We start from the raw sequence: 85,884 nt of genomic DNA on the forward strand, positions 1-85,884 counted from the left end.
ATTATGAAACTAAAGCAAAAAATAACCTTTTTTAAAATCTTCATGATGTTTTAGTTTGCGGAAAAATGTACTTTGAACAAAAATTTACAAAAACATTCTTCACTTTCAGGGGGAAGAATACAGTAAAAGCCTCTTTTTCGTTCAAGCTGAACGTTTCTGTTTTAACAATTACATCATTGAATTATATTTTTCTTATTAGGCTGAACCTTTCTCTAGTGCTTAAAATAATTTTGATAATTCTAATATTAATAGTTAACAAGATATAAGGTTCTAACTAAAGGGTAGTTTGGGCGCTTGCCCAACTTGTTTAGCTCCGGGGGTCTAAATTGAAACGTAATAACTTAATTTCTTTTAAATTTAAAAAACATTTTAGGCACTAAACAAGAGGCTGTTCTACACTCAAATATTAATTTTATAAGTTACAATACAAAATTAAAAGAGTTCAGCTTGAAATAGCGAGAAAGTAGACAATGGCCACAGTAGTCTTCCCCCTTAAAATAAAACATCTTTAAAAAAATTGCAGTATTTTTTTAAATAATGGTTTAAACATGCTTTAAACACTTGCCCGAGGTGATTTTCACCGATTTTGTTTAAATTCTGTGCATAAGTAGACCTTTGTGTAACTTGAAATCCTCAAAATTAAAAGTTTCAACGGGCTTTAGTTTTGCCATGGCAACCAAAAATGTTTTTGGTAACTTAAAACCTTATTCTTTTCCCAATGGTAATTAACATTAATCACAGATTTTAATTGCCGCCCTCCCTTGAAAAATTTTAAAATATTAAAAAAAATTATATTAAAAATATTGTACATTGACAAAATTGGTAAATACCATTAAATTGGATAAATTTGGGTAAATTCGAGTAAAGTCGGAAAATATTCGTAAATGCCATTAAATTGGCTAAATCTGGGTAAACTTTACTTGAATTTACCCAAATTTTGCTTATTTAATGGCATTTACCTAAATTTAGCCAATTACTTGAATTTACCCAAATTTATCCAATTTATTGGCATTTACTTTCATAACCAATATTTTCCCAATTTACTTGCATTTACCTAATTTACACATTTTACAAATATTGACAGAAATGAACCATTTTAAATAAAATAAGCCAAATTTACTTCCATTTACTCAATTTGCTTATTTTTTTCTCAAATTTACACGCATTTAACCAAATTGACCTGAATTTACAATATGAACAATTTTTTTTTATAATTTATTTTATTAATGTTTGAAATTTTTTCAAATCTGCTATTTCTCCACGTTAATTTCCTTAAGGAAAAGTAGGTTTTAAGTTATCAGAAACATATTTGGTTGCCATGGCAAAACTAAAGCTCGTCGAAACTTTCTTTTCGGGAAATTTCAAGTGACATCAAGGTCTACTTATCCCCGGAATTTAAACAAAATCGGGTGATCTCCTTCTTAGTTCAAAATGTAGCCATATTTTAGGGTGTAATGTGTAATTTATAATAAAACTTGATAATTAATAATCTTAAGTAGATAATTAATGATAGTTAAATAATGCATCGATACTTGATAAAACAGAATTTAAAGTTTCAAAATATAATTTTCATTTTTTTTATTATTCAATAGGGGCTTCTATAAAATACCGGAGGTCACGTGTAAATGTTTTCTTACGTCATTAGCTATAGCTATTGAAGACAGAGAGCACGCGCTGGATTCAATAAAGTTTTTTTTAATTTGAAGACCAAGTGCGAAAGTACTAAAACGCTGAAGCTCGTGACGCGGAGAAAAACATTTGATATTGGTAATTTTATTATTTTATTACTTTATGGAAACACCAAGAATGTATTTATTTATACTCAGGGAGAATGAATATGTCGAGACTATCGACGGACACGTTGAGGCCCTAACCCCGTCACACTAAGGGGGGGGGGGGGGAGGAGGCGGTCTTATTTTTTGCGTCCTTGCAGTAGCGTTAATCGCGTCGAAAAACGTAATTTTTAAGAACCAATGAGATTGCAGTATTATTTGATTTTATTAAAGCGGAGGAGCAAACCGGGGGCTCCAACGGGTGGAATTGGAGAAACGCTAAAAATAATCTCGACATATTCATTATCCCTGAGTATAAATAAATACATCTTGGAAACACCTATTGTGTAATCTAATGCTTGAAAAAGTCAAATGGAATAAGGAAGCTTATTATGCGAACTATGCTGAAGAGGTCGCTACACAACAACAGAGTGCTTTCTCACTTTTGTGGCGTCGGTATCCCATCATCCCCTGAAACGTCAAAGACGCATGCGCAGTTCAGTCGCCTTATGTCTGTATTTTCCCACGACGCTTTAGTAGGGGGGCAAAGCAGAGAGATAATTTTTCATTGAAACACCTATTGCCATCTAGGAGGAACAAACACAGCACCCCACACAAGGAGAACGCAACCCGTCAAATGTCGTGCATTTTCTTGCGTACAGTTTTCATTGGTTAGACGCTTTAGCGCCTGCTGCCGTCGGAAGGGGGAAATTCGGAAATTGTCTTCCCCCCACCCGTAAAATGTTCAGTGTAAAGGCTCGTCCAATGAAATTTGTACGCAACACTGCGTTAGCGCGTTTAAAGGTTATAGCTGCGTTCTCCTGGTGTTTGTTGCTCCTAGTGGCCAGCGAGAGTGCGTCGCGCGCCCTTACTAAATAGAGGCGGGAAAGCCCCTAATGTTTTGTAGCGCCATCTTCAGTACAATCGCGGTAAAAATCTTCCTCACTGTGAAGATAAAACTAACTAATTCGTCTACTATCCTTTTATAAATTTTCAATACTCGGTTACCTCGACCTATTCCCGTGTAACCGTAAAAGACTCCCCATCGTCGGAATCAATCTTAATAAACTCCGTAATACAGCGAGATCGTTTAGCGAAAAAGTGTATCGTGAAAGACGTTTGAGAAAACTGTGGTCGAAAGCGATTTTTAATACAATATCCGTAATGTATATATGGAGGGCATATTTCTGGTCGGTCTAAGGAAATCCACTTACGGGATGCGACGTGGTGAGAGGGGCACGGAGGGGAGACCCATTTGACCCGGTCGGTCGTAACTCTGGTCTTCTCTATTTCTTCGGCTCGTGTCTTTATAGTGGCGGCCACTTCATCGTCATAAGGGGCCCATATTTAGTGGGTCTCCCTCCTTGGCAATACCCTCTCTTTGTTATAAGCTCTTCTCTAATAATGGCCGTCGTTCTTTCTCTTCGAATAGCTTCCTCATTCTTTTATAGTCGTTCTATCTGGCGCAATGTGGGAACCGAGCCGGGATGGAATCCAGGCTAGTCGCCGAGCAAATAGGGTATTACTTCAATCGTAACCCATTCGGATCATCCAATCTTCGCGAGAGAGAAAGGCCCTCTTTTCCGATTGCACGCGAAGGGACGAGGTCGCATTGCGTTTTTAACGGAAGGTCGAAAAAAATAAATATATATTTTTTTCGAAACGTTTTAGTGCGGAAAAGTTGCCCTTTGTAATAAGATGAAGAATGGCATAAAAAATTAAAATCGGTTAAAGTATTTAAAGTTAATGATAAATTGCAAATATCGCGACTTTTTTGAAATTTTTTAAGTTTGTTGAAACTTTAAAAACAATTTTCAATTTAGTTCAAACCAGTTCAATCTAATTCAAGTGACTTCTGGTTCGTTTTGTTCTAGCAAAACAAAATTGGTATATTTATGCAAACGGAAAAAGTTAGATTATTGACCAGGATTTAATTTATTTAGTTTATTTAAACCATAAAACAAGAATGTAAAAGAATTTTTAAATTTTTAACAAACTTAAAAAATTAACAAAAAAGGCGCGATGTTTGCAATTTTTCATTAACTATATTTACGATGCGCGAACGGAAGATGTTAACTGATTTTAATTTTTATTCCATTTTTTATCTTATTACAATAGGCAACTTTTCCGCATTAAAGAGTTCCGATTTTTTGTTCTTTTTCGACTCACCCTATTTGTATAAGATCAGAAGTTCATAATAAACACCTTCGGGGGAAGTATTCCATTTATCATTAAACCCGTGTTATTTTGATGATACATCATTTTGCGATAGTTCAAAAACCACGGGCGCTTTCCATTGGTTCTTACAAGGAGACATCCCGAAGTGTTTCTCTCCGATTTTTTTCAAACTCGGGGGTTAAGTAGACCTGCACGTATGTTGAAAGCTCCTAAATGGAAAAGTTTCAAAGGCCATTCGTTTTGCCATGGCAACCAAAAATGTTTTTCACAACTCAAATTTAGACTTTCTCTACGTTAAATAGCATGGCACAGTCACAATTTAAAAATAAATTTTGGCAAAACAATTTGGTAAAATCGATAAAAAAGGGTAAAATCGATAAAATTTGTGCCAAATCGTAAGGCTTTACAATCCGTGATTTTGCCATGAGGAAGTTTAAACTTGAGCTGTGAAAAACATTTTGGTTGCCATAGCAAAACGAAGGGCCGTTGAAACTTTTCTATTTAGGAGCTTTCAACATACGTGAAGGTCTACTTAACCCCCGAGTTTGAAAAAACTTGGGTATGTCTCCTTATTAGTACTATGACGTTTTTTTTGAAAAAAGTGGTACCGGAGCTAGTCACCGGGTGGTTTTAGGGCTTTCAAAATAAAATGGCGTCTTTAGACCAAGCTGGAGGCAACAATTATAAATTGATTTACTGTTTTTTCTTATAAATTAAATTAACAAGGTAATGTAATGTAATTTTTACGTTAAAGATTTTTAACTAATTCAGTTAAACAATAAATATGAAAAGAAACTTAATTGAGTCTGCAGTCAGGCGGATAAAGTATGTAGTTTTTTAGCTTTGGCTTACTAAAAGGCAACCTGAAGCCCAGTTCACACTTTACAATTAATTTGGCCAACTTAATTTAAACCAACTAATTGTAAGCAAGAAAATTGAATAGTGTGAACAGAAAAATTATAACCATTGTTCTAACTTTTTCTGTTCACACTGTACAATTTTCTTGCTTACAATTAGTTGTATTGTCTAGAAAATAAATGTAATTGTTGAAGACTGTTTCGAAAAATTACCATCTCAATCAACGGAAGGAAAATAAATTAATATTGTGCTACTTGAGAAAAGTCTTAAGAACTCTTTTGGAAACAACCAGACCTGTTTCAGTTTTTATTCCAGTATAATGACAATAATAATCTAATATTGCATATTTATTTAAAAAACATTAATTCAAATAATATAAAAAATTAGTTATGGACTTCATGTAATGTACAAACACCGAAGTATTCTTCAAATATTTACCAAAAGTCCCTTATCTTGACTTTCTCACATAAATGTTAAGCTAACTTTATAACATTGTTAAAACTTTAAAGAATAATTTTCTATTAAATATTGTTTTAAGATATAATCATGACAAGAGCTGTTTTTTGAAGGTTATGAAAGTTTTAGTCATTACTGATGCAATTTTTAAAGAACAGAAATAAATATTATGGTCATGCTGAAGCTCAAGCCAATTCTAACGCCTTCCTATTTAAAAGATATTATATATTTAATTTACTAATTTTTTTCACTTATAATAATAATAATAATAATAATAATCCGCTAGGCTAATACCCAAGGCACCACCTTAGGCCTAAGCCATCGAGCGACTTTTGAAGCCATTAATTCAGGTGGCCGGGTTACAATGCGTATTAGGGTGGTGACAAGCCCTGCATGCCACGCGTTCGAGCCAACAGCTCCCTACACTTACTATTACCGTTAACCTCAACAAGTTTTTATGGAAGGGGAAACCGAAGATCTCGAGGGAAAACCCCTTAAACCAGTGGGAAGAGAACTTGCAAACTCTACGCGGAAGGAGTTAAAGGGTACCTTTCATAATTTTATCAGCAATGTTAAACGTCATCACAGCCAAGACGCGTTATTTAAAAGATATTTAAGTACGATGGGCGGCAAACTCGGGTCTTGTGTAGGATTATCACCATCCGCGAGTAGGACGTGTTTGTATTCCTCCGCTTTTAAGTAGAACCCTTGAAGTGCCGCAGAATGATGTGGAATACTTCCCCCGAGGGTTTTATTATGAGCTTCTGGTATGATCTATAACTATAAGCGCTTTAAAAAGAATAGCTCGTGAATTGACAAATTAAAATTTATTCTACCCGGGCAGTTTATAATCGGGTTTCTTAAATAAATTTTAATTTGACAATACCAAGAACCCATAGACGTACCAAGAACAGAGGAAAGGAAATTTTGCTGGATCGCCTCCTAATCGATTTTTTGAAAGAGGCGGAGCTATTGAGTCTTCTTCCACTATTGTTACTTCTAAGAAGAAGGCGCGAACCCTTACATATACAGAAAATTACATATTATTTTTAAGTTGCTTTCAAGTGGGCTTTAAGTTAGTTTTAAGTTGGCTTTAAGTGTCCTCCATTAAGCGAAATTAGAGTTGGTTTTAAGTAGGTTTTTAGTTAGTTTAAGTAGTTCTTAGACCGCTTATTTTTTGGTTACTTAAGTTACTACAGGCGGAAAATGTAAAAAGGCGGGGCTTATTTTGAAAATATAGATTAAGAGGCTCCACGACGGGCTAAAGCTATGATTACGCGTTCTTAGTACGTCTATGGGTTCTTGACAATACCCTTTTAACATTTTATTATCATATTAAAATCTTAACGATTTTAATATTTATACATTATATTTCTTACCTTCGTAGACTGTTGCGGTAATACATTATATCATGAGTGGTTTTTTTTTAGTTAATAAAAACCACCTACGGATTATATTGCAGTCCATTCATTCTCTACCAATTGAACGTTTTCAAAATTACGTATTTGCGCGCGACCCTACCTTTACATCATGAGGTCAGCAGCCTTATTTACTATTATACCCTAAAATGGCGGCGTATTTTCACACGCAAAATGAATTTTAAGATCCACCAATATCCGTTGCTACCGCTCGGAATTCTGGCTATTTCAATTTGTTTTTGACTAAGATCTATTACGTCCGAGTTTCGTGTTTTAATTTTATTCTCGAAGACCTATTGGCCCGAGTATCATTTAATTTGTTAGTGTTTAGCTTTTTGGCCCCTTTTTATTATGCACTTTTCTACCTTTTCTACTTATTGGGAATGATTATACTGACTTAAATTGAAATTTTAAGTCTAAATGTGTTTAACCCGATGCAAAACACCATAAAGAAAACCTTTCAAATTAGAACCATTTCTCTAAAGTGATTGGTTATTGAGATAAACTTTGAATGACCTTGAACCAAACAATTAGAAGTTGTCTGTCCAATCATTAGTCCTTGTAAAATCTTTTAAAACAGGTTTGACACGATCTTTTAAATGTAGAAGTTGATGTTATTACGAATGACGGTGGTTGAGGTACTTCAAATGGAATTTTAAAATGGGAAAACATTTTTTATGAAAATACTAATTTTTTCAAGCCCTTTCAAGCAGTTACATATTAGTGGCAGGCAATAAATTTCACCTAACTTTAATCTAATAGCAAACTATATTTCCGGCGGAGGCCGAAAAATCCACGCCTTTGCAAGTGACTTCTTCTGAAATATTTCTTTAGATAGTCTTCCTTTTTCCCGTTGATTCATTTTATATGGCAAGTGGTTTTAAAAACTTACGCTTTAAAATTGATACCCCAAGTGCTTTTAAATAACTTAAAATGCATTACAATGATTTAGCGCGTAAGCTATGGCTGTAGATTATTTTAAACCAAAATGTTTGGAGTATTCAATGTAGGCTTTTATTTACCCTTTTAATTTTTACTTACCTAGAGCTACATTTCCGTTTGATGATTTTGTGGTTTGCTATTTTTGAAAAAAAAATGTAAGACTGATTTTCGATTTCCAAATATTTCTAACATTTCCTTTGTATTTCTGCATTTTTATATTTCTGAATATATCCTAGCTGAGATTTCTTCCTACGTTTCAAAATTTTCCCGACATTTCCAATATTTCAAAATTTTCCCGATATTTCCAATATTTTAAAATTTTCCCGACATTTCCAATATTTCTAAATTTTCCCGATTTTTCCAATATTTCAAAATTTTCCCGATATTTCCAATACTTCTAAATTTTCCCGATATTTCCAATATTTCCGACATTTCTCTAATATTTCCGATATTTATCTGAACAAATATTAAAAATCTATTGAGACTTTCAATAATTCGTATTAATAATATTTAACTGGATTACTCAAATATCCAATATTTAGATTTCTAAATTCTTCCCGAAATAATCATCTTTATTGGGGCTGCTTGTGCACCAGATTTCTGAAGTAGTTAGCCTCTCTATATTCAGCTTTTGATGGATACAATACAAGTACACAGATTTAGTCTTGATTACCGGGGGAGTTGTCGCTTAATTTTTTAATCATTATTCGACGGTGTTGGTGAGAAATCCTCTTTAATTAATTAAACTGATTTTGGCAAACTGGGTATTTCAAAATATCAAACGCGTTTGACACATCCCGTGACAAGTTTCTATACGGAGATAAATTTAATCCGGTTTCATTAATAACTGACTAATCCGCATTCACTATAGATTGTAGGCTCTCTTTAGCCTCACCAGTGTTGCCGTAATGATAAAACTTGACTCAACTTGGAAATCCTAGAAGCTTGGAAATCCGTCCACTCTCGCATCCTTCAAACGGTGTCTTATCGAGCCTTTTAAACCCTCGCCCTGTCGTCCGCTACGTCTCTTTGTCGATCGCAGCCAGGCCTCCAACCCACCGGAGATTTTAATTTATTACACACACTCTCTCTCTGCAGATTCGATGGCCGATGTAATTAATTATAGGTAAATTAATCATTGCTTCGCCCCGATACCCTGACTCCGCCAAAACCCCGGTTCTCTTTTAGTGTTTATTTCGCTTCCGCCTTGGCCAACTTCGACATAGTCCTCTACTAGTTTTGTAAGCGATCACTGGGTTTGGGGATTTTACCTAACTTACGTAAGCGCTGTATCGAGTTCGCAGACTTTATTTATCTTTTTGATTCGCGAAATTAGACCCCCGATAATATATTTATAACTAATTAATGAATTTTCCAGAATTATTCCAATTTTAAATCCGTTGTATACGACTAAAATCCGCCACATTTAAGTTGCTTGACTTATATTAAATACCCCGTCAGATAACACTGCACTTCTGCCGGGACATACTAATTTTCGCAAGTGCGCAAGTTTTCATATTTTCAGAAATAGCCAATAGTTTGCAAATCAAATACTAATATGCGCAAGATTTTTGCCAAATTTTATCAGATATTGATAATTTCAATTATATTTACCTCAGATATCATAATTTGCAAAAATATACTATTTTGCGCAAGGTTTTAGCAAACTTTTCACGATTATTGGTGTTTTCAATTATATATACCTCAGATATCATAGTTTGCAAAAATATACTATTTTGCGCAACGTTTTTTCAAAAAGAGTTTGCTTGCGAAAATTAGTATGTCCCCTTCTGCCTCTTAAATAGCGTGTATTTGATTTAGTGACAGTATTGTATTCTTCAATAATTAAGACCAGTGAACCTTTAATACCATTTTTTTGGAAAAATAAATAAATAATGATCAAATTCAAATAATTTTTTCATTATTTCAAACTTACAAATTTTAGTATCACGTTTCAAAAAGCACATTTCTTGAGAATATTAACGTGCTATTTATTCCAAAAGACATCAGCGTTGAGTGAAAACAACAAATATTTTAATCAAATATATTAAACCCGAAACTATATAAATAATATAAAATATATAATAATAATAACTTTGAATAGGCGTTTTAAATTCTTGGCTCCATATAAAACCATTAATAATAAACGTATTAATATTAATTAAATAATTAATAATATAATATAATACTAGAATACTTAATTTACAAGTTTTATTATAGTTAAGTAAAAACTATTTTTAAATTGTACATTAAAAGGTACTCCCGAACTTTAAAAATTAGCTATCAGCCAATGAGAATTGTTTCTCTTATGGCGTCATACAGATTAGAATCCTCATTGGCTGATAGATAATTTTCGAAGTTCGAAGAACTTTATCTTTATTTATGTGCTTCCATGTTCCAACAGCTACCGGTTGGAAATTTCAAATAGATTTGGTGACTAATGCTGGCCATTATTTGCTTATACTGTGGTTGATTTTAATGAATCGTTTGTGTTTAAATAATAAAATATAATTCATAGTTATCACCAAATTACAGTTAAATACGCATTTTGTTGGGCCTTTGTAAATTAAAAATTTAATTTTGTAAATGTTGGTCAGTTACTAAATAAACTATGAGTGTGATATAATTTAAATTTTCCTCCAAACTGGAGAGGGTGCTAAGTATATTTATACCAGGCCCATCTAGAGATACGAATCGGTAATTTACCCTGGTTATTTACGCGGTAAATTACCCTGGTAACAGTAATTTACAATTTTCTCAGGTAAATTACGAAAATGGTAATTACCCTGGTAATTACCAGGGTAATTTACTGTGGTAAATTACGATGGTAATTTACCATCGTACTCGTGTTTCACTTTCTCAATTTTCTTTGATCTTTCGGGATAAAATGTACCTAAAATACGTGGCACAAGATTACAAAACTCAAAACCTAACGTTATTTGCGTTTTAGTGTATTTTTGCATAGTTTAATAATGTAATTTAACTCCAGCAAACACTAGGTCATAGGCGTAAACCGCGTAACGCACTAACTCGAAGAGCTAGGCACCGCTGCGCCACCTAGATTCGTTCTGGTAGCGAATTTCCAAGGAGTCGAAGGCCGTGTTAGAATAGTTTGATACGTTTAATAGGAAGAATACTTGTGTCTAGCCCTGTTTAAGAAAAATCACATTCATGATTCATCTATCGTCTGCTAAAATGTTAATCGTATTTTCACTTGGTTATTCCGAGCATCTGCGTTGGTTTAGCGTTACTTCGAAGTAGTCTAGCGAAAGAATATAGTATTCTTTCTATAATTTCATATCATTTAAATAAGTAAATAAAGTTTATTTGGTAAATATGGGTAAAAAAAAAGAAAGTAGACCTAGTTATTCAGAAATATTTTGATCAACAAACGGTTTCTTCTTTTTATTCCTTGTTTTAATTGTAAAAAAAAACCTTTTAAAAAAAAAAGAAAATTTCGGTAATTTACTGCAACACGGTAAATTACGCGATAAATTACCGCGTAATTTACTGATTTCCTAAATTACCGTAATTTAAGAACTCTAGGCCCATCTTAAAACCTTTTGGGGCCCTGGGCTAAATTATTTTTTAAGACCTTCGCGATCCCCAACGGTCAACCTTTCTATGTCCGTTGTCTAAATTCAACTACACAATAATCAAACCAACACTTTGGGTGAAGTGTAGTACAGCGGCCTCATCGAATTTGATATTAATTTTAGTTGCGCCTGATAGACCTTGTCACGTAGATGTCGAGGGTATTTTTTATTTTGGCCGCAAATGATTATTTGATTGTTTAACTTAATTTTTTTAATTTTAAAAATTTCTCATTTTCATTGAATTTTATATTAATTTTGGTTGCGCCTGATAGACATTGTCACGTAGATGTCGAGGGTAATTTTTATTTTGGCCGCAAATGATTATTTAATTTTTTAATGTAATTTTAAATTTCTAATTTTTGGGCATTTGCACGTGTTTTGTTGTACTTATTTCCGTCGTGTGTTCGCCGGCAACACAGTTTCGGTGTCCTAATGAATTCCACGTGATATTCCCTTTTTGTATAAAATCAATTACAGTTTTTGTTCATTTTCTCGGTGTTTTCTATTATTGGGCCACTTTGTTTCTGGTTGAGATTAAAAGTATATACTTGATGCGTAAGGCTTGGTACTGTCCTCTAGGTCGCGTTATAGATGGCCCATCGCTTTTTTTAGTATGGGGTTGGGGAGGCGCTGTGCGCCCCCAGCGCTTGAGCGAAGCGAGTGCGCGGCGCCGTCAGGCGCCAATACGGGGAGTTTAGTAACGTCTTTTACGTGTTTTGGAAGTAATTATCTTCGTCGGGTTGTCGCCTACACCACGGCTTGTTACTGTTTGTTTAGTTTTCCACTCTACTAACTTTTTAACATTAAGTTAATTAATTTAATTATCATTTTCGACCCAAAAACAAAAGTTTCGTAATCAACGCGTCAAGTGCTACATTCTCCGCCACCCAAAAATACAAAAACACGGTAATTTCCTACAATTAGTACATTTTTAACATTAAGTTAATTAATTTAATTATCATTTGCGGCCCAAAAAATTGTTTCGTAATCTACGGGTCACGCGTCAAGTGCTACATTCTCCGCCACCCAAAAATACAAAACCACGGTAATTCCCTAAAATTAGTACATTTTTAACATTAAGTTAATTAATTTAATTATCATTTGCGGCCCAAAAAAATTAGTTTCGTAATCTACGCGTCAAGTGCTACATTCTCCGCCACCCAAAAATTCAAAAACACGGTAATTCCCTAAAATTAGTACATTTTTAACATTAAGTTAATTAATTTAATTATCATTTGCGGCCCAAAAAAAATTAGTTTCGTAATCTACGCGTCAAGTGCTACATTCTCCGCCACCCACAAATACAAAAACACGGTAATTCCCTAAAATTAGTACATTTTTAACATTAAGTTAATTAATTTAATTATCATTTGCGGCCCAAAAAAAATTAGTTTCGTAATCTACGCGTCAAGTGCTACATTCTCCACCAAAAAAAAAACACGAAATTACATGAGGCCACTGTAGTGCAATTTTGCCTACATTTTTTAATTTCAAAAGTATAACATAGGCCTACTGAAAATAAGATTTTTACTGGTTTTAGAAATTGTTGGTACCGTATGATACGCGATGTGGCGATGAGTCAAATTACTTTAAGACGTAACTAAAAGATAGATAATATGAAATGAGCATAAATATTATTTAACCAACTAAACCCTTATCCCTAGAGTAGAGGTGGTATGGCTGGCCTTTCCTGGGCCCCAAAACTGGCTGGGGGCCCTGGGCTGTAGCCCATTTAGCCCATACCATAAGACGGCCCTGATTTATACAAGTTTTTCCGGCGAATAAATAAAACAATTAAATTATGGCTCTATATACAATTTTCGAATTATAAAATCAAACTAAATTGGAGATCTATAGCTATTACTCTGAAACTGAATGTATTCCTTTAAGGTACTGACTTGAGACCTTTAGTGTCGCTTTTTGAAACTATCAATCAAGTGAGTGACACGTGATTAGAGCTATTGGCGGTGGAAGCTTTTTATTGGGAGGTAGGTACCTACAGATTTAGATCAACGGTGTATTTAAGGGTTGCTTACTTCCATTTACTTTTTCTTAGACTGAATATATAATGATTGTTTAAAATTATGGAAATAATGAGCTTTCAATCTATATCTAAAGCATTTATTATTGAACAAATATCCAATTAGTCAATGGTTCCAAATATTTTGATTCTACTCTCCTAGACAACTAATTAAATATCTACTCTCCTTGTTTACGAAATCCTGAACAATTTCATCTAAATCAATGTTGTCTAGTTTATCTTGATAGCCATGTAGAATTCACAAATGATTTAATCTTTTCCGCTTCATTGTCCTTCTTAAATATTATTTATTAAAAAGTGAAAAGGCTCGTTCCACTGTAGAGGAAGTCCCCGGCATTACAAGTTATAGATTTACTAGCTTTTCTGTAAAAATCAAACGAGTTTCCATTTCCAATGATTTTAGTTTCTTAACTACCGCACAGAGGCTTGTAGGTTTTAAAAGACGAGAGAGTATTGCTAACTCTAGCTTCAGAGTGTCCTTTCTTTCAGAGCTACACTCATTTCCAGAGTCCATTCCGATGGTGAAGTTATTCGGACACTCTCAAGGAGACAGTATTTTTTAAATCCTGGTTGGTCAAACCTTTTTCGGATTTCACCATCGACTTTATCGATGCCTTCCAAGAAAGTTGAATACGTGAAGCATATCCTTAGGAAAATGAAATGTGTGCTTCTGGGATGTAGTGTTAGTGTGTTCGAGATGTCGTGGCAATAATGCTTGAATAAGGTCCAAATTTGTTATTAGAGTTGTAAGTCGCAAAATTTTCCAGAAAATTACCGAGGCCTTTTTCCGGAAATATTTTCGTATTTTTCCGAAAAAAATTTTAATTCCATAATTAGCCTAATATTGTTCGTCAATTTAATTTTCGTGGTATTTGAACCTCATTTTGTCGAATCAAAAAGTAAAACCCAACCTTTAGACTAGGCTAGAATAAAAACCCTTAAAATATTTTTAACTTTTCTGATTTACGGAAAATTAACAACTCTAATTTGTATCCATTCACTGTTCCTCACTTCACATTTTTTCAAAATCTAAAATTATTAGGTTGACAGATTCTTTAGACTGGCTAACAGAAATACTTGGTTTTTGCAGAAGAGTGACTAATTATTATCTTTTTTTGAAAAACCGCGTATAACGTAACAAAACTCCAAAATAAACTGAGGTTTTCATAAAGGCCGGAGCTTTCGTAGAAATATCATCATTCGAGGCGGCCCGTTCTTCAAGAAATGAAAGAATTGCATAGTAGTTTTCCAGCACGTCTTTCAACGAAGTAACTCGAACAGTCCATCTCGTTGGACAAAGAGATCTTGGTGAGGTTTGTTTCAGCTCTGAGACGATGCCAGGGAACCTATTTTGTCAAGTGCACCTCTCATTAAAAGTAGTCCCGTGTTTGTGTTAAATTAAATTTTAAATCAACATTCATTTATTATTTATTTGATATTGAAAATGTCATAGTACTTTTTTAGCCTGTTGTATTTTTTATATTGGAAAAATAACAAAACTATCAGCTAACCTAAAAAACTTTAATCCAACGAAAGGTAATGTAGCCTTACCTACATTTACATGTTTATCCTTAATTTAGTTCAGGCCCGTCATCAGAGGACCCCGGTAGACCTAGATTGGTTTGGCTTTACCTAGAATATCTGGTGGAAAAAAATTAAAGTTGTACTCGTTTTATCACCGAAATTATAAAAATCTCAGAGCCGTCGAAATTAAATTAGTTGCCTATCTTGTACCAATAGGTCTAGAAAACTATCTTGGTCGTCGTTGTACCGGTGGTACAAATGAGCGCCATAGATCGTAGTTTCATGTTTCAAACTGAGTTTGTTGCGTTATAAACCGATAAAGTTCTAAACTAAAAAGATAACCTCATTGCTAGTTGTAAGTTGTAACAGGGTCACATGTGGTCAAGGTTCGTGTATAAAAATACAAATGGTAGGCAAGATCCTGCTCAAGGAACTATTACTAATTTGATTTTGAAAATAAAATAGCTGTCATCCGTATTTCAATAATATTTAAAAGATAATTTATATATTTCCGCTACTAAGCCTTTAGAAAATTTATTTACAATTTTTCGCCAAAATGATGACCATACTACATCAAACTCGGCATCTTATGAACATTTAATTACTAAAGGTGCCTTAAATTATAACAATATGTCAAATTAGAAGTACCGCGTATCGGTTTAATTTCATAAATAAATATATCTTAGTTTCCCCAAACGTTCTTGGTCTTTTTTACCGACCATTTTTTACCTCTTCAGCCGTGTTCAAAATGAATAATATATTATATATAATCAAGAATGAAGTTATTTATACTAAATATAAATAAATATTAAATATATTATAAATTGTATATTGAATGTTATAAATTATATTTTGGTTTTTTATTATCCAATCTCGAAAAATGTTTGTGTAATTGACATTGGTACAGTTAAAATATTGTAATTTAATGTATCGTTACATTGACTAATCTTATTCGCGATTTTTTTCACGGAGAAAAAACACGACGAATGAGTTCAGTCGAAGTCGTTTTGGCGTATAGCTCTGTCCAAAAGCGGTTGTTATTTATTTTTTATTTCAGGTATCCTGCGCTACCCATATCCTTAACACATTTTCGTCACACTAGCAACAATGAAATAAGGATTTGCGTTATTGTATAAACTTGGTCGTCGTGTTCTCTGGCTTAACAAAAATGTAGAAATCAGGCTAAATGGAACCAGTTTCGTTTCTTACTGATTTAATTTTCTTTTTGGAGAAAGGTAGAAGGAAATAATACAATGTACAAACGAAATAATTGTTTGTTTGGGCAATGCTACAGGACACTGAAGGAAAACAGGTCAGCCACTATCACTTGAAAACTGGATTTAATTGCTCAAAACTGGTATTCAATCTTACCAGAAGTAAATGAACCAAAGTTATCGAAATAGCACTCAGAATCGGAGGGCGTTTTCCTTATGAAAATGATTAGAAAATCGAGTTAAATAAAAGATAATTTCCATCCCCGTCTTTTGACGCGATAAATTGCACTTGGGAATTGTGGGTATAGCTATTTATATGAATAACAAGATGTCACGGACATTTGAGTACACACAATCCCACTGATGTATTAACTTAATAAACCCAAGAGGAATGTTATCGGAAAAGAATTATTCGAGTTACCTGGTTTTGGAAATAAGGTGGCGGAACGCGAACACGTTCATTTAAATTAATTTGTATAAAAACCAAGCGTTTCGAGTTAACTGGTTTTGGAAATAAGGTGGCGAAACGCGAACACGTTAATTTAAATTAATTTTTATAAAAACCAAGTTTTCCGAGTTACCTGGTTTTGGAAATAAGGTGGCGAAACGCGAACACGTTCATTTAAATTAATTTGTATAAAAACCAAGCGTTTCGAGTTAACTGGTTTTGGAAATAAGGTCCAAGTTTTTCGAATTACCTGGTTTTGGAAATAAGGTGGCGAAACGCAAACACATTAATTTAAATTAATTTTTATAAAAACCAAGTTTTCCGAGTTACCTGGTTTTGGAAATAAGGTGGCGAAACGCGAACACGTTCATTTAAATTAATTTGTATAAAAACCAAGCGTTTCGAGTTAACTGGTTTTGGAAATAAGGTGGCGAAACGCGAACACGTTCATTTAAATTAATTTTTATAAAAACCAAGTTTTTGGAGTTACCTGGTTTTGGAAATAAGGTCCAAGTTTTTCGAATTACCTGGTTTTGGAAATAAGGTGGCGAAACGCAAACACATTAATTTAAATTAATTTTTATAAAAACCAAGTTTTCCGAGTTACCTGGTTTTGGAAATAAGGTGGCGAAACGCGAACACGTTCATTTAAATTAATTTGTATAAAAACCAAGCGTTTCGAGTTAACTGGTTTTGGAAATAAGGTGGCGAAACGCGAACACGTTCATTTAAATTAATTTTTATAAAAACCAAGTTTTTGGAGTTACCTGGTTTTGGAAATAAGGTGGTGAAACGCGAACACGTTCATTTAAATTTATTTTTATAAAAACCAAGTTTTTCGAGTTACCTGGTTTTGGAAATAAGGTAGCGAAACGCGAACGAGTTAGATGGCACCTGTATCAATTGGCACGAAATTCAAATATGACAATCGACCAAATGCCCCACTTCTCGGGCTCCGACCCCAAAAATTACGAAAATCCCGTCCAGCTGCCGTACACACGATAGCTCGCGGTACGTTAGTGGTACAAAGGCGATTGATATCTCAATCGGTAGGCACTATTATAGCAATAGTGCCTACCGATTGAGATATCAATCGCCTTTGTACCACTAACGTACCGCGAGCAATCGTGTGTACGGCAGCTGGTCAAAAAAATATTTAGTGGCACACTTATGCTTAACTTCTGGGCATAACAAATATTTAGGGTCACACTTATTTTTTACGCGCCTGTTCATACGTTATTGTTATTGTAGACAGGCTTTCAATGGAATGCGAATATAGCTTCAGCGCGTAAAGAATTCAGGTATGACGCGAAATGGCTAATTAACTCACTTAAAATTAACTTTTTCCAACGCGGCTGCAACCTAAGCTGGAATAGGCCTAGAAGTAACAAAACTGGTGATTTTTGATCAAATCTTACTTACCTACTTCCTGTCGTACGACGTGCGTAAAAAGGGCGTTAAACGTGCGTAAAACGTTGGGGGTCACACTTATTGTTACTTCTGGGAACACGTTGAAAGCTCGGCGCGAACGGCCTTGAAAAATGCGAGAGGGAAACTGGCGTTTAGAACTCTATAGACACGCGGATTTACCATGTCGGAATTTGCGGGGGTCCGCATACGCTGTCGAAAAAACCTCACTTAGAATTAAAATTAAGCAACGTAATTGCAAATCTAGGGTTAAGGGAAACCACAGATATTCAAAAATATAACTATCATGAAAATCGGACTTAAATTAAAGAACGTTATGTAGACTTTTAGGCGAAAATATAAAACCGCGAAAATTGGGGTCCCGTAAATTAACCAGGAAACTATACTTAAATTTAATATTTACTGATATAACTGAAGTTGTATATCCACTGAATCCTATCCTTACCAAAAATATTTTTTTTATCGTTATCGGACTTAATTTTAAATAAAATATCAACCACACAAAGCGAAACCACAAAAAATAGTAAATTGGGCATTTGCCCAACTTCTCGGGCTCCGATCCCAAAATTACGAAAATCCCGTCGAGGCTATAATAGTGCCTATCGATTGAGATATCAATCGCCTTTGTACCACTAACGTACCGCGAGCAATCGTGTGTACGGCGGCGGCGGCGGCGGCTACACAGTACGTGATCGTAATACACACAAATCCCTAAGGATTGTGTGTAAAAACGGGTTTCATAAAAACAAAAACATTTTTTTTTTTCGGTTTAGAAGCGCGCAAAATTTCAAATTTGAGGTCAAAATGTAACTTCATAAGGAAAATGCCCCTAACATGGGGAGTATGGCAGTCTGATAACTTCGGTTCATTTACTTTAGATCATACTCAAACTAGTATCTAATGTGACCATAGCTTTAGATACCCGTTGTCAAATTGTCTGAAGGGGGTTGTTAAATTATTAGGAGGGTCAACGGGACCAATGGGACTTGACAGTGGCGTGGCCAGAAATCCTTCAAGGGAGGGGTTCAAACTATATGTAAAATACCTGAGACAGGGTTGGCAAGTTTTTGCCATGGATGGAAACAACCACGGATTTTTCCAGTTAAAAACGGGTGGCAAAAACTAGTTTTTCCCGCGGTTTTTTTCACCTAGATTGAACGCGTTTAAGACTGGGTGGAAAAATCAAATTTTCTCCAATTTAAGTAAATTTTTACATTTTTTGCGTTATAAAATTACTAAAAATGAAAAAAGATAGAAAGTTAAACATAGTATAGTCATCTTGAATTGTCAGTACGCTCAATCGAAGGGTCTCGACCCTCGACTCCCTTTTAAGTAACCGAGTCATATAGATAATAGGTAGTGTGGCTTTGCACGTGCTGACAAGTAGAATAGAGGCTGTTTTGTGGCGCCAATATATTCTAAACTTATGGTGCCACCAAGATGCCAGGCATAATTTAAGAAATAGATTAAAGATAGGAAATTTTAAGTTTTAATTTTTTATACTACTTTTATATGATTAATAAACTGAATTTAAACTATAATTGTTTTCTATTTCTTTAACCTTTTACATCTTGAACAATGCAAAACTAAGATTTTAGTCATTGAGTCTTAAATATGCGTATTTTCCACTTTTTGCCGTTTTTAACCGGTTTTTAACGGTTTTTTCGCGTTTTAACCACTAGTTTTAGCCGGGTTTTTGCCCACCCTGCCTGAGAGGGTTCGAGAAGGGGGTGAAAGTTTAATACAGCCAAAGTAACACCGAAGGGGGGGGGGATTGGACACGGAAACTCTTCTCTTGTCTACGCCCTTGCCAAAAAATGCAATGGAACATTCAGATTTCCGGACGTTTATTGGAGAACATTTCAATGACAAGCAATATTTTTTAAATCGAAATGCATTGATCAAAGATCGGTTGAATTCCGGAATTTTGGATCACGAGCTGTTCGCGCTATAGCGGCCAACCCATTCGTCGAAATTCCGTGAGCAAGGATTTTCCCGCTATAACGAGCGTGGCGATGAACTCATACAGTTTTTTATATTGGCTTTAATGTAAAACAGGTGATATTAACGCGTCTTACACGCTTAATTTAAAATATCACAAATATATCGGCCACTTTTGCAATTAAATGGTAATAATACATGTTACTTTATTAATATTTACAAGTTTTGTCCAAGGTAAAAATGACAATAAAACAATTTTAATATGAATAAGTTTGAATTTCCCGCCTTTGGTCTGTAGGAAAAAAACTATTCTAAACAAAATATTCCGTTAGGGGTGCTCAACTCCTACATATATCTTTGGCTCGTATGTGAACATAGAAACTTCAACGAATGGGTTGGCCGCTATAGCGTAAACAGCGCGTGATCAAAGTTTTACGTGCTTAGAGTTAGTTAAATTAATTTATGTAAATTTTGAAATATCACGTACAATTGTATACCATTTTAATAATGTTTTTAGAAATTAGTCGATATATAAATCACATCTTTAGCAGCCCATACTTGTTATTCGCTGTCAAATCCAGAATCATCTATAATACAAGTTTAAAATAGGTCTGACTTATTGTTTAGTCGTAAAACATCCGTCGCTAGCGGAAGAAAGTTCTGAAAAAACAAAGATCTAATGAATCGACTTAGCAGCCATGAAATTGGGGCATTCGTTGTAATGTTAATTTTCCATAGTCTTTTTAGTACAGAAAATTCAATAATATTCTACAATAGCTTTGATGTATTCTTCGATAGGGCGTCCAAGTGCTGGAGACCCCAATATATTAGGCCCTTGTTTCTTCAAAGGGTTTTGATTAAGTTAGCAAGAGCCGTTTTTTCTCTTTCACTTTAGCCCTCATGTTTGTGTTATTTTCTTTCCTGGCTTAGAAGGTCTGACGAGCACATATATATTTTTTCATCAAATTTAGTAGCGCGCTTATTATCGTGTTTTTATACCAGCTAAAGTGTGGAAATTGAGCGGGTTAGCCCATACACTTCTAACGAAGAAAAAGGAACCTTATATGAGATACTGAAATAACAATGGATTCGTATATTCTCTTCTGTTCTTGAAAAAAAGCATCTACCCTCATTGTAAGACAAGCTATTCAGCTACTATAAGCTGTATACCTGAGGGCACGAACCATCCACCTTTGAGAGGGACCCGTAACTTACTCGTATCAGGAAACTCAATAACGCCATCACGTGGCTACTTTATCGTTTCCGTAGGTTCATACTGAGAGCATGGACCAAGAATCTAAGGGGACTCACTGCTCAGGCTTTAAAAAGCTCTAGTTAGTACAGGGAATAATAAAGTCACGTTTAATATTAGTTCAATGTGGACAAACATGGCGTTGCTGAAGTCGATTTCCGGCGTAGTTTCGTCGAGAATCTGGAGCGTTCACGTTCAGCAAAGCTCATCGGACTCACCGATTACTAATCGGTGACATCGGTTTCCTACTGTACGCTTTGTCACGTTTACGGTTTTGACGTCACGATAGTCATCGGTTACTCACCGAAGTCATCGGCTGGAAGAGTCGGTTTTTCCGATGACCGCCGTTACCACTGACGTAAAACCACTATAAAAGCTACGGCATTTTAAAAAACACCGATGACTGAATAAAAGCGTTCAGCAAATTACGACGTCATTATGACGAAAAAGCTCATCGGTGGAAAATATCAAATCCATCGGGTTTTTTTTCCCGTTGACTGCTGCTGAACGTAGCCCTGGAGAGTTCACGTTCAATTTGGACCAATTTTCGCCGGTGTTGTCGGTTAAATGATGAGGCTTAGTAAGTTTAAGACCCAGTTCTACAGTTTCCTCTCCATAAAAACTTGTAGAGGTTAACTGTAGTATAAGGAGCTGTACGCGTTGTATCCCGGCCACCTGTTTAAGGCATTAAAAGTCGCTAGATTACTTGGGCCTAGGGGGGTGCCTTGGGTATAAGCCTAGCTGATTATTGTAATTATTTTGGAAATTGGTTCTTTAAAATTTTAAGTAATGGTAATTTACCATTGTATTAAGTATAAATAACCAGTAAGCCACACAATGCTGGTTTTTTTTCGTTAATTAACTGGAATAAATTCATTTCTAAACTTAATGAACAAAGCCTAGCCTTTCTTTCTCGCATGCAAGATTTTCAAGGCCTTGAGTCTGGCGCCTAAGACCACTACGCCATCCTGACACGGAAGACGACTTAAATGTCCCTTTTGCCCGTACCGAGTTAAAATTGAATTCCATATTCTGTAGATCCGTGAAAATATATAACCATATAAATCCCCCTTCTACCATTAATCTAAATATGTTTAAGACCCATATCCGTGAATATATTCAATCTCATGTATAGTTCTAAGTAATTTTTTTTTTTTCATTTTTTTTCTTCTTTGTCTTCCTAAATTTGCGATGCGGCCTAAAAGTCGTATAACGACTTGGCCTGCCCTATTGATGTATTTGCATAGATGAAACTAAAATAAAATATTATTATTATTATTATTATTATTATTATTATAAGTTCCCGATTCGCAACGTTAATTTTTGAATTTTTATACGCAATCACTTATTTTTAAAAAAAAGCGTTGTTGTCAGAAGTGGGATTCGAACCCACGCCCTCATACGAGGACCAGAATTCACACGTCTCCATCTAACGAGGAAGACAAGGTTTTCAACGCCTTGAATCTGGCGCCTTAGACCGCTCGGCTATCCTGACATAGAAAGCGCCGTCTAATTCTATATTCGCAACGGTTATTTTATAATTTTTATACGCAATCATTTAATTTAAAAAAAAAGTTGTTGTCAGAAGTGGGATTCGAACCCACGCCCTCATACGAGGACCAGAATTCACACGTCTCCATTTAACGAAGAAGACAAGGTTTTCAACGCCTTGAGTCTGGCGCCTTAGACCGCTCGGCTATCCTGACATAGAAAGCGCCGTCTAATTCTATATTCGCAACGGTTATTTTATAATTTTTATACGCAATCATTTAATTTAAAAAAAAAGTTGTTGTCAGAAGTGGGATTCGAACCCACGCCCTCATACGAGGACCAGAATTCACACGTCTCCATTTAACGAAGAAGACAAGGTTTTCAACGCCTTGAGTCTGGCGCCTTAGACCGCTCGGCTATCCTGACATAGAAAGTGCCGCCTAATTCTATATTCGCAACGGTTATTTTATAATTTTTATACGCAATCATTTAATTTAAAAAAAAAGTTGTTGTCAGAAGTGGGATTCGAACCCACGCCCTCATACGAGGACCAGAATTCACACGTCTCCATTTAACGAAGAAGACAAGGTTTTCAACGCCTTGAGTCTGGCGCCTTAGACCGCTCGGCCATCCTGACGTAGAGAGCGCCGTCTAATTCCCTATTCGCAACGTTAATTTTTGAATTTTTATACGCAATCATTTAATTTAAAACAAAAGTTGTTGTCAGAAGTGGGATTCGAACCCACGCCCTCATACGAGGACCAGAATTCACACGTCTCCATTTAACGAAGAAGACAAGGTTTTCAACGCCTTGAGTCTGGCGCCTTAGACCGCTCGGCCATCCTGACGTAGAGAGCGCCGTCTAATTCCCTATTCGCAACGTTAATTTTTGAATTTTTATACGCAATCATTTAATTTAAAAAAAAAGTTGTTGTCAGAAGTGGGATTCGAACCCACGCCCTCATACGAGGACCAGAATTCACACGTCTCCATTTAACGAAGAAGACAAGGTTTTCAACGACTTGAGTCTGGTGCCTTAGACCGCTCGGCCACCCTGACGTAGAGAGCGCCGTCTAATTCCCTATTCGCAACGTTAATTTTTGAATTTTTATACGCAATCATTTAATTTAAAAAAAAAGTGGTTGTCAGAAGTGGGATTCGAACCCACGCCCTCATACGAGGACCAGAATTCACACGTCTCCATTTAACGAAGAAGACAAGGTTTTCAACGCCTTAAGTCTGGCGCCTTAGACCGCTCGGCCATTATGACGTAAAGAGCGCCGTCTAATTCCCTATTCGCAACGTTAATTTTTGAATTTTTATACGCAATCATTTAATTTAAAAAAAGCGTTTTTGTCAGAAGTGGGATTCGAACCCACGCCCTCATACGAGGACCAGAATTCACACGTCTCCATTTAACGAAGAAGACAAGGTTTTCAACGCCTTGAGTCTGGCGCCTTAGACCGCTCGGCCATCCTGACGTAGATAGCGCCGTCTAATTCCCTATTCGCAACGTTAATTTTTGAATTTTTATACGCAATCATTTAATTTAAAAAAAAAGTTGTTGTCAGAAGTGGGATTCGAACCCACGCCCTCATACGAGGACCAGAATTCACACGTCTCCATTTAACGAAGAAGACAAGGTTTTCAACGCCTTGAGTCTGGCGCCTTAGACCGCTCGGCCATCCTGACGTAGAGAGCGCCGTCTAATTCCCTATTCGCAACGTTAATTTTTGAATTTTTATACGCAATCATTTAATTTAAAAAAAAAGTTGTTGTCAGAAGTGGGATTCGAACCCACGCCCTCATACGAGGACCAGAATTCACACGTCTCCATTTAGAGAAGAAGACAAGGTTTTCAACGCCTTGAGTCTGGCGCCTTAGACCGCTCGGCCATCCTGACGTAGAGAACGCCGTCTTATTCCCTACTCGCAACGTTAATTTTTGAATTTTTATACGCAATCACTTATTTTTAAAAAAAGCGTTGTTGTCAGAAGTGGGATTGGAGCCCACGCCCTCTAAAGAGGACCAGAATTCACACGTCTCCATCTAACGAGGAAGACAAGGTTTTCAACGCCTTGAGTCTGGCGCCTTAGACCGCTCGGCTATCCTGACATAGAAAGCGCCGTCTAATTCTATATTCGCAACGGTTATTTTATAATTTTTATACGCAATCATTTAATTTAAAAAAAAAGTTGTTGTCAGAAGTGGGATTCGAACCCACGCCCTCATACGAGGACCAGAATTCACACGTCTCCATTTAACGAAGAAGACAAGGTTTTCAACGCCTTGAGTCTGGCGCCTTAGACCGCTCGGCTATCCTGACATAGAAAGCGCCGTCTAATTCTATATTCGCAACGGTTATTTTATAATTTTTATACGCAATCATTTAATTTAAAAAAAAAGTTGTTGTCAGAAGTGGGATTCGAACCCACGCCCTCATACGAGGACCAGAATTCACACGTCTCCATTTAACGAAGAAGACAAGGTTTTCAACGACTTGAGTCTGGTGCCTTAGACCGCTCGGCCACCCTGACGTAGAGAGCGCCGTCTAATTCCCTATTCGCAACGTTAATTTTTGAATTTTTATACGCAATCATTTAATTTAAAAAAAAAGTGGTTGTCAGAAGTGGGATTCGAACCCACGCCCTCATACGAGGACCAGAATTCACACGTCTCCATTTAACGAAGAAGACAAGGTTTTCAACGCCTTAAGTCTGGCGCCTTAGACCGCTCGGCCATTATGACGTAAAGAGCGCCGTCTAATTCCCTATTCGCAACGTTAATTTTTGAATTTTTATACGCAATCATTTAATTTAAAAAAAGCGTTTTTGTCAGAAGTGGGATTCGAACCCACGCCCTCATACGAGGACCAGAATTCACACGTCTCCATTTAACGAAGAAGACAAGGTTTCAACGCCTTGAGTCTGGCGCCTTAGACCGCTCGGCCATCCTGACGTAGATAGCGCCGTCTAATTCCCTATTCGCAACGTTAATTTTTGAATTTTTATACGCAATCATTTAATTTAAAAAAAAAGTTGTTGTCAGAAGTGGGATTCGAACCCACGCCCTCATACGAGGACCAGAATTCACACGTCTCCATTTAACGAAGAAGACAAGGTTTTCAACGCCTTGAGTCTGGCGCCTTAGACCGCTCGGCCATCCTGACGTAGAGAGCGCCGTCTAATTCCCTATTCGCAACGTTAATTTTTGAATTTTTATACGCAATCATTTAATTTAAAAAAAAAGTTGTTGTCAGAAGTGGGATTCGAACCCACGCCCTCATACGAGGACCAGAATTCACACGTCTCCATTTAGAGAAGAAGACAAGGTTTTCAACGCCTTGAGTCTGGCGCCTTAGACCGCTCGGCCATCCTGACGTAGAGAACGCCGTCTTATTCCCTACTCGCAACGTTAATTTTTGAATTTTTATACGCAATCACTTATTTTTAAAAAAAGCGTTGTTGTCAGAAGTGGGATTGGAGCCCACGCCCTCTAAAGAGGACCAGAATTCACACGTCTCCATCTAACGAGGAAGACAAGGTTTTCAACGCCTTGAGTCTGGCGCCTTAGACCGCTCGGCTATCCTGACATAGAAAGCGCCGTCTAATTCTATATTCGCAACGGTTATTTTATAATTTTTATACGCAATCATTTAATTTAAAAAAAAAGTTGTTGTCAGAAGTGGGATTCGAACCCACGCCCTCATACGAGGACCAGAATTCACACGTCTCCATTTAACGAAGAAGACAAGGTTTTCAACGCCTTGAGTCTGGCGCCTTAGACCGCTCGGCTATCCTGACATAGAAAGCGCCGTCTAATTCTATATTCGCAACGGTTATTTTATAATTTTTATACGCAATCATTTAATTTAAAAAAAAAGTTGTTGTCAGAAGTGGGATTCGAACCCACGCCCTCATACGAGGACCAGAATTCACACGTCTCCATTTAACGAAGAAGACAAGGTTTTCAACGACTTGAGTCTGGTGCCTTAGACCGCTCGGCCACCCTGACGTAGAGAGCGCCGTCTAATTCCCTATTCGCAACGTTAATTTTTGAATTTTTATACGCAATCATTTAATTTAAAAAAAAAGTGGTTGTCAGAAGTGGGATTCGAACCCACGCCCTCATACGAGGACCAGAATTCACACGTCTCCATTTAACGAAGAAGACAAGGTTTTCAACGCCTTAAGTCTGGCGCCTTAGACCGCTCGGCCATTATGACGTAAAGAGCGCCGTCTAATTCCCTATTCGCAACGTTAATTTTTGAATTTTTATACGCAATCATTTAATTTAAAAAAAGGGTTTTTGTCAGAAGTGGGATTCGAACCCACGCCCTCATACGAGGACCAGAATTCACACGTCTCCATTTAACGAAGAAGACAAGGTTTTCAACGCCTTGAGTCTGGCGCCTTAGACCGCTCGGCCATCCTGACGTAGATAGCGCCGTCTAATTCCCTATTCGCAACGTTAATTTTTGAATTTTTATACGCAATCATTTAATTTAAAAAAAAAGTTGTTGTCAGAAGTGGGATTCGAACCCACGCCCTCATACGAGGACCAGAATTCACACGTCTCCATTTAACGAAGAAGACAAGGTTTTCAACGCCTTGAGTCTGGCGCCTTAGACCGCTCGGCCATCCTGACGTAGAGAGCGCCGTCTAATTCCCTATTCGCAACGTTAATTTTTGAATTTTTATACGCAATCATTTAATTTAAAAAAAAAGTTGTTGTCAGAAGTGGGATTCGAACCCACGCCCTCATACGAGGACCAGAATTCACACGTCTCCATTTAGAGAAGAAGACAAGGTTTTCAACGCCTTGAGTCTGGCGCCTTAGACCGCTCGGCCATCCTGACGTAGAGAACGCCGTCTTATTCCCTACTCGCAACGTTAATTTTTGAATTTTTATACGCAATCACTTATTTTTAAAAAAAGCGTTGTTGTCAGAAGTGGGATTGGAGCCCACGCCCTCTAAAGAGGACCAGAATTCACACGTCTCCATCTAACGAGGAAGACAAGGTTTTCAACGCCTTGAGTCTGGCGCCTTAGACCGCTCGGCTATCCTGACATAGAAAGCGCCGTCTAATTCTATATTCGCAACGGTTATTTTATAATTTTTATACGCAATCATTTAATTTAAAAAAAAAGTTGTTGTCAGAAGTGGGATTCGAACCCACGCCCTCATACGAGGACCAGAATTCACACGTCTCCATTTAACGAAGAAGACAAGGTTTTCAACGCCTTGAGTCTGGCGCCTTAGACCGCTCGGCCATCCGGACGTAGAGAGCGCCGTCTAATTCCCTATTCGCAACGTTAATTTTTGAATTTTTATACGCAATCATTTAATTTAAAAAAAAAGTTGTTGTCAGAAGTGGGATTCGAACCCACGCCCTCATACGAGGACCAGAATTCACACGTCTCCATTTTACGAAGAAGACAAGGTTTTCAACGCCTTGAGTCTGGCGCCTTAGACCGCTCGGCCATCCTGACGTAGAGAACGCCGTCTTATTCCCTATTCGCAACGTTAATTTTTGAATTGTTATACGCAATCATTTAATTTAAAAAAATCGTTTTTGTCAGAAGTGGGATTCGAACCCACGCCCTCATACGAGGACCAGAATTCACACGTCTCCATTTAACGAAGAAGACAAGGTTTTCAACGCCTTGAGTCTGGTGCCTTAGACCGCTCGGCCATCCTGACGTAGAGAACGCCGTCTTATTCCCTATTCGCAACGTTAATTTTTGAATTTTTATACGCAATCATTTAATTTAAAAAAAGCGTTTTTGTCAGAAGTGGGATTCGAACCCACGCCCTCATACGAGGACCAGAATTCACACGTCTCCATTTAACGAAGAAGACAAGGTTTTCAACGCCTTGAGTCTGGTGCCTTAGACCGCTCGGCCACCCTGACGTAGAGAGCGCCGTCTAATTCCCTATTCGCAACGTTAATTTTTGAATTTTTATACGCAATCATTTAATTTAAAAAAAAAGTGGTTGTCAGAAGTGGGATTCGAACCCACGCCCTCATACGAGGACCAGAATTCACACGTCTCCATTTAACGAAGAAGACAAGGTTTTCAACGCCTTGAGTCTGGCGCCTTAGACCGCTCGGCCATCCTGACGTAGAGAGCGCCGTCTAATTCCCTATTCGCAACGTTAATTTTTGAATTTTTATACGCAATCATTTAATTTAAAAAAAAAGTTGTTGTCAGAAGTGGGATTCGAACCCACGCCCTCATACGAGGACCAGAATTCACACGTCTCCATTTAGAGAAGAAGACAAGGTTTTCAACGCCTTGAGTCTGGCGCCTTAGACCGCTCGGCCATCCTGACGTAGAGAACGCCGTCTTATTCCCTACTCGCAACGTTAATTTTTGAATTTTTATACGCAATCACTTATTTTTAAAAAAAGCGTTGTTGTCAGAAGTGGGATTGGAGCCCACGCCCTCTAAAGAGGACCAGAATTCACACGTCTCCATCTAACGAGGAAGACAAGGTTTTCAACGCCTTGAGTCTGGCGCCTTAGACCGCTCGGCTATCCTGACATAGAAAGCGCCGTCTAATTCTATATTCGCAACGGTTATTTTATAATTTTTATACGCAATCATTTAATTTAAAAAAAAAGTTGTTGTCAGAAGTGGGATTCGAACCCACGCCCTCATACGAGGACCAGAATTCACACGTCTCCATTTAACGAAGAAGACAAGGTTTTCAACGCCTTGAGTCTGGCGCCTTAGACCGCTCGGCCATCCTGACGTAGAGAGCGCCGTCTAATTCCCTATTCGCAACGTTAATTTTTGAATTTTTATACGCAATCATTTAATTTAAAAAAAAAGTTGTTGTCAGAAGTGGGATTCGAACCCACGCCCTCATACGAGGACCAGAATTCACACGTCTCCATTTTACGAAGTAGACAAGGTTTTCAACGCCTTGAGTCTGGCGCCTTAGACCGCTCGGCCATCCTGACGTAGAGAACGCCGTCTTATTCCCTATTCGCAACGTTAATTTTTGAATTGTTATACGCAATCATTTAATTTAAAAAAATCGTTTTTGTCAGAAGTGGGATTCGAACCCACGCCCTCATACGAGGACCAGAATTCACACGTCTCCATTTAACGAAGAAGACAAGGTTTTCAACGCCTTGAGTCTGGTGCCTTAGACCGCTCGGCCATCCTGACGTAGAGAACGCCGTCTTATTCCCTATTCGCAACGTTAATTTTTGAATTTTTATACGCAATCATTTAATTTAAAAAAAGCGTTTTTGTCAGAAGTGGGATTCGAACCCACGCCCTCATACGAGGACCAGAATTCACACGTCTCCATTTAACGAAGAAGACAAGGTTTTCAACGCCTTGAGTCTGGTGCCTTAGACCGCTCGGCCACCCTGACGTAGAGAGCGCCGTCTAATTCCCTATTCGCAACGTTAATTTTTGAATTTTTATACGCAATCATTTAATTTAAAAAAAAAGTGGTTGTCAGAAGTGGGATTCGAACCCACGCCCTCATACGAGGACCAGAATTCACACGTCTCCATTTAACGAAGAAGACAAGGTTTTCAACGCCTTGAGTCTGGCGCCTTAGACCGCTCGGCCATCCTGACGTAGAGAGCGCCGTCTAATTCCCTATTCGCAACGTTAATTTTTGAATTTTTATACGCAATCATTTAATTTAAAAAAAAAGTTGTTGTCAGAAGTGGGATTCGAACCCACGCCCTCATACGAGGACCAGAATTCACACGTCTCCATTTAGAGAAGAAGACAAGGTTTTCAACGCCTTGAGTCTGGCGCCTTAGACCGCTCGGCCATCCTGACGTAGAGAACGCCGTCTTATTCCCTACTCGCAACGTTAATTTTTGAATTTTTATACGCAATCACTTATTTTTAAAAAAAGCGTTGTTGTCAGAAGTGGGATTGGAGCCCACGCCCTCTAAAGAGGACCAGAATTCACACGTCTCCATCTAACGAGGAAGACAAGGTTTTCAACGCCTTGAGTCTGGCGCCTTAGACCGCTCGGCTATCCTGACATAGAAAGCGCCGTCTAATTCTATATTCGCAACGGTTATTTTATAATTTTTATACGCAATCATTTAATTTAAAAAAAAAGTTGTTGTCAGAAGTGGGATTCGAACCCACGCCCTCATACGAGGACCAGAATTCACACGTCTCCATTTAACGAAGAAGACAAGGTTTTCAACGCCTTGAGTCTGGCGCCTTAGACCGCTCGGCCATCCTGACGTAGAGAGCGCCGTCTAATTCCCTATTCGCAACGTTAATTTTTGAATTTTTATACGCAATCATTTAATTTAAAAAAAAAGTTGTTGTCAGAAGTGGGATTCGAACCCACGCCCTCATACGAGGACCAGAATTCACACGTCTCCATTTTACGAAGTAGACAAGGTTTTCAACGCCTTGAGTCTGGCGCCTTAGACCGCTCGGCCATCCTGACGTAGAGAACGCCGTCTTATTCCCTATTCGCAACGTTAATTTTTGAATTGTTATACGCAATCATTTAATTTAAAAAAATCGTTTTTGTCAGAAGTGGGATTCGAACCCACGCCCTCATACGAGGACCAGAATTCACACGTCTCCATTTAACGAAGAAGACAAGGTTTTCAACGCCTTGAGTCTGGTGCCTTAGACCGCTCGGCCATCCTGACGTAGAGAACGCCGTCTTATTCCCTATTCGCAACGTTAATTTTTGAATTTTTATACGCAATCATTTAATTTAAAAAAAGCGTTTTTGTCAGAAGTGGGATTCGAACCCACGCCCTCATACGAGGACCAGAATTCACACGTCTCCATTTAACGAAGAAGACAAGGTTTTCAACGCCTTGAGTCTGGTGCCTTAGACCGCTCGGCCACCCTGACGTAGAGAGCGCCGTCTAATTCCCTATTCGCAACGTTAATTTTTGAATTTTTATACGCAATCATTTAATTTAAAAAAAAAGTGGTTGTCAGAAGTGGGATTCGAACCCACGCCCTCATACGAGGACCAGAATTCACACGTCTCCATTTAACGAAGAAGACAATGTTTTCAACGCCTTAAGTCTGGCGCCTTAGACCGCTCGGCCATTATGACGTAAAGAGCGCCGTCTAATTCCCTATTCGCAACGTTAATTTTTGAATTTTTATACGCAATCATTTAATTTAAAAAAAGCGTTTTTGTCAGAAGTGGGATTCGAACCCACGCCCTCATACGAGGACCAGAATTCACACGTCTACATTTAACGAAGAAGACAAGGTTTTCAACGCCTTGAGTCTGGCGCCTTAGACCGCTCGGCCATCCTGACGTAGAGAGCGCCGTCTAATTCCCTATTCGCAACGTTAATTTTTGAATTTTTATACGCAATCATTTAATTTAAAAAAAAAGTTGTTGTCAGAAGTGGGATTCGAACCCACGCCCTCATACGAGGACCAGAATTCACACGTCTCCATTTAACGAAGAAGACAAGGTTTTCACCGCCTTGAGTCTGGCGCCTTAGACCGCTCGGCCATCCTGACGTAGAGAGCGCCGTCTAATTCCCTATTCGCAACGTTAATTTTTGAATTTTTATACGCAATCATTTAATTTAAAAAAAAAGTTGTTGTCAGAAGTGGGATTCGAACCCACGCCCTCATACGAGGACCAGAATTCACACGTCTCCATTTAGAGAAGAAGACAAGGTTTTCAACGCCTTGAGTCTGGCGCCTTAGACCGCTCGGCCATCCTGACGTAGAGAACGCCGTCTTATTCCCTATTCGCAACGTTAATTTTTGAATTTTTATACGCAATCACTTATTTTTAAAAAAAGCGTTGTTGTCAGAAGTGGGATTGGAGCCCACGCCCTCATACGAGGACCAGAATTCACACGTCTCCATTTAACGAAGAAGACAAGGTTTTCAACGCCTTGAGTCTGGCGCCTTAGACCGCTCGGCCATCCTGACGTAGAGAACGCCGTCTTATTCCCTATTCGCAACGTTAATTTTTGAATTGTTATACGCAATCATTTAATTTAAAAAAATCGTTTTTGTCAGAAGTGGGATTCGAACCCACGCCCTCATACGAGGACCAGAATTCACACGTCTCCATTTAACGAAGAAGACAAGGTTTTCAACGCCTTGAGTCTGGTGCCTTAGACCGCTCGGCCATCCTGACGTAGAGAACGCCGTCTTATTCCCTATTCGCAACGTTAATTTTTGAATTTTTATACGCAATCATTTAATTTAAAAAAAGGGTTTTTTCAGAAGTGGGATTCGAACCCACGCCCTCATACGAGGACCAGAATTCACACGTCTCCATTTAACGAAGAAGACAAGGTTTTCAACGCCTTGAGTCTGGTGCCTTAGACCGCTCGGCCACCCTGACGTAGAGAGCGCCGTCTAATTCCCTATTCGCAACGTTAATTTTTGAATTTTTATACGCAATCATTTAATTTAAAAAAAAAGTGGTTGTCAGAAGTGGGATTCGAACCCACGCCCTCATACGAGGACCAGAATTCACACGTCTCCATTTAACGAAGAAGACAAGGTTTTCAACGCCTTGAGTCTGGCGCCTTAGACCGCTCGGCCATCCTGACGTAGAGAGCGCCGTCTAATTCCCTATTCGCAACGTTAATTTTTGAATTTTTATACGCAATCATTTAATTTAAAAAAAAAGTTGTTGTCAGAAGTGGGATTCGAACCCACGCCCTCATACGAGGACCAGAATTCACACGTCTCCATTTAACGAAGAAGACAAGGTTTTCAACGCCTTGAGTCTGGCGCCTTAGACCGCTCGGCCATCCTGACGTAAAGAGCGCCGTCTAATTCCCTATTCGCAACGTTAATTTTTGAATTTTTATACGCAATCATTTAATTTAAAAAAAAAGTTGTTGTCAGAAGTGGGACTCGAACCCACGCCCTCATACGAGGACCAGAATTCACACGTCTCCATTTAGAGAAGAAGACAAGGTTTTCAACGCCTTGAGTCTGGCGCCTTAGACCGCTCGGCCATCCTGACGGAGAGAACGCCGTCTTATTCCCTACTCGCAACGTTAATTTTTGAATTTTTATACGCAATCACTTATTTTTAAAAAAAGCGTTGTTGTCAGAAGTGGGATTGGAGCCCACGCCCTCTAAAGAGGACCAGAATTCACACGTCTCCATCTAACGAGGAAGACAAGGTTTTCAACGCCTTGAGTCTGGCGCCTTAGACCGCTCGGCTATCCTGACATAGAAAGTGCCGTCTAATTCTATATTCGCAACGGTTATTTTATAATTTTTATACGCAATCATTTAATTTAAAAAAAAAGTTGTTGTCAGAAGTGGGATTCGAACCCACGCCCTCATACGAGGACCAGAATTCACACGTCTCCATTTAACGAAGAAGACAAGGTTTTCAACGCCTTGAGTCTGGCGCCTTAGACCGCTCGGCCATCCTGACGTAGAGAGCGCCGTCTAATTCCCTATTCGCAACGTTAATTTTTGAATTTTTATACGCAATCATTTAATTTAAAAAAAAAGTTGTTGTCAGAAGTGGGATTCGAACCCACGCCCTCATACGAGGACCAGAATTCACACGTCTCCATTTTACGAAGAAGACAAGGTTTTCAACGCCTTGAGTCTGGCGCCTTAGACCGCTCGGCCATCCTGACGTAGAGAACGCCGTCTTATTCCCTATTCGCAACGTTAATTTTTGAATTGTTATACGCAATCATTTAATTTAAAAAAATCGTTTTTGTCAGAAGTGGGATTCGAACCCACGCCCTCATACGAGGACCAGAATTCACACGTCTCCATTTAACGAAGAAGACAAGGTTTTCAACGCCTTGAGTCTGGTGCCTTAGACCGCTCGGCCATCCTGACGTAGAGAACGCCGTCTTATTCCCTATTCGCAACGTTAATTTTTGAATTTTTATACGCAATCATTTAATTTAAAAAAAGCGTTTTTGTCAGAAGTGGGATTCGAACCCACGCCCTCATACGAAGACCAGAATTCACACGTCTCCATTTAACGAAGAAGACAAGGTTTTCAACGCCTTGAGTCTGGTGCCTTAGACCGCTCGGCCACCCTGACGTAGAGAGCGCCGTCTAATTCCCTATTCGCAACGTTAATTTTTGAATTTTTATACGCAATCATTTAATTTAAAAAAAAAGTGGTTGTCAGAAGTGGGAATCGAACCCACGCCTTCATACGAGGACCAGAATTCACACGTCTCCATTTAACGAAGAAGACAAGGTTTTCACCGCCTTAAGTCTGGCGCCTTAGACCGCTCGGCCATTATGACGTAAAGAGCGCCGTCTAATTCCCTATTCGCAACGTTAATTTTTGAATTTTTATACGCAATCATTTAATTTAAAAAAAGCGTTTTTGTCAGAAGTGGGATTCGAACCCACGCCCTCATACGAGGACCAGAATTCACACGTCTCCATTTAACGAAGAAGACAAGGTTTTCAACGCCTTGAGTCTGGCGCCTTAGACCGCTCGGCCATCCTGACGTAGAGAGCGCCGTCTAATTCCCTATTCGCAACGTTAATTTTTGAATTTTTATACGCAATAATTTAATTTAAAAAAAAAGTTTTTGTCAGAAGTGGGATTCGAACCCACGCCCTCATACGAGGACCAGAATTCACACGTCTCCATTTAACGAAGAAGACAAGGTTTTCAACGCCTTGAGTCTGGCGCCTTAGACCGCTCGGCCATCCTGACGTAGAGAGCGCCGTCTAATTCCCTATTCGCAACGTTAATTTTTGAATTTTTATACGCAATCATTTAATTTAAAAAAAAGTTGTTTTCAGAAGCGGGATTCGAACCCACGCCCTCATACGAGGACCAGAATTCACACGTCTCCATTTAGAGAAGAAGACAAGGTTTTCAACGCCTTGAGTCTGGCGCCTTAGACCGCTCGGCCATCCTGACGTAGAGAACGCCGTCTTATTCCCTATTCGCCACGTTAATTTTTGAATTTTTATACGCAATCACTTATTTTTAAAAAAAGCGTTGTTGTCAGAAGTGGGATTGGAGCCCACGCCCTCATACGAGGACCAGAATTCACACGTCTCCATCTAACGAGGAAGACAAGGTTTTCAACGCCTTGAGTCTGGCGCCTTAGACCGCTCGGCTATCCTGACATAGAAAGCGCCGTCTAATTCTATATTCGCAACGGTTATTTTATAATTTTTATACGCAATCATTTAATTTAAAAAAAAAGTTGTTGTCAGAAGTGGGATTCGAACCCACGCCCTCATACGAGGACCAGAATTCACACGTCTCCATTTAACGAAGAAGACAAGGTTTTCAACGCCTTGAGTCTGGCGCCTTAGACCGCTCGGCCATCCTGACGTAGAGAACGCCGTCTTATTCCCTATTCGCAACTTTAATTTTTGAATTGTTATACGCAATCATTTAATTTAAAAAAATCGTTTTTGTCAGAAGTGGGATTCGAACCCACGCCCTCATACGAGGACCAGAATTCACACGTCTCCATTTAACGAAGAAGACAAGGTTTTCAACGCCTTGAGTCTGGCGCCTTAGACCGCTCGGCCATCCTGACGTAGAGAACGCCGTCTTATTCCCTATTCGCAACGTTAATTTTTGAATTGTTATACGCAATCATTTAATTTAAAAAAATCGTTTTTGTCAGAAGTGGGATTCGAACCCACGCCCTCATACGAGGACCAGAATTCACACGTCTCCATTTAACGAAGAAGACAAGGTTTTCAACGCCTTGAGTCTGGCGCCTTAGACCGCTCGGCCATCCTGACGTAGAGAACGCCGTCTTATTCCCTATTCGCAACTTTAATTTTTGAATTGTTATACGCAATCATTTAATTTAAAAAAATCGTTTTTGTCAGAAGTGGGATTCGAACCCACGCCCTCATACGAGGACCAGAATTCACACGTCTCCATTTAACGAAGAAGACAAGGTTTTCAACGCCTTGAGTCTGGCGCCTTAGACCGCTCGGCCATCCTGACGTAGAGAACGCCGTCTTATTCCCTATTCGCAACGTTAATTTTTGAATTGTTATACGCAATCATTTAATTTAAAAAAATCGTTTTTGTCAGAAGTGGGATTCGAACCCACGCCCTCATACGAGGACCAGAATTCACACGTCTCCATTTAACGAAGAAGACAAGGTTTTCAACGCCTTGAGTCTGGTGCCTTAGACCGCTCGGCCATCCTGACGTAGAGAACGCCGTCTTATTCCCTATTCGCAACGTTAATTTTTGAATTTTTATACGCAATCATTTAATTTAAAAAAAGCGTTTTTGTCAGAAGTGGGATTCGAACCCACGCCCTCATACGAGGACCAGAATTCACACGTCTCCATTTAACGAAGAAGACAAGGTTTTCAACGCCTTGAGTCTGGTGCCTTAGACCGCTCGGCCACCCTGACGTAGAGAGCGCCGTCTATTTCCCTATTCGCAACGTTAATTCTAGAATTTTTATACGCAATCATTTAATTTAAAAAAAAAGTGGTTGTCAGAAGTGGGATTCGAACCCACGCCCTCATACGAGGACCAGAATTCACACGTCTCCATTTAACGAAGAAGACTAGGTTTTCAACGCCTTAAGTCTGGCGCCTTAGACCGCTCGGCCATTATGACGTAAAGAGCGCCGTCTAATTCCCTATTCGCAACGTTAATTTTTGAATTTTTATACGCAATCATTTAATTTAAAAAAAGCGTTTTTGTCAGAAGTGGGATTCGAACCCACGCCCTCATACGAGGACCAGAATTCACACGTCTCCATTTAACGAAGAAGACAAGGTTTTCAACGCCTTGAGTCTGGCGCCTTAGACCGCTCGGCCATCCTGACGTAGGGAACGCCGTCTTATTCCCTATTCGCAACGTTAATTTTTGAATTTTTATACGCAATCATTTAATTTAAAAAAAGCGTTTTTGTCAGAAGTGGGATTCGAACCCACGCCCTCATACGAGGACCTGAATTCACACGTCTCCATTTCACGAAGAAGACAAGGTTTTCAACGCCTTGAGTCTGGCGCCTTAGACCGCTCGGCCATCCTGACGTAGAGAGCGCCGTCTAATTCCCAATTCGCAACGTTAATTTTTGAATTTTTATACGCAATCATTTAATTTAAAAAAAAGTTGTTGTCAGAAGTGGGATTCGAACCCACGCCCTCATACGAGGACCAGAATTCACACGTCTCCATTTAACGAAGAAGACAAGGTTTTCAACGCCTTGAGTCTGGCGCCTTAGACCGCTCGGCCATCCTGACGTAGAGAGCGCCGTCTAATTCCCTATTCGCAACGTTAATTTTTGAATTTTTATACGCAATCATTTAATTTAAAAAAAAAGTTGTTGTCAGAAGTGGGATTCGAACCCACGCCCTCATACGAGGACCAGAATTCACACGTCTCCATTTAACGAAGAAGACAAGGTTTTCAACGCCTTGAGTCTGGCGCCTTAGACCGCTCGGCCATCCTGACGTAGAGAACGCCGTCTTATTCCCTATTCGCAACGTTAATTTTTGAATTGTTATACGCAATCATTTAATTTAAAAAAAGCGTTTTTGTCAGAAGTGGGATTCGAACCCACGCCCTCATACGAGGACCAGAATTCACACGTCTCCATTTAACGAAGAAGACAAGGTTTTCAACGCCTTGAGTCTGGCGCCTTAGACCCCTCGGCCATCCTGACGTAGGGAACGCCGTCTTATTCCCTATTCGCAACGTTAATTTTTGAATTTTTATACGCAATCATTTAATTTAAAAAAAGCGTTTTTGTCAGAAGTGGGATTCGAACCCACGCCCTCATACGATTACCTGAATTCACACGTCTCCATTAAACGAAGAAGACAAGGTTTTCAACGCCTTGAGTCTGGCGCCTTAGACCGCTCGGCCATCCTGACGTAGAGAGCGCCGTCTAATTCCCTATTCGCAACGTTAATTTTTGAATTTTTATACGCAATCATTTAATTTAAAAAAAAGTTGTTGTCAGAAGTGGGATTCGAACCCACGCCCTCATACGAGGACCAGAATTCACACGTCTCCATTTAACGAAGAAGACAAGGTTTTCAACGCCTTGAGTCTGGCGCCTTAGACCGCTCGGCCATCCTGACGTAGAGAGCGCCGTCTAATTCCCTATTCGCAACGTTAATTTTTGAATTTTTATACGCAATCATTTAATTTAAAAAAAAAGTTGTTGTCAGAAGTGGGATTCGAACCCACGCCCTCATACGAGGACCAGAATTCACACGTCTCCATTTAACGAAGAAGACAAGGTTTTCAACGCCTTGAGTCTGGCGCCTTAGACCGCTCGGCCATCCTGACGTAGAGAACGCCGTCTTATTCCCTATTCGCAACGTTAATTTTTGAATTGTTATACGCAATCATTTAATTTAAAAAAAGCGTTTTTGTCAGAAGTGGGATTCGAACCCACGCCCTCATACGAGGACCAGAATTCACACGTCTCCATTTAACGAAGAAGACAAGGTTTTCAACGCCTTGAGTCTGGCGCCTTAGACCGCTCGGCCATCCTGACGTAGAGAACGCCGTCTTATTCCCTATTCGCAACGTTAATTTTTGAATTTTTATACGCAATCATTTAATTTAAAAAAAGCGTTTTTGTCAGAAGTGGGATTCGAACCCACGCCCTCATACGAGGACCTGAATTCACAAGTCTCCATTTAACGAAGAAGACAAGGTTTTCAACGCCTTGAGTCTGGCGCCTTAGACCGCTCGGCCATCCTGACGTAGAGAGCGCCGTCTAATTCCCTATTCGCAACGTTAATTTTTGAATTTTTATACGCAATCATTTAATTTAAAAAAAAAGTTGTTGTCAGAAGTGGGATTCGAACCCACGCCCTCATACGAGGACCAGAATTCACACGTCTCCATTTAACGAAGAAGACAAGGTTTTCAACGCCTTGAGTCTGGCGCCTTAGACCGCTCGGCCATCCTGACGTAGAGAACGCCGTCTTATTCCCTATTCGCAACGTTAATTTTTGAATTTTTATACGCAATCATTTAATTTAAAAAAAGCGTTTTTGTCAGAAGTGGGATTCGAACCCACGCCCTCATACGAGGACCAGAATTCACACGTCTCCATTTAACGAAGAAGACAAGGTTTTCAACGCCTTGAGTCTGGCGCCTTAGACCGCTCGGCCATCCTGACGTAGAGAACGCCGTCTAATTCCCTATTCGCAACGTTAATTTTTGAATTTTTATACGCAATCATTTAATTTAAAAAAAAGTTGTTGTCAGAAGTGGGATTTGAACCCACGCCCTCATACGAGGACCAGAATTCACACGTCTCCATTTTACGATTAAGACAAGGTTTTCAACGCCTTGAGTCTGGCGCCTTAGACCGCTCGGCCATCCTGACGTAGAGAACGCCGTCTAATTCCCTATTCGCAACGTTAATTTTTGAATTTTTATACGCAATCATTTAATTTAAAAAAAAGTTGTTGTCAGAAGTGGGATTTGAACCCACGCCCTCATACGAGGACCAGAATTCACACGTCTCCATTTAACGAAGAAGACAAGATTTTCAACGCCTTGAGTCTGGCGCCTTAGACCGCTCGGCCATCCTGACGTAGAGAACGCCGTCTTATTCCCTATTCGCAACGTTAATTTTTGAATTTTTATACGCAATCATTTAATTTAAAAAAAGCGTTTTTGTCAGAAGTGGGATTCGAACCCACGCCCTCATACGAGGACCGGAATTCACACGTCTCCATTTAACGAAGAAGACAAGGTTTTCAACGCCTTGAGTCTGGCGCCTTAGACCGCTCGGCCATCCTGACGTAGAGAGCGCCGTCTAATTCCCTATTCGCAACGTTATTTTTTGAATTTTTATACGCAATCATTTAATTTAAAAAAAGCGTTTTTGTCAGAAGTGGGATTCGAACCCACGCCCTCATACGAGGACCTGAATTCACACGTCTCCATTTAACGAAGAAGACAAGGTTTTCAACGCCGTGAGTCTGGCGCCTTAGACCCATCGGCCATCCTGACGTAGAGAGCGCCGTCTTATTCCCTATTCGCAACGTTAATTTTTGAATTGTTATACGCAATCATTTAATTTAAAAAAATCGTTTTTGTCAGAAGTGGGATTCGAACCCACGCCCTCATACGAGGACCAGAATTCACATGTCTCCATTTAACGAAGAAGACAAGGTTTTCAACGCCTTAAGTCTGGCGCCTTAGACCGCTCGGCCATTATGACGTAAAGAGCGCCGTCTAATTCCCTATTCGCAACGGTAATTTTTGAATTTTTATACGCAATCATTTAATTTAAAAAAAGCGTTTTTGTCAGAAGTGGGATTCGAACCCACGCCCTCATACGAGGACCAGAATTCACACGTCTCCATTTAACGAAGAAGACAAGGTTTTCAACGCCTTGAGTCTGGCGCCTTAGACCGCTCGGCCATCCTGACGTAGAGAGCGCCGTCTAATTCCCTATTCGCAACGTTAATTTTTGAATTTTTATACGCAATCATTTAATTTAAAAAAAAAGTTGTTGTCAGAAGTGGGATTCGAACCCACGCCCTCATACGAGACCAGAATTCACACGTCTCCATTTAACGAAGAAGACAGGGTTTTCAACGCCTTGAGCCTGGCGCCTTAGACCGCTCGGCCATCCTGACGTAGAGAACGCCGTCTTATTCCCTATTCGCAACGTTAATTTTTGAATTGTTATACGCAATCATTTAATTTAAAAAAAGCGTTTTTGTCAGAAGTGGGATTCGAACCCACGCCCTAATACGAGGACCAGAATTCACACGTCTCCATTTAACGAAGAAGACAAGGTTTTCAACGCCTTGAGTCTGGCGCCTTAGACCGCTCGGCCATTATGACGTAAAGAGCGCCGTCTAATTCCCTATTCGCAACGTTAATTTTTGAATTTTTATACGCAATCATTTAATTTAAAAAAAGCGTTTTTGTCAGAAGTGGGATTCGAACCCACGCCCTCATACGAGGACCAGAATTCACACGTCTCCATTTAACGAAGAAGACAAGGTTTTCAACGCCTTGAGTCTGGCGCCTTAGACCGCTCGGCCATCCTGACGTAGGGAACGCCGTCTTATTCCCTATTCGCAACGTTAATTTTTGAATTTTTATACGCAATCATTTAATTTAAAAAAAGCGTTTTTGTCAGAAGTGGGATTCGAACCCACGCCCTCATACGAGGACCTGAATTCACACGTCTCCATTTCACGAAGAAGACAAGGTTTTCAACGCCTTGAGTCTGGCGCCTTAGACCGCTCGGCCATCCTGACGTAGAGAGCGCCGTCTAATTCCCTATTCGCAACGTTAATTTTTGAATTTTTATACGCAATCATTTAATTTAAAAAAAAAGTTGTTGTCAGAAGTGGGATTCGAACCCACGCCCTCATACGAGGACCAGAATTCACACGTCTCCATTTAACGAAGAAGACAAGGTTTTCAACGCCTTGAGTCTGGCGCCTTAGACCGCTCGGCTATCCTGACATAGAAAGCGCCGTCTAATTCTATATTCGCAACGGTTATTTTATAATTTTTATACGCAATCATTTAATTTAAAAAAAAAGTTGTTGTCAGAAGTGGGATTCGAACCCACGCCCTCATACGAGGACCAGAATTCACACGTCTCCATTTAACGAAGAAGACAAGGTTTTCAACGCCTTGAGTCTGGCGCCTTAGACCGCTCGGCCATCCTGACGTAGAGAACGCCGTCTTATTCCCTATTCGCAACGTTAATTTTTGAATTGTTATACGCAATCATTTAATTTAAAAAAAGCGTTTTTGTCAGAAGTGGGGTTCGAACCCACGCCCTCATACGAGGACCAGAATTCACACGTCACCATTTAACGAAGAAGACAAGGTTTTCAACGCCTTGAGTCTGGCGCCTTAGACCGCTCGGCCATCCTGACGTAGAGAACGCCGTCTTATTCCCTATTCGCAACGTTAATTTTTGAATTTTTATACGCAATCATTTAATTTAAAAAAAGCGTTTTTGTCAGAAGTGGGATTCGAACCCACGCCCTCATACGAGGACCTGAATTCACACGTCTCCATTTAACGAAGAAGACAAGGTTTTCAACGCCGTGAGTCTGGCGCCTTAGACCCATCGGCCATCCTGACGTAGAGAGCGCCGTCTTATTCCCTATTCGCAACGTTAATTTTTGAATTGTTATACGCAATCATTTAATTTAAAAAAATCGTTTTTGTCAGAAGTGGGATTCGAACCCACGCCCTCATACGAGGACCAGAATTCACACGTCTCCATTTAACGAAGAAGACAAGGTTTTCAACGCCTTGAGTCTGGTGCCTTAGACCGCTCGGCCATCCTGACGTAGAGAACGCCGTCTTATTCCCTATTCGCAACGTTAATTTTTGAATTTTTATACGCAATCATTTAATTTAAAAAAAGCGTTTTTGTCAGAAGTGGGATTCGAACCCACGCCCTCATACGAGGACCAGAATTCACACGTCTCCATTTAACGAAGAAGACAAGGTTTTCAACGCCTTGAGTCTGGTGCCTTAGACCGCTCGGCCACCCTGACGTAGAGAGCGCCGTCTAATTCCCTATTCGCAACGTTAATTCTAGAATTTTTATACGCAATCATTTAATTTAAAAAAAAAGTGGTTGTCAGAAGTGGGATTCGAACCCACGCCCTCATACGAGGACCAGAATTCACACGTCTCCATTTAACGAAGAAGACTAGGTTTTCAACGCCTTAAGTCTGGCGCCTTAGACCGCTCGGCCATTATGACGTAAAGAGCGCCGTCTAATTCCCTATTCGCAACGTTAATTTTTGAATTTTTATACGCAATCATTTAATTTAAAAAAAGCGTTTTTGTCAGAAGTGGGATTCGAACCCACGCCCTCATACGAGGACCAGAATTCACACGTCTCCATTTAACGAAGAAGGCAAGGTTTTCAACGCCTTGAGTCTGGCGCCTTAGACCGCTCGGCCATCCTGACGTAGGGAACGCCGTCTTATTCCCTATTCGCAACGTTAATTTTTGAATTTTTATACGCAATCATTTAATTTAAAAAAAGCGTTTTTGTCAGAAGTGGGATTCGAACCCACGCCCTAATACGAGGACCAGAATTCACACGTCTCCATTTAACGAAGAAGACAAGGTTTTCAACGCCTTGAGTCTGGCGCCTTAGACCGCTCGGCCATTATGACGTAAAGAGCGCCGTCTAATTCCCTATTCGCAACGTTAATTTTTGAATTTTTATACGCAATCATTTAATTTAAAAAAAGCGTTTTTGTCAGAAGTGGGATTCGAACCCACGCCCTCATACGAGGACCAGAATTCACACGTCTCCATTTAACGAAGAAGACAAGGTTTTCAACGCCTTGAGTCTGGCGCCTTAGACCGCTCGGCCATCCTGACGTAGGGAACGCCGTCTTATTCCCTATTCGCAACGTTAATTTTTGAATTTTTATACGCAATCATTTAATTTAAAAAAAGCGTTTTTGTCAGAAGTGGGATTCGAACCCACGCCCTCATACGAGGACCTGAATTCACACGTCTCCATTTCACGAAGAAGACAAGGTTTTCAACGCCTTGAGTCTGGCGCCTTAGACCGCTCGGCCATCCTGACGTAGAGAGCGCCGTCTAATTCCCTATTCGCAACGTTAATTTTTGAATTTTTATACGCAATCATTTAATTTAAAAAAAAAGTTGTTGTCAGAAGTGGGATTCGAACCCACGCCCTCATACGAGGACCAGAATTCACACGTCTCCATTTAACGAAGAAGACAAGGTTTTCAACGCCTTGAGTCTGGCGCCTTAGACCGCTCGGCTATCCTGACATAGAAAGCGCCGTCTAATTCTATATTCGCAACGGTTATTTTATAATTTTTATACGCAATCATTTAATTTAAAAAAAAAGTTGTTGTCAGAAGTGGGATTCGAACCCACGCCCTCATACGAGGACCAGAATTCACACGTCTCCATTTAACGAAGAAGACAAGGTTTTCAACGCCTTGAGTCTGGCGCCTTAGACCGCTCGGCCATCCTGACGTAGAGAACGCCGTCTTATTCCCTATTCGCAACGTTAATTTTTGAATTGTTATACGCAATCATTTAATTTAAAAAAAGCGTTTTTGTCAGAAGTGGGGTTCGAACCACGCCCTCATACGAGGACCAGAATTCACACGTCACCATTTAACGAAGAAGACAAGGTTTTCAACGCCTTGAGTCTGGCGCCTTAGACCGCTCGGCCATCCTGACGTAGAGAACGCCGTCTTATTCCCTATTCGCAACGTTAATTTTTGAATTTTTATACGCAATCATTTAATTTAAAAAAAGCGTTTTTGTCAGAAGTGGGATTCGAACCCACGCCCTCATACGAGGACCTGAATTCACACGTCTCCATTTAACGAAGAAGACAAGGTTTTCAACGCCGTGAGTCTGGCGCCTTAGACCCATCGGCCATCCTGACGTAGAGAGCGCCGTCTTATTCCCTATTCGCAACGTTAATTTTTGAATTGTTATACGCAATCATTTAATTTAAAAAAATCGTTTTTGTCAGAAGTGGGATTCGAACCCACGCCCTCATACGAGGACCAGAATTCACACGTCTCCATTTAACGAAGAAGACAAGGTTTTCAACGCCTTGAGTCTGGTGCCTTAGACCGCTCGGCCATCCTGACGTAGAGAACGCCGTCTTATTCCCTATTCGCAACGTTAATTTTTGAATTTTTATACGCAATCATTTAATTTAAAAAAAGCGTTTTTGTCAGAAGTGGGATTCGAACCCACGCCCTCATACGAGGACCAGAATTCACACGTCTCCATTTAACGAAGAAGACAAGGTTTTCAACGCCTTGAGTCTGGTGCCTTAGACCGCTCGGCCACCCTGACGTAGAGAGCGCCGTCTAATTCCCTATTCGCAACGTTAATTCTAGAATTTTTATACGCAATCATTTAATTTAAAAAAAAAGTGGTTGTCAGAAGTGGGATTCGAACCCACGCCCTCATACGAGGACCAGAATTCACACGTCTCCATTTAACGAAGAAGACTAGGTTTTCAACGCCTTAAGTCTGGCGCCTTAGACCGCTCGGCCATTATGACGTAAAGAGCGCCGTCTAATTCCCTATTCGCAACGTTAATTTTTGAATTTTTATACGCAATCATTTAATTTAAAAAAAGCGTTTTTGTCAGAAGTGGGATTCGAACCCACGCCCTCATACGAGGACCAGAATTCACACGTCTCCATTTAACGAAGAAGGCAAGGTTTTCAACGCCTTGAGTCTGGCGCCTTAGACCGCTCGGCCATCCTGACGTAGGGAACGCCGTCTTATTCCCTATTCGCAACGTTAATTTTTGAATTTTTATACGCAATCATTTAATTTAAAAAAAGCGTTTTTGTCAGAAGTGGGATTCGAACCCACGCCCTCATACGAGGACCTGAATTCACACGTCTCCATTTCACGAAGAAGACAAGGTTTTCAACGCCTTGAGTCTGGCGCCTTAGACCGCTCGGCCATCCTGACGTAGAGAGCGCCGTCTAATTCCCAATTCGCAACGTTAATTTTTGAATTTTTATACGCAATCATTTAATTTAAAAAAAAGTTGTTGTCAGAAGTGGGATTCGAACCCACGCCCTCATACGAGGACCAGAATTCACACGTCTCCATTTAACGAAGAAGACAAGGTTTTCAACGCCTTGAGTCTGGCGCCTTAGACCGCTCGGCCATCCTGACGTAGAGAGCGCCGTCTAATTCCCTATTCGCAACGTTAATTTTTGAATTTTTATACGCAATCATTTAATTTAAAAAAAAAGTTGTTGTCAGAAGTGGGATTCGAACCCACGCCCTCATACGAGGACCAGAATTCACACGTCTCCATTTAACGAAGAAGACAAGGTTTTCAACGCCTTGAGTCTGGCGCCTTAGACCGCTCGGCCATCCTGACGTAGAGAACGCCGTCTTATTCCCTATTCGCAACGTTAATTTTTGAATTGTTATACGCAATCATTTAATTTAAAAAAAGCGTTTTTGTCAGAAGTGGGATTCGAACCCACGCCCTCATACGAGGACCAGAATTCACACGTCTCCATTTAACGAAGAAGACAAGGTTTTCAACGCCTTGAGTCTGGCGCCTTAGACCCCTCGGCCATCCTGACGTAGGGAACGCCGTCTTATTCCCTATTCGCAACGTTAATTTTTGAATTTTTATACGCAATCATTTAATTTAAAAAAAGCGTTTTTGTCAGAAGTGGGATTCGAACCCACGCCCTCATACGAGGACCTGAATTCACACGTCTCCATTTAACGAAGAAGACAAGGTTTTCAACGCCTTGAGTCTGGCGCCTTAGACCGCTCGGCCATCCTGACGTAGAGAGCGCCGTCTAATTCCCTATTCGCAACGTTAATTTTTGAATTTTTATACGCAATCATTTAATTTAAAAAAAAAGTTGTTGTCAGAAGTGGGATTCGAACCCACGCCCTCATACGAGGACCAGAATTCACACGTCTCCATTTAACGAAGAAGACAAGGTTTTCAACGCCTTGAGTCTGGCGCCTTAGACCGCTCGGCCATCCTGACGTAGAGAGCGCCGTCTAATTCCCTATTCGCAACGTTAATTTTTGAATTTTTATACGCAATCATTTAATTTAAAAAAAAAGTTGTTGTCAGAAGTGGGATTCGAACCCACGCCCTCATACGAGGACCAGAATTCACACGTCTCCATTTAACGAAGAAGACAAGGTTTTCAACGCCTTGAGTCTGGCGCCTTAGACCGCTCGGCCATCCTGACGTAGAGAACGCCGTCTTATTCCCTATTCGCAACGTTAATTTTTGAATTGTTATACGCAATCATTTAATTTAAAAAAAGCGTTTTTGTCAGAAGTGGGATTCGAACCCACGCCCTCATACGAGGACCAGAATTCACACGTCTCCATTTAACGAAGAAGACAAGGTTTTCAACGCCATGAGTCTGGCGCCTTAGACCGCTCGGCCATCCTGACGTAGAGAACGCCGTCTTATTCCCTATTCGCAACGTTAATTTTTGAATTTTTATACGCAATCATTTAATTTAAAAAAAGCGTTTTTGTCAGAAGTGGGATTCGAACCCACGCCCTCATACGAGGACCTGAATTCACAAGTCTCCATTTAACGAAGAAGACAAGGTTTTCAACGCCTTGAGTCTGGCGCCTTAGACCGCTCGGCCATCCTGACGTAGAGAGCGCCGTCTAATTCCCTATTCGCAACGTTAATTTTTGAATTTTTATACGCAATCATTTAATTTAAAAAAAAAGTTGTTGTCAGAAGTGGGATTCGAACCCACGCCCTCATACGAGGACCAGAATTCACACGTCTCCATTTAACGAAGAAGACAAGGTTTTCAACGCCTTGAGTCTGGCGCCTTAGACCGCTCGGCCATCCTGACGTAGAGAACGCCGTCTTATTCCCTATTCGCAACGTTAATTTTTGAATTTTTATACGCAATCATTTAATTTAAAAAAAGCGTTTTTGTCAGAAGTGGGATTCGAACCCACGCCCTCATACGAGGACCAGAATTCACACGTCTCCATTTAACGAAGAAGACAAGGTTTTCAACGCCTTGAGTCTGGCGCCTTAGACCGCTCGGCCATCCTGACGTAGAGAGCGCCGTCTAATTCCCTATTCGCAACGTTAATTTTTGAATTTTTATACGCAATCATTTAATTTAAAAAAAAGTTGTTGTCAGAAGTGGGATTTGAACCCACGCCCTCATACGAGGACCAGAATTCACACGTCTCCATTTTACGATTAAGACAAGGTTTTCAACGCCTTGAGTCTGGCGCCTTAGACCGCTCGGCCATCCTGACGTAGAGAACGCCGTCTAATTCCCTATTCGCAACGTTAATTTTTGAATTTTTATACGCAATCATTTAATTTAAAAAAAAGTTGTTGTCAGAAGTGGGATTTGAACCCACGCCCTCATACGAGGACCAGAATTCACACGTCTCCATTTAACGAAGAAGACAAGGTTTTCAACGCCTTGAGTCTGGCGCCTTAGACCGCTCGGCCATCCTGACGTAGAGAACGCCGTCTTATTCCCTATTCGCAACGTTAATTTTTGAATTTTTATACGCAATCATTTAATTTAAAAAAAGCGTTTTTGTCAGAAGTGGGATTCGAACCCACGCCCTCATACGATGACCGGAATTCACACGTCTCCATTTAACGAAGAAGACAAGGTTTTCAACGCCTTGAGTCTGGCGCCTTAGACCGCTCGGCCATCCTGACGTAGAGAGCGCCGTCTAATTCCCTATTCGCAACGTTATTTTTTGAATTTTTATACGCAATCATTTAATTTAAAAAAAAAATTGTTGTCAGAAGTGGGATTCGAACCCACGCCCTCATACGAGGACCAGAATTCACACGTCTCCATTTAACGAAGAAGACAAGGTTTTCAACGCCTTGAGTCTGGTGCCTTAGACCGCTCGGCCACCCTGACGCTGAGAGCGCCGTCTAATTCCCTATTCGCAACGTTAATTTTTGAATTTTTATACGCAATCATTTAATTTAAAAAAAAGTGGTTGTCAGAAGTGGGATTCGAACCCACGCCCTCATACGAGGACCAGAATTCACATGTCTCCATTTAACGAAGAAGACAAGGTTTTCAACGCCTTAAGTCTGGCGCCTTAGACCGCTCGGCCATTATGACGTAAAGAGCGCCGTCTAATTCCCTATTCGCAACGGTAATTTTTGAATTTTTATACGCAATCATTTAATTTAAAAAAAGCGTTTTTGTCAGAAGTGGGATTCGAACCCACGCCCTCATACGAGGACCAGAATTCACACGTCTCCATTTAACGAAGAAGACAAGGTTTTCAACGCCTTGAGTCTGGTGCCTTAGACCGCTCGGCCATCCTGACGTAGAGAACGCCGTCTTATTCCCTATTCGCAACGTTAATTTTTGAATTTTTATACGCAATCATTTAATTTAAAAAAAGCGTTTTTGTCAGAAGTGGGAATCGAACCCACGCCCTCACACGAGGACCTGAATTCACACGTCTCCATTTAACGAAGAAGACAAGGTTTTCAACGCCTTGAGTCTGGCGCCTTAGACCGCTCGGCCATCCTGACGTAGAGAGCGCCGTCTAATTCAATATTCGCAACGTTAATTTTTGAATTTTTATACGCAATCATTTAATTTAAAAAAAAAGTTGTTGTCAGAAGTGGGTTTCGAACCCACGCCCTCATACGAGGACCAGAATTCACACGTCTCCATTTAACGAAGAAGACAAGGTTTTCAACGCCTTGAGTCTGGTGCCTTAGAACGCTCGGCCATCCTGACGTAGAGAGCGCCGTCTAATTCCCTATTCGCAACGTTAATTTTTGAATTTTTATACGCAATCATTTAATTTAAAAAAAAAGTTGTTGTCAGAAGTGGGATTCGAACCCACGCCCTCATACGAGGACCAGAATTCACACGTCTCCATTTAACGAAGAAGACAAGGTTTTCAACGCCTTGAGCCTGGCGCCTTAGACCGCTCGGCCATCCTGACGTAGAGAACGCCGTCTTATTCCCTATTCGCAACGTTAATTTTTGAATTTTTATACGCAATCATTTAAATTAAAAAAAAAGTTGTTGTCAGAAGTGGGATTCGAACCCACGCCCTCGTACGAGGACCAGAATTCACACGTCTCCATTTAACGAAGAAGACAAGGTTTTCAACGCCTTGAGTCTGGCGCCTTAGACCGCTCGGCCATCCTGACGTAGAGAACGCCGTCTTATTCCCTATTCGCAACGTTAATTTTTGAATTGTTATACGCAATCATTTAATTTAAAAAAAGCGTTTTTGTCAGAAGTGGGATTCGAACCCACGCCCTCATACGAGGACCAGAATTCACACGTCTCCATTTAACGAAGAAGACAAGGTTTTCAACGCCTTGAGTCTGGTGCCTTAGACCGCTCGGCCATCCTGACGTAGAGAACGCCGTCTTATTCCCTATTCGCTACGTTAATTTTTGAATTTTTATACGCAATCATTTAATTTAAAAAAAGCGTTTTTGTCAGAAGTGGGATTCGAACCCACGCCCTCATACGAGGACCTGAATTCACACGTCTCCATTTAACGAAGAAGACAAGGTTTTCAACGCATTGAGTCTGGCGCCTTAGACCGCTCGGCCATCCTGACGTCGAGAGCGCCGTCTAATTCCCTATTCGCAACGTTAATTTTTGAATTTTTATACGCAATCATTTAATTTAAAAAAAAAGTTGTTGTCAGAAGTGGGATTCGAACCCACGCCCTCATACGAGGACCAGAATTCACACGTCTCCATTTAACGAAGAAGACAAGGTTTTCAACGCCTTGAGTCTGGTGCCTTAGAACGCTCGGCCATCCTGACGTAGAGAGCGCCGTCTAATTCCCTATTCGCAACGTTAATTTTTGAATTTTTATACGCAATCATTTAATTTAAAAAAAAAGTTGTTGTCAGAAGTGGGATTCGAACCCACGCCCTCATACGAGGACCAGAATTCACACGTCTCCATTTAACGAAGAAGACAAGGTTTTCAACGCCTTGAGCCTGGCGCCTTAGACCGCTCGGCCATCCTGACGTAGAGAACGCCGTCTTATTCCCTATTCGCAACGTTAATTTTTGAATTTTTATACGCAATCATTTAATTTAAAAAAAGCGTTTTTGACAGAAGTGGGATTCGAACCCACGCCCTCATACGAGGACCAGAATTCACACGTCTCCATTTAACGAAGAAGACAAGGTTTTCAACGCCTTGAGTCTGGCGCCTTAGACCGCTCATCCATCCTGACGTAGAGAGAGCCGTCAAATTCCCTATTCGCAACGTTAATTTTTGAATTTTTATACGCAATCATTTAATTTAAAAAAAAGTTGTTGTCAGAAGTGGGATTCGAACCCACGCCCTCATACGAGGACCAGAACTCACACGTCTCCATTTAACGAAGAAGACAAGGTTTTCAACGCCTTGAGTCTGGCGCCTTAGACCGCTCGGCCATCCTGACGTAGAGAACGCCGTCTTATTCCCTATTCGCAACGTTAATTTTTGAATTGTTATACGCAATCATTTAATTTAAAAAAGCGTTTTTGTCAGAAGTGGGATTCGAACCCACGCCCTCATACGAGGACCAGAATTCACACGTCTCCATTTAACGAAGAAGACAAGGTTTTTAACGCCTTGAGTCTGGTGCCTTAGACCGCTCGGCCATCCTGACGTAGAGAACGCCGTCTTATTCCCTATTCGCAACGTTAATTTTTGAATTTTTATACGCAATCATTTAATTTAAAAAAGCGTTTTTGTCAGAAGTGGGATTCGAACCCACGCCCTCATACGAGGACCTGAATTCACACGTCTCCATTTAACGAAGAAGACAAGGTTTTCAACGCCTTGAGTTTGGCGCCTTAGACCGCTCGGCCATCCTGACGTAGAGAGCGCCGTCTAATTCCCTATTCGCAACGTTAATTTTTGAATTTTTATACGCAATCATTTAATTTAAAAAAAGCGTTTTTGTCAGAAGTGGGATTCGAACCCACGCCCTCATACGAGGACCAGAATTCACACGTCTCCATTTAACGAAGAAGACAAGGTTTTCAACGCCTTGATTCTGGCGCCTTAGACCGCTCGGCCATCCTGACGTAGAGAGCGCCGTCTAATTCCCTATTCGCAACGTTAATTTTTGAATTTTTATACGCAATCATTTAATTTAAAAAAAAGATGTTGTCAGAAGTGGGATTCGAACCCACGCCCTCATACGAGGACCAGAATTCACACGTCTCCATTTAACGAAGAAGACAAGGTTTTCAACGCCTTGAGTCTGGCGCCTTAGACCGCTCGGCCATCCTGACGTAGAGAACTCTGTCTTATTCCCTATTCGCAACGTTAATTTTTGAATTTTTATACGCAATCATTTAATTTAAAAAAAGCGTTTTTGTCAGAAGTGGGATTCGAACCCACGCCCTCATACGAGGACCAGAATTCACACGTCTCCATTTAAAGAAGAAGACAAAGTTTTCAACGCCCTGAGTCTGGTGCCTTAGACCGCTCGGCCATCCTGACGTAGAAAACGCCGTCTTATTCCCTATTCGCAACGTTAATTTTTGAATTTTTATACGCAATCATTTAATTTAAAAAAAGCGTTTTTGTCAGAAGTGGGATTCGAACCCACGCCCTCATACGAGGACCTGAATTCACACGTCTCCATTTAACGAAGAAGACAAGGTTTTCAACGCCTTGAGTCTGGCGCCTTAGACCGCTCGGCCATCCTGACGTAGAGAGCGCCGTCTAATTCCCAATTCGCAACGTTAATTTTTGAATTTTTATACGCAATCATTTAATTTAAAAAAAAAGTTGTTGTCAGAAGTGGGATTCGAACCCACGCCCTCATACGAGGACCAGAATTCACACGTCTCCATTTAACGAAGAAGACAAGGTTTTCAACGCCTTGATTCTGGCGCCTTAGACCGCTCGGCCATCCTGACGAAAAGAGCGCCGTCTAATTCCCTATTCGCAACGTTAATTTTTGAATTTTTATACGCAATCATTTAATTTAAAAAAAAAGTTGTTGTCAGAAGTGGGATTCGAACCCACGCCCTCATACGAGGACCAGAATTCACACGTCTCCATTTAACGAAGAAGACAAGGTTTTCAACGCCTTGAGTCTGGCGCCTTAGACCGCTCGGCCATTATGACGTAAAGAGCGCCGTCTAATTCCCTATTCGCAACGTTAATTTTTGAATTTTTATACGCAATCATTTAATTTAAAAAAAGCGTTTTTGTCAGAAGTGGGATTCGAACCCACGCCCTCATACGAGGACCTGAATTCACACGTCTCCATTTAACGAAGAAGACAAGTTTTTCAACGCCTTGAGTCTGGCGCCTTAGACCGCTCGGCCATCCTGACGTAGAGAGCGCCGTCTAATTCCCTATTCGCAACGTTAATTTTTGAATTTTTATACGCAATCATTTAATTTAAAAAAAGCGTTTTTGTCAGAAGTGGGATTCGAACCCACGCCCTCATACGAGGACCAGAATTCACACGTCTCCATTTAACGAAGAAGACAAGGTTTTCAACGCCTTGAGTCTGGCGCCTTAGACCGCTCGGCCATCCTGACGTAGAGAACGCCGTCTAATTCCTTATTCGCAACGTTAATTTTTGAATTTTTATACGCAATCATTTAATTTAAAAAAAGCGTTTTTGTCAGAAGTGGGATTCGAACCCACGCCCTCATACGAGGACCAGAATTCACACGTCTCCATTTAACGAAGAAGACAAGGTTTTCAACGCCTTGAGTCTGGCGCCTTAGACCGCTCGGCCATCCTGACGTAGAGAACGCCGTCTAATTCCTTATTCGCAACGTTAATTTTTGAATTTTTATACGCAATCATTTAATTTAAAAAAAAAAGTTGTTGTCAGAAGTGGGATTCGAACCCACGCCCTCATTCGAGGACCAGAATTCACACGTCTCCATTTAACGAAGAAGACAAGGTTTTCAACGCCTTGAGTCTGGCGCCTCAGACCGCTCGGCCATTATGACGTAAATAGCGCCGTCTAATTCCCTATTCGCAACGTTAATTTTTGAATTTTTATACGCAATCATTTAATTTAAAAAAAAAGTTGTTGTCAGAAGTGGGATTCGAACCCACGCCCTCATACGAGGACCAGAATTCACACGTCTCCATTTAACGAAGAAGACAAGGTTTTCAACGCCTTGATTCTGGCGCCTTAGACCGCTCGGCCATTATGACGTAAAGAGCGCCGTCTAATTCCCTATTCGCAACGTTAATTTTTGAATTTTTATACGCAATCATTTAATTTAAAAAAAAGTTGTTGTCAGAAGTGGGATTCGAACCCACGCCCTCATACGAGGACCAGAATTCACACGTCTCCATTTAACGAAGAAGACAAGGTTTTCAACGCCTTGAGTCTGGCGCCTTAGACCGCTCGGCCATTATGACGTAAAGAGCGCCGTCTAATTCCCTATTCGCAACGTTAATTTTTGAATTTTTATACGCAATCATTTAATTTAAAAAAAGCGTTTTTGTCAGAAGTGGGATTCGAACCCACGCCCTCATACGAGGACCTGAATTCACACGTCTCCATTTAACGAAGAAGACAAGTTTTTCAACGCCTTGAGTCTGGCGCCTTAGACCGCTCGGCCATCCTGACGTAGAGAGCGCCGTCTAATTCCCTATTCGCAACGTTAATTTTTGAATTTTTATACGCAATCATTTAATTTAAAAAAAGCGTTTTTGTCAGAAGTGGGATTCGAACCCACGCCCTCATACGAGGACCAGAATTCACACGTCTCCATTTAACGAAGAAGACAAGGTTTTCAACGCCTTGAGTCTGGCGCCTTAGACCGCTCGGCCATCCTGACGTAGAGAGCGCCGTCTAATTCCCTATTCGCAACGTTAATTTTTGAATTTTTATACGCAATCATTTAATTTAAAAAAAAGTTGTTGTCAGAAGTGGGATTCGAACCCACGTCCTCATACGAGGACCAGAATTCACACGTCTCCATTTAACGAAGAAGACAAGGTTTGCAACGCCTTGAGTCTGGCGCCTTAGACCGCTCGGCCATCCTGACGTAGAGAGCGCCGTCTAATTCCCTATTCGCAACGTTAATTTTTGAATTTTTATACGCAATCATTTAATTTAAAAAAAGCGTTTTTGTCAGAAGTGGGATTCGAACCCACGCCCTCATAAGAGGACCAGAATTCACACGTCTCCATTTAACGAAGAAGACAAGGTTTTCAACTCCTTGAGTCTGGCGCCTTAGACCGCTCGGCCATCCTGACGTAGAGAGCGCCGTCTAATTCCCTATTCGCAACGTTAATTTTGGAATTTTTATACGCAATCATTTAATTTAAAAAAAAAGTTGTTGTCAGAAGTGGGATTCGAACCCACGCCCTCATACGAGACCAGAATTCACACGTCTCCATTTAACGAAGAAGACAGGGTTTTCAACGCCTTGAGCCTGGCGCCTTAGACCGCTCGGCCATCCTGACGTAGAGAACGCCGTCTTATTCCCTATTCGCAACGTTAATTTTTGAATTGTTATACGCAATCATTTAATTTAAAAAAAGCGTTTTTGTCAGAAGTGGGATTCGAACCCACGCCCTCATACGAGGACCAGAATTCACACGTCTCCATTTAACGAAGAAGACAAGGTTTTCAACGCCTTGATTCTGGCGCCTTAGACCGCTCGGCCATCCTGACGAAAAGAGCGCCGTCTAATTCCCTATTCGCAACGTTAATTTTTGAATTGTTATACGCAATCATTTAATTTAAAAAAAAAGTTGTTGTCAGAAGTGGGATTCGAACCCACGCCCTCATACGAGGACCAGAATTCACACGTCTCCATTTAACGAAGAAGACAAGGTTTTCAACGCCTTGATTCTGGCGCCTTAGACCGCTCGGCCATCCTGACGTAGAAAACGCCGTCTAATTCCCTATTTGCAACGTTAATTTTTGAATTTTTATACGCAATCATTTAATTTAAAAAAAGCGTTTTTGTCAGAAGTGGGATTCGAACCCACGCCCTCATACGAGGACCAGAATTCACACGTCTCCATTTAACGAAGAAGACAAGGTTTTCAACGCCTTGAGTCTGGCGCCTTAGACCGCTCGGCCATCCTGACGTAGAGAGCGCCGTCTAATTCCCTATTCGCAACGTTAATTTTTGAATTTTTATACGCAATCATTTAATTTAAAAAAAAGTTGTTGTCAGAAGTGCGATTCGAACCCACGCCCTCATACGAGGACCAGAATTCACACGTCTCCATTTAACGAAGAAGACAAGGTTTTCAACGCCTTGAGTCTGGCGCCTTAGACCGCTCGGCCATCCTGACGTAGAGAGCGCCGTCTAATTCCCTATTCGCAACGTTAATTTTTGAATTTTTATACGCAATCATTTAATTTAAAAAAAAAGTTGTTGTCAGAAGTGGGATTCGAACCCACGCCCTCCTACGAGGACCAGAATTCACACGTCTCCATTTAACGAAGAAGACAAGGTTTTCAACGCCTTGAGTCTGGCGCCTTAGACCGCTCGGCCATCCTGACGTAGAGAACGCCGTCTTATTCCCTATTCGCAACGTTAATTTTTGAATTTTTATACGCAATCATTTAATTTAAAAAAAGCGTTTTTGTCAGAAGTGGGATTCGAACCCACGCCCTCATACGAGGACCAGAATTCACACGTCTCCATTTAACGAAGAAGACAAGGTTTTCAACGCCTTGAGTCTGGCGCCTTAGCCCGCTCGGCCATCCTGACGTAGAGAGCGCCGTCTAATTCCCTATTCGCAACGTTAATTTTTGAATTTTTATACGCAATCATTTAATTTAAAAAAAAGTTGTTGTCAGAAGTGGGATTCGAACCCACGCCCTCATACGAGGACCAGAATTCACACGTCTCCATTTAGAGAAGAAGACAAGGTTTTCAACGCCTTGAGTCTGGCGCCTTAGACCGCTCGGCCATCCTGACGTAGAGAACGCCGTCTTATTCCCTATTCGCAACGTTAATTTTTGAATTTTTATACGCAATCACTTATTTTAAAAAAAAGCGTTGTTGTCAGAAGTGGGATTGGAGCCCACGCCCTCATACGAGGACCAGAATTCACACGTCTCCATCTAACGAGGAAGACAAGGTTTTCAACGCCTTGAGTCTGGCGCCTTAGACCGCTCGGCTATCCTGACATAGAAAGCGCCGTCTAATTCTATATTCGCAACGGTTATTTTATAATTTTTATACGCAATCATTTAATTTAAAAAAAAAGTTGTTGTCAGAAGTGGGATTCGAACCCACGCCCTCATACGAGGACCAGAATTCACACGTCTCCATTTAACGAAGAAGACAAGGTTTTCAACGCCTTGAGTCTGGCGCCTTAGACCGCTCGGCCATCCTGACGTAGAGAACGCCGTCTTATTCCCTATTCGCAACGTTAATTTTTGAATTGTTATACGCAATCATTTAATTTAAAAAAAGCGTTTTTGTCAGAAGTGGGATTCGAACCCACGCCCTCATACGAGGACCAGAATTCACACGTCTCCATTTAACGAAGAAGACAAGGTTTTCAACGCCTTGAGTCTGGCGCCTTAGACCGCTCGGCCATCCTGACGTAGGGAACGCCGTCTTATTCCCTATTCGCAACGTTAATTTTTGAATTTTTATACGCAATCATTTAATTTAAAAAAAGCGTTTTTGTCAGAAGTGGGATTCGAACCCACGCCCTCATAGGAGGACCTGAATTCACACGTCTCCGTTTAACGAAGAAGACAAGGTTTTCAACGCCTTGAGTCTGGCGCCTTAGACCGCTCGGCCATCCTGACGTAGAGAGCGCCGTCTAATTCCCTATTCGCAACGTTAATTTTTGAATTTTTATACGCAATCATTTAATTTAAAAAAAAAGTTGTTGTCAGAAGTGGGATTCGAACCCACGCCCTCATACGAGGACCAGAATTCACACGTCTCCATTTAACGAAGAAGACAAGGTTTTCAACGCCTTGAGTCTGGCGCCTTAGACCGCTCGGCCATCCTGACGTAGAGAGCGCCGTCTAATTCCCTATTCGCAACGTTAATTTTTGAATTTTTATACGCAATCATTTAATTTAAAAAAAAAGTTGTTGTCAGAAGTGGGATTCGAACCCACGCCCTCATACGAGGACCAGAATTCACACGTCTCCATTTAACGAAGAAGACAAGGTTTTCAACGCCTTGAGTCTGGCGCCTTAGACCGCTCGGCCATCCTGACGTAGAGAGCGCCGTCTAATTCCCTATTCGCAACGTTAATTTTTGAATTTTTATACGCAATCATTTAATTTAAAAAAAAAGTTGTTGTCAGAAGTGGGATTTGAACCCACGCCCTCATACGAGGACCAGAATTCACACGTCTCCATTTAACGAAGAAGACAAGGTTTTCAACGCCTTGAGTCTGGCGCCTTAGACCGCTCGGCCATCCTGACGTAGAGAACGCCGTCTTATCCCTATTCGCAACGTTAATTTTTGAATTGTTATACGCAATCATTTAATTTAAAAAAAGCGTTTTTGTCAGAAGTGGGATTCGAACCCACGCCCTCATACGAGGACCAGAATTCACACGTCTCCATTTAACGAAGAAGACAAGGTTTTCAACGCCTTGAGTCTGGCGCCTTAGACCGCTCGGCCATCCTGACGTAGAGAACGCCGTCTTATTCCCTATTCGCAACGTTAATTTTTGAATTTTTATACGCAATCATTTAATTTAAAAAAAGCGTTTTTGTCAGAAGTGGGATTCGAACCCACGCCCTCATACGAGGACCTGAATTCACACGTCTCCATTTAACGAAGAAGACAAGGTTTTCAACGCCTTGAGTCTGGCGCCTTAGACCGCTCGGCCATCCTGACGTAGAGAGCGCCGTCTAATTCCCTATTCGCAACGTTAATTTTTGAATTTTTATACGCAATCATTTAATTTAAAAAAAAAGTTGTTGTCAGAAGTGGGATTCGAACCCACGCCCTCATACGAGGACCAGAATTCACACGTCTCCATTTAACGAAGAAGACAAGGTTTTCAACGCCTTGAGTCTGGCGCCTTAGACCGCTCGGCCATCCTGACGTAGAGAACGCCGTCTTATCCCTATTCGCAACGTTAATTTTTGAATTGTTATACGCAATCATTTAATTTAAAAAAAGCGTTTTTGTCAGAAGTGGGATTCGAACCCACGCCCTCATACGAGGACCAGAATTCACACGTCTCCATTAAACGAAGAAGACAAGGTTTTCAACGCCTTGAGTCTGGCGCCTTAGACCGCTCGGCCATCCTGACGTAATGCGCCGTCTAATTCCCTATTCGCAACGTTAATTTTTGAATTTTTATACGCAATCATTTAATTTAAAAAAAGCGTTTTTGTCAGAAGTGGGATTCGAACCCACGCCCTCATACGAGGACCAGAATTCACACGTCTCCATTTAACGAAGAAGACAAGGCTTTCAACGCCTTGAGTCTGGCGCCTTAGACCGCTCGGCCATCCTGACGTAGAGAGCGCCGTCTAATTCCCTATTCGCAACGTTAATTTTTGAATTTTTATACGCAATCATTTAATTTAAAAAAAGCGTTTTTGTCAGAAGTGGGATTCGAACCCACGCCCTCATACGAGGACCAGAATTCACACGTCTCCATTTAACGAAGAAGACAAGGTTTTCAACGCCTTGAGTCTGGCGCCTTAGACCGCTCGGCCATCCTGACGTAGAGAACGCCGTCTTATTCCCTATTCGCAACGTTAATTTTTGAATTTTTATACGCAATCATTTAATTTAAAAAAAGCGTTTTTGTCAGAAGTGGGATTCGAACCCACGCCCTCATACGAGGACCTGAATTCACACGTCTCCATTTAACGAAGAAGACAAGGTTTTCAACGCCTTGAGTCTGGCGCCTTAGACCGCTCGGCCATCCTGACGTAGAGAGCGCCGTCTAATTCCCTATTCGCAACGTTAATTTTTGAATTTTTATACGCAATCATTTAATTTAAAAAAAAAGTTGTTGTCAGAAGTGGGATTCGAACCCACGCCCTCATACGAGGACCAGAATTCACACGTCTCCATTTAACGAAGAAGACAAGGTTTTCAACGCCTTGAGTCTGGCGCCTTAGACCGCTCGGCCATCCTGACGTAGAGAACGCCGTCTTATCCCTATTCGCAACGTTAATTTTTGAATTTTTATACGCAATCATTTAATTTAAAAAAAGCGTTTTTGTCAGAAGTGGGATTCGAACCCACGCCCTCATAGGAGGACCTGAATTCACACGTCTCCGTTTAACGAAGAAGACAAGGTTTTCAACGCCTTGAGTCTGGCGCCTTAGACCGCTCGGCCATCCTGACGTAGAGAGCGCCGTCTAATTCCCTATTCGCAACGTTAATTTTTGAATTTTTATACGCAATCATTTAATTTAAAAAAAAAGTTGTTGTCAGAAGTGGGATTCGAACCCACGCCCTCATACGAGGACCAGAATTCACACGTCTCCATTTAACGAAGAAGACAAGGTTTTCAACGCCTTGAGTCTGGCGCCTTAGACCGCTCGGCCATCCTGACGTAGAGAGCGCCGATTAATTCCCTATTCGCAACGTTAATTTTTGAATTTTTATACGCAATCATTTAATTTAAAAAAAAAGTTGTTGTCAGAAGTGGGATTCGAACCCACGCCCTCATACGAGGACCAGAATTCACACGTCTCCATTTAACGAAGAAGACAAGGTTTTCAACGCCTTGAGTCTGGCGCCTTAGACCGCTCGGCCATCCTGACGTAGAGAGCGCCGTCTAATTCCCTATTCGCAACGTTAATTTTTGAATTTTTATACGCAATCATTTAATTTAAAAAAAAAGTTGTTGTCAGAAGTGGGATTTGAACCCACGCCCTCATACGAGGACCAGAATTCACACGTCTCCATTTAACGAAGAAGACAAGGTTTTCAACGCCTTGAGTCTGGCGCCTTAGACCGCTCGGCCATCCTGACGTAGAGAACGCCGTCTTATCCCTATTCGCAACGTTAATTTTTGAATTGTTATACGCAATCATTTAATTTAAAAAAAGCGTTTTTGTCAGAAGTGGGATTCGAACCCACGCCCTCATACGAGGACCAGAATTCACACGTCTCCATTTAACGAAGAAGACAAGGTTTTCAACGCCTTGAGTCTGGCGCCTTAGACCGCTCGGCCATCCTGACGTAGAGAACGCCGTCTTATTCCCTATTCGCAACGTTAATTTTTGAATTTTTATACGCAATCATTTAATTTAAAAAAAGCGTTTTTGTCAGAAGTGGGATTCGAACCCACGCCCTCATACGAGGACCTGAATTCACACGTCTCCATTTAACGAAGAAGACAAGGTTTTCAACGCCTTGAGTCTGGCGCCTTAGACCGCTCGGCCATCCTGACGTAGAGAGCGCCGTCTAATTCCCTATTCGCAACGTTAATTTTTGAATTTTTATACGCAATCATTTAATTTAAAAAAAAAGTTGTTGTCAGAAGTGGGATTCGAACCCACGCCCTCATACGAGGACCAGAATTCACACGTCTCCATTTAACGAAGAAGACAAGGTTTTCAACGCCTTGAGTCTGGCGCCTTAGACCGCTCGGCCATCCTGACGTAGAGAACGCCGTCTTATCCCTATTCGCAACGTTAATTTTTGAATTGTTATACGCAATCATTTAATTTAAAAAAAGCGTTTTTGTCAGAAGTGGGATTCGAACCCACGCCCTCATACGAGGACCAGAATTCACACGTCTCCATTAAACGAAGAAGACAAGGTTTTCAACGCCTTGAGTCTGGCGCCTTAGACCGCTCGGCCATCCTGACGTAATGCGCCGTCTAATTCCCTATTCGCAACGTTAATTTTTGAATTTTTATACGCAATCATTTAATTTAAAAAAAGCGTTTTTGTCAGAAGTGGGATTCGAACCCACGCCCTCATACGAGGACCAGAATTCACACGTCTCCATTTAACGAAGAAGACAAGGCTTTCAACGCCTTGAGTCTGGCGCCTTAGACCGCTCGGCCATCCTGACGTAGAGAGCGCCGTCTAATTCCCTATTCGCAACGTTAATTTTTGAATTTTTATACGCAATCATTTAATTTAAAAAAAAGTTGTTGTCAGAAGTGGGATTCGAACCCACGCCCTCATACGAGGACCAGAATTCACACGTCTCCATTTAACGAAGAAGACAAGGTTTTCAACGCCTTGACTCTGGCGCCTTAGACCGCTCGGCCATCCTGACGTAGAGAGCGCCGTCTAATTTCCTATTCGCAACGTTAATTTTTGAATTTTTATACGCAATCATTTAATTTAAAAAAAGCATTTTTGTCAGAACTGGGATTCGAACCAACGCCCTCATACGAGGACCAGAATTCACACGTCTCCATTTAACGAAGAAGACAAGGTTTTCAACGCCATGAGTCTGGCGCCTTAGACCGCTCAGCCATCCTGACGTAGAGAGCGCCGACTAATTCCCTATTCGCAACGTTAATTTTTGAATTTTTATACGCAATCATTTCATTTAAAAAAAGCATTTTTGTCAGAAATGGGATTCGAACCCACGCCCTCATACGAGGACCAGAATTCACACGTCTCCATTTAACGAAGAAGACAAGGTTTTCAACGCCTTGAGTCTGGCGCCTTAGACCGCTCGGCCATTCTGACGTAGAGAGCGCCGTCTAATTCCCTATTCGCAACGTTAATTTTTGAATTTTTATACGCAATCATTTAAATTAAAAAAAAAGTTGTTGTCAGAAGTGGGATTCGAACCCACGCCCTCATACGAGGACCAGAATTCACACGTCTCCATTTAACGAAGAAGACAAGGTTTTCAACGCCTTGAGTCTGGCGCCTTAGACCGCTCGGCCATCCTGACGTAGAGAGCGCCGTCTAATTCCCTATTCGCAACGTTAATTTTTGAATTTTTATACGCAATCATTTAATTTAAAAAAAAAGTTGTTGTCAGAAGTGGGATTCGAACCCACGCCCTCATTCGAGGACCACAATTCACACGTCTCCAATTAAATAAGAAGACAAGGTTTTCAACGCCTTGAGTCTGGCGCCTTAGACCGCTCGGCCATCCTGTCGTAGAGAGCGCCGTCTAATTCCCTATTCGCAACGTTAATTTTTGAATTTTTATACGCAATCATTTAATTTAATAAAAGCGTTTTTGTCAGAAGTGGGATTCGAACCCACGCCCTCATACGAGGACCAGAATTCACACGTCTCCATTTAACGAAGAAGACAAGGTTTTCAACGGCTTGAGTCTGGCGCCTTAGACCGCTCGGCCATTCTGACGTAGAGAACGCCGTCTAATTCCTTATTCGCAACGTTAATTTTTGAATTTTTATACGCAATCATTTAATTTAAAAAAAGCGTTTTTGTCAGAAGTGGGATTCGAACCCACGCCCTCATACGAGGACCAGAATTCACACGTCTCCATTTAACGAAGAAGACAAGGTTTTCAACACCTTGAGTCTGGCGCCTTAGACCGCTCGGCCATCCTGACGTAGAGAGCTCCGTCTAATTCCCTATTCGCAACGTTAATTTTTGAATTTTTATACGCAATCATTTAATTTAAAAAAAAAGTTGTTGTCAGAAGTGGGATTCGAACCCACGCATTCATACGAGGACCAGAATTCACACGTCTCCATTTAACGAAGAAGACAAGGTTTTCAACGCCTTGAGCCTGGCGCCTTAGACCGCTCGGCCATCCTGACGTAGAAAACGCCGTCTAATTCCCTATTTGCAACGTTAATTTTTGAATTTTTATACGCAATCATTTAATTTAAAAAAAGCGTTTTTGTCAGAAGTGGGATTCGAACCCACGCCCTCATACGAGGACCAGAATTCACACGTCTCCATTTAACGAAGAAGACAAGGTTTTCAACGCCTTGAGTCTGGCGCCTTAGACCGCTCGGCCATCCTGACGTAGAGAGCGCCGTCTAATTCCCTATTCGCAACGTTAATTTTTGAATTTTTATACGCAATCATTTAATTTAAAAAAAAGTTGTTGTCAGAAGTGCGATTCGAACCCACGCCCTCATACGAGGACCAGAATTCACACGTCTCCATTTAACGAAGAAGACAAGGTTTTCAACGCCTTGAGTCTGGCGCCTTAGACCGCTCGGCCATCCTGACGTAGAGAGCGCCGTCTAATTCCCTATTCGCAACGTTAATTTTTGAATTTTTATACGCAATCATTTAATTTAAAAAAAAAGTTGTTGTCAGAAGTGGGATTCGAACCCACGCCCTCATACGAGGACCAGAATTCACACGTCTCCATTTAACGAAGAAGACAAGGTTTTCAACGCCTTGAGTCTGGCGCCTTAGACCGCTCGGCCATCCTGACGTAGAGAACGCCGTCTTATTCCCTATTCGCAACGTTAATTTTTGAATTTTTATACGCAATCATTTAATTTAAAAAAAGCGTTTTTGTCAGAAGTGGGATTCGAACCCACGCCCTCATACGAGGACCAGAATTCACACGTCTCCATTTAACGAAGAAGACAAGGTTTTCAACGCCTTGAGTCTGGCGCCTTAGACCGCTCGGCCATCCTGACGTAGAGAGCGCCGTCTAATTCCCTATTCGCAACGTTAATTTTTGAATTTTTATACGCAATCATTTAATTTAAAAAAAAGTTGTTGTCAGAAGTGGGATTCGAACCCACGCCCTCATACGAGGACCAGAATTCACACGTCTCCATTTAGAGAAGAAGACAAGGTTTTCAACGCCTTGAGTCTGGCGCCTTAGACCGCTCGGCCATCCTGACGTAGAGAACGCCGTCTTATTCCCTATTCGCAACGTTAATTTTTGAATTTTTATACGCAATCACTTATTTTAAAAAAAAGCGTTGTTGTCAGAAGTGGGATTGGAGCCCACGCCCTCATACGAGGACCAGAATTCACACGTCTCCATCTAACGAGGAAGACAAGGTTTTCAACGCCTTGAGTCTGGCGCCTTAGACCGCTCGGCTATCCTGACATAGAAAGCGCCGTCTAATTCTATATTCGCAACGGTTATTTTATAATTTTTATACGCAATCATTTAATTTAAAAAAAAAGTTGTTGTCAGAAGTGGGATTCGAACCCACGCCCTCATACGAGGACCAGAATTCACACGTCTCCATTTAACGAAGAAGACAAGGTTTTCAACGCCTTGAGTCTGGCGCCTTAGACCGCTCGGCCATCCTGACGTAGAGAACGCCGTCTTATTCCCTATTCGCAACGTTAATTTTTGAATTGTTATACGCAATCATTTAATTTAAAAAAAGCGTTTTTGTCAGAAGTGGGATTCGAACCCACGCCCTCATACGAGGACCAGAATTCACACGTCTCCATTTAACGAAGAAGACAAGGTTTTCAACGCCTTGAGTCTGGCGCCTTAGACCGCTCGGCCATCCTGACGTAGGGAACGCCGTCTTATTCCCTATTCGCAACGTTAATTTTTGAATTTTTATACGCAATCATTTAATTTAAAAAAAGCGTTTTTGTCAGAAGTGGGATTCGAACCCACGCCCTCATAGGAGGACCTGAATTCACACGTCTCCGTTTAACGAAGAAGACAAGGTTTTCAACGCCTTGAGTCTGGCGCCTTAGACCGCTCGGCCATCCTGACGTAGAGAGCGCCGTCTAATTCCCTATTCGCAACGTTAATTTTTGAATTTTTATACGCAATCATTTAATTTAAAAAAAAAGTTGTTGTCAGAAGTGGGATTCGAACCCACGCCCTCATACGAGGACCAGAATTCACACGTCTCCATTTAACGAAGAAGACAAGGTTTTCAACGCCTTGAGTCTGGCGCCTTAGACCGCTCGGCCATCCTGACGTAGAGAGCGCCGTCTAATTCCCTATTCGCAACGTTAATTTTTGAATTTTTATACGCAATCATTTAATTTAAAAAAAAAGTTGTTGTCAGAAGTGGGATTCGAACCCACGCCCTCATACGAGGACCAGAATTCACACGTCTCCATTTAACGAAGAAGACAAGGTTTTCAACGCCTTGAGTCTGGCGCCTTAGACCGCTCGGCCATCCTGACGTAGAGAGCGCCGTCTAATTCCCTATTCGCAACGTTAATTTTTGAATTTTTATACGCAATCATTTAATTTAAAAAAAAAGTTGTTGTCAGAAGTGGGATTTGAACCCACGCCCTCATACGAGGACCAGAATTCACACGTCTCCATTTAACGAAGAAGACAAGGTTTTCAACGCCTTGAGTCTGGCGCCTTAGACCGCTCGGCCATCCTGACGTAGAAAACGCCGTCTTATCCCTATTCGCAACGTTAATTTTTGAATTGTTATACGCAATCATTTAATTTAAAAAAAGCGTTTTTGTCAGAAGTGGGATTCGAACCCACGCCCTCATACGAGGACCAGAATTCACACGTCTCCATTTAACGAAGAAGACAAGGTTTTCAACGCCTTGAGTCTGGCGCCTTAGACCGCTCGGCCATCCTGACGTAGAGAACGCCGTCTTATTCCCTATTCGCAACGTTAATTTTTGAATTTTTATACGCAATCATTTAATTTAAAAAAAGCGTTTTTGTCAGAAGTGGGATTCGAACCCACGCCCTCATACGAGGACCTGAATTCACACGTCTCCATTTAACGAAGAAGACAAGGTTTTCAACGCCTTGAGTCTGGCGCCTTAGACCGCTCGGCCATCCTGACGTAGAGAGCGCCGTCTAATTCCCTATTCGCAACGTTAATTTTTGAATTTTTATACGCAATCATTTAATTTAAAAAAAAAGTTGTTGTCAGAAGTGGGATTCGAACCCACGCCCTCATACGAGGACCAGAATTCACACGTCTCCATTTAACGAAGAAGACAAGGTTTTCAACGCCTTGAGTCTGGCGCCTTAGACCGCTCGGCCATCCTGACGTAGAGAACGCCGTCTTATCCCTATTCGCAACGTTAATTTTTGAATTGTTATACGCAATCATTTAATTTAAAAAAAGCGTTTTTGTCAGAAGTGGGATTCGAACCCACGCCCTCATACGAGGACCAGAATTCACACGTCTCCATTAAACGAAGAAGACAAGGTTTTCAACGCCTTGAGTCTGGCGCCTTAGACCGCTCGGCCATCCTGACGTAATGCGCCGTCTAATTCCCTATTCGCAACGTTAATTTTTGAATTTTTATACGCAATCATTTAATTTAAAAAAAGCGTTTTTGTCAGAAGTGGGATTCGAACCCACGCCCTCATACGAGGACCAGAATTCACACGTCTCCATTTAACGAAGAAGACAAGGCTTTCAACGCCTTGAGTCTGGCGCCTTAGACCGCTCGGCCATCCTGACGTAGAGAGCGCCGTCTAATTCCCTATTCGCAACGTTAATTTTTGAATTTTTATACGCAATCATTTAATTTAAAAAAAAGTTGTTGTCAGAAGTGGGATTCGAACCCACGCCCTCATACGAGGACCAGAATTCACACGTCTCCATTTAACGAAGAAGACAAGGTTTTCAACGCCTTGAGTCTGGCGCCTTAGACCGCTCGGCCATCCTGACGTAGAGAGCGCCGTCTAATTCCCTATTCGCAACGTTAATTTTTGAATTTTTATACGCAATCATTTAATTTAAAAAAAAGTTGTTGTCAGAAGTGGGATTCGAACCCACGCCCTCATACGAGGACCAGAATTCACACGTCTCCATTTAGAGAAGAAGACAAGGTTTTCAACGCCTTGAGTCTGGCGCCTTAGACCGCTCGGCCATCCTGACGTAGAGAACGCCGTCTTATTCCCTATTCGCAACGTTAATTTTTGAATTTTTATACGCAATCACTTATTTTAAAAAAAAGCGTTGTTGTCAGAAGTGGGATTGGAGCCCACGCCCTCATACGAGGACCAGAATTCACACGTCTCCATCTAACGAGGAAGACAAGGTTTTCAACGCCTTGAGTCTGGCGCCTTAGACCGCTCGGCTATCCTGACATAGAAAGCGCCGTCTAATTCTATATTCGCAACGGTTATTTTATAATTTTTATACGCAATCATTTAATTTAAAAAAAAAGTTGTTGTCAGATGTGGGATTCGAACCCACGCCCTCATACGAGGACCAGAATTCACACGTCTCCATTTAACGAAGAAGACAAGGTTTTCAACGCCTTGAGTCTGGCGCCTTAGACCGCTCGGCCATCCTGACGTAGAGAACGCCGTCTTATTCCCTATTCGCAACGTTAATTTTTGAATTGTTATACGCAATCATTTAATTTAAAAAAAGCGTTTTTGTCAGAAGTGGGATTCGAACCCACGCCCTCATACGAGGACCAGAATTCACACGTCTCCATTTAACGAAGAAGACAAGGTTTTCAACGCCTTGAGTCTGGCGCCTTAGACCGCTCGGCCATCCTGACGTAGGGAACGCCGTCTTATTCCCTATTCGCAACGTTAATTTTTGAATTTTTATACGCAATCATTTAATTTAAAAAAAGCGTTTTTGTCAGAAGTGGGATTCGAACCCACGCCCTCATAGGAGGACCTGAATTCACACGTCTCCATTTAACGAAGAAGACAAGGTTTTCAACGCCTTGAGTCTGGCGCCTTAGACCGCTCGGCCATCCTGACGTAGAGAGCGCCGTCTAATTCCCTATTCGCAACGTTAATTTTTGAATTTTTATACGCAATCATTTAATTTAAAAAAAAAGTTGTTGTCAGAAGTGGGATTCGAACCCACGCCCTCATACGAGGACCAGAATTCACACGTCTCCATTTAACGAAGAAGACAAGGTTTTCAACGCCTTGAGTCTGGCGCCTTAGACCGCTCGGCCATCCTGACGTAGAGAGCGCCGTCTAATTCCCTATTCGCAACGTTAATTTTTGAATTTTTATACGCAATCATTTAATTTAAAAAAAAAGTTGTTGTCAGAAGTGGGATTCGAACCCACGCCCTCATACGAGGACCAGAATTCACACGTCTCCATTTAACGAAGAAGACAAGGTTTTCAACGCCTTGAGTCTGGCGCCTTAGACCGCTCGGCCATCCTGACGTAGAGAGCGCCGTCTAATTCCCTATTCGCAACGTTAATTTTTGAATTTTTATACGCAATCATTTAATTTAAAAAAAAAGTTGTTGTCAGAAGTGGGATTTGAACCCACGCCCTCATACGAGGACCAGAATTCACACGTCTCCATTTAACGAAGAAGACAAGGTTTTCAACGCCTTGAGTCTGGCGCCTTAGACCGCTCGGCCATCCTGACGTAGAGAACGCCGTCTTATCCCTATTCGCAACGTTAATTTTTGAATTGTTATACGCAATCATTTAATTTAAAAAAAGCGTTTTTGTCAGAAGTGGGATTCGAACCCACGCCCTCATACGAGGACCAGAATTCACACGTCTCCATTTAACGAAGAAGACAAGGTTTTCAACGCCTTGAGTCTGGCGCCTTAGACCGCTCGGCCATCCTGACGTAGAGAACGCCGTCTTATTCCCTATTCGCAACGTTAATTTTTGAATTTTTATACGCAATCATTTAATTTAAAAAAAGCGTTTTTGTCAGAAGTGGGATTCGAACCCACGCCCTCATACGAGGACCTGAATTCACACGTCTCCATTTAACGAAGAAGACAAGGTTTTCAACGCCTTGAGTCTGGCGCCTTAGACCGCTCGGCCATCCTGACGTAGAGAGCGCCGTCTAATTCCCTATTCGCAACGTTAATTTTTGAATTTTTATACGCAATCATTTAATTTAAAAAAAAAGTTGTTGTCAGAAGTGGGATTCGAACCCACGCCCTCATACGAGGACCAGAATTCACACGTCTCCATTTAACGAAGAAGACAAGGTTTTCAACGCCTTGAGTCTGGCGCCTTAGACCGCTCGGCCATCCTGACGTAGAGAACGCCGTCTTATCCCTATTCGCAACGTTAATTTTTGAATTGTTATACGCAATCATTTAATTTAAAAAAAGCGTTTTTGTCAGAAGTGGGATTCGAACCCACGCCCTCATACGAGGACCAGAATTCACACGTCTCCATTAAACGAAGAAGACAAGGTTTTCAACGCCTTGAGTCTGGCGCCTTAGACCGCTCGGCCATCCTGACGTAGAGAACGCCGTCTTATTCCCTATTCGCAACGTTAATTTTTGAATTTTTATACGCAATCATTTAATTTAAAAAAAGCGTTTTTGTCAGAAGTGGGATTCGAACCCACGCCCTCATACGAGGACCTGAATTCACACGTCTCCATTTAACGAAGAAGACAAGGTTTTCAACGCCTTGAGTCTGGCGCCTTAGACCGCTCGGCCATCCTGACGTAGAGAGCGCCGTCTAATTCCCTATTCGCAACGTTAATTTTTGAATTTTTATACGCAATCATTTAATTTAAAAAAAAAGTTGTTGTCAGAAGTGGGATTCGAACCCACGCCCTCATACGAGGACCAGAATTCACACGTCTCCATTTAACGAAGAAGACAAGGTTTTCAACGCCTTGAGTCTGGCGCCTTAGACCGCTCGGCCATCCTGACGTAGAGAGCGCCGTCTAATTCCCTATTCGCAACGTTAATTTTTGAATTTTTATACGCAATCATTTAATTTAAAAAAAAAGTTGTTGTCAGAAGTGGGATTCGAACCCACGCCCTCATACGAGGACCAGAATTCACACGTCTCCATTTAACGAAGAAGACAAGGTTTTCAACGCCTTGAGTCTGGCGCCTTAGACCGCTCGGCCATCCTGACGTAGAGAACGCCGTCTTATTCCCTATTCGCAACGTTAATTTTTGAATTTTTATACGCAATCATTTAATTTAAAAAAAGCGTTTTTGTCAGAAGTGGGATTCGAACCCACGCCCTCATACGAGGACCAGAATTCACACGTCTCCATTTAACGAAGAAGACAAGGTTTTCGACGCCTTGAGTCTGGCGCCTTAGACCGCTCGGCCATCCTGACGTAGAGAACGCCGTCTAATTCCCTATTCGCAACGTTAATTTTTGAATTTTTATACGCAATCATTTAATTTAAAAAAAAGTTGTTGTCAGAAGTGGGATTTGAACCCACGCCCTCATACGAGGACCAGAATTCACACGTCTCCATTTTACGATTAAGACAAGGTTTTCAACGCCTTGAGTCTGGCGCCTTAGACCGCTCGGCCATCCTGACGTAGAGAACGCCGTCTAATTCCCTATTCGCAACGTTAATTTTTGAATTTTTATACGCAATCATTTAATTTAAAAAAAAGTTGTTGTCAGAAGTGGGATTCGAACCCACGCCCTCATACGAGGACCAGAATTCACACGTCTCCATTTAACGAAGAAGACAAGGTTTTCAACGCCTTGAGTCTGGCGCCTTAGACCGCTCGGCCATCCTGACGTAGAGAGCGCCGTCTAATTCCCTATTCGCAACGTTATTTTTTGAATTTTTATACGCAATCATTTAATTTAAAAAAAGCGTTTTTGTCAGAAGTGGGATTCGAACCCACGCCCTCATACGAGGACCGGAATTCACACGTCTCCATTTAACGAAGAAGACAAGGTTTTCAACGCCTTGAGTCTGGCGCCTTAGACCGCTCGGCCATCCTGACGTAGAGAGCGCCGTCTAATTCCCTATTCGCAACGTTATTTTTTGAATTTTTATACGCAATCATTTAATTTAAAAAAAAAATTGTTGTCAGAAGTGGGATTCGAACCCACGCCCTCATACGAGGACCAGAATTGACACGTCTCCATTTAACGAAGAAGACAAGGTTTTCAACGCCTTGAGTCTGGCGCCTTAGACCGCTCGGCCATCCTGACGTAGAGAGCGCCGTCTAATTCCCTATTCGCAACGTTATTTTTTGAATTTTTATACGCAATCATTTAATTTAAAAAAAGCGTTTTTGTCAGAAGTGGGATTCGAACCCACGCCCTCATACGAGGACCGGAATTCACACGTCTCCATTTAACGAAGAAGACAAGGTTTTCAACGCCTTGAGTCTGGCGCCTTAGACCGCTCGGCCATCCTGACGTAGAGAGCGCCGTCTAATTCCCTATTCGCAACGTTATTTTTTGAATTTTTATACGCAATCATTTAATTTAAAAAAAAAATTGTTGTCAGAAGTGGGATTCGAACCCACGCCCTCATACGAGGACCAGAATTGACACGTCTCCATTTAACGAAGAAGACAAGGTTTTCAACGCCTTGAGTCTGGTGCCTTAGACCGCTCGGCCACCCTGACGCTGAGAGCGCCGTCTAATTCTATATTCGCAACGTTAATTTTTGAATTTTTATACGCAATCATTTAATTTAAAAAAAGCGTTTTTGTCAGAAGTGGGATTCGAACCCACGCCCTCATACGAGGACCAGAATTCACACGTCTCCATTTAACGAAGAAGACAAGGTTTTCAACGCCTTGAGTCTGGCGCCTTAGACCGCTCGGCCATCCTGACGTAGAGAGCGCCGTCTAATTCCCTATTCGCAACGTTAATTTTTGAATTTTTATACGCAATCATTTAATTTAAAAAAAAAGTTGTTGTAAGAAGTGGGATTCGAACACACGCCCTCATACGAGGACCAGAATTCACACGTCTCCATTTAACGAAGAAGACAAGGTTTTCAACGCCTTGAGTCTGGCGCCTTAGACCGCTCGGCCATCCTGACGTAGAGAGCGCCGTCTAATTCCCTATTCGCAACGTTAATTTTTGAATTTTTATACGCAATTATTTAATTTAAAAAAAGCGTTTTTGTCAGAAGTGGGATTCGAACCCACGCCCTCATACGAGGACCAGAATTCACAGGTCTCCATTTAACGAAGAAGACAAGGTTTACAACGCCTTGAGTCTGGCGACTTAGACCGCTCGGCCATCCTGACGTAGAGAGCGCCGTCTAATTCCCTATTCGCAACGTTAATTTTTGAATTTTTATACGCAATCATTTAATTTAAAAAAAAAGTTGTTGTCAGAAGTGGGATTCGAACCCACGCCCTCATACGAGGACCAGAATTTACACGTCTCCATTTAACGAAGAAGACAAGGTTTTCAACGCCTTGAGTCTGGCGCCTTAGACCGCTCGGACATCCTGACGTAGAGAGCGCCGTCTAATTCCCTATTCGCAACGTTAATTTTTGAATTTTTATACGCAATCATTTAATTTAAAAAAAGCGTTTTTGTCAGAAGTGGGATTCGAACCCACGCCCTCATACGAGGACCAGAATTCACACGTCTCCATTTAACGAAGAAGACAAGGTTTTCAACGCCTTGAGTCTGGCGCCTTAGACCGCTCGGCCATCCTGACGTAGAGAGCGCCGTCTATTTCCCTATTCGCAACGTTAATTTTTGAATTTTTATACGCAATCATTTAATTTAAAAAAAAAGTTGTTGTCAGAAGTGGGATTCGAACCCACGCCCTCATACGAGGACCAGAATTCACACGTCTCCATTTAACGAAGAAGACAAGGTTTTCAACGCCTTGAGTCTGGCGCCTTAGACCGCTCGGCCATCCTGACGTACAGAGCGCCGTCTAATTCCCTATTCGCAACGTTAATTTTTGAATTTTTATACGCAATCATTTAATTTAAAAAAAGCGTTGTTGTCAGAAGTGGGATTCGAACCCACGCCCTCATACGAGGACCAGAATTCACACGTCTCCATTTAACGAAGAAGACAAGGTTTTCAACGCCATGAGTCTGGCGCCTTAGACCACTCGGCCATCCTGACGTAGAGAGCGCCGTCTAATTCCCTATTCGCAACGTTAATTTTTGAATTTTTATACGCAATCATTTAATTTAATAAAAGCGTTTTTGTCAGAAGTGGGATTCGAACCCACGCCCTCATACGAGGACCAGAATTCACACGTCTCCATTTAACGAAGAAGACAAGGTTTTCAACGCCTTGAGTCTGGCGCCTTAGACCGCTCGGCCATCCTGACGTAGAGAGCGCCGTCTAATTCCCTATTCGCAACGTTAATTTTTGAATTTTTATACGCAATCATTTAATTTAAAAAAAGCGTTTTTGTCAGTAGTTGGATTCGAACCCACGCCCTCATACGAGAACTAGAATTCACACGTCTCCATTTAACGAAGAAGACAAGGTTTTCAACGCCTTGAGTCTGGCGCCTTGGACCGCTCGGCCATCCTGACGTAGAGAGCGCCGTCTAATTCCCTATTCGCAACGTTAATTTTTGAATTTTTATACGCAATCATTTAATTTAAAAAAAAAGTTGTTGTCAGAAGTGGGATTCGAACCCACGCCCTCATACGAGGACAAGAATTCACACGTCTCCATTTAACGAAGAAGACAAGGTTTTCAACGCCTTGAGTCTGGCGCCTTAGACCGCTCGGCCATCCTAACGTAGAGAACGCCGTCTAATTCCCTATTCGCAACGTTAATTTTTGAATTTTTATACGCAATCATTTAATTTAAAAAAAGCGTTTTTGTCAGAAGTGGGATTCGAACCCACGCCCTCATACGAGGACCAGAATTCGCACGTCTCCATTTAACGAAGAAGACAAGGTTTTCAACGCCTTGAGTCTGGCGCCTTAGACCGCTCGGCCATCCTGACGTAGAGAGCGCCGTCTAACTCCCTATTCGCAACGTTAATTTTTGAATTTTTATACGCAATCATTTAATTTAAAAAAAGCGTTTTTGTCAGAAGTGGGATTCGAACCCACGCCCTCATACGAGGACCAGAATTCACACGTCTCCATTTAACGAAGAAGACAAGGTTTTCAACGCCTTGAGTCTGGCGCCTTAGACCGCTCGGCCATCCTGACGTAGAGAGCACCGTCTAATTCCCTATTCGCAACGTTAATTTTTGAATTTTTATACGCAATCATTTAATTTAAAAAAAGCGTTTTTGTCAGAAGTGGGATTCGAACCCACGCCCTCATACAAGGACCAGAATTCACACGTCTCCATTTAACGAAGAAGACAAGGTATTCATCGCTTTGAGTCTGGCGCCTTAGACCGCTCGTCCATCCTGACGTAGAGAGCGCCGTCTAATTCCCTATTCGCAACGTTAATTTTTGAATTTTTATACGCAATCATTTAATTTAAAAAAAGCGTTTTTGTCAGAAGTGGGATTCGAACCCACGCCCTCATACTAGGACCAGAATTCACACGTCTCCATTTAACGAAGAAGACAAGGTTTTCAACGGCTTGAGTCTTGCGCCTTAGACCGCTCGGCCATCCTGACGAAGTCAGCGCCGTCTAATTCCCTATTCGCAACGTTAATTTTTGAATTTTTATACGCAATCATTTAATTTAAAAAAAGCGTTTTTGTCAGAAGTGGGATTCGAACCCACGCCCTCATACGAGGACCAGAATTCACACGTCTCCATTTAACGAAGAAGACAAGGTTTTCAACGCCTTGAGTCTGGCGCCTTAGACCGCTCGGCCATCCTGACGTAGAGAGCGCCGTCTAATTCCCTATTCGCAACGTTAATTTTTGAATTTTTATACGCAATCATTTAATTTAAAAAAAGCGTTTTTGTCAGAAGTGGGATTCGAACCCACGCCCTCATACGAGGACCAGAATTCGTACGTCTCCATTTAACGAAGAAGACAAGGTTTTCAACGCCTTGAGTCTGGCGCCTTAGACCGCTCGGCAATCCTGACGTAGAGAGCGCCGTCTAACTCCCTATTCGCAACGTTAATTTTTGAATTTTTATACGCAATCATTTAATTTAAAAAAAGCGTTTTTGTCAGAAGTGGGATTCGAACCCACGCCCTCATACAAGGACAAGAATTCACACGTCTCCATTTAACGAAGAAGACAAGGTATTCAACGCCTTGAGTCTGGCGCCTTAGACCGCTCGGCCATCCTGACGTAGAGAGCGCCGTCTAATTCCCTATTCGCAACGTTAATTTTTGAATTTTTATACGCAATCATTTAATTTAAAAAAAGCGTTTTTGTCAGAAGTGGGATTCGAACCCACGCCCTCATACGAGGACCAGAATTCACACGTCTCCATTTAACGAAGAAGACAAGGTTTTCAACGCCTTGAGTCTGACGCCTTAGACCGCTCGGCCATCCTGACGTAAAGAGCGCCGTCTAATTCCCTATTCGCAACGTTAATTTTTGAATTTTTATACGCAATCATTTAATTTAAAAAAAGCGTTTTTGTCAGAAGTGGGATTCGAACCCACGCCCTCATACGAGGACCACAATTCACACGTCTCCAATTAACGAAGAAGACAAGGTTTTCAACGCCTTGAGTCTGGCGCCTTAGACCGCTCGGCCATCCTGACGTAGAGCGCCGTCTAATTCCCTATTCGCAACGTTAATTTTTGAATTTTTATACGCAATCATTAAATTTAAAAACAGCGTTTTTGTCAGAAGTGAGATTCGAACCCACGCCCTCATACGAGGACCAGAATTCACATGTCTCCATTTAACGAAGAAGACAAGGCTTTCAACGCTTTGAGTCTGGCGCCTTAGACCGCTCGGCCATCCTGACGTAGAGAGCGCCGTCTAATTCCCTATTCGCAACGTTAATTTTTGAATTTTTATACGCAATCATTTAATTTAAAAAAAAGTTGTTGTCAGAAGTGGGATTCGAACCCACGCCCTCATACGAGGACCAGAATTCACACGTCTCCATTTAACGAAGAAGACAAGGTTTTCAACGCCTTGAGTCTGGCGCCTTAGACCGCTCGGCCATCCTGACGTAGAGCGCCGTCTAATTCCCTATTCGCAACGTTAATTTTTGAATTTTTATACGCAATCATTTAATTTAAAAAAAGCGTTTTTGTCAGAAGTGGGATTCGAACCCACGCCCTCATACGAGGACCAGAATTCACACGTCTCCATTTAACGAAGAAGACAAGGCTTTCAACGCCTTGAGTCTGGCGCCTTAGACCGCTCGGCCATCCTGACGTAATGCGCCGTCTAATTCCCTATTCGCAACGTTAATTTTTGAATTTTTATACGCAATCATTTAATTTAAAAAAAGCGTTTTTGTCAGAAGTGGGATTCGAACCCACGCCCTCATACGAGGACCAGAATTCACACGTCTCCATTTAACGAAGAAGACAAGGCTTTCAACGCCTTGAGTCTGGCGCCTTAGACCGCTCGGCCATCCTGACGTAGAGAGCGCCGTCTAATTCCCTATTCGCAACGTTAATTTTTGAATTTTTATACGCAATCATTTAATTTAAAAAAAAATTGTTGTCAGAAGTGGGATTCGAACCCACGCCCTCATACGAGGACCAGAATTCACACGTCTCCATTTAACGAAGAAGACAAGGTTTTCAACGCCATGAGTCTGGCGCCTTAGACCGCTCAGCCATCCTGACGTAGAGAGCGCCGACTAATTCCCTATTCGCAACGTTAATTTTTGAATTCTTATACGCAATCATTTCATTTAAAAAAAGCATTTTTGTCAGAAATGGGATTCGAACCCACGCCCTCATACGAGGACCAGAATTCACACGTCTCCATTTAACGAAGAAGACAAGGTTTTCAACGCCTTGAGTCTGGCGCCTTAGACCGCTCGGCCATTCTGACGTAGAGAGCGCCGTCTAATTCCCTATTCGCAACGTTAATTTTTGAATTTTTATACGCAATCATTTAAATTAAAAAAAAAGTTGTTGTCAGAAGTGGGATTCGAACCCACGCCCTCATACGAGGACCAGAATTCACACGTCTCCATTTAACGAAGAAGACAAGGTTTTCAACGCCTTGAGTCTGGCGCCTTAGACCGCTCGGCCATCCTGACGTAGAGAGCGCCGTCTAATTCCCTATTCGCAACGTTAATTTTTGAATTTTTATACGCAATCATTTAATTTAAAAAAAACGTTTTTGTCAGAAGTGGGATTCGAACCCACGCCCTCATACGAGGACCAGAATCCACACGTCTCCAATTAAATAAGAAGACAAGGTTTTCAACGCCTTGAGTCTGGCGCCTTAGACCGCTCGGCCATCCTGACGTAGAGAGCGCCGTCTAATTCCCTATTCGCAACGTTAATTTTTGAATTTTTATACGCAATCATTTAATTTAATAAAAGCGTTTTTGTCAGAAGTGGGATTCGAACCCACGCCCTCATACGAGGACCAGAATTCACACGTCTCCATTTAACGAAGAAGACAAGGTTTTCAACGCCTTGAGTCTGGCGCCTTAGACCGCTCGGCCATTCTGACGTAGAGAGCGCCGTCTAATTCCCTATTCGCAACGTTAATTTTTGAATTTTTATACGCAATCATTTAAATTAAAAAAAAAGTTGTTGTCAGAAGTGGGATTCGAACCCACGCCCTCATACGAGGAACAGAATTCACACGTCTCCATTTAACGAAGAAGACAAGGTTTTCAACGCCTTGAGTCTGGCGCCTTAGACCGCTCGGCCATCCTGACGTAGAGAGCGCCGTCTTATTCCCTATTCGCAACGTTAATTTTTGAATTTTTATACGCAATCATTTAATTTAAAAAAAGCATTTTTGTCAGAAATGGGATTCGAACCCACGCCCTCATACGAGGACCAGAATTCACACGTCTCCATTTAACGAAGAAGACAAGGTTTTCAACGCCATGAGTCTGGCGCCTTAGACCGCTCAGCCATCCTTACGTAGAGAGCGCCGTCTAATTCCCTATTCGCAACGTTAATTTTTGAATTTTTATACGCAATCATTTCATTTAAAAAAAAAGTTGTTGTCAGAAGTGGGATTCGAACCCACGCCCTCATACGAGGACCACAATTCACACGTCTCCAATTAAATAAGAAGACAAGGTTTTCAACGCCTTGAGTCTGGCGCCTTAGACCGCTCGGCCATTCTGACGTAGAGAGCGCCGTCTAATTCCCTATTCGCAACGTTAATTTTTGAATTTTAATACGCAATCATTTAATTTAAAAAAAAGTTGTTGTCAGAAGTGGGATTCGAACCCACGCCCTCATACGAGGACCACAATTCACACGTCTCCAATTAACGAAGAAGACAAGGTTTTCAACGCCTTGAGTCTGACGCCTTAGACCACTCGGCCATTCTGACGTAGAGAGCGCCGTCTAATTCCCTATTCGCAACGTTAAGTTTTGAATTTTAATACGCAATCATTAAATTTAAAAAAAAAGTTGTTGTCAGAAGTGGGATTCGAACCCACGCCCTCATACGAGGACCACAATTCACACGTCTCCAATTAACGAAGAAGACAAGGTTTTCAACGCCTTGAGTCTGACGCCTTAGACCACTCGGCCATCCTGACGTAGAGAGCGCCGTCTAATTACCTATTCGCAACGTTAATTTTTGAATTTTTATACGCAATCATTTAATTTAAAAAAAAAACGTTGTTGTCAGAAGTGGGATTCGAACCCACGCCCTCATACGAGGACCACAATTCACACGTCTCCAATTAACGAAGAAGACAAGGTTTTCAACGCCTTGAGTCAGGCGCCTTAGACCGCTCGGCCATCCTGACGTAGAAAGTGCCGTCTAATTCCCTATTCACAACGTTAATTTTTGAATTTTTATACGCAATCATTTAATTTAAAAAAAAGTTGTTGTCAGAAGTGGGATTCGAACCCACGCCCTCATACGAGGACCACAATTCACACGTCTCCAATTAAATAAGAAGACAAGGTTTTCAACGCCTTGAGTCTGGCGCCTTAGACCGCTCGGCCATCCTGACGCAGAGAGCGCCGTCTAATTCCCTATTCGCAACGTTAATTTTTGAATTTTTATACGCAATCATTTAATTTAAAAAAAAACGTTGTTGTCAGTAGTGGGATTCGAGCCCACGCCCTCATACGAGGACCACAATTCACACGTCTCCAATTAAATAAGAAGACAAGGTTTTCAACGCCTTGAGTCTGGCGCCTTAGACCGCTCGGCCATCCTGACGTAGAGAGCGCCGTCTAATTCCCTATTCGCAACGTTAATTTTTGAATTTTTATACGCAATCATTTAATTTAAAAAAAACGTTTTTGTCAGAAGTGGGATTCGAACCCACGCCCTCATACGAGGACCAGAATCCACACGTCTCCATTTAACGAAGAAGACAAGGTTTTCAACGCCTTGAGTCTGGCGCCTTAGACCGCTCGGCCATCCGGACGTAGAGAGCGCCGTCTAATTCCCTATTCGCAACGTTAATTTTTGAATTTTTATACGCAATCATTTAATTTAAAAAAAACGTTTTTGTCAGAAGTGGGATTCGAACCCACGCCCTCATACGAGGACCAGAATTCACACGTCTCCATTTAACGAAGAAGACAAGGTTTTCAACGCCTTGAGTCTGGCGCCTTAGACCGCTCGGCCATCCTGACGTAGAGAGCGCCGTCTAATTCCCTAATCGCAACGTTAATTTTTGAATTTTTATACGCAATCATTTAATTTAAAAAAAGCATTTTTGTCAGAAATGGGATTTGAACCCACGCCCTCATACGAGGACCAGAATTCACACGTCTCCATTTAACGAAGAAGACAAGGTTTTCAACGCCTTGAGTCTGGCGCCTTAGACCGCTCGGCCATCCTGACGTAGAGAGCGCCGTCTAATTTCCTATTCGCAACGTTAATTTTTGAATTTTTATACGCAATCATTTAATTTAAAAAAAGCGTTTTTGTCAGAAGTGGGATTCGAACCCACGCCCTCATACGAGGACCAGAATTCACACGTCTCCATTTAACGAAGAAGACAAGGTTTTCAACGCCTTGAGTCTGGCGCATTAGACCGCTCGGCCATCCTGACGTAGAGAGCGCCGTCTAATTCCATATTCGCAACGTTAATTTTTGAATTTTTATACGCAATCATTTAATTTAAAAAAAGCGTTTTTGTCAGAAGTGGGATTCGAACCCACGCCCTCATACGAGGACCAGAATTCACATGTCTCCATTTAACGAAGAAGACAAGGTTTTCAACGCCTTGAGTCTGGCGCCTAAGACCGCTCGGCCATCCTGACGTAGAGAGCGCCGTCTAATTCCCTATTCGCAACGTTAATTTTTGAATTTTTATACGCAATCATTTCATTTAAAAAAAGCATTTTTGTCAGAAATGGGATTCGAACCCACGCCCTCATACGAGGACCAGAATTCACACGTCTCCATTTAACGAAGAAGACAAGGTTTTCAACGCCTTGAGTCTGGCGCCTTAGACCGCTCGGCCATTCTGACGTAGAGAGCGCCGTCTAATTCCCTATTCGCAACGTTAATTTTTGAATTTTTATACGCAATCATTTAATTTAAAAAAAAAAGTTGTTGTCAGAAGTGGGATTCGAACCCACGCCCTCATACGAGGACCAGAATTCACACGTCTCCATTTAACGAAGAAGACAAGGTTTTCAACGCCTTGAGTCTGGCGCCTTAGACCGCTCGGCCATCCTGACGTAGAGAGCGCCGTCTAATTCCCTAATCGCAACGTTAATTTTTGAATTTTTATACGCAATCATTTAATTTAAAAAAAAACATTTTTGTCAGAAATGGGATTCGAACCCACGCCCTCATACGAGGACCAGAATTCACACGTCTCCATTTAACGAAGAAGACAAGGTTTTCAACGCCTTGAGTCTGGCGCCTTAGACCGCTCGGCCATTCTGACGTAGAGAGCGCCGTCTAATTCCCTATTCGCAACGTTAATTTTTGAATTTTAATACGCAATCATTTAATTTAAAAAAAAGTTGTTGTCAGAAGTGGGATTCGAACCCACGCCCTCATACGAGGACCACAATTCACACGTCTCCAATTAACGAAGAAGACAAGGTTTTCAACGCCTTGAGTCTGACGCCTTAGACCACTCGGCCATTCTGACGTAGAGAGCGCCGTCTAATTCCCTATTCGCAACGTTAATTTTTGAATTTTAATACGCAATCATTTAATTTAAAAAAAAAAGTTGTTGTCAGAAGTGGGATACGAACCCACGCCCTCATACGAGGACCACAATTCACACGTCTCCAATTAACGAAGAAGACAAGGTTTTCAACGCCTTGAGTCTGACGCCTTAGACCACTCGGCCATCCTGACGTAGAGAGCGCCGTCTAATTACCTATTCGCCACGTTAATTTTTGAATTTTTATACGCAATCATTTAATTTAAAAAAAAAACGTTGTTGTCAGAAGTGGGATTCGAACCCACGCTCTCATACGAGGACCACAATTCACACGTCTCCAATTAACGAAGAAGACAAGGTTTTCAACGCCTTGAGACAGGCGCCTTAGACCGCTCGGCCATCCTGACGTAGAAAGCGCCGTCTAATTCCCTATTCACAACGTTAATTTTTGAATTTTTATACGCAATCATTTAATTTAAAAAAAACGTTGTTGTCAGAAGTGGGATTCGAACCCACGCCCTCATACGAGGACCACAATTCGTCTCCAATTAACGAAGAAGACAAGGTTTTCAACGCCTTGAGTCAGGCGCCTTAGACCGCTCGGCCATCCTGACGTAGAGAGCGCCGTCTAATTCCCTGTTCGCAACGTTAATTTTTGAATTTTTATACGCAATCATTTAATTTAAAAAAAACGTTGTTGTCAGAAGTGGGATTCGAACCCATGCCCTCATACGAGGACCACAATTCACACGTCTCCAATTAAATAAGAAGACAAGGTTTTCAACGCCTTGAGTCTGGCGCCTTAGAACGCTCGGCCATCCTGACGTAGAGAGCGCCGTCTAATTACCTATTCGCAACGTAAATTTTTGAATTTTTATACGCAATCATTTAATTTAAAAAAAAACGTTGTTGTCAGAAGTGGGATTCGAACCCACGCCCTCATACGAGGACCACAATTCACACGTCTCCATTTAACGAAGAAGACAAGGTTTTCAACGCCTTGAGTCTGGCGCCTTAGACCGCTCGGCCATTCTGACGTAAAGAGCGCCGTCTAATTCCCTATTCGCAACGTTAATTTTTGAATTTTTATACGCAATCATATAATTTTAAAAAAACGTTGTTATCACAAGTGGGAATCGAACCCACGCCCTCATCAAAGGACCAGAATTCACACGTCTCCATTTAACGAAGAAGACAAGGTTTTCAACGCCTTGAGTCCGGCGCCTTAGACCGCTCGGCCATCCTGACGTAGAGAGCGCCGTCTAATTCCCTATTCGCAACGTTAATTTTTGAATTTTTATACGCAATCATATAATTTTAAAAAAACGTTGTTGTCACAAGTGGGAATCGAACCCACGCCCTCATACGAGGACCAGAATTCACACGTCTCCATTTAAAGAAGAAGACAAGGTTTTCAACGCCTTGAGTCTGGCGCCTTAGACCGCTCGGCCATTCTGACGTAGAGAGCGCCGTCTAATTCCCTATTCGCAACGTTAATTTTTGAATTTTTATACGCAATCATTTAATTTAAAAAAAACATTGTTGTCAGAAGTGGGATTCGAACCCACGCCCTTCTACGAGGACCAGAATTCACACGTCTCCATTTAACGAAGAAGACAAGGTTTTCACCGCCTTGAGTCAGGCGCCTAAGACCGCTCGGCCATCCTGACGTACAGAGCGCCGTCTAATTCCCTATTCGCAACGTTAATTTTTGAATTTTTATACTCAATCATATAATTTTAAAAAAACGTTGTTGTCACAAGTGGGAATCGAACCCACGCCCTCATCAAAGGACCAGAATTCACACGTCTCCATTTAACGAAGAAGACAAGGTTTTCAACGCCTTGAATCCGGCGCCTTAGACCGCTCGGCCATCCTGACGTAGAGAGCGCCGTCTAATTCCCTATTCGCAACGTTAATTTTTGAATTTTTATACGCAATCATATAATTTTAAAAAAACGTTGTTGTCACAAGTGGGAATCGAACCCACGCCCTCATACGAGGACCAGAATTCACACGTCTCCATTTAACGAAGAAGACAAGGTTTTCAACGCCATGAGTCTGGCGCCTTAGACCGCTCGGCCATCCTGACGTAGAGAGCAGCGCCTAATTCCCTATTCGCAGCGTTAATATTTGAATTTTTATACGCAATCATTTAATTTAAAAAAAGCGTTTTTGTCAGAAATGGGATTCGAACCCACGCCCTCATACGAGGACCAGAATTCACACGTCTCCATTTAAAGAAGAAGACAAGGTTTTCAACGCCTTGAGTCTGGCGCCTTAGACCGCTCGGCCATCCTGACGTACAGAGCGCCGTCTAATTCCCTATTCGCAACGTTAATTTTTGAATTTTTATACGCAATCATTTAATTTAAAAAAAGCGTTTTTGTCAGAAATGGGATTCGAACCCACGCCCTCATACGAGGACCAGAATTCACACGTCTCCATTTAAAGAAGAAGACAAGGTTTTCAACGCCTTGAGTCTGGCGCCTTAGACCGCTCGGCCATCCTGACGTAGGAAGCGCTGTCTAATTCCCTATTCGCAACGTTAATTTTTGAATTTGTATACGCAATCATTTAATTTAAAAAAAGCATTTTAGTCAGAAAAGGGATTCGAACTCACGCCCTCATACGACGAACATAATTCACACGTCTAAATCAAACGGTGAAGACAAGGTTTTTAACGCCTTGAGACTGGCGCCTTAGACCGCTCGGCCATCCTGACATAGAAAGCACGGTCTAATTCCCTATTCGCAACGTTAATTTTTGAATTTTTATACGCAATCATTAAATTTAAAAAAGCGTTGTTGTCAGACGTATGATTCGAACCCACGCCCTTATTCGTAGACCAGAAATCACACGTCTCCATCTAACGAGGAACGCCTTGAGTGTGGCACCTTAGACCGCTCCGCCATCCTGACATAGAAAGCGCCGTCTAATTCCCTATTCGCAACGTTAATTTTTGAATTTGTATACGCAATCATTTAATTTAAAAAAGCGTTTTTGTCAGAAGTGGGATGTGAACCCACGTCCTCATACGAGGACCAGAATTCACACGTCTCCATTTAACTAAGAAGACCAGGTTTTCAACGCCTTGAGTCTGGCGCCTTAGACCGCTCGGCCATCCTGACGTAGAAAGCGCCGTCTAATTCCCTATTCGCGACGTTAATTTTTGAATTTTTATACGCAATCATTTAATTTAAAAAAAAACGTTGTTGTCAGAAGTGGGATTCGAACCCACGCCCTCATACGAGGACCAGAATTCACACGTCTCCATTTAACGAAGAAGACAAGGTTTTCAACGCCTTGATGCTGGCGTATAGACCGCTCGGCCATCCTGATATAAGAGCCGCCGTCTAGTTCCCTATTCGCAACGTTAATTTTTGAATTTTTATACGCAATCATTAAATTTAAAAAAGCGTTGTTGTCAGACGTATGATTCGAACCCACGCCCTCATTCGTAGACCAGAAATCACACGTCTCCATCTAACGAGGAACGCCTTGAGTCTGGCACCTTAGACCGCTCAGCCATCCTGACATAGAAAGCCCAGTCTAATTCCCTATTCGCAACGTTAATTTTTGAATTTTTAAACGCAATAATTTAATTTAAAAAAGCGTTGTTGTCAGAAAAGGGATTCGAACCCACGCCCTCCTACGAGAACCAGAATTCACACGGCTCCATTTAACGAAGAAGACAAGGTTTTCAACGCCTTGAGTCTGGCGCCTTAGACCGCTCGGCCATTCTGCCGTAGAGAGCGCCGTCTAATTCCCTATTCGCAACGTTAATTTTTGAATTTTTATACGCAATCATTTAATTTAAAAAAAGCGTTTTTGTCAGAAATGGGATTCGAACCCACGCCCTCATACGAGGACCAGAATTCACACGTCTCCATTTAAAGAAGAAGACAAGGTTTTCAACGCCTTGAGTCTGGCGCCTTAGACCGCTCGGCCATCCTGACGTACAGAGCGCCGTCTAATTCCCTATTCGCAACGTTAATTTTTGAATTTTTATACGCAATCATTTAATTTAAAAAAAGCGTTTTTGTCAGAAATGGGATTCGAACCCACGCCCTCATACGAGGACCAGAATTCACACGTCTCCATTTAAAGAAGAAGACAAGGTTTTCAACGCCTTGAGTCTGGCGCCTTAGACCGCTCGGCCATCCTGACGTAGAGAGCGCCGTCTAATTCCCTATTCGCAACGTTAATTTTTGAATTTTTATACGCAATCATATAATTTTAAAAAAACGTTGTTGTCACA

The 85,884-nt window shown here is 41.1% G+C and overlaps 271 non-coding genes across 271 annotated transcripts; all 271 read right to left on the reverse strand.

The window, feature by feature from the left end:
* Positions 1 to 22,436: 22,436 nt before the first annotated feature.
* Positions 22,437 to 22,563, reverse strand: TRNAL-CAA (transfer RNA leucine (anticodon CAA)). The gene is made up of 2 exons: positions 22,526 to 22,563; positions 22,437 to 22,482 (listed from the first exon to the last, which is right to left on the reverse strand). It is a non-coding gene; the product is annotated as a tRNA-Leu (tRNA).
* Positions 22,564 to 22,647: 84 nt separating this feature from the next.
* Positions 22,648 to 22,774, reverse strand: TRNAL-CAA (transfer RNA leucine (anticodon CAA)). The gene is made up of 2 exons: positions 22,737 to 22,774; positions 22,648 to 22,693 (listed from the first exon to the last, which is right to left on the reverse strand). It is a non-coding gene; the product is annotated as a tRNA-Leu (tRNA).
* Positions 22,775 to 22,858: 84 nt separating this feature from the next.
* TRNAL-CAA (transfer RNA leucine (anticodon CAA)) lies at positions 22,859 to 22,985 on the reverse strand. The gene is made up of 2 exons: positions 22,948 to 22,985; positions 22,859 to 22,904 (listed from the first exon to the last, which is right to left on the reverse strand). It is a non-coding gene; the product is annotated as a tRNA-Leu (tRNA).
* Positions 22,986 to 23,069: 84 nt separating this feature from the next.
* On the reverse strand, positions 23,070 to 23,196 carry TRNAL-CAA (transfer RNA leucine (anticodon CAA)). Its single transcript has 2 exons — positions 23,159 to 23,196; positions 23,070 to 23,115 (listed from the first exon to the last, which is right to left on the reverse strand). It is a non-coding gene; the product is annotated as a tRNA-Leu (tRNA).
* Positions 23,197 to 23,280: 84 nt separating this feature from the next.
* Positions 23,281 to 23,407, reverse strand: TRNAL-CAA (transfer RNA leucine (anticodon CAA)). The gene is made up of 2 exons: positions 23,370 to 23,407; positions 23,281 to 23,326 (listed from the first exon to the last, which is right to left on the reverse strand). It is a non-coding gene; the product is annotated as a tRNA-Leu (tRNA).
* An 84-nt stretch (positions 23,408 to 23,491) lies between these two features.
* On the reverse strand, positions 23,492 to 23,618 carry TRNAL-CAA (transfer RNA leucine (anticodon CAA)). The gene is made up of 2 exons: positions 23,581 to 23,618; positions 23,492 to 23,537 (listed from the first exon to the last, which is right to left on the reverse strand). It is a non-coding gene; the product is annotated as a tRNA-Leu (tRNA).
* A 295-nt stretch (positions 23,619 to 23,913) lies between these two features.
* On the reverse strand, positions 23,914 to 24,040 carry TRNAL-CAA (transfer RNA leucine (anticodon CAA)). The gene is made up of 2 exons: positions 24,003 to 24,040; positions 23,914 to 23,959 (listed from the first exon to the last, which is right to left on the reverse strand). It is a non-coding gene; the product is annotated as a tRNA-Leu (tRNA).
* Positions 24,041 to 24,124: 84 nt separating this feature from the next.
* On the reverse strand, positions 24,125 to 24,251 carry TRNAL-CAA (transfer RNA leucine (anticodon CAA)). Its single transcript has 2 exons — positions 24,214 to 24,251; positions 24,125 to 24,170 (listed from the first exon to the last, which is right to left on the reverse strand). It is a non-coding gene; the product is annotated as a tRNA-Leu (tRNA).
* Positions 24,252 to 24,335: 84 nt separating this feature from the next.
* Positions 24,336 to 24,462, reverse strand: TRNAL-CAA (transfer RNA leucine (anticodon CAA)). Its single transcript has 2 exons — positions 24,425 to 24,462; positions 24,336 to 24,381 (listed from the first exon to the last, which is right to left on the reverse strand). It is a non-coding gene; the product is annotated as a tRNA-Leu (tRNA).
* An 85-nt stretch (positions 24,463 to 24,547) lies between these two features.
* TRNAL-CAA (transfer RNA leucine (anticodon CAA)) lies at positions 24,548 to 24,674 on the reverse strand. Its single transcript has 2 exons — positions 24,637 to 24,674; positions 24,548 to 24,593 (listed from the first exon to the last, which is right to left on the reverse strand). It is a non-coding gene; the product is annotated as a tRNA-Leu (tRNA).
* Positions 24,675 to 24,758: 84 nt separating this feature from the next.
* TRNAL-CAA (transfer RNA leucine (anticodon CAA)) lies at positions 24,759 to 24,885 on the reverse strand. The gene is made up of 2 exons: positions 24,848 to 24,885; positions 24,759 to 24,804 (listed from the first exon to the last, which is right to left on the reverse strand). It is a non-coding gene; the product is annotated as a tRNA-Leu (tRNA).
* An 84-nt stretch (positions 24,886 to 24,969) lies between these two features.
* TRNAL-CAA (transfer RNA leucine (anticodon CAA)) lies at positions 24,970 to 25,096 on the reverse strand. Its single transcript has 2 exons — positions 25,059 to 25,096; positions 24,970 to 25,015 (listed from the first exon to the last, which is right to left on the reverse strand). It is a non-coding gene; the product is annotated as a tRNA-Leu (tRNA).
* Positions 25,097 to 25,391: 295 nt separating this feature from the next.
* TRNAL-CAA (transfer RNA leucine (anticodon CAA)) lies at positions 25,392 to 25,517 on the reverse strand. The gene is made up of 2 exons: positions 25,480 to 25,517; positions 25,392 to 25,437 (listed from the first exon to the last, which is right to left on the reverse strand). It is a non-coding gene; the product is annotated as a tRNA-Leu (tRNA).
* Positions 25,518 to 25,601: 84 nt separating this feature from the next.
* On the reverse strand, positions 25,602 to 25,728 carry TRNAL-CAA (transfer RNA leucine (anticodon CAA)). Its single transcript has 2 exons — positions 25,691 to 25,728; positions 25,602 to 25,647 (listed from the first exon to the last, which is right to left on the reverse strand). It is a non-coding gene; the product is annotated as a tRNA-Leu (tRNA).
* An 84-nt stretch (positions 25,729 to 25,812) lies between these two features.
* TRNAL-CAA (transfer RNA leucine (anticodon CAA)) lies at positions 25,813 to 25,939 on the reverse strand. The gene is made up of 2 exons: positions 25,902 to 25,939; positions 25,813 to 25,858 (listed from the first exon to the last, which is right to left on the reverse strand). It is a non-coding gene; the product is annotated as a tRNA-Leu (tRNA).
* An 85-nt stretch (positions 25,940 to 26,024) lies between these two features.
* Positions 26,025 to 26,151, reverse strand: TRNAL-CAA (transfer RNA leucine (anticodon CAA)). Its single transcript has 2 exons — positions 26,114 to 26,151; positions 26,025 to 26,070 (listed from the first exon to the last, which is right to left on the reverse strand). It is a non-coding gene; the product is annotated as a tRNA-Leu (tRNA).
* An 84-nt stretch (positions 26,152 to 26,235) lies between these two features.
* TRNAL-CAA (transfer RNA leucine (anticodon CAA)) lies at positions 26,236 to 26,362 on the reverse strand. Its single transcript has 2 exons — positions 26,325 to 26,362; positions 26,236 to 26,281 (listed from the first exon to the last, which is right to left on the reverse strand). It is a non-coding gene; the product is annotated as a tRNA-Leu (tRNA).
* Positions 26,363 to 26,446: 84 nt separating this feature from the next.
* Positions 26,447 to 26,573, reverse strand: TRNAL-CAA (transfer RNA leucine (anticodon CAA)). The gene is made up of 2 exons: positions 26,536 to 26,573; positions 26,447 to 26,492 (listed from the first exon to the last, which is right to left on the reverse strand). It is a non-coding gene; the product is annotated as a tRNA-Leu (tRNA).
* Positions 26,574 to 26,868: 295 nt separating this feature from the next.
* TRNAL-CAA (transfer RNA leucine (anticodon CAA)) lies at positions 26,869 to 26,995 on the reverse strand. Its single transcript has 2 exons — positions 26,958 to 26,995; positions 26,869 to 26,914 (listed from the first exon to the last, which is right to left on the reverse strand). It is a non-coding gene; the product is annotated as a tRNA-Leu (tRNA).
* Positions 26,996 to 27,079: 84 nt separating this feature from the next.
* Positions 27,080 to 27,206, reverse strand: TRNAL-CAA (transfer RNA leucine (anticodon CAA)). Its single transcript has 2 exons — positions 27,169 to 27,206; positions 27,080 to 27,125 (listed from the first exon to the last, which is right to left on the reverse strand). It is a non-coding gene; the product is annotated as a tRNA-Leu (tRNA).
* Positions 27,207 to 27,290: 84 nt separating this feature from the next.
* On the reverse strand, positions 27,291 to 27,417 carry TRNAL-CAA (transfer RNA leucine (anticodon CAA)). The gene is made up of 2 exons: positions 27,380 to 27,417; positions 27,291 to 27,336 (listed from the first exon to the last, which is right to left on the reverse strand). It is a non-coding gene; the product is annotated as a tRNA-Leu (tRNA).
* Positions 27,418 to 27,502: 85 nt separating this feature from the next.
* Positions 27,503 to 27,629, reverse strand: TRNAL-CAA (transfer RNA leucine (anticodon CAA)). Its single transcript has 2 exons — positions 27,592 to 27,629; positions 27,503 to 27,548 (listed from the first exon to the last, which is right to left on the reverse strand). It is a non-coding gene; the product is annotated as a tRNA-Leu (tRNA).
* Positions 27,630 to 27,713: 84 nt separating this feature from the next.
* Positions 27,714 to 27,840, reverse strand: TRNAL-CAA (transfer RNA leucine (anticodon CAA)). Its single transcript has 2 exons — positions 27,803 to 27,840; positions 27,714 to 27,759 (listed from the first exon to the last, which is right to left on the reverse strand). It is a non-coding gene; the product is annotated as a tRNA-Leu (tRNA).
* Positions 27,841 to 27,924: 84 nt separating this feature from the next.
* TRNAL-CAA (transfer RNA leucine (anticodon CAA)) lies at positions 27,925 to 28,051 on the reverse strand. Its single transcript has 2 exons — positions 28,014 to 28,051; positions 27,925 to 27,970 (listed from the first exon to the last, which is right to left on the reverse strand). It is a non-coding gene; the product is annotated as a tRNA-Leu (tRNA).
* An 84-nt stretch (positions 28,052 to 28,135) lies between these two features.
* TRNAL-CAA (transfer RNA leucine (anticodon CAA)) lies at positions 28,136 to 28,262 on the reverse strand. The gene is made up of 2 exons: positions 28,225 to 28,262; positions 28,136 to 28,181 (listed from the first exon to the last, which is right to left on the reverse strand). It is a non-coding gene; the product is annotated as a tRNA-Leu (tRNA).
* Positions 28,263 to 28,346: 84 nt separating this feature from the next.
* Positions 28,347 to 28,473, reverse strand: TRNAL-CAA (transfer RNA leucine (anticodon CAA)). Its single transcript has 2 exons — positions 28,436 to 28,473; positions 28,347 to 28,392 (listed from the first exon to the last, which is right to left on the reverse strand). It is a non-coding gene; the product is annotated as a tRNA-Leu (tRNA).
* An 84-nt stretch (positions 28,474 to 28,557) lies between these two features.
* On the reverse strand, positions 28,558 to 28,684 carry TRNAL-CAA (transfer RNA leucine (anticodon CAA)). Its single transcript has 2 exons — positions 28,647 to 28,684; positions 28,558 to 28,603 (listed from the first exon to the last, which is right to left on the reverse strand). It is a non-coding gene; the product is annotated as a tRNA-Leu (tRNA).
* Positions 28,685 to 28,768: 84 nt separating this feature from the next.
* TRNAL-CAA (transfer RNA leucine (anticodon CAA)) lies at positions 28,769 to 28,895 on the reverse strand. Its single transcript has 2 exons — positions 28,858 to 28,895; positions 28,769 to 28,814 (listed from the first exon to the last, which is right to left on the reverse strand). It is a non-coding gene; the product is annotated as a tRNA-Leu (tRNA).
* Positions 28,896 to 28,980: 85 nt separating this feature from the next.
* TRNAL-CAA (transfer RNA leucine (anticodon CAA)) lies at positions 28,981 to 29,107 on the reverse strand. The gene is made up of 2 exons: positions 29,070 to 29,107; positions 28,981 to 29,026 (listed from the first exon to the last, which is right to left on the reverse strand). It is a non-coding gene; the product is annotated as a tRNA-Leu (tRNA).
* An 84-nt stretch (positions 29,108 to 29,191) lies between these two features.
* TRNAL-CAA (transfer RNA leucine (anticodon CAA)) lies at positions 29,192 to 29,318 on the reverse strand. Its single transcript has 2 exons — positions 29,281 to 29,318; positions 29,192 to 29,237 (listed from the first exon to the last, which is right to left on the reverse strand). It is a non-coding gene; the product is annotated as a tRNA-Leu (tRNA).
* An 84-nt stretch (positions 29,319 to 29,402) lies between these two features.
* On the reverse strand, positions 29,403 to 29,529 carry TRNAL-CAA (transfer RNA leucine (anticodon CAA)). The gene is made up of 2 exons: positions 29,492 to 29,529; positions 29,403 to 29,448 (listed from the first exon to the last, which is right to left on the reverse strand). It is a non-coding gene; the product is annotated as a tRNA-Leu (tRNA).
* An 84-nt stretch (positions 29,530 to 29,613) lies between these two features.
* On the reverse strand, positions 29,614 to 29,740 carry TRNAL-CAA (transfer RNA leucine (anticodon CAA)). The gene is made up of 2 exons: positions 29,703 to 29,740; positions 29,614 to 29,659 (listed from the first exon to the last, which is right to left on the reverse strand). It is a non-coding gene; the product is annotated as a tRNA-Leu (tRNA).
* An 84-nt stretch (positions 29,741 to 29,824) lies between these two features.
* Positions 29,825 to 29,951, reverse strand: TRNAL-CAA (transfer RNA leucine (anticodon CAA)). The gene is made up of 2 exons: positions 29,914 to 29,951; positions 29,825 to 29,870 (listed from the first exon to the last, which is right to left on the reverse strand). It is a non-coding gene; the product is annotated as a tRNA-Leu (tRNA).
* Positions 29,952 to 30,035: 84 nt separating this feature from the next.
* TRNAL-CAA (transfer RNA leucine (anticodon CAA)) lies at positions 30,036 to 30,162 on the reverse strand. The gene is made up of 2 exons: positions 30,125 to 30,162; positions 30,036 to 30,081 (listed from the first exon to the last, which is right to left on the reverse strand). It is a non-coding gene; the product is annotated as a tRNA-Leu (tRNA).
* An 84-nt stretch (positions 30,163 to 30,246) lies between these two features.
* On the reverse strand, positions 30,247 to 30,373 carry TRNAL-CAA (transfer RNA leucine (anticodon CAA)). The gene is made up of 2 exons: positions 30,336 to 30,373; positions 30,247 to 30,292 (listed from the first exon to the last, which is right to left on the reverse strand). It is a non-coding gene; the product is annotated as a tRNA-Leu (tRNA).
* An 85-nt stretch (positions 30,374 to 30,458) lies between these two features.
* TRNAL-CAA (transfer RNA leucine (anticodon CAA)) lies at positions 30,459 to 30,585 on the reverse strand. Its single transcript has 2 exons — positions 30,548 to 30,585; positions 30,459 to 30,504 (listed from the first exon to the last, which is right to left on the reverse strand). It is a non-coding gene; the product is annotated as a tRNA-Leu (tRNA).
* An 84-nt stretch (positions 30,586 to 30,669) lies between these two features.
* On the reverse strand, positions 30,670 to 30,796 carry TRNAL-CAA (transfer RNA leucine (anticodon CAA)). Its single transcript has 2 exons — positions 30,759 to 30,796; positions 30,670 to 30,715 (listed from the first exon to the last, which is right to left on the reverse strand). It is a non-coding gene; the product is annotated as a tRNA-Leu (tRNA).
* Positions 30,797 to 30,880: 84 nt separating this feature from the next.
* On the reverse strand, positions 30,881 to 31,007 carry TRNAL-CAA (transfer RNA leucine (anticodon CAA)). The gene is made up of 2 exons: positions 30,970 to 31,007; positions 30,881 to 30,926 (listed from the first exon to the last, which is right to left on the reverse strand). It is a non-coding gene; the product is annotated as a tRNA-Leu (tRNA).
* An 84-nt stretch (positions 31,008 to 31,091) lies between these two features.
* TRNAL-CAA (transfer RNA leucine (anticodon CAA)) lies at positions 31,092 to 31,218 on the reverse strand. Its single transcript has 2 exons — positions 31,181 to 31,218; positions 31,092 to 31,137 (listed from the first exon to the last, which is right to left on the reverse strand). It is a non-coding gene; the product is annotated as a tRNA-Leu (tRNA).
* Positions 31,219 to 31,302: 84 nt separating this feature from the next.
* Positions 31,303 to 31,429, reverse strand: TRNAL-CAA (transfer RNA leucine (anticodon CAA)). Its single transcript has 2 exons — positions 31,392 to 31,429; positions 31,303 to 31,348 (listed from the first exon to the last, which is right to left on the reverse strand). It is a non-coding gene; the product is annotated as a tRNA-Leu (tRNA).
* Positions 31,430 to 31,724: 295 nt separating this feature from the next.
* Positions 31,725 to 31,851, reverse strand: TRNAL-CAA (transfer RNA leucine (anticodon CAA)). The gene is made up of 2 exons: positions 31,814 to 31,851; positions 31,725 to 31,770 (listed from the first exon to the last, which is right to left on the reverse strand). It is a non-coding gene; the product is annotated as a tRNA-Leu (tRNA).
* Positions 31,852 to 31,935: 84 nt separating this feature from the next.
* Positions 31,936 to 32,062, reverse strand: TRNAL-CAA (transfer RNA leucine (anticodon CAA)). The gene is made up of 2 exons: positions 32,025 to 32,062; positions 31,936 to 31,981 (listed from the first exon to the last, which is right to left on the reverse strand). It is a non-coding gene; the product is annotated as a tRNA-Leu (tRNA).
* An 84-nt stretch (positions 32,063 to 32,146) lies between these two features.
* TRNAL-CAA (transfer RNA leucine (anticodon CAA)) lies at positions 32,147 to 32,273 on the reverse strand. Its single transcript has 2 exons — positions 32,236 to 32,273; positions 32,147 to 32,192 (listed from the first exon to the last, which is right to left on the reverse strand). It is a non-coding gene; the product is annotated as a tRNA-Leu (tRNA).
* An 85-nt stretch (positions 32,274 to 32,358) lies between these two features.
* On the reverse strand, positions 32,359 to 32,485 carry TRNAL-CAA (transfer RNA leucine (anticodon CAA)). The gene is made up of 2 exons: positions 32,448 to 32,485; positions 32,359 to 32,404 (listed from the first exon to the last, which is right to left on the reverse strand). It is a non-coding gene; the product is annotated as a tRNA-Leu (tRNA).
* An 84-nt stretch (positions 32,486 to 32,569) lies between these two features.
* Positions 32,570 to 32,696, reverse strand: TRNAL-CAA (transfer RNA leucine (anticodon CAA)). The gene is made up of 2 exons: positions 32,659 to 32,696; positions 32,570 to 32,615 (listed from the first exon to the last, which is right to left on the reverse strand). It is a non-coding gene; the product is annotated as a tRNA-Leu (tRNA).
* Positions 32,697 to 32,779: 83 nt separating this feature from the next.
* TRNAL-CAA (transfer RNA leucine (anticodon CAA)) lies at positions 32,780 to 32,906 on the reverse strand. Its single transcript has 2 exons — positions 32,869 to 32,906; positions 32,780 to 32,825 (listed from the first exon to the last, which is right to left on the reverse strand). It is a non-coding gene; the product is annotated as a tRNA-Leu (tRNA).
* Positions 32,907 to 32,990: 84 nt separating this feature from the next.
* Positions 32,991 to 33,117, reverse strand: TRNAL-CAA (transfer RNA leucine (anticodon CAA)). The gene is made up of 2 exons: positions 33,080 to 33,117; positions 32,991 to 33,036 (listed from the first exon to the last, which is right to left on the reverse strand). It is a non-coding gene; the product is annotated as a tRNA-Leu (tRNA).
* Positions 33,118 to 33,201: 84 nt separating this feature from the next.
* Positions 33,202 to 33,328, reverse strand: TRNAL-CAA (transfer RNA leucine (anticodon CAA)). The gene is made up of 2 exons: positions 33,291 to 33,328; positions 33,202 to 33,247 (listed from the first exon to the last, which is right to left on the reverse strand). It is a non-coding gene; the product is annotated as a tRNA-Leu (tRNA).
* An 84-nt stretch (positions 33,329 to 33,412) lies between these two features.
* On the reverse strand, positions 33,413 to 33,539 carry TRNAL-CAA (transfer RNA leucine (anticodon CAA)). The gene is made up of 2 exons: positions 33,502 to 33,539; positions 33,413 to 33,458 (listed from the first exon to the last, which is right to left on the reverse strand). It is a non-coding gene; the product is annotated as a tRNA-Leu (tRNA).
* Positions 33,540 to 33,624: 85 nt separating this feature from the next.
* On the reverse strand, positions 33,625 to 33,751 carry TRNAL-CAA (transfer RNA leucine (anticodon CAA)). Its single transcript has 2 exons — positions 33,714 to 33,751; positions 33,625 to 33,670 (listed from the first exon to the last, which is right to left on the reverse strand). It is a non-coding gene; the product is annotated as a tRNA-Leu (tRNA).
* An 84-nt stretch (positions 33,752 to 33,835) lies between these two features.
* On the reverse strand, positions 33,836 to 33,962 carry TRNAL-CAA (transfer RNA leucine (anticodon CAA)). Its single transcript has 2 exons — positions 33,925 to 33,962; positions 33,836 to 33,881 (listed from the first exon to the last, which is right to left on the reverse strand). It is a non-coding gene; the product is annotated as a tRNA-Leu (tRNA).
* Positions 33,963 to 34,046: 84 nt separating this feature from the next.
* TRNAL-CAA (transfer RNA leucine (anticodon CAA)) lies at positions 34,047 to 34,173 on the reverse strand. The gene is made up of 2 exons: positions 34,136 to 34,173; positions 34,047 to 34,092 (listed from the first exon to the last, which is right to left on the reverse strand). It is a non-coding gene; the product is annotated as a tRNA-Leu (tRNA).
* An 84-nt stretch (positions 34,174 to 34,257) lies between these two features.
* On the reverse strand, positions 34,258 to 34,384 carry TRNAL-CAA (transfer RNA leucine (anticodon CAA)). The gene is made up of 2 exons: positions 34,347 to 34,384; positions 34,258 to 34,303 (listed from the first exon to the last, which is right to left on the reverse strand). It is a non-coding gene; the product is annotated as a tRNA-Leu (tRNA).
* An 84-nt stretch (positions 34,385 to 34,468) lies between these two features.
* Positions 34,469 to 34,595, reverse strand: TRNAL-CAA (transfer RNA leucine (anticodon CAA)). The gene is made up of 2 exons: positions 34,558 to 34,595; positions 34,469 to 34,514 (listed from the first exon to the last, which is right to left on the reverse strand). It is a non-coding gene; the product is annotated as a tRNA-Leu (tRNA).
* A 295-nt stretch (positions 34,596 to 34,890) lies between these two features.
* On the reverse strand, positions 34,891 to 35,017 carry TRNAL-CAA (transfer RNA leucine (anticodon CAA)). Its single transcript has 2 exons — positions 34,980 to 35,017; positions 34,891 to 34,936 (listed from the first exon to the last, which is right to left on the reverse strand). It is a non-coding gene; the product is annotated as a tRNA-Leu (tRNA).
* Positions 35,018 to 35,101: 84 nt separating this feature from the next.
* Positions 35,102 to 35,228, reverse strand: TRNAL-CAA (transfer RNA leucine (anticodon CAA)). Its single transcript has 2 exons — positions 35,191 to 35,228; positions 35,102 to 35,147 (listed from the first exon to the last, which is right to left on the reverse strand). It is a non-coding gene; the product is annotated as a tRNA-Leu (tRNA).
* An 80-nt stretch (positions 35,229 to 35,308) lies between these two features.
* Positions 35,309 to 35,438, reverse strand: TRNAL-CAA (transfer RNA leucine (anticodon CAA)). Its single transcript has 2 exons — positions 35,401 to 35,438; positions 35,309 to 35,357 (listed from the first exon to the last, which is right to left on the reverse strand). It is a non-coding gene; the product is annotated as a tRNA-Leu (tRNA).
* An 85-nt stretch (positions 35,439 to 35,523) lies between these two features.
* TRNAL-CAA (transfer RNA leucine (anticodon CAA)) lies at positions 35,524 to 35,650 on the reverse strand. Its single transcript has 2 exons — positions 35,613 to 35,650; positions 35,524 to 35,569 (listed from the first exon to the last, which is right to left on the reverse strand). It is a non-coding gene; the product is annotated as a tRNA-Leu (tRNA).
* Positions 35,651 to 35,734: 84 nt separating this feature from the next.
* On the reverse strand, positions 35,735 to 35,861 carry TRNAL-CAA (transfer RNA leucine (anticodon CAA)). The gene is made up of 2 exons: positions 35,824 to 35,861; positions 35,735 to 35,780 (listed from the first exon to the last, which is right to left on the reverse strand). It is a non-coding gene; the product is annotated as a tRNA-Leu (tRNA).
* An 84-nt stretch (positions 35,862 to 35,945) lies between these two features.
* TRNAL-CAA (transfer RNA leucine (anticodon CAA)) lies at positions 35,946 to 36,072 on the reverse strand. Its single transcript has 2 exons — positions 36,035 to 36,072; positions 35,946 to 35,991 (listed from the first exon to the last, which is right to left on the reverse strand). It is a non-coding gene; the product is annotated as a tRNA-Leu (tRNA).
* Positions 36,073 to 36,156: 84 nt separating this feature from the next.
* Positions 36,157 to 36,283, reverse strand: TRNAL-CAA (transfer RNA leucine (anticodon CAA)). The gene is made up of 2 exons: positions 36,246 to 36,283; positions 36,157 to 36,202 (listed from the first exon to the last, which is right to left on the reverse strand). It is a non-coding gene; the product is annotated as a tRNA-Leu (tRNA).
* Positions 36,284 to 36,367: 84 nt separating this feature from the next.
* TRNAL-CAA (transfer RNA leucine (anticodon CAA)) lies at positions 36,368 to 36,494 on the reverse strand. The gene is made up of 2 exons: positions 36,457 to 36,494; positions 36,368 to 36,413 (listed from the first exon to the last, which is right to left on the reverse strand). It is a non-coding gene; the product is annotated as a tRNA-Leu (tRNA).
* Positions 36,495 to 36,578: 84 nt separating this feature from the next.
* TRNAL-CAA (transfer RNA leucine (anticodon CAA)) lies at positions 36,579 to 36,705 on the reverse strand. The gene is made up of 2 exons: positions 36,668 to 36,705; positions 36,579 to 36,624 (listed from the first exon to the last, which is right to left on the reverse strand). It is a non-coding gene; the product is annotated as a tRNA-Leu (tRNA).
* An 84-nt stretch (positions 36,706 to 36,789) lies between these two features.
* Positions 36,790 to 36,916, reverse strand: TRNAL-CAA (transfer RNA leucine (anticodon CAA)). The gene is made up of 2 exons: positions 36,879 to 36,916; positions 36,790 to 36,835 (listed from the first exon to the last, which is right to left on the reverse strand). It is a non-coding gene; the product is annotated as a tRNA-Leu (tRNA).
* Positions 36,917 to 37,211: 295 nt separating this feature from the next.
* Positions 37,212 to 37,338, reverse strand: TRNAL-CAA (transfer RNA leucine (anticodon CAA)). The gene is made up of 2 exons: positions 37,301 to 37,338; positions 37,212 to 37,257 (listed from the first exon to the last, which is right to left on the reverse strand). It is a non-coding gene; the product is annotated as a tRNA-Leu (tRNA).
* Positions 37,339 to 37,422: 84 nt separating this feature from the next.
* Positions 37,423 to 37,549, reverse strand: TRNAL-CAA (transfer RNA leucine (anticodon CAA)). Its single transcript has 2 exons — positions 37,512 to 37,549; positions 37,423 to 37,468 (listed from the first exon to the last, which is right to left on the reverse strand). It is a non-coding gene; the product is annotated as a tRNA-Leu (tRNA).
* An 83-nt stretch (positions 37,550 to 37,632) lies between these two features.
* On the reverse strand, positions 37,633 to 37,759 carry TRNAL-CAA (transfer RNA leucine (anticodon CAA)). Its single transcript has 2 exons — positions 37,722 to 37,759; positions 37,633 to 37,678 (listed from the first exon to the last, which is right to left on the reverse strand). It is a non-coding gene; the product is annotated as a tRNA-Leu (tRNA).
* An 84-nt stretch (positions 37,760 to 37,843) lies between these two features.
* Positions 37,844 to 37,970, reverse strand: TRNAL-CAA (transfer RNA leucine (anticodon CAA)). The gene is made up of 2 exons: positions 37,933 to 37,970; positions 37,844 to 37,889 (listed from the first exon to the last, which is right to left on the reverse strand). It is a non-coding gene; the product is annotated as a tRNA-Leu (tRNA).
* An 84-nt stretch (positions 37,971 to 38,054) lies between these two features.
* Positions 38,055 to 38,181, reverse strand: TRNAL-CAA (transfer RNA leucine (anticodon CAA)). The gene is made up of 2 exons: positions 38,144 to 38,181; positions 38,055 to 38,100 (listed from the first exon to the last, which is right to left on the reverse strand). It is a non-coding gene; the product is annotated as a tRNA-Leu (tRNA).
* An 84-nt stretch (positions 38,182 to 38,265) lies between these two features.
* TRNAL-CAA (transfer RNA leucine (anticodon CAA)) lies at positions 38,266 to 38,392 on the reverse strand. The gene is made up of 2 exons: positions 38,355 to 38,392; positions 38,266 to 38,303 (listed from the first exon to the last, which is right to left on the reverse strand). It is a non-coding gene; the product is annotated as a tRNA-Leu (tRNA).
* An 83-nt stretch (positions 38,393 to 38,475) lies between these two features.
* TRNAL-CAA (transfer RNA leucine (anticodon CAA)) lies at positions 38,476 to 38,602 on the reverse strand. Its single transcript has 2 exons — positions 38,565 to 38,602; positions 38,476 to 38,521 (listed from the first exon to the last, which is right to left on the reverse strand). It is a non-coding gene; the product is annotated as a tRNA-Leu (tRNA).
* An 84-nt stretch (positions 38,603 to 38,686) lies between these two features.
* On the reverse strand, positions 38,687 to 38,813 carry TRNAL-CAA (transfer RNA leucine (anticodon CAA)). The gene is made up of 2 exons: positions 38,776 to 38,813; positions 38,687 to 38,732 (listed from the first exon to the last, which is right to left on the reverse strand). It is a non-coding gene; the product is annotated as a tRNA-Leu (tRNA).
* Positions 38,814 to 38,897: 84 nt separating this feature from the next.
* Positions 38,898 to 39,024, reverse strand: TRNAL-CAA (transfer RNA leucine (anticodon CAA)). The gene is made up of 2 exons: positions 38,987 to 39,024; positions 38,898 to 38,943 (listed from the first exon to the last, which is right to left on the reverse strand). It is a non-coding gene; the product is annotated as a tRNA-Leu (tRNA).
* Positions 39,025 to 39,108: 84 nt separating this feature from the next.
* On the reverse strand, positions 39,109 to 39,235 carry TRNAL-CAA (transfer RNA leucine (anticodon CAA)). Its single transcript has 2 exons — positions 39,198 to 39,235; positions 39,109 to 39,154 (listed from the first exon to the last, which is right to left on the reverse strand). It is a non-coding gene; the product is annotated as a tRNA-Leu (tRNA).
* Positions 39,236 to 39,319: 84 nt separating this feature from the next.
* Positions 39,320 to 39,446, reverse strand: TRNAL-CAA (transfer RNA leucine (anticodon CAA)). The gene is made up of 2 exons: positions 39,409 to 39,446; positions 39,320 to 39,365 (listed from the first exon to the last, which is right to left on the reverse strand). It is a non-coding gene; the product is annotated as a tRNA-Leu (tRNA).
* Positions 39,447 to 39,530: 84 nt separating this feature from the next.
* On the reverse strand, positions 39,531 to 39,657 carry TRNAL-CAA (transfer RNA leucine (anticodon CAA)). The gene is made up of 2 exons: positions 39,620 to 39,657; positions 39,531 to 39,576 (listed from the first exon to the last, which is right to left on the reverse strand). It is a non-coding gene; the product is annotated as a tRNA-Leu (tRNA).
* An 83-nt stretch (positions 39,658 to 39,740) lies between these two features.
* Positions 39,741 to 39,867, reverse strand: TRNAL-CAA (transfer RNA leucine (anticodon CAA)). Its single transcript has 2 exons — positions 39,830 to 39,867; positions 39,741 to 39,786 (listed from the first exon to the last, which is right to left on the reverse strand). It is a non-coding gene; the product is annotated as a tRNA-Leu (tRNA).
* An 83-nt stretch (positions 39,868 to 39,950) lies between these two features.
* On the reverse strand, positions 39,951 to 40,077 carry TRNAL-CAA (transfer RNA leucine (anticodon CAA)). The gene is made up of 2 exons: positions 40,040 to 40,077; positions 39,951 to 39,996 (listed from the first exon to the last, which is right to left on the reverse strand). It is a non-coding gene; the product is annotated as a tRNA-Leu (tRNA).
* An 84-nt stretch (positions 40,078 to 40,161) lies between these two features.
* TRNAL-CAA (transfer RNA leucine (anticodon CAA)) lies at positions 40,162 to 40,288 on the reverse strand. Its single transcript has 2 exons — positions 40,251 to 40,288; positions 40,162 to 40,207 (listed from the first exon to the last, which is right to left on the reverse strand). It is a non-coding gene; the product is annotated as a tRNA-Leu (tRNA).
* Positions 40,289 to 40,794: 506 nt separating this feature from the next.
* On the reverse strand, positions 40,795 to 40,921 carry TRNAL-CAA (transfer RNA leucine (anticodon CAA)). The gene is made up of 2 exons: positions 40,884 to 40,921; positions 40,795 to 40,840 (listed from the first exon to the last, which is right to left on the reverse strand). It is a non-coding gene; the product is annotated as a tRNA-Leu (tRNA).
* An 84-nt stretch (positions 40,922 to 41,005) lies between these two features.
* On the reverse strand, positions 41,006 to 41,131 carry TRNAL-CAA (transfer RNA leucine (anticodon CAA)). The gene is made up of 2 exons: positions 41,094 to 41,131; positions 41,006 to 41,050 (listed from the first exon to the last, which is right to left on the reverse strand). It is a non-coding gene; the product is annotated as a tRNA-Leu (tRNA).
* An 84-nt stretch (positions 41,132 to 41,215) lies between these two features.
* Positions 41,216 to 41,342, reverse strand: TRNAL-CAA (transfer RNA leucine (anticodon CAA)). The gene is made up of 2 exons: positions 41,305 to 41,342; positions 41,216 to 41,261 (listed from the first exon to the last, which is right to left on the reverse strand). It is a non-coding gene; the product is annotated as a tRNA-Leu (tRNA).
* Positions 41,343 to 41,426: 84 nt separating this feature from the next.
* Positions 41,427 to 41,553, reverse strand: TRNAL-CAA (transfer RNA leucine (anticodon CAA)). Its single transcript has 2 exons — positions 41,516 to 41,553; positions 41,427 to 41,472 (listed from the first exon to the last, which is right to left on the reverse strand). It is a non-coding gene; the product is annotated as a tRNA-Leu (tRNA).
* Positions 41,554 to 41,637: 84 nt separating this feature from the next.
* TRNAL-CAA (transfer RNA leucine (anticodon CAA)) lies at positions 41,638 to 41,764 on the reverse strand. The gene is made up of 2 exons: positions 41,727 to 41,764; positions 41,638 to 41,683 (listed from the first exon to the last, which is right to left on the reverse strand). It is a non-coding gene; the product is annotated as a tRNA-Leu (tRNA).
* An 84-nt stretch (positions 41,765 to 41,848) lies between these two features.
* TRNAL-CAA (transfer RNA leucine (anticodon CAA)) lies at positions 41,849 to 41,975 on the reverse strand. The gene is made up of 2 exons: positions 41,938 to 41,975; positions 41,849 to 41,894 (listed from the first exon to the last, which is right to left on the reverse strand). It is a non-coding gene; the product is annotated as a tRNA-Leu (tRNA).
* Positions 41,976 to 42,059: 84 nt separating this feature from the next.
* Positions 42,060 to 42,186, reverse strand: TRNAL-CAA (transfer RNA leucine (anticodon CAA)). Its single transcript has 2 exons — positions 42,149 to 42,186; positions 42,060 to 42,105 (listed from the first exon to the last, which is right to left on the reverse strand). It is a non-coding gene; the product is annotated as a tRNA-Leu (tRNA).
* An 84-nt stretch (positions 42,187 to 42,270) lies between these two features.
* TRNAL-CAA (transfer RNA leucine (anticodon CAA)) lies at positions 42,271 to 42,397 on the reverse strand. The gene is made up of 2 exons: positions 42,360 to 42,397; positions 42,271 to 42,316 (listed from the first exon to the last, which is right to left on the reverse strand). It is a non-coding gene; the product is annotated as a tRNA-Leu (tRNA).
* Positions 42,398 to 42,692: 295 nt separating this feature from the next.
* On the reverse strand, positions 42,693 to 42,819 carry TRNAL-CAA (transfer RNA leucine (anticodon CAA)). The gene is made up of 2 exons: positions 42,782 to 42,819; positions 42,693 to 42,738 (listed from the first exon to the last, which is right to left on the reverse strand). It is a non-coding gene; the product is annotated as a tRNA-Leu (tRNA).
* An 84-nt stretch (positions 42,820 to 42,903) lies between these two features.
* On the reverse strand, positions 42,904 to 43,030 carry TRNAL-CAA (transfer RNA leucine (anticodon CAA)). The gene is made up of 2 exons: positions 42,993 to 43,030; positions 42,904 to 42,949 (listed from the first exon to the last, which is right to left on the reverse strand). It is a non-coding gene; the product is annotated as a tRNA-Leu (tRNA).
* A 295-nt stretch (positions 43,031 to 43,325) lies between these two features.
* TRNAL-CAA (transfer RNA leucine (anticodon CAA)) lies at positions 43,326 to 43,452 on the reverse strand. Its single transcript has 2 exons — positions 43,415 to 43,452; positions 43,326 to 43,371 (listed from the first exon to the last, which is right to left on the reverse strand). It is a non-coding gene; the product is annotated as a tRNA-Leu (tRNA).
* Positions 43,453 to 43,536: 84 nt separating this feature from the next.
* TRNAL-CAA (transfer RNA leucine (anticodon CAA)) lies at positions 43,537 to 43,663 on the reverse strand. Its single transcript has 2 exons — positions 43,626 to 43,663; positions 43,537 to 43,582 (listed from the first exon to the last, which is right to left on the reverse strand). It is a non-coding gene; the product is annotated as a tRNA-Leu (tRNA).
* Positions 43,664 to 43,747: 84 nt separating this feature from the next.
* Positions 43,748 to 43,874, reverse strand: TRNAL-CAA (transfer RNA leucine (anticodon CAA)). The gene is made up of 2 exons: positions 43,837 to 43,874; positions 43,748 to 43,793 (listed from the first exon to the last, which is right to left on the reverse strand). It is a non-coding gene; the product is annotated as a tRNA-Leu (tRNA).
* An 84-nt stretch (positions 43,875 to 43,958) lies between these two features.
* TRNAL-CAA (transfer RNA leucine (anticodon CAA)) lies at positions 43,959 to 44,085 on the reverse strand. Its single transcript has 2 exons — positions 44,048 to 44,085; positions 43,959 to 44,004 (listed from the first exon to the last, which is right to left on the reverse strand). It is a non-coding gene; the product is annotated as a tRNA-Leu (tRNA).
* An 84-nt stretch (positions 44,086 to 44,169) lies between these two features.
* On the reverse strand, positions 44,170 to 44,296 carry TRNAL-CAA (transfer RNA leucine (anticodon CAA)). The gene is made up of 2 exons: positions 44,259 to 44,296; positions 44,170 to 44,215 (listed from the first exon to the last, which is right to left on the reverse strand). It is a non-coding gene; the product is annotated as a tRNA-Leu (tRNA).
* An 84-nt stretch (positions 44,297 to 44,380) lies between these two features.
* On the reverse strand, positions 44,381 to 44,507 carry TRNAL-CAA (transfer RNA leucine (anticodon CAA)). Its single transcript has 2 exons — positions 44,470 to 44,507; positions 44,381 to 44,426 (listed from the first exon to the last, which is right to left on the reverse strand). It is a non-coding gene; the product is annotated as a tRNA-Leu (tRNA).
* Positions 44,508 to 44,591: 84 nt separating this feature from the next.
* On the reverse strand, positions 44,592 to 44,717 carry TRNAL-CAA (transfer RNA leucine (anticodon CAA)). Its single transcript has 2 exons — positions 44,680 to 44,717; positions 44,592 to 44,636 (listed from the first exon to the last, which is right to left on the reverse strand). It is a non-coding gene; the product is annotated as a tRNA-Leu (tRNA).
* Positions 44,718 to 45,012: 295 nt separating this feature from the next.
* On the reverse strand, positions 45,013 to 45,139 carry TRNAL-CAA (transfer RNA leucine (anticodon CAA)). The gene is made up of 2 exons: positions 45,102 to 45,139; positions 45,013 to 45,058 (listed from the first exon to the last, which is right to left on the reverse strand). It is a non-coding gene; the product is annotated as a tRNA-Leu (tRNA).
* An 84-nt stretch (positions 45,140 to 45,223) lies between these two features.
* On the reverse strand, positions 45,224 to 45,350 carry TRNAL-CAA (transfer RNA leucine (anticodon CAA)). The gene is made up of 2 exons: positions 45,313 to 45,350; positions 45,224 to 45,269 (listed from the first exon to the last, which is right to left on the reverse strand). It is a non-coding gene; the product is annotated as a tRNA-Leu (tRNA).
* Positions 45,351 to 45,645: 295 nt separating this feature from the next.
* On the reverse strand, positions 45,646 to 45,772 carry TRNAL-CAA (transfer RNA leucine (anticodon CAA)). The gene is made up of 2 exons: positions 45,735 to 45,772; positions 45,646 to 45,691 (listed from the first exon to the last, which is right to left on the reverse strand). It is a non-coding gene; the product is annotated as a tRNA-Leu (tRNA).
* An 84-nt stretch (positions 45,773 to 45,856) lies between these two features.
* TRNAL-CAA (transfer RNA leucine (anticodon CAA)) lies at positions 45,857 to 45,983 on the reverse strand. The gene is made up of 2 exons: positions 45,946 to 45,983; positions 45,857 to 45,902 (listed from the first exon to the last, which is right to left on the reverse strand). It is a non-coding gene; the product is annotated as a tRNA-Leu (tRNA).
* An 83-nt stretch (positions 45,984 to 46,066) lies between these two features.
* On the reverse strand, positions 46,067 to 46,193 carry TRNAL-CAA (transfer RNA leucine (anticodon CAA)). Its single transcript has 2 exons — positions 46,156 to 46,193; positions 46,067 to 46,112 (listed from the first exon to the last, which is right to left on the reverse strand). It is a non-coding gene; the product is annotated as a tRNA-Leu (tRNA).
* Positions 46,194 to 46,277: 84 nt separating this feature from the next.
* On the reverse strand, positions 46,278 to 46,404 carry TRNAL-CAA (transfer RNA leucine (anticodon CAA)). The gene is made up of 2 exons: positions 46,367 to 46,404; positions 46,278 to 46,323 (listed from the first exon to the last, which is right to left on the reverse strand). It is a non-coding gene; the product is annotated as a tRNA-Leu (tRNA).
* Positions 46,405 to 46,488: 84 nt separating this feature from the next.
* Positions 46,489 to 46,615, reverse strand: TRNAL-CAA (transfer RNA leucine (anticodon CAA)). Its single transcript has 2 exons — positions 46,578 to 46,615; positions 46,489 to 46,534 (listed from the first exon to the last, which is right to left on the reverse strand). It is a non-coding gene; the product is annotated as a tRNA-Leu (tRNA).
* An 84-nt stretch (positions 46,616 to 46,699) lies between these two features.
* TRNAL-CAA (transfer RNA leucine (anticodon CAA)) lies at positions 46,700 to 46,826 on the reverse strand. Its single transcript has 2 exons — positions 46,789 to 46,826; positions 46,700 to 46,745 (listed from the first exon to the last, which is right to left on the reverse strand). It is a non-coding gene; the product is annotated as a tRNA-Leu (tRNA).
* An 84-nt stretch (positions 46,827 to 46,910) lies between these two features.
* TRNAL-CAA (transfer RNA leucine (anticodon CAA)) lies at positions 46,911 to 47,037 on the reverse strand. The gene is made up of 2 exons: positions 47,000 to 47,037; positions 46,911 to 46,956 (listed from the first exon to the last, which is right to left on the reverse strand). It is a non-coding gene; the product is annotated as a tRNA-Leu (tRNA).
* An 84-nt stretch (positions 47,038 to 47,121) lies between these two features.
* Positions 47,122 to 47,248, reverse strand: TRNAL-CAA (transfer RNA leucine (anticodon CAA)). Its single transcript has 2 exons — positions 47,211 to 47,248; positions 47,122 to 47,167 (listed from the first exon to the last, which is right to left on the reverse strand). It is a non-coding gene; the product is annotated as a tRNA-Leu (tRNA).
* An 84-nt stretch (positions 47,249 to 47,332) lies between these two features.
* TRNAM-CAU (transfer RNA methionine (anticodon CAU)) lies at positions 47,333 to 47,459 on the reverse strand. Its single transcript has 2 exons — positions 47,422 to 47,459; positions 47,333 to 47,378 (listed from the first exon to the last, which is right to left on the reverse strand). It is a non-coding gene; the product is annotated as a tRNA-Met (tRNA).
* An 84-nt stretch (positions 47,460 to 47,543) lies between these two features.
* Positions 47,544 to 47,670, reverse strand: TRNAL-CAA (transfer RNA leucine (anticodon CAA)). The gene is made up of 2 exons: positions 47,633 to 47,670; positions 47,544 to 47,589 (listed from the first exon to the last, which is right to left on the reverse strand). It is a non-coding gene; the product is annotated as a tRNA-Leu (tRNA).
* An 84-nt stretch (positions 47,671 to 47,754) lies between these two features.
* Positions 47,755 to 47,881, reverse strand: TRNAL-CAA (transfer RNA leucine (anticodon CAA)). The gene is made up of 2 exons: positions 47,844 to 47,881; positions 47,755 to 47,800 (listed from the first exon to the last, which is right to left on the reverse strand). It is a non-coding gene; the product is annotated as a tRNA-Leu (tRNA).
* Positions 47,882 to 47,965: 84 nt separating this feature from the next.
* On the reverse strand, positions 47,966 to 48,092 carry TRNAL-CAA (transfer RNA leucine (anticodon CAA)). The gene is made up of 2 exons: positions 48,055 to 48,092; positions 47,966 to 48,011 (listed from the first exon to the last, which is right to left on the reverse strand). It is a non-coding gene; the product is annotated as a tRNA-Leu (tRNA).
* Positions 48,093 to 48,175: 83 nt separating this feature from the next.
* Positions 48,176 to 48,302, reverse strand: TRNAL-CAA (transfer RNA leucine (anticodon CAA)). The gene is made up of 2 exons: positions 48,265 to 48,302; positions 48,176 to 48,221 (listed from the first exon to the last, which is right to left on the reverse strand). It is a non-coding gene; the product is annotated as a tRNA-Leu (tRNA).
* Positions 48,303 to 48,385: 83 nt separating this feature from the next.
* On the reverse strand, positions 48,386 to 48,512 carry TRNAL-CAA (transfer RNA leucine (anticodon CAA)). Its single transcript has 2 exons — positions 48,475 to 48,512; positions 48,386 to 48,431 (listed from the first exon to the last, which is right to left on the reverse strand). It is a non-coding gene; the product is annotated as a tRNA-Leu (tRNA).
* An 84-nt stretch (positions 48,513 to 48,596) lies between these two features.
* TRNAL-CAA (transfer RNA leucine (anticodon CAA)) lies at positions 48,597 to 48,723 on the reverse strand. Its single transcript has 2 exons — positions 48,686 to 48,723; positions 48,597 to 48,642 (listed from the first exon to the last, which is right to left on the reverse strand). It is a non-coding gene; the product is annotated as a tRNA-Leu (tRNA).
* Positions 48,724 to 48,807: 84 nt separating this feature from the next.
* On the reverse strand, positions 48,808 to 48,934 carry TRNAL-CAA (transfer RNA leucine (anticodon CAA)). The gene is made up of 2 exons: positions 48,897 to 48,934; positions 48,808 to 48,853 (listed from the first exon to the last, which is right to left on the reverse strand). It is a non-coding gene; the product is annotated as a tRNA-Leu (tRNA).
* Positions 48,935 to 49,228: 294 nt separating this feature from the next.
* Positions 49,229 to 49,355, reverse strand: TRNAL-CAA (transfer RNA leucine (anticodon CAA)). The gene is made up of 2 exons: positions 49,318 to 49,355; positions 49,229 to 49,274 (listed from the first exon to the last, which is right to left on the reverse strand). It is a non-coding gene; the product is annotated as a tRNA-Leu (tRNA).
* An 84-nt stretch (positions 49,356 to 49,439) lies between these two features.
* TRNAL-CAA (transfer RNA leucine (anticodon CAA)) lies at positions 49,440 to 49,566 on the reverse strand. Its single transcript has 2 exons — positions 49,529 to 49,566; positions 49,440 to 49,485 (listed from the first exon to the last, which is right to left on the reverse strand). It is a non-coding gene; the product is annotated as a tRNA-Leu (tRNA).
* Positions 49,567 to 49,650: 84 nt separating this feature from the next.
* On the reverse strand, positions 49,651 to 49,777 carry TRNAL-CAA (transfer RNA leucine (anticodon CAA)). Its single transcript has 2 exons — positions 49,740 to 49,777; positions 49,651 to 49,696 (listed from the first exon to the last, which is right to left on the reverse strand). It is a non-coding gene; the product is annotated as a tRNA-Leu (tRNA).
* An 84-nt stretch (positions 49,778 to 49,861) lies between these two features.
* On the reverse strand, positions 49,862 to 49,988 carry TRNAL-CAA (transfer RNA leucine (anticodon CAA)). Its single transcript has 2 exons — positions 49,951 to 49,988; positions 49,862 to 49,907 (listed from the first exon to the last, which is right to left on the reverse strand). It is a non-coding gene; the product is annotated as a tRNA-Leu (tRNA).
* An 84-nt stretch (positions 49,989 to 50,072) lies between these two features.
* TRNAL-CAA (transfer RNA leucine (anticodon CAA)) lies at positions 50,073 to 50,199 on the reverse strand. The gene is made up of 2 exons: positions 50,162 to 50,199; positions 50,073 to 50,118 (listed from the first exon to the last, which is right to left on the reverse strand). It is a non-coding gene; the product is annotated as a tRNA-Leu (tRNA).
* Positions 50,200 to 50,283: 84 nt separating this feature from the next.
* Positions 50,284 to 50,410, reverse strand: TRNAL-CAA (transfer RNA leucine (anticodon CAA)). The gene is made up of 2 exons: positions 50,373 to 50,410; positions 50,284 to 50,329 (listed from the first exon to the last, which is right to left on the reverse strand). It is a non-coding gene; the product is annotated as a tRNA-Leu (tRNA).
* An 84-nt stretch (positions 50,411 to 50,494) lies between these two features.
* On the reverse strand, positions 50,495 to 50,621 carry TRNAL-CAA (transfer RNA leucine (anticodon CAA)). Its single transcript has 2 exons — positions 50,584 to 50,621; positions 50,495 to 50,540 (listed from the first exon to the last, which is right to left on the reverse strand). It is a non-coding gene; the product is annotated as a tRNA-Leu (tRNA).
* Positions 50,622 to 50,705: 84 nt separating this feature from the next.
* On the reverse strand, positions 50,706 to 50,832 carry TRNAL-CAA (transfer RNA leucine (anticodon CAA)). The gene is made up of 2 exons: positions 50,795 to 50,832; positions 50,706 to 50,751 (listed from the first exon to the last, which is right to left on the reverse strand). It is a non-coding gene; the product is annotated as a tRNA-Leu (tRNA).
* An 84-nt stretch (positions 50,833 to 50,916) lies between these two features.
* TRNAL-CAA (transfer RNA leucine (anticodon CAA)) lies at positions 50,917 to 51,043 on the reverse strand. Its single transcript has 2 exons — positions 51,006 to 51,043; positions 50,917 to 50,962 (listed from the first exon to the last, which is right to left on the reverse strand). It is a non-coding gene; the product is annotated as a tRNA-Leu (tRNA).
* A 294-nt stretch (positions 51,044 to 51,337) lies between these two features.
* On the reverse strand, positions 51,338 to 51,464 carry TRNAL-CAA (transfer RNA leucine (anticodon CAA)). The gene is made up of 2 exons: positions 51,427 to 51,464; positions 51,338 to 51,383 (listed from the first exon to the last, which is right to left on the reverse strand). It is a non-coding gene; the product is annotated as a tRNA-Leu (tRNA).
* Positions 51,465 to 51,547: 83 nt separating this feature from the next.
* Positions 51,548 to 51,674, reverse strand: TRNAL-CAA (transfer RNA leucine (anticodon CAA)). Its single transcript has 2 exons — positions 51,637 to 51,674; positions 51,548 to 51,593 (listed from the first exon to the last, which is right to left on the reverse strand). It is a non-coding gene; the product is annotated as a tRNA-Leu (tRNA).
* An 83-nt stretch (positions 51,675 to 51,757) lies between these two features.
* On the reverse strand, positions 51,758 to 51,884 carry TRNAL-CAA (transfer RNA leucine (anticodon CAA)). The gene is made up of 2 exons: positions 51,847 to 51,884; positions 51,758 to 51,790 (listed from the first exon to the last, which is right to left on the reverse strand). It is a non-coding gene; the product is annotated as a tRNA-Leu (tRNA).
* Positions 51,885 to 51,968: 84 nt separating this feature from the next.
* On the reverse strand, positions 51,969 to 52,095 carry TRNAL-CAA (transfer RNA leucine (anticodon CAA)). Its single transcript has 2 exons — positions 52,058 to 52,095; positions 51,969 to 52,014 (listed from the first exon to the last, which is right to left on the reverse strand). It is a non-coding gene; the product is annotated as a tRNA-Leu (tRNA).
* Positions 52,096 to 52,178: 83 nt separating this feature from the next.
* On the reverse strand, positions 52,179 to 52,305 carry TRNAL-CAA (transfer RNA leucine (anticodon CAA)). The gene is made up of 2 exons: positions 52,268 to 52,305; positions 52,179 to 52,224 (listed from the first exon to the last, which is right to left on the reverse strand). It is a non-coding gene; the product is annotated as a tRNA-Leu (tRNA).
* Positions 52,306 to 52,389: 84 nt separating this feature from the next.
* Positions 52,390 to 52,516, reverse strand: TRNAL-CAG (transfer RNA leucine (anticodon CAG)). Its single transcript has 2 exons — positions 52,479 to 52,516; positions 52,390 to 52,435 (listed from the first exon to the last, which is right to left on the reverse strand). It is a non-coding gene; the product is annotated as a tRNA-Leu (tRNA).
* An 84-nt stretch (positions 52,517 to 52,600) lies between these two features.
* Positions 52,601 to 52,727, reverse strand: TRNAL-CAA (transfer RNA leucine (anticodon CAA)). The gene is made up of 2 exons: positions 52,690 to 52,727; positions 52,601 to 52,646 (listed from the first exon to the last, which is right to left on the reverse strand). It is a non-coding gene; the product is annotated as a tRNA-Leu (tRNA).
* An 84-nt stretch (positions 52,728 to 52,811) lies between these two features.
* TRNAL-CAA (transfer RNA leucine (anticodon CAA)) lies at positions 52,812 to 52,938 on the reverse strand. Its single transcript has 2 exons — positions 52,901 to 52,938; positions 52,812 to 52,857 (listed from the first exon to the last, which is right to left on the reverse strand). It is a non-coding gene; the product is annotated as a tRNA-Leu (tRNA).
* Positions 52,939 to 53,022: 84 nt separating this feature from the next.
* Positions 53,023 to 53,149, reverse strand: TRNAL-CAA (transfer RNA leucine (anticodon CAA)). The gene is made up of 2 exons: positions 53,112 to 53,149; positions 53,023 to 53,068 (listed from the first exon to the last, which is right to left on the reverse strand). It is a non-coding gene; the product is annotated as a tRNA-Leu (tRNA).
* An 84-nt stretch (positions 53,150 to 53,233) lies between these two features.
* On the reverse strand, positions 53,234 to 53,360 carry TRNAL-CAA (transfer RNA leucine (anticodon CAA)). Its single transcript has 2 exons — positions 53,323 to 53,360; positions 53,234 to 53,279 (listed from the first exon to the last, which is right to left on the reverse strand). It is a non-coding gene; the product is annotated as a tRNA-Leu (tRNA).
* Positions 53,361 to 53,444: 84 nt separating this feature from the next.
* Positions 53,445 to 53,571, reverse strand: TRNAL-CAA (transfer RNA leucine (anticodon CAA)). Its single transcript has 2 exons — positions 53,534 to 53,571; positions 53,445 to 53,490 (listed from the first exon to the last, which is right to left on the reverse strand). It is a non-coding gene; the product is annotated as a tRNA-Leu (tRNA).
* Positions 53,572 to 53,655: 84 nt separating this feature from the next.
* On the reverse strand, positions 53,656 to 53,782 carry TRNAL-CAA (transfer RNA leucine (anticodon CAA)). The gene is made up of 2 exons: positions 53,745 to 53,782; positions 53,656 to 53,701 (listed from the first exon to the last, which is right to left on the reverse strand). It is a non-coding gene; the product is annotated as a tRNA-Leu (tRNA).
* A 296-nt stretch (positions 53,783 to 54,078) lies between these two features.
* TRNAL-CAA (transfer RNA leucine (anticodon CAA)) lies at positions 54,079 to 54,205 on the reverse strand. The gene is made up of 2 exons: positions 54,168 to 54,205; positions 54,079 to 54,124 (listed from the first exon to the last, which is right to left on the reverse strand). It is a non-coding gene; the product is annotated as a tRNA-Leu (tRNA).
* Positions 54,206 to 54,288: 83 nt separating this feature from the next.
* TRNAL-CAA (transfer RNA leucine (anticodon CAA)) lies at positions 54,289 to 54,415 on the reverse strand. The gene is made up of 2 exons: positions 54,378 to 54,415; positions 54,289 to 54,334 (listed from the first exon to the last, which is right to left on the reverse strand). It is a non-coding gene; the product is annotated as a tRNA-Leu (tRNA).
* An 84-nt stretch (positions 54,416 to 54,499) lies between these two features.
* TRNAL-CAA (transfer RNA leucine (anticodon CAA)) lies at positions 54,500 to 54,626 on the reverse strand. Its single transcript has 2 exons — positions 54,589 to 54,626; positions 54,500 to 54,545 (listed from the first exon to the last, which is right to left on the reverse strand). It is a non-coding gene; the product is annotated as a tRNA-Leu (tRNA).
* An 84-nt stretch (positions 54,627 to 54,710) lies between these two features.
* On the reverse strand, positions 54,711 to 54,837 carry TRNAL-CAA (transfer RNA leucine (anticodon CAA)). Its single transcript has 2 exons — positions 54,800 to 54,837; positions 54,711 to 54,756 (listed from the first exon to the last, which is right to left on the reverse strand). It is a non-coding gene; the product is annotated as a tRNA-Leu (tRNA).
* Positions 54,838 to 54,920: 83 nt separating this feature from the next.
* TRNAL-CAA (transfer RNA leucine (anticodon CAA)) lies at positions 54,921 to 55,047 on the reverse strand. The gene is made up of 2 exons: positions 55,010 to 55,047; positions 54,921 to 54,966 (listed from the first exon to the last, which is right to left on the reverse strand). It is a non-coding gene; the product is annotated as a tRNA-Leu (tRNA).
* An 84-nt stretch (positions 55,048 to 55,131) lies between these two features.
* Positions 55,132 to 55,258, reverse strand: TRNAL-CAA (transfer RNA leucine (anticodon CAA)). Its single transcript has 2 exons — positions 55,221 to 55,258; positions 55,132 to 55,177 (listed from the first exon to the last, which is right to left on the reverse strand). It is a non-coding gene; the product is annotated as a tRNA-Leu (tRNA).
* An 84-nt stretch (positions 55,259 to 55,342) lies between these two features.
* TRNAL-CAA (transfer RNA leucine (anticodon CAA)) lies at positions 55,343 to 55,468 on the reverse strand. The gene is made up of 2 exons: positions 55,431 to 55,468; positions 55,343 to 55,387 (listed from the first exon to the last, which is right to left on the reverse strand). It is a non-coding gene; the product is annotated as a tRNA-Leu (tRNA).
* Positions 55,469 to 55,552: 84 nt separating this feature from the next.
* TRNAL-CAA (transfer RNA leucine (anticodon CAA)) lies at positions 55,553 to 55,679 on the reverse strand. The gene is made up of 2 exons: positions 55,642 to 55,679; positions 55,553 to 55,598 (listed from the first exon to the last, which is right to left on the reverse strand). It is a non-coding gene; the product is annotated as a tRNA-Leu (tRNA).
* Positions 55,680 to 55,763: 84 nt separating this feature from the next.
* Positions 55,764 to 55,890, reverse strand: TRNAL-CAA (transfer RNA leucine (anticodon CAA)). Its single transcript has 2 exons — positions 55,853 to 55,890; positions 55,764 to 55,809 (listed from the first exon to the last, which is right to left on the reverse strand). It is a non-coding gene; the product is annotated as a tRNA-Leu (tRNA).
* Positions 55,891 to 55,974: 84 nt separating this feature from the next.
* On the reverse strand, positions 55,975 to 56,101 carry TRNAL-CAA (transfer RNA leucine (anticodon CAA)). The gene is made up of 2 exons: positions 56,064 to 56,101; positions 55,975 to 56,020 (listed from the first exon to the last, which is right to left on the reverse strand). It is a non-coding gene; the product is annotated as a tRNA-Leu (tRNA).
* Positions 56,102 to 56,184: 83 nt separating this feature from the next.
* Positions 56,185 to 56,311, reverse strand: TRNAL-CAA (transfer RNA leucine (anticodon CAA)). Its single transcript has 2 exons — positions 56,274 to 56,311; positions 56,185 to 56,230 (listed from the first exon to the last, which is right to left on the reverse strand). It is a non-coding gene; the product is annotated as a tRNA-Leu (tRNA).
* Positions 56,312 to 56,395: 84 nt separating this feature from the next.
* Positions 56,396 to 56,522, reverse strand: TRNAL-CAA (transfer RNA leucine (anticodon CAA)). Its single transcript has 2 exons — positions 56,485 to 56,522; positions 56,396 to 56,441 (listed from the first exon to the last, which is right to left on the reverse strand). It is a non-coding gene; the product is annotated as a tRNA-Leu (tRNA).
* Positions 56,523 to 56,606: 84 nt separating this feature from the next.
* Positions 56,607 to 56,733, reverse strand: TRNAL-CAA (transfer RNA leucine (anticodon CAA)). Its single transcript has 2 exons — positions 56,696 to 56,733; positions 56,607 to 56,652 (listed from the first exon to the last, which is right to left on the reverse strand). It is a non-coding gene; the product is annotated as a tRNA-Leu (tRNA).
* An 83-nt stretch (positions 56,734 to 56,816) lies between these two features.
* Positions 56,817 to 56,943, reverse strand: TRNAL-CAA (transfer RNA leucine (anticodon CAA)). The gene is made up of 2 exons: positions 56,906 to 56,943; positions 56,817 to 56,862 (listed from the first exon to the last, which is right to left on the reverse strand). It is a non-coding gene; the product is annotated as a tRNA-Leu (tRNA).
* An 85-nt stretch (positions 56,944 to 57,028) lies between these two features.
* On the reverse strand, positions 57,029 to 57,155 carry TRNAL-CAA (transfer RNA leucine (anticodon CAA)). The gene is made up of 2 exons: positions 57,118 to 57,155; positions 57,029 to 57,074 (listed from the first exon to the last, which is right to left on the reverse strand). It is a non-coding gene; the product is annotated as a tRNA-Leu (tRNA).
* Positions 57,156 to 57,239: 84 nt separating this feature from the next.
* On the reverse strand, positions 57,240 to 57,366 carry TRNAL-CAA (transfer RNA leucine (anticodon CAA)). The gene is made up of 2 exons: positions 57,329 to 57,366; positions 57,240 to 57,285 (listed from the first exon to the last, which is right to left on the reverse strand). It is a non-coding gene; the product is annotated as a tRNA-Leu (tRNA).
* An 84-nt stretch (positions 57,367 to 57,450) lies between these two features.
* On the reverse strand, positions 57,451 to 57,577 carry TRNAL-CAA (transfer RNA leucine (anticodon CAA)). Its single transcript has 2 exons — positions 57,540 to 57,577; positions 57,451 to 57,496 (listed from the first exon to the last, which is right to left on the reverse strand). It is a non-coding gene; the product is annotated as a tRNA-Leu (tRNA).
* Positions 57,578 to 57,661: 84 nt separating this feature from the next.
* Positions 57,662 to 57,788, reverse strand: TRNAL-CAA (transfer RNA leucine (anticodon CAA)). The gene is made up of 2 exons: positions 57,751 to 57,788; positions 57,662 to 57,707 (listed from the first exon to the last, which is right to left on the reverse strand). It is a non-coding gene; the product is annotated as a tRNA-Leu (tRNA).
* Positions 57,789 to 57,872: 84 nt separating this feature from the next.
* Positions 57,873 to 57,999, reverse strand: TRNAL-CAA (transfer RNA leucine (anticodon CAA)). The gene is made up of 2 exons: positions 57,962 to 57,999; positions 57,873 to 57,918 (listed from the first exon to the last, which is right to left on the reverse strand). It is a non-coding gene; the product is annotated as a tRNA-Leu (tRNA).
* An 84-nt stretch (positions 58,000 to 58,083) lies between these two features.
* Positions 58,084 to 58,210, reverse strand: TRNAL-CAA (transfer RNA leucine (anticodon CAA)). Its single transcript has 2 exons — positions 58,173 to 58,210; positions 58,084 to 58,129 (listed from the first exon to the last, which is right to left on the reverse strand). It is a non-coding gene; the product is annotated as a tRNA-Leu (tRNA).
* An 84-nt stretch (positions 58,211 to 58,294) lies between these two features.
* Positions 58,295 to 58,421, reverse strand: TRNAL-CAA (transfer RNA leucine (anticodon CAA)). The gene is made up of 2 exons: positions 58,384 to 58,421; positions 58,295 to 58,340 (listed from the first exon to the last, which is right to left on the reverse strand). It is a non-coding gene; the product is annotated as a tRNA-Leu (tRNA).
* An 83-nt stretch (positions 58,422 to 58,504) lies between these two features.
* Positions 58,505 to 58,631, reverse strand: TRNAL-CAA (transfer RNA leucine (anticodon CAA)). Its single transcript has 2 exons — positions 58,594 to 58,631; positions 58,505 to 58,550 (listed from the first exon to the last, which is right to left on the reverse strand). It is a non-coding gene; the product is annotated as a tRNA-Leu (tRNA).
* An 84-nt stretch (positions 58,632 to 58,715) lies between these two features.
* TRNAL-CAA (transfer RNA leucine (anticodon CAA)) lies at positions 58,716 to 58,842 on the reverse strand. The gene is made up of 2 exons: positions 58,805 to 58,842; positions 58,716 to 58,761 (listed from the first exon to the last, which is right to left on the reverse strand). It is a non-coding gene; the product is annotated as a tRNA-Leu (tRNA).
* Positions 58,843 to 58,926: 84 nt separating this feature from the next.
* Positions 58,927 to 59,053, reverse strand: TRNAL-CAA (transfer RNA leucine (anticodon CAA)). The gene is made up of 2 exons: positions 59,016 to 59,053; positions 58,927 to 58,972 (listed from the first exon to the last, which is right to left on the reverse strand). It is a non-coding gene; the product is annotated as a tRNA-Leu (tRNA).
* An 83-nt stretch (positions 59,054 to 59,136) lies between these two features.
* TRNAL-CAA (transfer RNA leucine (anticodon CAA)) lies at positions 59,137 to 59,263 on the reverse strand. The gene is made up of 2 exons: positions 59,226 to 59,263; positions 59,137 to 59,182 (listed from the first exon to the last, which is right to left on the reverse strand). It is a non-coding gene; the product is annotated as a tRNA-Leu (tRNA).
* An 82-nt stretch (positions 59,264 to 59,345) lies between these two features.
* TRNAL-CAA (transfer RNA leucine (anticodon CAA)) lies at positions 59,346 to 59,472 on the reverse strand. Its single transcript has 2 exons — positions 59,435 to 59,472; positions 59,346 to 59,391 (listed from the first exon to the last, which is right to left on the reverse strand). It is a non-coding gene; the product is annotated as a tRNA-Leu (tRNA).
* An 84-nt stretch (positions 59,473 to 59,556) lies between these two features.
* TRNAL-CAA (transfer RNA leucine (anticodon CAA)) lies at positions 59,557 to 59,683 on the reverse strand. Its single transcript has 2 exons — positions 59,646 to 59,683; positions 59,557 to 59,602 (listed from the first exon to the last, which is right to left on the reverse strand). It is a non-coding gene; the product is annotated as a tRNA-Leu (tRNA).
* An 84-nt stretch (positions 59,684 to 59,767) lies between these two features.
* TRNAL-CAA (transfer RNA leucine (anticodon CAA)) lies at positions 59,768 to 59,894 on the reverse strand. Its single transcript has 2 exons — positions 59,857 to 59,894; positions 59,768 to 59,813 (listed from the first exon to the last, which is right to left on the reverse strand). It is a non-coding gene; the product is annotated as a tRNA-Leu (tRNA).
* Positions 59,895 to 59,978: 84 nt separating this feature from the next.
* On the reverse strand, positions 59,979 to 60,105 carry TRNAL-CAA (transfer RNA leucine (anticodon CAA)). The gene is made up of 2 exons: positions 60,068 to 60,105; positions 59,979 to 60,024 (listed from the first exon to the last, which is right to left on the reverse strand). It is a non-coding gene; the product is annotated as a tRNA-Leu (tRNA).
* An 83-nt stretch (positions 60,106 to 60,188) lies between these two features.
* On the reverse strand, positions 60,189 to 60,315 carry TRNAL-CAA (transfer RNA leucine (anticodon CAA)). The gene is made up of 2 exons: positions 60,278 to 60,315; positions 60,189 to 60,234 (listed from the first exon to the last, which is right to left on the reverse strand). It is a non-coding gene; the product is annotated as a tRNA-Leu (tRNA).
* Positions 60,316 to 60,399: 84 nt separating this feature from the next.
* TRNAL-CAA (transfer RNA leucine (anticodon CAA)) lies at positions 60,400 to 60,526 on the reverse strand. Its single transcript has 2 exons — positions 60,489 to 60,526; positions 60,400 to 60,445 (listed from the first exon to the last, which is right to left on the reverse strand). It is a non-coding gene; the product is annotated as a tRNA-Leu (tRNA).
* An 84-nt stretch (positions 60,527 to 60,610) lies between these two features.
* On the reverse strand, positions 60,611 to 60,737 carry TRNAL-CAA (transfer RNA leucine (anticodon CAA)). The gene is made up of 2 exons: positions 60,700 to 60,737; positions 60,611 to 60,656 (listed from the first exon to the last, which is right to left on the reverse strand). It is a non-coding gene; the product is annotated as a tRNA-Leu (tRNA).
* An 84-nt stretch (positions 60,738 to 60,821) lies between these two features.
* On the reverse strand, positions 60,822 to 60,948 carry TRNAL-CAA (transfer RNA leucine (anticodon CAA)). The gene is made up of 2 exons: positions 60,911 to 60,948; positions 60,822 to 60,867 (listed from the first exon to the last, which is right to left on the reverse strand). It is a non-coding gene; the product is annotated as a tRNA-Leu (tRNA).
* Positions 60,949 to 61,031: 83 nt separating this feature from the next.
* On the reverse strand, positions 61,032 to 61,158 carry TRNAL-CAA (transfer RNA leucine (anticodon CAA)). The gene is made up of 2 exons: positions 61,121 to 61,158; positions 61,032 to 61,077 (listed from the first exon to the last, which is right to left on the reverse strand). It is a non-coding gene; the product is annotated as a tRNA-Leu (tRNA).
* An 84-nt stretch (positions 61,159 to 61,242) lies between these two features.
* Positions 61,243 to 61,369, reverse strand: TRNAL-CAA (transfer RNA leucine (anticodon CAA)). The gene is made up of 2 exons: positions 61,332 to 61,369; positions 61,243 to 61,288 (listed from the first exon to the last, which is right to left on the reverse strand). It is a non-coding gene; the product is annotated as a tRNA-Leu (tRNA).
* An 84-nt stretch (positions 61,370 to 61,453) lies between these two features.
* On the reverse strand, positions 61,454 to 61,580 carry TRNAL-CAA (transfer RNA leucine (anticodon CAA)). The gene is made up of 2 exons: positions 61,543 to 61,580; positions 61,454 to 61,499 (listed from the first exon to the last, which is right to left on the reverse strand). It is a non-coding gene; the product is annotated as a tRNA-Leu (tRNA).
* Positions 61,581 to 61,663: 83 nt separating this feature from the next.
* Positions 61,664 to 61,790, reverse strand: TRNAL-CAA (transfer RNA leucine (anticodon CAA)). The gene is made up of 2 exons: positions 61,753 to 61,790; positions 61,664 to 61,709 (listed from the first exon to the last, which is right to left on the reverse strand). It is a non-coding gene; the product is annotated as a tRNA-Leu (tRNA).
* Positions 61,791 to 61,872: 82 nt separating this feature from the next.
* Positions 61,873 to 61,999, reverse strand: TRNAL-CAA (transfer RNA leucine (anticodon CAA)). Its single transcript has 2 exons — positions 61,962 to 61,999; positions 61,873 to 61,918 (listed from the first exon to the last, which is right to left on the reverse strand). It is a non-coding gene; the product is annotated as a tRNA-Leu (tRNA).
* Positions 62,000 to 62,082: 83 nt separating this feature from the next.
* On the reverse strand, positions 62,083 to 62,209 carry TRNAL-CAA (transfer RNA leucine (anticodon CAA)). Its single transcript has 2 exons — positions 62,172 to 62,209; positions 62,083 to 62,128 (listed from the first exon to the last, which is right to left on the reverse strand). It is a non-coding gene; the product is annotated as a tRNA-Leu (tRNA).
* Positions 62,210 to 62,504: 295 nt separating this feature from the next.
* TRNAL-CAA (transfer RNA leucine (anticodon CAA)) lies at positions 62,505 to 62,631 on the reverse strand. The gene is made up of 2 exons: positions 62,594 to 62,631; positions 62,505 to 62,550 (listed from the first exon to the last, which is right to left on the reverse strand). It is a non-coding gene; the product is annotated as a tRNA-Leu (tRNA).
* An 84-nt stretch (positions 62,632 to 62,715) lies between these two features.
* Positions 62,716 to 62,842, reverse strand: TRNAL-CAA (transfer RNA leucine (anticodon CAA)). The gene is made up of 2 exons: positions 62,805 to 62,842; positions 62,716 to 62,761 (listed from the first exon to the last, which is right to left on the reverse strand). It is a non-coding gene; the product is annotated as a tRNA-Leu (tRNA).
* A 295-nt stretch (positions 62,843 to 63,137) lies between these two features.
* TRNAL-CAA (transfer RNA leucine (anticodon CAA)) lies at positions 63,138 to 63,264 on the reverse strand. The gene is made up of 2 exons: positions 63,227 to 63,264; positions 63,138 to 63,183 (listed from the first exon to the last, which is right to left on the reverse strand). It is a non-coding gene; the product is annotated as a tRNA-Leu (tRNA).
* Positions 63,265 to 63,348: 84 nt separating this feature from the next.
* Positions 63,349 to 63,475, reverse strand: TRNAL-CAA (transfer RNA leucine (anticodon CAA)). Its single transcript has 2 exons — positions 63,438 to 63,475; positions 63,349 to 63,394 (listed from the first exon to the last, which is right to left on the reverse strand). It is a non-coding gene; the product is annotated as a tRNA-Leu (tRNA).
* An 84-nt stretch (positions 63,476 to 63,559) lies between these two features.
* Positions 63,560 to 63,686, reverse strand: TRNAL-CAA (transfer RNA leucine (anticodon CAA)). Its single transcript has 2 exons — positions 63,649 to 63,686; positions 63,560 to 63,605 (listed from the first exon to the last, which is right to left on the reverse strand). It is a non-coding gene; the product is annotated as a tRNA-Leu (tRNA).
* Positions 63,687 to 63,770: 84 nt separating this feature from the next.
* Positions 63,771 to 63,897, reverse strand: TRNAL-CAA (transfer RNA leucine (anticodon CAA)). Its single transcript has 2 exons — positions 63,860 to 63,897; positions 63,771 to 63,816 (listed from the first exon to the last, which is right to left on the reverse strand). It is a non-coding gene; the product is annotated as a tRNA-Leu (tRNA).
* An 83-nt stretch (positions 63,898 to 63,980) lies between these two features.
* On the reverse strand, positions 63,981 to 64,107 carry TRNAL-CAA (transfer RNA leucine (anticodon CAA)). Its single transcript has 2 exons — positions 64,070 to 64,107; positions 63,981 to 64,026 (listed from the first exon to the last, which is right to left on the reverse strand). It is a non-coding gene; the product is annotated as a tRNA-Leu (tRNA).
* Positions 64,108 to 64,191: 84 nt separating this feature from the next.
* On the reverse strand, positions 64,192 to 64,318 carry TRNAL-CAA (transfer RNA leucine (anticodon CAA)). The gene is made up of 2 exons: positions 64,281 to 64,318; positions 64,192 to 64,237 (listed from the first exon to the last, which is right to left on the reverse strand). It is a non-coding gene; the product is annotated as a tRNA-Leu (tRNA).
* An 84-nt stretch (positions 64,319 to 64,402) lies between these two features.
* Positions 64,403 to 64,529, reverse strand: TRNAL-CAA (transfer RNA leucine (anticodon CAA)). The gene is made up of 2 exons: positions 64,492 to 64,529; positions 64,403 to 64,448 (listed from the first exon to the last, which is right to left on the reverse strand). It is a non-coding gene; the product is annotated as a tRNA-Leu (tRNA).
* An 83-nt stretch (positions 64,530 to 64,612) lies between these two features.
* On the reverse strand, positions 64,613 to 64,739 carry TRNAL-CAA (transfer RNA leucine (anticodon CAA)). Its single transcript has 2 exons — positions 64,702 to 64,739; positions 64,613 to 64,658 (listed from the first exon to the last, which is right to left on the reverse strand). It is a non-coding gene; the product is annotated as a tRNA-Leu (tRNA).
* An 85-nt stretch (positions 64,740 to 64,824) lies between these two features.
* Positions 64,825 to 64,951, reverse strand: TRNAL-CAA (transfer RNA leucine (anticodon CAA)). The gene is made up of 2 exons: positions 64,914 to 64,951; positions 64,825 to 64,870 (listed from the first exon to the last, which is right to left on the reverse strand). It is a non-coding gene; the product is annotated as a tRNA-Leu (tRNA).
* An 84-nt stretch (positions 64,952 to 65,035) lies between these two features.
* TRNAL-CAA (transfer RNA leucine (anticodon CAA)) lies at positions 65,036 to 65,162 on the reverse strand. The gene is made up of 2 exons: positions 65,125 to 65,162; positions 65,036 to 65,081 (listed from the first exon to the last, which is right to left on the reverse strand). It is a non-coding gene; the product is annotated as a tRNA-Leu (tRNA).
* Positions 65,163 to 65,246: 84 nt separating this feature from the next.
* On the reverse strand, positions 65,247 to 65,373 carry TRNAL-CAA (transfer RNA leucine (anticodon CAA)). The gene is made up of 2 exons: positions 65,336 to 65,373; positions 65,247 to 65,292 (listed from the first exon to the last, which is right to left on the reverse strand). It is a non-coding gene; the product is annotated as a tRNA-Leu (tRNA).
* Positions 65,374 to 65,457: 84 nt separating this feature from the next.
* Positions 65,458 to 65,584, reverse strand: TRNAL-CAA (transfer RNA leucine (anticodon CAA)). The gene is made up of 2 exons: positions 65,547 to 65,584; positions 65,458 to 65,503 (listed from the first exon to the last, which is right to left on the reverse strand). It is a non-coding gene; the product is annotated as a tRNA-Leu (tRNA).
* An 84-nt stretch (positions 65,585 to 65,668) lies between these two features.
* TRNAL-CAA (transfer RNA leucine (anticodon CAA)) lies at positions 65,669 to 65,795 on the reverse strand. The gene is made up of 2 exons: positions 65,758 to 65,795; positions 65,669 to 65,714 (listed from the first exon to the last, which is right to left on the reverse strand). It is a non-coding gene; the product is annotated as a tRNA-Leu (tRNA).
* An 84-nt stretch (positions 65,796 to 65,879) lies between these two features.
* TRNAL-CAA (transfer RNA leucine (anticodon CAA)) lies at positions 65,880 to 66,006 on the reverse strand. The gene is made up of 2 exons: positions 65,969 to 66,006; positions 65,880 to 65,925 (listed from the first exon to the last, which is right to left on the reverse strand). It is a non-coding gene; the product is annotated as a tRNA-Leu (tRNA).
* An 84-nt stretch (positions 66,007 to 66,090) lies between these two features.
* TRNAL-CAA (transfer RNA leucine (anticodon CAA)) lies at positions 66,091 to 66,217 on the reverse strand. Its single transcript has 2 exons — positions 66,180 to 66,217; positions 66,091 to 66,136 (listed from the first exon to the last, which is right to left on the reverse strand). It is a non-coding gene; the product is annotated as a tRNA-Leu (tRNA).
* Positions 66,218 to 66,300: 83 nt separating this feature from the next.
* TRNAL-CAA (transfer RNA leucine (anticodon CAA)) lies at positions 66,301 to 66,427 on the reverse strand. Its single transcript has 2 exons — positions 66,390 to 66,427; positions 66,301 to 66,346 (listed from the first exon to the last, which is right to left on the reverse strand). It is a non-coding gene; the product is annotated as a tRNA-Leu (tRNA).
* Positions 66,428 to 66,511: 84 nt separating this feature from the next.
* On the reverse strand, positions 66,512 to 66,638 carry TRNAL-CAA (transfer RNA leucine (anticodon CAA)). The gene is made up of 2 exons: positions 66,601 to 66,638; positions 66,512 to 66,557 (listed from the first exon to the last, which is right to left on the reverse strand). It is a non-coding gene; the product is annotated as a tRNA-Leu (tRNA).
* An 84-nt stretch (positions 66,639 to 66,722) lies between these two features.
* TRNAL-CAA (transfer RNA leucine (anticodon CAA)) lies at positions 66,723 to 66,849 on the reverse strand. Its single transcript has 2 exons — positions 66,812 to 66,849; positions 66,723 to 66,768 (listed from the first exon to the last, which is right to left on the reverse strand). It is a non-coding gene; the product is annotated as a tRNA-Leu (tRNA).
* Positions 66,850 to 66,932: 83 nt separating this feature from the next.
* On the reverse strand, positions 66,933 to 67,059 carry TRNAL-CAA (transfer RNA leucine (anticodon CAA)). The gene is made up of 2 exons: positions 67,022 to 67,059; positions 66,933 to 66,978 (listed from the first exon to the last, which is right to left on the reverse strand). It is a non-coding gene; the product is annotated as a tRNA-Leu (tRNA).
* Positions 67,060 to 67,141: 82 nt separating this feature from the next.
* On the reverse strand, positions 67,142 to 67,268 carry TRNAL-CAA (transfer RNA leucine (anticodon CAA)). Its single transcript has 2 exons — positions 67,231 to 67,268; positions 67,142 to 67,187 (listed from the first exon to the last, which is right to left on the reverse strand). It is a non-coding gene; the product is annotated as a tRNA-Leu (tRNA).
* An 83-nt stretch (positions 67,269 to 67,351) lies between these two features.
* On the reverse strand, positions 67,352 to 67,478 carry TRNAL-CAA (transfer RNA leucine (anticodon CAA)). Its single transcript has 2 exons — positions 67,441 to 67,478; positions 67,352 to 67,397 (listed from the first exon to the last, which is right to left on the reverse strand). It is a non-coding gene; the product is annotated as a tRNA-Leu (tRNA).
* Positions 67,479 to 67,561: 83 nt separating this feature from the next.
* TRNAL-CAA (transfer RNA leucine (anticodon CAA)) lies at positions 67,562 to 67,688 on the reverse strand. The gene is made up of 2 exons: positions 67,651 to 67,688; positions 67,562 to 67,607 (listed from the first exon to the last, which is right to left on the reverse strand). It is a non-coding gene; the product is annotated as a tRNA-Leu (tRNA).
* Positions 67,689 to 67,773: 85 nt separating this feature from the next.
* On the reverse strand, positions 67,774 to 67,900 carry TRNAL-CAA (transfer RNA leucine (anticodon CAA)). Its single transcript has 2 exons — positions 67,863 to 67,900; positions 67,774 to 67,819 (listed from the first exon to the last, which is right to left on the reverse strand). It is a non-coding gene; the product is annotated as a tRNA-Leu (tRNA).
* An 84-nt stretch (positions 67,901 to 67,984) lies between these two features.
* TRNAL-CAA (transfer RNA leucine (anticodon CAA)) lies at positions 67,985 to 68,111 on the reverse strand. The gene is made up of 2 exons: positions 68,074 to 68,111; positions 67,985 to 68,030 (listed from the first exon to the last, which is right to left on the reverse strand). It is a non-coding gene; the product is annotated as a tRNA-Leu (tRNA).
* Positions 68,112 to 68,195: 84 nt separating this feature from the next.
* On the reverse strand, positions 68,196 to 68,322 carry TRNAL-CAA (transfer RNA leucine (anticodon CAA)). Its single transcript has 2 exons — positions 68,285 to 68,322; positions 68,196 to 68,241 (listed from the first exon to the last, which is right to left on the reverse strand). It is a non-coding gene; the product is annotated as a tRNA-Leu (tRNA).
* Positions 68,323 to 68,406: 84 nt separating this feature from the next.
* On the reverse strand, positions 68,407 to 68,533 carry TRNAL-CAA (transfer RNA leucine (anticodon CAA)). Its single transcript has 2 exons — positions 68,496 to 68,533; positions 68,407 to 68,452 (listed from the first exon to the last, which is right to left on the reverse strand). It is a non-coding gene; the product is annotated as a tRNA-Leu (tRNA).
* Positions 68,534 to 68,617: 84 nt separating this feature from the next.
* On the reverse strand, positions 68,618 to 68,744 carry TRNAL-CAA (transfer RNA leucine (anticodon CAA)). Its single transcript has 2 exons — positions 68,707 to 68,744; positions 68,618 to 68,663 (listed from the first exon to the last, which is right to left on the reverse strand). It is a non-coding gene; the product is annotated as a tRNA-Leu (tRNA).
* Positions 68,745 to 68,828: 84 nt separating this feature from the next.
* TRNAL-CAA (transfer RNA leucine (anticodon CAA)) lies at positions 68,829 to 68,955 on the reverse strand. The gene is made up of 2 exons: positions 68,918 to 68,955; positions 68,829 to 68,874 (listed from the first exon to the last, which is right to left on the reverse strand). It is a non-coding gene; the product is annotated as a tRNA-Leu (tRNA).
* Positions 68,956 to 69,039: 84 nt separating this feature from the next.
* On the reverse strand, positions 69,040 to 69,166 carry TRNAL-CAA (transfer RNA leucine (anticodon CAA)). The gene is made up of 2 exons: positions 69,129 to 69,166; positions 69,040 to 69,085 (listed from the first exon to the last, which is right to left on the reverse strand). It is a non-coding gene; the product is annotated as a tRNA-Leu (tRNA).
* Positions 69,167 to 69,249: 83 nt separating this feature from the next.
* Positions 69,250 to 69,376, reverse strand: TRNAL-CAA (transfer RNA leucine (anticodon CAA)). Its single transcript has 2 exons — positions 69,339 to 69,376; positions 69,250 to 69,295 (listed from the first exon to the last, which is right to left on the reverse strand). It is a non-coding gene; the product is annotated as a tRNA-Leu (tRNA).
* An 84-nt stretch (positions 69,377 to 69,460) lies between these two features.
* TRNAL-CAA (transfer RNA leucine (anticodon CAA)) lies at positions 69,461 to 69,587 on the reverse strand. Its single transcript has 2 exons — positions 69,550 to 69,587; positions 69,461 to 69,506 (listed from the first exon to the last, which is right to left on the reverse strand). It is a non-coding gene; the product is annotated as a tRNA-Leu (tRNA).
* An 84-nt stretch (positions 69,588 to 69,671) lies between these two features.
* Positions 69,672 to 69,798, reverse strand: TRNAL-CAA (transfer RNA leucine (anticodon CAA)). Its single transcript has 2 exons — positions 69,761 to 69,798; positions 69,672 to 69,717 (listed from the first exon to the last, which is right to left on the reverse strand). It is a non-coding gene; the product is annotated as a tRNA-Leu (tRNA).
* Positions 69,799 to 69,881: 83 nt separating this feature from the next.
* TRNAL-CAA (transfer RNA leucine (anticodon CAA)) lies at positions 69,882 to 70,008 on the reverse strand. Its single transcript has 2 exons — positions 69,971 to 70,008; positions 69,882 to 69,927 (listed from the first exon to the last, which is right to left on the reverse strand). It is a non-coding gene; the product is annotated as a tRNA-Leu (tRNA).
* An 84-nt stretch (positions 70,009 to 70,092) lies between these two features.
* TRNAL-CAA (transfer RNA leucine (anticodon CAA)) lies at positions 70,093 to 70,219 on the reverse strand. The gene is made up of 2 exons: positions 70,182 to 70,219; positions 70,093 to 70,138 (listed from the first exon to the last, which is right to left on the reverse strand). It is a non-coding gene; the product is annotated as a tRNA-Leu (tRNA).
* An 84-nt stretch (positions 70,220 to 70,303) lies between these two features.
* On the reverse strand, positions 70,304 to 70,430 carry TRNAL-CAA (transfer RNA leucine (anticodon CAA)). The gene is made up of 2 exons: positions 70,393 to 70,430; positions 70,304 to 70,349 (listed from the first exon to the last, which is right to left on the reverse strand). It is a non-coding gene; the product is annotated as a tRNA-Leu (tRNA).
* Positions 70,431 to 70,514: 84 nt separating this feature from the next.
* TRNAL-CAA (transfer RNA leucine (anticodon CAA)) lies at positions 70,515 to 70,641 on the reverse strand. The gene is made up of 2 exons: positions 70,604 to 70,641; positions 70,515 to 70,560 (listed from the first exon to the last, which is right to left on the reverse strand). It is a non-coding gene; the product is annotated as a tRNA-Leu (tRNA).
* Positions 70,642 to 70,725: 84 nt separating this feature from the next.
* On the reverse strand, positions 70,726 to 70,852 carry TRNAL-CAA (transfer RNA leucine (anticodon CAA)). The gene is made up of 2 exons: positions 70,815 to 70,852; positions 70,726 to 70,771 (listed from the first exon to the last, which is right to left on the reverse strand). It is a non-coding gene; the product is annotated as a tRNA-Leu (tRNA).
* An 83-nt stretch (positions 70,853 to 70,935) lies between these two features.
* Positions 70,936 to 71,062, reverse strand: TRNAL-CAA (transfer RNA leucine (anticodon CAA)). The gene is made up of 2 exons: positions 71,025 to 71,062; positions 70,936 to 70,981 (listed from the first exon to the last, which is right to left on the reverse strand). It is a non-coding gene; the product is annotated as a tRNA-Leu (tRNA).
* Positions 71,063 to 71,145: 83 nt separating this feature from the next.
* On the reverse strand, positions 71,146 to 71,272 carry TRNAL-CAA (transfer RNA leucine (anticodon CAA)). Its single transcript has 2 exons — positions 71,235 to 71,272; positions 71,146 to 71,191 (listed from the first exon to the last, which is right to left on the reverse strand). It is a non-coding gene; the product is annotated as a tRNA-Leu (tRNA).
* Positions 71,273 to 71,356: 84 nt separating this feature from the next.
* TRNAL-CAA (transfer RNA leucine (anticodon CAA)) lies at positions 71,357 to 71,483 on the reverse strand. Its single transcript has 2 exons — positions 71,446 to 71,483; positions 71,357 to 71,402 (listed from the first exon to the last, which is right to left on the reverse strand). It is a non-coding gene; the product is annotated as a tRNA-Leu (tRNA).
* An 84-nt stretch (positions 71,484 to 71,567) lies between these two features.
* Positions 71,568 to 71,694, reverse strand: TRNAL-CAA (transfer RNA leucine (anticodon CAA)). Its single transcript has 2 exons — positions 71,657 to 71,694; positions 71,568 to 71,613 (listed from the first exon to the last, which is right to left on the reverse strand). It is a non-coding gene; the product is annotated as a tRNA-Leu (tRNA).
* Positions 71,695 to 71,778: 84 nt separating this feature from the next.
* On the reverse strand, positions 71,779 to 71,905 carry TRNAL-CAA (transfer RNA leucine (anticodon CAA)). Its single transcript has 2 exons — positions 71,868 to 71,905; positions 71,779 to 71,824 (listed from the first exon to the last, which is right to left on the reverse strand). It is a non-coding gene; the product is annotated as a tRNA-Leu (tRNA).
* An 84-nt stretch (positions 71,906 to 71,989) lies between these two features.
* TRNAL-CAA (transfer RNA leucine (anticodon CAA)) lies at positions 71,990 to 72,116 on the reverse strand. The gene is made up of 2 exons: positions 72,079 to 72,116; positions 71,990 to 72,035 (listed from the first exon to the last, which is right to left on the reverse strand). It is a non-coding gene; the product is annotated as a tRNA-Leu (tRNA).
* Positions 72,117 to 72,200: 84 nt separating this feature from the next.
* TRNAL-CAA (transfer RNA leucine (anticodon CAA)) lies at positions 72,201 to 72,327 on the reverse strand. Its single transcript has 2 exons — positions 72,290 to 72,327; positions 72,201 to 72,246 (listed from the first exon to the last, which is right to left on the reverse strand). It is a non-coding gene; the product is annotated as a tRNA-Leu (tRNA).
* Positions 72,328 to 72,622: 295 nt separating this feature from the next.
* Positions 72,623 to 72,749, reverse strand: TRNAL-CAA (transfer RNA leucine (anticodon CAA)). Its single transcript has 2 exons — positions 72,712 to 72,749; positions 72,623 to 72,668 (listed from the first exon to the last, which is right to left on the reverse strand). It is a non-coding gene; the product is annotated as a tRNA-Leu (tRNA).
* Positions 72,750 to 72,833: 84 nt separating this feature from the next.
* Positions 72,834 to 72,960, reverse strand: TRNAL-CAA (transfer RNA leucine (anticodon CAA)). Its single transcript has 2 exons — positions 72,923 to 72,960; positions 72,834 to 72,879 (listed from the first exon to the last, which is right to left on the reverse strand). It is a non-coding gene; the product is annotated as a tRNA-Leu (tRNA).
* Positions 72,961 to 73,044: 84 nt separating this feature from the next.
* On the reverse strand, positions 73,045 to 73,171 carry TRNAL-CAA (transfer RNA leucine (anticodon CAA)). The gene is made up of 2 exons: positions 73,134 to 73,171; positions 73,045 to 73,090 (listed from the first exon to the last, which is right to left on the reverse strand). It is a non-coding gene; the product is annotated as a tRNA-Leu (tRNA).
* An 84-nt stretch (positions 73,172 to 73,255) lies between these two features.
* Positions 73,256 to 73,382, reverse strand: TRNAL-CAA (transfer RNA leucine (anticodon CAA)). Its single transcript has 2 exons — positions 73,345 to 73,382; positions 73,256 to 73,301 (listed from the first exon to the last, which is right to left on the reverse strand). It is a non-coding gene; the product is annotated as a tRNA-Leu (tRNA).
* An 84-nt stretch (positions 73,383 to 73,466) lies between these two features.
* Positions 73,467 to 73,593, reverse strand: TRNAM-CAU (transfer RNA methionine (anticodon CAU)). Its single transcript has 2 exons — positions 73,556 to 73,593; positions 73,467 to 73,512 (listed from the first exon to the last, which is right to left on the reverse strand). It is a non-coding gene; the product is annotated as a tRNA-Met (tRNA).
* Positions 73,594 to 73,677: 84 nt separating this feature from the next.
* Positions 73,678 to 73,804, reverse strand: TRNAL-CAA (transfer RNA leucine (anticodon CAA)). The gene is made up of 2 exons: positions 73,767 to 73,804; positions 73,678 to 73,723 (listed from the first exon to the last, which is right to left on the reverse strand). It is a non-coding gene; the product is annotated as a tRNA-Leu (tRNA).
* Positions 73,805 to 74,099: 295 nt separating this feature from the next.
* TRNAL-CAA (transfer RNA leucine (anticodon CAA)) lies at positions 74,100 to 74,226 on the reverse strand. The gene is made up of 2 exons: positions 74,189 to 74,226; positions 74,100 to 74,145 (listed from the first exon to the last, which is right to left on the reverse strand). It is a non-coding gene; the product is annotated as a tRNA-Leu (tRNA).
* An 84-nt stretch (positions 74,227 to 74,310) lies between these two features.
* TRNAL-CAA (transfer RNA leucine (anticodon CAA)) lies at positions 74,311 to 74,437 on the reverse strand. Its single transcript has 2 exons — positions 74,400 to 74,437; positions 74,311 to 74,356 (listed from the first exon to the last, which is right to left on the reverse strand). It is a non-coding gene; the product is annotated as a tRNA-Leu (tRNA).
* An 84-nt stretch (positions 74,438 to 74,521) lies between these two features.
* Positions 74,522 to 74,648, reverse strand: TRNAL-CAA (transfer RNA leucine (anticodon CAA)). Its single transcript has 2 exons — positions 74,611 to 74,648; positions 74,522 to 74,567 (listed from the first exon to the last, which is right to left on the reverse strand). It is a non-coding gene; the product is annotated as a tRNA-Leu (tRNA).
* Positions 74,649 to 74,732: 84 nt separating this feature from the next.
* Positions 74,733 to 74,859, reverse strand: TRNAL-CAA (transfer RNA leucine (anticodon CAA)). Its single transcript has 2 exons — positions 74,822 to 74,859; positions 74,733 to 74,778 (listed from the first exon to the last, which is right to left on the reverse strand). It is a non-coding gene; the product is annotated as a tRNA-Leu (tRNA).
* An 84-nt stretch (positions 74,860 to 74,943) lies between these two features.
* TRNAL-CAA (transfer RNA leucine (anticodon CAA)) lies at positions 74,944 to 75,070 on the reverse strand. Its single transcript has 2 exons — positions 75,033 to 75,070; positions 74,944 to 74,989 (listed from the first exon to the last, which is right to left on the reverse strand). It is a non-coding gene; the product is annotated as a tRNA-Leu (tRNA).
* Positions 75,071 to 75,154: 84 nt separating this feature from the next.
* On the reverse strand, positions 75,155 to 75,281 carry TRNAL-CAA (transfer RNA leucine (anticodon CAA)). The gene is made up of 2 exons: positions 75,244 to 75,281; positions 75,155 to 75,200 (listed from the first exon to the last, which is right to left on the reverse strand). It is a non-coding gene; the product is annotated as a tRNA-Leu (tRNA).
* An 84-nt stretch (positions 75,282 to 75,365) lies between these two features.
* Positions 75,366 to 75,492, reverse strand: TRNAL-CAA (transfer RNA leucine (anticodon CAA)). Its single transcript has 2 exons — positions 75,455 to 75,492; positions 75,366 to 75,411 (listed from the first exon to the last, which is right to left on the reverse strand). It is a non-coding gene; the product is annotated as a tRNA-Leu (tRNA).
* An 84-nt stretch (positions 75,493 to 75,576) lies between these two features.
* On the reverse strand, positions 75,577 to 75,703 carry TRNAL-CAA (transfer RNA leucine (anticodon CAA)). Its single transcript has 2 exons — positions 75,666 to 75,703; positions 75,577 to 75,622 (listed from the first exon to the last, which is right to left on the reverse strand). It is a non-coding gene; the product is annotated as a tRNA-Leu (tRNA).
* An 84-nt stretch (positions 75,704 to 75,787) lies between these two features.
* On the reverse strand, positions 75,788 to 75,914 carry TRNAL-CAA (transfer RNA leucine (anticodon CAA)). Its single transcript has 2 exons — positions 75,877 to 75,914; positions 75,788 to 75,833 (listed from the first exon to the last, which is right to left on the reverse strand). It is a non-coding gene; the product is annotated as a tRNA-Leu (tRNA).
* An 84-nt stretch (positions 75,915 to 75,998) lies between these two features.
* Positions 75,999 to 76,125, reverse strand: TRNAL-CAA (transfer RNA leucine (anticodon CAA)). Its single transcript has 2 exons — positions 76,088 to 76,125; positions 75,999 to 76,044 (listed from the first exon to the last, which is right to left on the reverse strand). It is a non-coding gene; the product is annotated as a tRNA-Leu (tRNA).
* An 82-nt stretch (positions 76,126 to 76,207) lies between these two features.
* TRNAL-CAA (transfer RNA leucine (anticodon CAA)) lies at positions 76,208 to 76,334 on the reverse strand. The gene is made up of 2 exons: positions 76,297 to 76,334; positions 76,208 to 76,253 (listed from the first exon to the last, which is right to left on the reverse strand). It is a non-coding gene; the product is annotated as a tRNA-Leu (tRNA).
* An 83-nt stretch (positions 76,335 to 76,417) lies between these two features.
* TRNAL-CAA (transfer RNA leucine (anticodon CAA)) lies at positions 76,418 to 76,544 on the reverse strand. The gene is made up of 2 exons: positions 76,507 to 76,544; positions 76,418 to 76,463 (listed from the first exon to the last, which is right to left on the reverse strand). It is a non-coding gene; the product is annotated as a tRNA-Leu (tRNA).
* An 82-nt stretch (positions 76,545 to 76,626) lies between these two features.
* TRNAL-CAA (transfer RNA leucine (anticodon CAA)) lies at positions 76,627 to 76,753 on the reverse strand. Its single transcript has 2 exons — positions 76,716 to 76,753; positions 76,627 to 76,672 (listed from the first exon to the last, which is right to left on the reverse strand). It is a non-coding gene; the product is annotated as a tRNA-Leu (tRNA).
* Positions 76,754 to 76,835: 82 nt separating this feature from the next.
* Positions 76,836 to 76,962, reverse strand: TRNAL-CAA (transfer RNA leucine (anticodon CAA)). Its single transcript has 2 exons — positions 76,925 to 76,962; positions 76,836 to 76,881 (listed from the first exon to the last, which is right to left on the reverse strand). It is a non-coding gene; the product is annotated as a tRNA-Leu (tRNA).
* An 83-nt stretch (positions 76,963 to 77,045) lies between these two features.
* TRNAM-CAU (transfer RNA methionine (anticodon CAU)) lies at positions 77,046 to 77,172 on the reverse strand. Its single transcript has 2 exons — positions 77,135 to 77,172; positions 77,046 to 77,091 (listed from the first exon to the last, which is right to left on the reverse strand). It is a non-coding gene; the product is annotated as a tRNA-Met (tRNA).
* Positions 77,173 to 77,256: 84 nt separating this feature from the next.
* Positions 77,257 to 77,383, reverse strand: TRNAL-CAA (transfer RNA leucine (anticodon CAA)). The gene is made up of 2 exons: positions 77,346 to 77,383; positions 77,257 to 77,302 (listed from the first exon to the last, which is right to left on the reverse strand). It is a non-coding gene; the product is annotated as a tRNA-Leu (tRNA).
* Positions 77,384 to 77,467: 84 nt separating this feature from the next.
* On the reverse strand, positions 77,468 to 77,594 carry TRNAL-CAA (transfer RNA leucine (anticodon CAA)). The gene is made up of 2 exons: positions 77,557 to 77,594; positions 77,468 to 77,513 (listed from the first exon to the last, which is right to left on the reverse strand). It is a non-coding gene; the product is annotated as a tRNA-Leu (tRNA).
* Positions 77,595 to 77,678: 84 nt separating this feature from the next.
* TRNAL-CAA (transfer RNA leucine (anticodon CAA)) lies at positions 77,679 to 77,805 on the reverse strand. The gene is made up of 2 exons: positions 77,768 to 77,805; positions 77,679 to 77,724 (listed from the first exon to the last, which is right to left on the reverse strand). It is a non-coding gene; the product is annotated as a tRNA-Leu (tRNA).
* An 84-nt stretch (positions 77,806 to 77,889) lies between these two features.
* TRNAL-CAA (transfer RNA leucine (anticodon CAA)) lies at positions 77,890 to 78,016 on the reverse strand. The gene is made up of 2 exons: positions 77,979 to 78,016; positions 77,890 to 77,935 (listed from the first exon to the last, which is right to left on the reverse strand). It is a non-coding gene; the product is annotated as a tRNA-Leu (tRNA).
* An 84-nt stretch (positions 78,017 to 78,100) lies between these two features.
* TRNAL-CAA (transfer RNA leucine (anticodon CAA)) lies at positions 78,101 to 78,227 on the reverse strand. Its single transcript has 2 exons — positions 78,190 to 78,227; positions 78,101 to 78,146 (listed from the first exon to the last, which is right to left on the reverse strand). It is a non-coding gene; the product is annotated as a tRNA-Leu (tRNA).
* A 295-nt stretch (positions 78,228 to 78,522) lies between these two features.
* On the reverse strand, positions 78,523 to 78,649 carry TRNAL-CAA (transfer RNA leucine (anticodon CAA)). Its single transcript has 2 exons — positions 78,612 to 78,649; positions 78,523 to 78,568 (listed from the first exon to the last, which is right to left on the reverse strand). It is a non-coding gene; the product is annotated as a tRNA-Leu (tRNA).
* Positions 78,650 to 78,732: 83 nt separating this feature from the next.
* Positions 78,733 to 78,859, reverse strand: TRNAL-CAA (transfer RNA leucine (anticodon CAA)). The gene is made up of 2 exons: positions 78,822 to 78,859; positions 78,733 to 78,770 (listed from the first exon to the last, which is right to left on the reverse strand). It is a non-coding gene; the product is annotated as a tRNA-Leu (tRNA).
* Positions 78,860 to 78,943: 84 nt separating this feature from the next.
* On the reverse strand, positions 78,944 to 79,070 carry TRNAL-CAA (transfer RNA leucine (anticodon CAA)). The gene is made up of 2 exons: positions 79,033 to 79,070; positions 78,944 to 78,981 (listed from the first exon to the last, which is right to left on the reverse strand). It is a non-coding gene; the product is annotated as a tRNA-Leu (tRNA).
* Positions 79,071 to 79,156: 86 nt separating this feature from the next.
* Positions 79,157 to 79,283, reverse strand: TRNAL-CAA (transfer RNA leucine (anticodon CAA)). Its single transcript has 2 exons — positions 79,246 to 79,283; positions 79,157 to 79,194 (listed from the first exon to the last, which is right to left on the reverse strand). It is a non-coding gene; the product is annotated as a tRNA-Leu (tRNA).
* Positions 79,284 to 79,366: 83 nt separating this feature from the next.
* Positions 79,367 to 79,493, reverse strand: TRNAL-CAA (transfer RNA leucine (anticodon CAA)). The gene is made up of 2 exons: positions 79,456 to 79,493; positions 79,367 to 79,412 (listed from the first exon to the last, which is right to left on the reverse strand). It is a non-coding gene; the product is annotated as a tRNA-Leu (tRNA).
* A 296-nt stretch (positions 79,494 to 79,789) lies between these two features.
* On the reverse strand, positions 79,790 to 79,916 carry TRNAL-CAA (transfer RNA leucine (anticodon CAA)). The gene is made up of 2 exons: positions 79,879 to 79,916; positions 79,790 to 79,835 (listed from the first exon to the last, which is right to left on the reverse strand). It is a non-coding gene; the product is annotated as a tRNA-Leu (tRNA).
* Positions 79,917 to 80,000: 84 nt separating this feature from the next.
* On the reverse strand, positions 80,001 to 80,127 carry TRNAL-CAA (transfer RNA leucine (anticodon CAA)). Its single transcript has 2 exons — positions 80,090 to 80,127; positions 80,001 to 80,046 (listed from the first exon to the last, which is right to left on the reverse strand). It is a non-coding gene; the product is annotated as a tRNA-Leu (tRNA).
* Positions 80,128 to 80,211: 84 nt separating this feature from the next.
* TRNAL-CAA (transfer RNA leucine (anticodon CAA)) lies at positions 80,212 to 80,338 on the reverse strand. Its single transcript has 2 exons — positions 80,301 to 80,338; positions 80,212 to 80,257 (listed from the first exon to the last, which is right to left on the reverse strand). It is a non-coding gene; the product is annotated as a tRNA-Leu (tRNA).
* Positions 80,339 to 80,422: 84 nt separating this feature from the next.
* On the reverse strand, positions 80,423 to 80,549 carry TRNAL-CAA (transfer RNA leucine (anticodon CAA)). The gene is made up of 2 exons: positions 80,512 to 80,549; positions 80,423 to 80,468 (listed from the first exon to the last, which is right to left on the reverse strand). It is a non-coding gene; the product is annotated as a tRNA-Leu (tRNA).
* An 84-nt stretch (positions 80,550 to 80,633) lies between these two features.
* On the reverse strand, positions 80,634 to 80,760 carry TRNAL-CAA (transfer RNA leucine (anticodon CAA)). The gene is made up of 2 exons: positions 80,723 to 80,760; positions 80,634 to 80,679 (listed from the first exon to the last, which is right to left on the reverse strand). It is a non-coding gene; the product is annotated as a tRNA-Leu (tRNA).
* Positions 80,761 to 80,844: 84 nt separating this feature from the next.
* Positions 80,845 to 80,971, reverse strand: TRNAL-CAA (transfer RNA leucine (anticodon CAA)). The gene is made up of 2 exons: positions 80,934 to 80,971; positions 80,845 to 80,890 (listed from the first exon to the last, which is right to left on the reverse strand). It is a non-coding gene; the product is annotated as a tRNA-Leu (tRNA).
* An 85-nt stretch (positions 80,972 to 81,056) lies between these two features.
* TRNAL-CAA (transfer RNA leucine (anticodon CAA)) lies at positions 81,057 to 81,183 on the reverse strand. Its single transcript has 2 exons — positions 81,146 to 81,183; positions 81,057 to 81,102 (listed from the first exon to the last, which is right to left on the reverse strand). It is a non-coding gene; the product is annotated as a tRNA-Leu (tRNA).
* An 85-nt stretch (positions 81,184 to 81,268) lies between these two features.
* On the reverse strand, positions 81,269 to 81,395 carry TRNAL-CAA (transfer RNA leucine (anticodon CAA)). The gene is made up of 2 exons: positions 81,358 to 81,395; positions 81,269 to 81,314 (listed from the first exon to the last, which is right to left on the reverse strand). It is a non-coding gene; the product is annotated as a tRNA-Leu (tRNA).
* Positions 81,396 to 81,478: 83 nt separating this feature from the next.
* On the reverse strand, positions 81,479 to 81,605 carry TRNAL-CAA (transfer RNA leucine (anticodon CAA)). Its single transcript has 2 exons — positions 81,568 to 81,605; positions 81,479 to 81,516 (listed from the first exon to the last, which is right to left on the reverse strand). It is a non-coding gene; the product is annotated as a tRNA-Leu (tRNA).
* An 85-nt stretch (positions 81,606 to 81,690) lies between these two features.
* On the reverse strand, positions 81,691 to 81,817 carry TRNAL-CAA (transfer RNA leucine (anticodon CAA)). The gene is made up of 2 exons: positions 81,780 to 81,817; positions 81,691 to 81,728 (listed from the first exon to the last, which is right to left on the reverse strand). It is a non-coding gene; the product is annotated as a tRNA-Leu (tRNA).
* An 86-nt stretch (positions 81,818 to 81,903) lies between these two features.
* TRNAL-CAA (transfer RNA leucine (anticodon CAA)) lies at positions 81,904 to 82,030 on the reverse strand. Its single transcript has 2 exons — positions 81,993 to 82,030; positions 81,904 to 81,939 (listed from the first exon to the last, which is right to left on the reverse strand). It is a non-coding gene; the product is annotated as a tRNA-Leu (tRNA).
* Positions 82,031 to 82,114: 84 nt separating this feature from the next.
* On the reverse strand, positions 82,115 to 82,237 carry TRNAL-CAA (transfer RNA leucine (anticodon CAA)). The gene is made up of 2 exons: positions 82,200 to 82,237; positions 82,115 to 82,152 (listed from the first exon to the last, which is right to left on the reverse strand). It is a non-coding gene; the product is annotated as a tRNA-Leu (tRNA).
* A 296-nt stretch (positions 82,238 to 82,533) lies between these two features.
* On the reverse strand, positions 82,534 to 82,660 carry TRNAL-CAA (transfer RNA leucine (anticodon CAA)). The gene is made up of 2 exons: positions 82,623 to 82,660; positions 82,534 to 82,579 (listed from the first exon to the last, which is right to left on the reverse strand). It is a non-coding gene; the product is annotated as a tRNA-Leu (tRNA).
* A 295-nt stretch (positions 82,661 to 82,955) lies between these two features.
* On the reverse strand, positions 82,956 to 83,082 carry TRNAL-CAA (transfer RNA leucine (anticodon CAA)). The gene is made up of 2 exons: positions 83,045 to 83,082; positions 82,956 to 83,001 (listed from the first exon to the last, which is right to left on the reverse strand). It is a non-coding gene; the product is annotated as a tRNA-Leu (tRNA).
* An 84-nt stretch (positions 83,083 to 83,166) lies between these two features.
* Positions 83,167 to 83,293, reverse strand: TRNAL-CAA (transfer RNA leucine (anticodon CAA)). The gene is made up of 2 exons: positions 83,256 to 83,293; positions 83,167 to 83,212 (listed from the first exon to the last, which is right to left on the reverse strand). It is a non-coding gene; the product is annotated as a tRNA-Leu (tRNA).
* Positions 83,294 to 83,799: 506 nt separating this feature from the next.
* TRNAL-CAA (transfer RNA leucine (anticodon CAA)) lies at positions 83,800 to 83,926 on the reverse strand. Its single transcript has 2 exons — positions 83,889 to 83,926; positions 83,800 to 83,845 (listed from the first exon to the last, which is right to left on the reverse strand). It is a non-coding gene; the product is annotated as a tRNA-Leu (tRNA).
* Positions 83,927 to 84,010: 84 nt separating this feature from the next.
* TRNAL-CAA (transfer RNA leucine (anticodon CAA)) lies at positions 84,011 to 84,137 on the reverse strand. The gene is made up of 2 exons: positions 84,100 to 84,137; positions 84,011 to 84,056 (listed from the first exon to the last, which is right to left on the reverse strand). It is a non-coding gene; the product is annotated as a tRNA-Leu (tRNA).
* A 490-nt stretch (positions 84,138 to 84,627) lies between these two features.
* On the reverse strand, positions 84,628 to 84,754 carry TRNAL-CAA (transfer RNA leucine (anticodon CAA)). Its single transcript has 2 exons — positions 84,717 to 84,754; positions 84,628 to 84,673 (listed from the first exon to the last, which is right to left on the reverse strand). It is a non-coding gene; the product is annotated as a tRNA-Leu (tRNA).
* Positions 84,755 to 85,455: 701 nt separating this feature from the next.
* TRNAL-CAA (transfer RNA leucine (anticodon CAA)) lies at positions 85,456 to 85,582 on the reverse strand. Its single transcript has 2 exons — positions 85,545 to 85,582; positions 85,456 to 85,501 (listed from the first exon to the last, which is right to left on the reverse strand). It is a non-coding gene; the product is annotated as a tRNA-Leu (tRNA).
* An 84-nt stretch (positions 85,583 to 85,666) lies between these two features.
* Positions 85,667 to 85,793, reverse strand: TRNAL-CAA (transfer RNA leucine (anticodon CAA)). Its single transcript has 2 exons — positions 85,756 to 85,793; positions 85,667 to 85,712 (listed from the first exon to the last, which is right to left on the reverse strand). It is a non-coding gene; the product is annotated as a tRNA-Leu (tRNA).
* Between the last annotated feature and the right edge of the window lie 91 nt (positions 85,794 to 85,884).

Source organism: Leiobunum rupestre, chromosome 3 (assembly GCF_980474605.1).
Source record: "Leiobunum rupestre chromosome 3, qqLeiRupe1.1.hap1, whole genome shotgun sequence".
Taxonomy (NCBI): domain Eukaryota; kingdom Metazoa; phylum Arthropoda; class Arachnida; order Opiliones; family Sclerosomatidae; genus Leiobunum; species Leiobunum rupestre.